Here is a 117,402-nt window from a genome sequence, read left to right on the forward strand (position 1 = left end):
GGTAGCGATGGGAAATGAGATCCACAGTCCAGTTGGTTTTCTAGTTTTCATTTATGTTTTAGTTGTTATACTCATGTGGGTGTGGTGGGGGGGAAGCAGGTAAATCTTGAGTTTTGTAGTTTGTTATCACGTCTATAGAGTTGTGAGACCTGCTGTCCTGTCTGAATTCCATTCTGCGCTACACAGTGTGGCCACCCTACAGTTTCCCCCTTAATTAAACTGGGAAAGCAGTTCATTCCTTCTCCTCCTGATCCACTCTGCACCGGAGCTGCGTCATGTGGGGGCAGCTTTTCACGTTTAAAAAATCCTGTGTCCCCCTATTATTGGTATCATTATAAGGACTTTTCTGTCGAAGAATGCCACATGACATACAATTGTCAATAATTCCTTGACATCCTTGACATCACAAGAGAATGGCGAATGTTTTCCAGATTTCAGGAACTCCTGTTTCTGGTTTTTATGTCATCAGTGCCTTTTGTTTCTGTATTGAGATAATGATCATTCAGAATTAATACTAATTAATTACTACATAAGTATTTTTCCATGTGCTCAATTTGGAATTAAAGGTAAATTGAAACCTGTGCAGCTGCTGATTTCCAGGACTGGACGTGGGCACTAGAGGCTTCTGAATGTTTCTTTTTGTTTCAGTGTTGTCAATATTAAAATATTGTAATATTAGACGGGGTCCCTATAGTCCGCTGTGCCCTGGCACACGCTTTTGTAATACACTGCAGGCTATTTACACTATTATTATTATATTATTCCATACACTTTAGCACTTTACACAGCTTGACAATGTAAATTTTGATTTATACAGTATGTCGACAGCTGAACTATATGTGAATAAGTTTTATGACAGAAAAGACTGCTTTGAAATAGGAACCAAAAATAAAGATATCATGCTATGCTGTTACCATACTAGCATTAACACAGAGCACAGTCGGCTTTTTCCAGACAAAACTAACTGAATTCCAGAAAACGCAAGGGTGTTGCATCCAAAGTTGCTTGCATGAATGTCAAGCCATGTCTGAATTAGGGCTGGAACTATATCTTATGGTCAGATAAAATCTTCTTGGACATACTCATGCTGCTGGAAGAGGTGTTAGTGGGGCCAGCAGGGGGCGCTCACCCTGCAGTCCATGTGGGTCCTAATGCCCCAGTATAGTGACGGGGACACTGTACTGTAAACAGGTGCCGTCCTTCAGATGAGACGTAAAACCGAGGTCCTGACTCTCTGTGGTCATTAAAAACCCAGGGCACTTCTTGAAAAGAGTAGGGGTGTAACCCCGGTGTCCTGGCCAGATTTCCCATTGGCCCTTACCAATCATGGCCTCCTAATAATCCCCCTCTATGAATTGGCTACATTACTCTGCTCTCCTCCCCACTGATAGCTGATGTGTGGTGAGCGTTCTGGTGCACTATGGCTGCCATCGCATCATCCAGGTGGATGCTGCACATTGGTGGTGGTGGAGGGGAGTCCCCATTACCTGTAAAGCGCTTTGAGTGGAGTGTCCAGAAAAGCGCTATATAAGTGTAAGCAATTATTATTATTATTATTCTCATGTGTTCAGTGTAAAAAAGGGTGAAAACACTCTGCCCACTTTGTGGGGATCTATTATGCTTTAGGGATGTTGTGCATCTACAGAGGCTAGATCTAGAAAGACCCCTTCATGAACTCTGACATGTATCAGGACATTTTGGTCAGACACATGGTTCTTTCTCCCAGTTCAAGCATGGCTAAAAATGGTCATTCCAGCATGACAACAATCTAAAACAAACTTCCAAATCAACAAACTGCACACAAAATTAATGTTCGCAGTTGGCTGTCTCGATCTTCATAATTTAATCTAATTAAACATTTTTGATAATATTAAACAAGGACCTAGGGACTGAAGGATCAATTCTGCCTGAAGGAATTCGATGGTCCCTCATCAGAAGTGCCAGAACATGATAGTAAATTACATTGTAATAAATGTCAGAGAAGAACATACATAATACAAGTTACAGCAGTATGAATGTATAAGCCCTTGTGTTTTCTGGACTTTCTGTATATGTTTTAAGCAAGAGACGTTATTGAGTCCATAACTCTTTCTGTTACATATGTGTTTTGTTCCTATTTCATGTATGGTGGTGAGGACTACTGTATACTACAATAAATTTCCTATACACTATGTATATCGGCAATTACTATATTAAACATGTTACTGTCCTGTGAAATGAACGAAATATACAGATTATACTTTACGTATTCTTATTAAAACCGAATTAAAAATTTGTTTTAATAGAAAAAGTAGGGCTCGTCCGGGATTTGAACCCGGGACCTCTCGCACCCTAAGCGAGAATCATACCCCTAGACCAACGAGCCATGCGAGACAAAACCCGAATTCAGTTCATCACATTTAAAAAAAAAACATGAAAATATTCATTTGGCATCAAGGATGTGTATTAGTGTATACATTGAATTGCTTGATAGTGACTACTAATTTCTTCGACAAAAAAAGCCATTGTTGGTGAACTGTTTCGTAAGTGCGAGAGCCTGGCAACAGATACCTTCGGTTTTGCGTCATCTTGAAGCGCGTCTTAAACAGTGCGCATGCGCACAAGGAGGTCAACATGACTCCATTTTGGAAAGAGCGAGCAAGGGAGGAAGTTTTTGTAGCCGGGGAAGACGACTTCTAGCTGGCGGGGGAAGGAAAACATTGGTGCTTTGCAATACTGAATCACGTTGCTGCCTGTAGCTGGATTTATTAGCTCACACCCGACGAGTGTGAATAACGGACCTGGAGTTTTTTCGAAATTATCGAGGGTGTTGAAGCCAGGCGGGCCGGAGCGGGACCTGCGTCTTTGCGAGGAGAAAACACGGCCCCGGAGCTGCTAGGAAAAGCCCCGCTGCCCTGTCGGTTTACTGTGCGACGGGAGCAAGGCGCAGTTTGGAGGCGACCCCCCGAATCCCAGACACCGTCTGGCCAGGACGGAGAGGGGACGGCGCAGCGCCGATCGAGGAGGCAGTGAACTAGACCGCGGACGCGATGGACGGAGAGGAGGACGAGTTCTTCTCCGGAAACCAGTCAGGTATCTGCCTGAACTATTGTTCACAGGGGGGGCTGGGGTGGGGGATCTGCACGCGGAGGCCACGGTTAGCTGTTGCCCGGGTCATAGCCGATCAAACTGCCTTACCGGGCGAGTAGAACTATCTCCGTTACTGGACATCTGTGAATGAATGTAATTGATTTTTTTTCTGAGCTTGGGGGTCTGCTGGTCTCGAAGACATAGGGGTTTCTTCTGAGTTTCATTCTAGTCTAGTTCGGTCTTAGCTTGCCTACTTAATGGAAAAGATGGACTTGGACTCTCGAAGAGCAGATCTGTGCTCTGATCGGTGCCTTACTAATGTCTCCTGAGCACATGAACTTTTTGCAAGGAACCGCAAGTATTGAATACAGTTCTCTTCTCAGTGGAGTGGCAGCTTCATCCGTTTTTAAGAAAAGCGAAAGACTGTGTGCATATAACATGTTCATTACAGGTTAAAGGCTATTTCATATTCCTTTTCTTCTCGCTGCACCTAGCTACATTGTTACAGTGGTGATGTTGTACCGTGGTTTGTACTTCTGAACAATACAGGCAGTAAACTAAGAAACTAGCAAATGAACTGCTCTTTATACAAGGCATTTGAGATGCATGTAGCGAGCTAGTTTCAGATAGCATTGTTTCATTTCTACAGTTAATGTAGTGGCTGTATTAATTTTCTTTTCAGCAGGAATCAACCTTTACCTCTTACTTTGCATGAGTTGTGCTCCAGTAAAATGGAGTAGTTGTATATCAAAGCCATTGAAGTCTTGACAAAATGAATCTTGTTTGCTAATGTAAAATTGGCCCATATTGCAGTTATGAGGAATAGGGAGGGATGATGGTTTTCTGCTTTTACAGTAAACAGTCTGCTAGCCTCCATCTCAGCAGGTCTGACGGTCAAGATGCCCGTACTTGGAGAATGTTTAGACAGGAGCTTTGAAAATCACCCCACAATCTGAAGTTTGCTGTTCTCCTGGAGTCTTCACTCCTGTTGCCCGATTGTAGCAGTGACAAAAAACATTCCTTTATTCTGCCCTTAGCTGTAACAGTGTATATACTGCGTACGCTGGCTTTTCAATCTGCTGTCTGGCTCTAGATGAAAAACTGTTTTATCTCCTTGCAGTATGAAAGTTAATGTATAGGTGAAGACTCTTTTCAGTTTATACTTCAAAGATCATTTGAGACCTAGACCTGAACATTCCTCCAAGTTAGCAACTGTGTTAGTCAGCTGCAGTAGGTGAACAGTTCGGGTGTATTTTTTTCAGGATTAAATGTTGGTTTCATTGACAAAAGCACTTTCAGGATAGCCTGAAATGATCAAAACACATGACAGGCCCTGGTCTGGCAGGTCTTTCAGTCTCCCTGACTCCAGGACCTAAGAATTGGTAATGGGTTTGGACCAGTGATTGATCTAGTAATTAGTTCAGTTAAATAGGGTTATCTGTGCTGAAATTGAATTTAGATCTTACTAGATCTTTCATTTGTTATTTGATATGTTTGTGGCCCACTGTCACTACACTCGTACTCTCTGGGGCCTGATAAATGCAGTCTTAAATGTAAGTTTTCATCTCTCCTTTTGAGTGACACCTTCATTTTAGAGAAATGTATCTGGACGTGTTTCACTCATGCTCTTAGTTGAAACTCTTTATGTTTGGTCTGCTTACTGTTGATTACATGCAGTTGTACTCCAATAACTTGAGTTTTAACCTAGCGTTGTGGAAATAATACAGGCTGAATTGTCATGATTAGGTTGGTCTGCGCCTGTCTTCTGCTAGATTGCATCAGAGGTTTCCCAGGGAACACAGGTCTCATGCTGCAGGATTGCATCTGCGGGTTTTCCCAGTGGACATATGCGAGATCAACTGGGCAGTGTTGTTAAGATGCCGTTCCTGTCCCCTCTCTAGACGATGGAGGTGCTACACCCGTACAGGACGAGCACCTGGGCTCAGATGGGGAGGAGGACGCCAAGGAGCACCGCTCTGGCTCGGAGGCGGACAGTGTGGGGCGGCACTCTGAGGTACCTGTCTGCGTGCTGTCACAGGAAATACCACTGTGTAACATAAATATAGCAAGAGATATAATGAAAACATTTGATTTGAAATTTTTCGAAAAAACACTTTTCCAAGTGGATGCTTCTCTCTTAAAAATAATGATGCTACAGTTCTCCGTAAATATCTGAGTTCTGTCCACACCCAGACCCATGATAACTTCATGAAAACCCTTTGTCCTGGGTTCTGACTTCATGACGGAGTTCATAGTGACATTTTTCTACAGCCTTAAAGCAAATGGGTCCTCCTTCCCTTTTATGTCTCTTACTTTGGATCCTTACTCTTTTTTTCCGGTGGACAGGCTGAGCCTAGTGATGCTGAAGGGGACGAGCCCCCTGGGCAGAGAAACGGCATTGCCAGCGATTCAGAAAACGAGGAAGTTCCCCGGCCAAGGGACAGCGATTCAGAAAAGGGCGATGAGTCCTCCTTGAGGCGAGGCAGCGACTCCGAACCGGACGAGCCCCCCAGGCACGTGGACAGCCACTCGGATGGAGAGGAATCTCCCAAGAACCGAGGCAACCATTCGGAAGACGAGGAGGAGCCGAAACGGCAAGGCGTTGACTCGGAGAATGAGGAGGAGCCAAAACGGGTGCGGGGCAGCGACTCTGAGAGCGAGGCGCCGGCGAAGCGCCAAAGCCGCGGTTCGGACGCCGAGGGGGCGTCCAGGGAGCAAGGCAGCGACTCGGAGAACGAGGCCCCGAGGCACAAGAGGAGGATCGAGTCCGACGACGAAGCAGACAGTGACAAAGAGAACGACAAGGCGCGCAAGACCGCGGTGCACTCGGACAGCGAAAACGATGAAGAGACAAAGGGAGCTGAGAAAGAGGAGGAAGAAGCTGAGGGTCACAAACGTCGCAAACTGGCGGACAGCGATGAGGAGGAAGACCAGGATAAACCAGGTACTCTCACCAACGCCCGGTTGTCGCTCCTGGGGCAAGAGATTATGGGAATTTCGCTAGGGGAATTGAGATGCAGTCTCTTTCCAAGCAAATGGTTTGGTTGGCATCTTTTCTGAAACACTGGTTGGATTGTAATTCATGCTCAAAGTGATGTGTTAAACTCCTACCTGTGTAAATACAGAATAGATCACAACTGACTTTTGTTATGTATCTCCTATTATTTGGTATCCCACATGGGAAAGTTGCCAAAGGGTTTATATCCTGGCCAGACTGCTAGTAGGAAGCCAAGCATATTTTTGTCCACACAGAGCCAAAGGATAGCTAGAAAAGGTGTTTTGCAGTAAAACACAAGTCCTTATTTTCTTCTTGTGCACACTGCCTATTAATTAGGTGGACAGGCTGGCTATATGTAAATGTGGGCCCATACTCTTTTAAATGAAATTATTGGCACACTTATACAATGACATTTTTAAGTGGTGGGATAAAGAACTATTAATGCTAATTTAAAATCATTGAAGTTAAAAATGAAATTGGTGAATTGATTATCACTTATTCCTCCTTTCCAAGTGGGTTCATTCATGTTGCTAACAGATTGTCTAGATGAGAGGATCTCTAGTTCCTGCAGGAACAGCCTTTCACGAGTGAGGACTCTGGCAGGCCTTGCAGTGAGAATTTAGTACAGGAAATGCTGGGAGTGTATTGCTTTCTTCTTTCTGTTCTACCTAGTGCACTAAAGTGCGTTTGTCATTTCAGTAAAGAGGAAGAAGGCCATCTTGTCGGACAGTGAAGACGAAGAGAAGGAAGAGTCATCTTGTAAGTAGTCCATGTGCTTTGCTATTGTTTGAGGACCTGTTCTTGTTCTCTAAAGGTCATGCTTCTCATATTTGTCATTTCGACATTGATGGAGGAAGGCATAAGTACTTTTTCTTTTGGGCCACTATGAAAGCGAAACTTAAGCAGACCAATGATGATTCTCCAGCTTTAAATATTGTATATAAAGTTAGAAGCAGATTTAAAAGCCTTAATACAAGGTTGGCCGAAATCCCAGAGGCAAAGAGCCTTGGAACCAGAGCCCCATGATATTTTGTACACTTTAAAACTTAAGATTGGTGTTGTATTAACATCATTCAAAGTGGATAGGCATCTAGTTAGACAAAATTGAAGTATTTACGTTATAACACTTAGTTCTAGTAAAGCAAAGTGTGCAAGTGCACAGAGGAGGTAATACAACAAAACAGTTCCTTGGCTGACATTGCAGGTTGAAGATTTTGTATACAGATCAATAATATGAATTAATTACTTTAACTTTCTGGCACCGGCAACATAGAATTGGTCCATCTTCAGGGACTGTCTGCAGTGAAAGGGTCAGTCAGAAATGTAATCTAAGGTCATTTCAACTGTTGATTTCAAGATCTTCTTGCAAAGCTCTGTTGAAGATCGTGAAACAGAGCTGAGTATCTTGGGGTGCTCAGTTGAACTGCGTGTGTCTGATGTTGACTTGAACAAGAGTTTGCCATTGAAGGAATGTGTCAGTTCTCCAGAGCAGTCTCTGACTCAGCTCAGCTTCAGTTTATGAACATGAAGACCCTTCACACAAGGTCAGGCAACCACAGGGGTTTCCCTTGTATATCCACACTGTTTAGCCAAGCGAAGCAGTGTATTTCCTAGGAAAGTCAAAGTGAGAACCCTATGTGGTTCTGACAGTTCAGGATACTCCAGGTGGTGTTATCCGTTTGAAGCTTCAGGGGATCCAATAGAAGACATGTGAGTGAGGGATTACCTGACGCCTCATTTGACACTGCAGATTTTAATTGTGACGTAGTGCATATGTAGAAATATTGTTATGAAAATGGTGAAAATCAGGATTTGACCACGTGGTTTAGTCAATAAGTGAAATAATTATTCATGACCCCCAACTTGTAAGTGATTTCTAGCAATATACCTGAGCAGCTGGTGTAACTAGAGGCAGGTGAATTCTTTATTCTCTGGCACAGCTTTGTTGAGAGGATAAATAATCCAGGCTCACTTGGTTAAACAAATATTTGTTAATGATCACAAACTACACTTCACAAAACAAAACATACAACCCACAAGTTACTCTTTATACAGTATTTACAAACAAGGCGTTTCAGAGGCGTAATATTCGGGTCACCCAAAACAACCCAGACTGCTACTAAGCATTACACTCTTAACACTTCCAGAGGCCACATAAGAGATAAGGTGCCTTCTAACTAAATACAAAGTAACCTGCAGTTAAATCTCTCTCTCTGCACCCCAGATGCTACAAAATAAATGGAAGCCTATATCCCTATCCATAAAAATGCACCCTAAGCTGGAAAGACGCTTCTAACTGAGGTATCTTTTACCCAGGTAACCCAAGTTTCCTAAAAACAAAGAACAGCACACTCTCTCTAACGTGGTTCAAATACTTAGCTCCAGTCAGGTTTGGTTTGGATGATCATAAAGTAGCAGCCTGGTGCAAGCTTGAAGTCCCAACTCTTCTGGACTCGTGTCTCTCCTCTCCTTATTCCCTGCTTCTTGTTTTTTGTTTTCCCTTTGTATGCTTAATGCCTTTGTGCTCTTAGTGTGATCTTATATTGTGTGTGTTTGTACTGCTCCTTGACAATCATTAACCCACAACTTACCTATGTATACTAAGTAGGGCTGGGCGATATGGCCAAAAACATTATCTCGATAAAAATGTTCATATCAGTCGATATCGATAATTATCACGATAAATGTAAAATCATTTTCTTTCAAGTTTAAAGGCAGATTTTTTTGTCCTGCGAGAAAGTTAATTGGTAAATTAAACAACTCTTTATTTTAAGAACACAACAAACACTTGCCAAACAGCAGAAACATTAAACAAATCTGAGGTAGAGAGTATTCAAGTCTTTTTTATGTCAAAATATGCATGTGTAAAATTTACAAAATAAATATCTTAATAGAAAAATTAAATACTGCCAAGTGATACAAAACACATAGAAGATGGCTCAGACAGACTGCAAAGTTTAAAGTGCTCTGTTTTATGTCTGATCGTAAAAAGCCAAAATATCTCCAAATTACCCATTATATCTCCATTTGCTTCAGTGTTGCTCATTTCTCCACTCTAACTACAATCCTGTCAGCCGCCACCGTGTGGGTAAACAACACTGCGTTAGCTGCCTGGTCTGCAACACGCACCCGCACTCGCGCGGTATTTTGTGCGCATGCGCATATCATGCGCAAAGCATAAACATATACATCGAACATTATCGAACTTTTGTTAAAATTATATAGAGGAAAATTACATCGCGATAATTATCGTTATCGAATTCTCACCCAGCACTAATACTAATGTAAACTTTATAATTGTTTCTGCTCAAGGGACCCCCCAGACCTCGGCAAACATCCTTGCTCCTTTGAAGTTTGAAGTGTTTACCCTTCCATGTGTCACAAACTTTATTAAAAATCGAAGAGACACTTCTCAGTCACCTAAAGCTGTAGCGATATATTTAAAATGGTTTTAGAAATTGGTCAGAATGTGATCTAAATTAAGTTATTTTGAAAATATCCCCTATCAATGAATAATAATGACAAGTTCAAAACTCAAGAGTCCCACTAACCTGTGTGTTGATTCTATCACGCATCAGGTCCTGTCCCTTGCAGTTGTTTTTTGGGATAGGAATTAATACATCTTTAATGTGCACACTCTTGTGCCTTGATATCCTGAAGTTCTCTTATCGCAGTCTGGTGAAACGATTCACACACACATACAGCCCACTGAGGCTTGTCTGGTACATTGCACAACTCGATCAGCAGGTGTTCACATTGCTAAAGATGTGATAACAGCTGTAGCTCAGTATCGCTGTTTTCATCAATGATTCTCAATTGTATTTTGTGGCGCGAGACCTGCAAATCTGTCCGCTGGTTCGGTTTTTAAATTTATTTTCCTCATTAGTGCCAAAGAAGAGCCGCGTTGTGTCCGAAGGGGAGCACTCTGACAGCGACTCCTCTACCAGAGCTGTTCCCAAGAAGCCCAAGACCCTGGGATCAGACAGTGAGGAAGAGGAGGGGGAGGGGAAGGAAGATGCAGGGAAAAAGGATGAGAAGGCGTTGTTCGGCAGTGACAGCGACTCCGACAACGAAGAGGAGTAAGTCTTGCTCTATCCGCTTGACCATTTCTGAGGGCATCCTTTATTTGTCGTTACTTAAGTAAAGACACTGGGAATAAATAAAGCGGAGACCTTTTCTATTATTATTGTAGTTTTAGGCTGCAGTATTTTGAATGGGTAATGTTTTAACCAATAAACTGACATGTTTCAGGTGAAAAGAGCATTGATTTGAAATGTGGAAGGATAACTAGACCAAAATGTTGTTCAGTAACACTTGTTCTCTTTTTCGTTAGGAAAATGATTGCTGATATTTTCGGTGAATCTGGAGATGAAGAAGAGGAGGAGTTCACAGTACGTAATTTTTTTTTAAATGAGCCGTCACCTTCTTTTAAGTCACGTGTGGCAATACGTGGGGGGCGTCCAGTGTGGAGCTGGTGCCCTGGTCATAGGTAGATGCCTCACCTTTGTAGTCCCAGCTGTTTGGGCTTCCAGCTGATGAGCCAGAACTGGGCGGGTCCTTTAAAGGCACACTGGACACCCTCTGACGGGACGAGCAGGGCCACCCCCCGGAAGGGGGGAGCTTTCACTGACAGTCCCGGAAGGGGATTGCAACCGCGTAAGGTTTTCTTTTTCTTTTCGTTTTTCTTTTTTTGCCTGTCCCATCACGCACTTTCACAGGGGCAGGCAAACACACGCTTCATGTCTTATTGACTGTACCGACTTTTCAAAATCTCGGTGTGCAACAGTGTGTTTTGTGGTTTGCTGCAGGGTTTTAACCAAGAGGATCTAGAAGGAGATAAGAGTCAGGCAGAAGGTTCTTCCAGGAAGAAGACGTCCACTGCTGACTCCGACTCTGATGACGACGTCGACAGAGGTGGCAAAGAGTAGGTACCCCGCTGAAGCCAAAGCCTCTTCTGTTTGCTTTGCCGCAGCATTTTAGTGTTCTTGTCTTTTCTTTTTGTAAACTACTAATAGAAGGTTAAAAACAAGACTCCCTATTTTAAACCAGCAGAGTCTACAAGTGAAAATTACAAGTGAAAACTATATACTTTCAGTCAAAATTTTTTGGATGGAAATGTTAATTATTTTCGTGCAAATGCATGCCCTTCCTGAGTTATCATCTTCCAAGTGTTGGCCCAGTCTTGATTTTTATACAAATCTTTTTTGATTTTGCTGGTTTTACGATATTTTGTGATCATCCTGTTTTGGTATTGTCTGCAAACCTGTCTTGCGTACTTAACAGTGTTCATGCTGGACTTGTCTAAGATGCCAGTTAATGGAGAGCAGAAGAAATGTAGACAGCTGGCAAAGCTGCATAAGAGATCTTAAGATCGTAAGAGATTGTAGTTGAAGTAGCCATAACTCAGGCACAGTCCTAGCTCGCGGTTACATTGCTTTCTCCTGCTGCAGCTCCAGCTTTGTGTCTGACTTTGACATGATGCTGGCGAAGAAGAAGGCACAGAGCGGCAAGCGGCGGCGGAACCGGGACGGCGGGACGTTCATCAGCGATGCCGATGACGTGGTCAGCGCCATGATCACCAAAATGACAGAGGCTGCAGAGGTGAGACTTGTATCCGTACCCTCTTCCCCTGGTTGATACCTGTTACTGTAAGGCTATAAAGGTAGCTTGTGCTCAAGGCTTTGTGCTCTTACAGAGTTTACGACCTTTTCTTTCAGGAGTTGTTTTTCTCCCTGGTACTTGAAACTCGTGGTTTGCTTCATTTCCTTTGTTAAGGGTGGAGAAGTCTTCGCTGCCAAGTTTTAATGTGACAAGTGAATCTTGGTTTTTTTGTAGTTGGATGTGTTAGTTTGTATGCTCCTTCTGAAGTGATCAAACTGAACTTTGCAAAACATGCTGAATGTGAGAGTGTCCGTGTGTTTGCAGGAGGATAGGACCCTCAACACCCAAAAGAAACCAGCTTTGAAGAAGCTGACTCTGCTACCCACTGTTGTCATGCACCTGAAGAAGTAAGATTCCCATTCTCTGTATGACCATTGCCATGTAGTTCCTTGCTTGTTGTGCTGCTGTTTTCACCCATAAATACCTCACAAGCATTGGATTTGTTAGAGGACATTTACTGAGTGTACCACTGAAGTGTCACTCCGTTAGAGGCTTATGTCTTCAGAAGCTCACTAGGATTAGCGAGGAATTGGTTTCACCAATTAAAGTGGGAGAGAAGATTCAGTAGCCTGGAGTGTGACTTTATCGTACATAGTGAAGGACAGTTCATCTGACCAGTGCATATTTGCAGTGCAGTTTCATTGCATTGGTGGAGTGAGTAGCCTGTGCTGTTTGAATCACTGGGCTCGCAAATGTGCACTACCAGCTGGTGAGCAGTTGGTGCACTGCAGCCCAACTATAGTATCACACTCTTAGCAGATTGGTTTTGATGAAACTGGCTGATCAGTTGATTTGCAGTTGCTCACCTGTTTTGCCTCGCAATTCGAATGCACAGATATCATAATACTGGAGGATGAGAGTATTGGAGCTCCAAAGCAACCCCATCAATCAACCTATTTCAAAGTCACACATGTCTCCTCTTCCAGTCCTGTTGGCCATAATTATAGGCAATCAGGCCTGTTCAACATTTTTATATAGGATGGATAGTATTTGGGATGTTACACAGGCAATTTTTTGAATTATGTAAAACTAATAATGTTAACTGATAAGTTGCTCTAATAGGCACTTGACCATGGGACCAGAGACTCTTGAGAGGTTGACCTCTCAAGATAAATCCCCAAACCCATAGCCACCAATCTAATGTGGCTATAACAGGGATTGGATCTCAACTAACAGTCTGATAAAACAGTGCACTGGGCACATGTCTTTTTTATGCATCATTTTGGAAACAATCCCAACTATGGAGAAATGGACCAGGTGCATTAATATTACAAATATTACAAGAAATCTGTTAAGAGACTTCTATTCTATGTTAATAACTTTACAATGTATTGATTATAGTTGTGTTTTATGAGGCTTTAATGGTGTTAAAAAAATCAATTTCCCAGAGTTTGGTTACACCTAAAGTGATAAAGGATTTTTGTAAAAGACAGTTGTTAATTTTGGAAACTGACACCTTTTGAATTGATTCTTCCTTTTCATTACACAACTGGATGTGAAGCCAGAAATATTCCAAGGTATAATAAGTATGCAGAGATTATCTTGACTTTAGATACATGAAGTAAGGGGAAATTGTCATTTTTTAGGCAGGATTTGAAGGAGACATTCATTGACAGTGGAGTAATGACAGCCATTAAAGAGTGGATCAGCCCTCTTCCAGATAAGAGCCTACCAGCACTGAGGATTAGAGAGGAGCTGCTGAAGATCCTACAAGAGGTGAGAAGGGCTAGTTGCTCTAGACCTGTCTTGGTTGTTTCAGCTCCCTCTAGACCAGAGCTTTTTGGTCCTTGTGACCTAAGTGTCTGTTGGTTGTTGTTTCAGATCGGCTTCTGATTTTTTCATGGGACTTTTGGTTTAACTAGTGAAGTACTATTCGGACATTTGCAGCTGTATGAGATGTTAAACTTTGTACTAATTTTAAAAATGCAGCTTTTGGGGGGCAGAAAAACACTTCTTTTGCTTTCTTCCTGCAATGTAGCAAACTGGGGTCCAGCTGGGTTGACATTGGGGTCACCAGGACCCCCCTTCAGGCATTATGTCTCTCACAAGTCTTTACTCACTATCTCACAGAGGCCCAGCCTCCATGAGTGGGCTGGCAGTAGGTCAGGACACATCTGCTTATCTGGTTGTGTTGCTGTTTGCTGTGTCCCTCAGCTACCCAGTGTGAGCCAGGAGACCCTCAAGCACAGTGGGATTGGCCGGGCAGTCATGTACCTCTACAAGCACCCCAAAGAGTCTCGTGCCAACAAGGATCTGGCCCTCAAGCTCATCAGTAAGAATCGCTTTAACTGGCAGTGGTGCTGTTTTTTTAGCGGTTCATGTAAATACAACATGGTTTTGTTTGTTTTCGGGTAGTCTTGGACAAGTTAAGCCTTGGGATGTATAGTCTTGAAAACTGGTTGCTCTAACAGAGAAACCAGTTCCGTTACAGTTAATTAGAGTGATGGTGGAAATTTCATGCGAGGTAGAGTGGTCTGTGCTGCTGCTCAGTTTGTCCCCTTGTGTCTTTGGCAGATGAGTGGTCAAGGCCTATCTTTGGCTTGACGTCTAACTACAAGGGTATGACTCGGGAGGAGAGGCAGCAGAGAGACCTGGATCAGCAGGTCCCGCCCCGGCGCCGGCTCAGGTGAGTGCGATGTTGCCACAAGGGCCTGGTTCCCTCTACACAGGCTGGCAGGATAGTCTAATTAAGGCCAACCTTCAGACTGAAGGGATGCCTTTCAGATTGTATGTGAAATGTGATTCACGGACAGTGCAAGTTCTGTTCTTTACACAAATCTCCATGATAGGTCAGCCTTTTATGAAATCTCTTCGTAAGTGACTGCGTGTGGTTATTTGATCATTATTTAGTCATGATGTCTGGTAGCTAGAGCTGGGTTAAAAAAGAAATGCAGATGTGTCAGAAAGATGTGGAAGAAAGCTGTAATCCAACTGCAGTGGGAGCTGCTTTTTCTGGACAGTGGAGCCAAAATGACTCCAGAGGCAGCAACAGTGAGTTGGTATAGTTTGTAATACCATAAAGTTCTGTTGTCAGATGGGAAAGAAGCTACCGGTTACATCATAGGATACAGTTTAGGGCTGCACATAAATCCTCTTATTGATTCCTTCCTTAGTATTCCCTGCTATTCTACGTTCGTCCTGCTCTTCTTTTTCATCTTTTTGACTCGCCCACCTACACTGTGTGTCCCTTGTCCTTACCTCTGCACTCTCTCCGTCGCCCCCACCCACCATTCCTCCTCCTCCTGCAAAGTGAGCAGCCGAAGGTCCCGAGATCAGAGGACCCTGATGTCTTCTCTCAGCCGGCCAGGTTGTTCTCTCTTGAGTGTGTTCTGTGCCTGCACTGCGGCACCGAGAGCAGAATGGCCTGGTTTCTTTGTGTGATGGATAGGAGCTTCAAGTCAGCTGTTAAGACCCTGTAGTCCCACCAATGATGAACCTCTGGACAAACAGTATTCCCAGGAGCTTTTTAATAGGAATGAGGTGTGCGGGAAAGTGATGGAAGTGTGTTCCCTGGTTCTCTAGCGGGCCATGGTAGCCACTGAGAGAGGAGAGAGTATTCATTAGAGTGGGGGTCCCTAAGATTCTGGTGTACTTTCGCAAACAGAATCAGCTGTAAGAAATAGCTAAAAAAGATATAAGTTGTGCTTCACATAAAACTTAGTCACAGCAACCGCCCTTGTATATGACTCATCAGTGTGTTGCGAAGTGGTTGTAGTAGTTTTCACTTGCATGTTTCCCAATAAAATTGGATGTTGTTTACTAAAACATATCAGCATTATATTTGGTTTATTCCTCTTCGTTTCCATTCATTTTTTAACTTCACATGTATCCCAGCACTTTTTGACTTTAATGCCCAATGAACGATACATGTCTACTTGAGACTTTCAGGCATAATGCAGCCCTTTGATAAAGTGTTTTATCTATGGGATATGAATTGTTAAACTAGTAAGAAGCTGAGTGTTAAACTATTAAAAAAGAATTGAAATTTTAAAAGGAGTTAGTGCACGTGGCAGAAAGGGAAGATAGTTTTTCTCCTCAGCAGTCATGTTGCATGGGGAAAGTATGCAGCTGTGTGAGCATGCACAGTGTGGAGCATGTATCTGTTCTGGAGTGAGTTTATGGTTGGGGTGTAGGAATCTTGAAGGGCAGTTCAGTGATTTCTACGTGCCTTGAGAGGGCGAGGAATACTCTGGAGGCTCTAGGAATAAGATTTCTCTGTTTGGATCCCTGGGTGTGACATCTCTTTCCCCTCTGTTCCCCCAGTTCAGGAGGGCAGACCCCACGCAGGGATCTGGAGAAGGTGCTGACCGGAGAAGAGAAGTAAGTTCCAGAGGTCATCACATCCCGCCATGTTAACATATCCCCTCTTGCTTCTTTTTTCCCCCAAAAAAGTTTTCTTTTATTTATTTTAACTTTTTCTTGAAATAAATGTGGTAATTGCGGCTGTATCAAGCTTAGAACATGAGAAAGGATACAAAACGAGGAGGGGCCATTTGGCCCATCTGTCTTGATTAATGGTTAGTAGTGAATTGATCCAAGAATCTTATCCAGCCATTTTGTGAAAGTAACCGGGGTATCAGGCTTCAACAGCAAGGCTGGGTAGCTTATTCCATGCTCCCACACCACTCTGGGTAAAGAAATGCTTTCTGTTCTAATTTTTAAATGTACTTAACATAGTTTCCACTTGTGCCCTATGATAAGATCATGAAAGTAAGGGATCATCTGGGATCTGAACCTATGACCTCTTGCTCCCTAAGTGAGAATCATACCCCTAGACCAACTAGCCACACATTTGATCTGGGATCTGAACCTATGACCTCTTGCTCCCTAAGTGAGAATCATACCCCTAGACCAACTAGCCACACATTTGATCTGGGATCTGAACCTATGACCTCTTGCTCCCTAAGTGAGAATCATACCCCTAGACCAACTAGCCACACATTTGAGGCTTGTCAAAAAAAAAAACTTATTGTCTTTAGTGAAATTTATAGGTAAACATAGTAGGATTCATAAGCTGGTGGTTCGCTCCATATTCCAGTGTCCCTTATCTAGAGCATTGATGAGTATTTACACAACATTCCCAAGTAAACCTAAAAGGAAAATTAAGATAATCAACTTCTTTCCATAATGAATTCAAATACGTTTTGGGGATTACCTATGACAGTGTGGTTGTGTTGTGCAGGCTCGTTCAGTTTTTAAAGGCACACGTGTTCTTGACTCTTTGCTTTCAGGGCATTGAGACCAGGAGACCCTGGGTTCTGTGCCCGTGCCAGAGTGCCCATGCCCTCCAACAAAGACTACGTCGTTCGACCTAAGTGGAATGTTGACGCAGAAACTAACAGGGTGAGTGTGAATTCGATACCCAGTCACTTGTTTGAAGAAGAATCTTTGCTGTTTTTTATGCTTGGAAAGTATGGAAAACAACATCTCTCTCTTCATTGCAAAAGGGACAGGCTTTATAGTCCTGGAAGGACCTGTGAAGAAACATTGCGTGGCTCCCCTGATCTCTGCTCCCAAGGCATTTCACATCTTTTTTGGTGCAGATTACATAGCCTTTTGCAAAATATTCAAACTTTCTTTATGGTTTGCTTCTTCCTTGCTGATTCTGTCCGGGGTTGAATTTGAAGTAAACTATAGTTTAATAGGCAAGAGATAGACCTTAAAGTATCAGCTATGTCCAAATGTTTTGGATCACCCAAATGTTTTGTCTGATTGACTTAGTAAACTGAATGATTCTAGTTCTTAATGAAAAAGTCTGAAGAGCCAGTAACTTACAGGAGCTGCTGATAAACTCTAAAATCCTGCTGGGCTTTCCCCCGCTGTGCCTATTCTGGGACTTCAAAGTAGGGAAAGCCATGACTGAGCTCGCCTTCACCCGACTCTGGCTTGGTTTCAATAGACAGGCTTTTCAAAGAAGGGGCTGAGCCGCTTGGAAAAGCACAAGAGACGCTTTGCAGAGCAGAAGAAGCTGCGAAGGCTGCAGGGAGCCGTAAAGATCAGTGTGGAGGGCAATCGGATGCCCCTGTAAGAGGCATATAAGGAAGGGAGTGTAAGTGGCACAAGTGGCATCTGACCCTACTGTGGTCACTGCTTGCAGTGTGGACGCTCCAGCCTTCATCTCTAACTCGTTCGGCTGTGGGTGCTCAACAGCTACTAATGTTTAGATATGTTGACATAATATTTGTGCCTTGTTCTGTGGTTGAGAGGTAGGATTTACGACTCCAGCTGTAATTAATCCTTTCCTGTTCTGCATAGCCCATTGCTGGGTTAGTTTTAGGATTATTAATTTAATCTACAAAACCATGAAGTTAGTCCACTGTACTGATGTATGTAGTTGATTGGTGTTCAGAGATCGATTAACTACTAAAACCCAACTGTGCTGAGAACTCCTGATTAATCTTGCACAGTTGTAAACTTTCTTTGGTTTCTCAAGAGCCAGGAGAGTGTTCTGGCTTAACTATGGTTAGCGTGGTGTCCTTTAGTTTGGTTACCTAGTCTGGAAGACTTGGAAAGGGCAGAAATTAAGTTGTTTAATGAAACCCAGGAGCATGGCTGACCCATTAAAGGATTTGTCACCAGCTGCATTGCCTCATAATGTGTAACAGTGGATGTACATAGAGAGGGGTCTGTCTTTGCAGAGCACAGTCTGAAAGCCTGACTCAGTAACTGCTGTGCAGTGTGAGATTGATAAGCATGTCCTTGACTGTGATCCTCAGTTGTATAGAGCCTTAGATTTGCCAATGGGGTTTTGCATCTTCTTGCATGCTAGCGCAAGAGTCTGCAGCAGAGTTTTTGCCTGTGTAATTTTTGTTGCAGCATGATTTGGAGGTCCGTCTTACTTATCCGAGCTGGATGTTTAACCTTACCAAGAAAAGTGCCCATGCCCCCAATCAAAACTTGCTTCTGTGTGGAGAAGCAATGATTCACGATCTTTCAGGCCTAGCTATCTTTGGCACACAAAATGTTACTATTATGTGACTGGGGTTTAGTAGAAATCCTCCTCTTGTTATAGGGGTTTTCTCACCTGTCCTCTCTCCTCTTAATCCACTGCACCTGATCTTCGCAGGGACCTGCTAAGAAAGGGCTTTCCCGGGTCGACAAGCAGATGCGTCGCTTCGCTGACATCAAGAGGCTGACCAAGACTGCCCATGCTGTGAAAATCAGTGTTGAAGGGAATAGGATGCCTTTGTGATATTTTTCCCCCTTTTTAAAAAATGGTTGTTTCCCATTAAATCCACTTGCCCCGTCCTCCTCCAGACTGACTTTCAGCTCTGCCACGTGGCCTGATGGCACTAAAGTAACAGCCTGCCTCTGGCTAGTTTGGATGTATAATAATGTTCAGCATCGCTGGTTTGTTGCCTTCTGAGAGCAGAGGCCCATTTATTGCTGTAAATTCCTATCTGTAAAGTCGCTTAGACAAATACTGGTTGTTTCACCTTTCTGATTAAACTGGAGATCCTTGTACAGAATCCGTTGCTTGTTTTTAATCCAGTGTTTAGGTGAGACGTTATATATGGGTAATGTTTTGCCATTTTTAAAAGAAATATTATTCCTTAACATTCAGTCAGCACATTAAGTAATCTTTAATACTGAAAGTAATGAATTGCCATTGTACTGTGCACTGCCTCTGAAATATTTTTCGCCGTTCAGGCACTGGCATTGCATTATCCTGAAAGGTTGTTTTGAGTGGTCTAGGTTTTCTACAAATACTTTAAAGAATCTGTGCTGAAAATTGTAATTGAATCTGTTTTTATTTTTTATTGAGGGAGTCCCACCTTGAATTTTTACTAGTTATGTTTTCTTAAGGATTAGTTCACATTTCTTTTTAAGTTAATTATCGAGTTTTAGAATATAGCCTGCAACTACAGCAACAACCAATATTGACATCTGGCTTTGTCTTACATGGTTATTCATTGTGCCGATTTCTACTCGAAATCTCAGGAATTTAAAGTATACACATGCTTTCATTTTTTCAAGAGCTGCCAACCTTTAAGCTGTAGAACAGATGGGTATGAAACATAGAACATATTTGTAGATGTATACAGAAGGAATTTACAGCCTGTGAATTAAAAAGTGAGTGCAGTAAACCTGTAACCATGTTTTACATTGTCTTCGTGTACTGGGCTCAAGCTGCCAGTTTTTACATTTAAATGTTTGTTATTGAAAGGGGTTAGCTGAGCTTGAGCAAGGCCATCTTATTTGCATTTCTAAGATGTGTTGCCCTATTCTGAATTTTTTATTTAGGCTTTATTTTGCTGTTGTTGGGCTTTGAGGCAAGTAAACAGTGCAAAAGAGTCCTAATTACGTCTGGTAAAACAAAGTAACTGTAAGATCATTTAAACATCTGTATTATAGAATAAAAATCCTTTTCTTGAAAAATTCTTCAACAGTGACCAGGCAATTCATAGTAAAGTATAGTATGCCAGTCTCGATAGGAATTGACTGTAGAATAAATACAGGAATAGTCTTTGCAGGAAAGAGTGAAGATAAAAAATAAGAACAGACAGGAAGAAGAATAGGTTACACAAAGTCACTGTTCAGTCTTTTAAACAACTTTGTTAAAGAATGAGTATACAACAGTGACCAGGTCATTCCTAGTGAAGTCATTAATCAACCCACTATAGGAATGGACATGCAGAAATGGGACAGAACAAAAAGTAAGAACTGACAGAAAGGACAGTCCTCATCTATGATCTTCATAACAAATGTGCTGTGAGAGTACCTCTTTCCAGTTTAACTAGAAACAAAATTGTCCTGTTCTTGTCTAAACTTTATTACATAAGTGAGAACCTGTGTCTTAATTATATAAAACCCATCTAGGCATCATTTGTCCATTTCTTTTAATACTAGCTTAATGACTTCACCAAGATTACCCTGGTCATTGTTAAATACTTATTCTTTAATATAGCTGCTTTAATGATTTAATAATGACTTTGTTTCACCAGAGTTAATTATTGGGACTACTTTTTGTCCTGATAAACAGGACAAAACAGTGCAAAAGACATGTGAACAGTGCAGAAGTTTTATGTGTTTTTTGAGACGTGTAAATGTTTAGCACTGTTTACGTGTCTCAAGGTCGAAGGACCGCAAAACACATTTTTTTCAAACCTGTAGAATAGGGGAATACATTTGAGAACTGGAAACAAGATTGCTTGTCTAAATCTGCTTCTCCCTTTCCCTAACTCTGTTATTCACCATTTATGAAATCATCCACTATATAATCTTCAGTCCAGTCATTTTCCTTTTATTTATTGTTTTGTGTAAAATGTTTGTTTTATGGTCAAATAAATGAAGTATATGGGAACTTTCTAAAGATTTGTTAGCCTATTTCAGATTGACTGCTCTTCCATTTAATATATGCTTCAAGGCCTTTTAACTTGGTATGCGTCACAGTCAGTAATACTGTGGATACCAAAGTCCTACAGAATTTAATTTATGAATTTTAAGTGCTATTTAAGTAATTTTTGGGTTACTGTAAATTTATTTAGGACCTTTGCTATTAATTTATATGAACGATTGAGGTTCTAATGTAATTAGGCAGGTATTAATTTTAATTAGCCAATCTACCGAAATCTAAATTCTGTAGATTAACAAAACTACAGACTTAAAAGTTCTAATCGAAGTATTCAAGCCCTCAAAGACATTGACAACCCAATGCCCTTCCTCATTGTTAACACTAAACTATGAATCAGAGGACATAAAGGGAAACTACAAGGAAGCTTATTTAAACTTGGAAAGAGAAGGTACTTTTCTATGCAAAGCGGTGGAGGGGTCTTGAACAAGCTACCATGCTGATTGTAGTTCAGGTGGGCAGCTGCGTCAGCATGCGTAGGCTACAAAGGAACAAGTAATCGTAATAATTCCATGCTGAAAAGAGAAGAAAGAAAACACAACATCACAGCCGAACACCTGAAGAAGGCTCCATGGCTGAAACGTTGTTTTCTTCTCTTTTCAGCATGGAATACACCTATTACTTGTTCCTTTCCTACCCAGCTGATAGTCCAGTTTCAACAACAAAAAGATCCTTGGATCAAATACAGTAGCTAGCCAAATGGGCTGAATGGCCTTTTTTTATATTGGTAACCTTCTTTTCTCCTCAGATGTGGTGCCGTAGATGTGCATGAGCATTTCAGCTTACAGTCAGTGATTTTGGATTCTCAGAGTGAAATTAACAAATTTGTGATATCGGTTCCCTTTTGTTTTTGTAAGAGGCTGGAAAGGTCTTCTGGGAAAATTGGCCCAGTTGTTAGTCTATGTGTGTCTATATCTGCTCTGCGATGGACTAATGTCATGTCCAGGATGTACCCTGTCTTGAGCCCATTGCTTGCCAAGATTGGCTCCATCTGCCCCGTGACCCTGAATTAGAAGGTGTTATTAGAAAACGGATGGGTTTATAAAAATGTAAATGCATTTATGTTATTTTAATCTAAATTCTGATAAGACATGCACTGATAGAACTCACCATTTATTTTTAATATAGGGGAAAAAAGTTTACAAATGGCATGTTATCACAAGCCTTTCTCCAGCTATCCCGTCTCAGGGTTTGTGTATAAGATGCATTGTATCTTATACAAAAGTGTATTGGATTTCTATTGCCAAACTTGAAGAAAAGTGGGGAAAAAATAGATGTATGTTGCTGTCTATGACAGGTTCTGGATGTTTAAATGTCAGACAGCTCATCTTTAACTACAATATATATATATACACAAAACAAAGGTCTATAACAGAATGATCGGTCCTGACTGCGGATTACCTTTATTTTAAAAATCGATGATACAAATATGGTCAATTGGACAACACACATTAATACTGTTCTGGGTATTTTGGCACATACAATGCTTGAACACAAGTTAGTTTTAAATCATGCTCCGTATTACGATGTAATCTTGACAAATTAGAAGAGTATTTTGTGCATCTCATGGGTCTTATTATTGACAGTCGTGAGGGTAGCAAGGCTGGTGGCATCTTGTGAAGGAATGATTGAACCTGGAAGGAATTGTACACGAAGTCCACCTTCCACTGGATTGGCAGAGGATTTGGCAGCATGGCACGATGGCTCCATACTGTGTCTTGAAAACCACTTAGACTGGAAGAGATCAAATAGGCCACAGATACCTCCATGGGCACCTCAGAATCCCGGCTTTGATGCCATCATACAGTATGTGCCTGGGAACTTGTGGAAATGCATTTAAGGCTGCAACGTCAGGGGGGGGTCTGTAGTTGAAAGGGACGGTAAGTGGTTTTCTCCACTGCATCAGACCCTTGTTCGGTTTCTTTTGGCCACGGTGTCTTGGATCCAGGGGAGGAAGTTGGCCAAACGGGTGTAGAAGCCATATTTGCCCTTGGCAGCGCACTCCTCCCCCCAGCTGACCACGCCTGTCAGGTACCAGGTGTTCCGGTAGAGGGAAGCAAAAGGGCCGCCGCTGTCCCCCTTGCAGGAGTCCTTGACCCCGTCCGGGTAGCCCGCGCAGAACATGTTGTCAGTCACCACTTGCGTGGTGGAGCTCATGCACTTCTGCTGGTCCACCACCGGTAAAGCCACCTTGCGCAGGAAGCGGGAGGACAGACCTAGGTACTTGGTGGCCCCCCAGCCGGTCGCGAGGCCTATTGCTCCCTCCTGCACCAAGAGCTTTGCCAGGTTGCTATTGGGGAGGCAGATGGGCGCCACAAAGGGCCCCAGAATCACCGGCTCGCCCAGGTAGACCAGCGCAATGTCGCTGTCGAAGGTGGCGTCGTGGAAGTGAGGATGTATCACCACTTCTCCTATCCCGATCTTCTGCTCATCCTGGTCCCGAAGGTACTTGTCAAAGTCCCCTGCGTGCAAGAATTGAATCGATGAATCAAATTAAAGCAAAAGGGCAACAGCACAGCCATTCTCTCAACTTTGCCGAGGTGTGTGTTGATCTTTTTAACTGAAAAGCCTTCAAAATCAAGGTGAGAATTGTCTAGTTTTATTTAGCACTGCAGTGGTAACAATGATGGCATATGATGGTGTAGCATAGGCAAAACCATAGTTCTCTCCTCTATGTTGGCAGAGCGATATAATACTTCAAGTTGCCTTAAAGACTTACAGAGATGGGTTGATGATTGAAGTCACAGCAGCATTTCCTCCTTAAAATGTGATCCCATCCGAGCTCAGAAGCTAAGCAGCCCTGGGCTGGCTGGAATTAGGATGAGGGGCTTTCACAAGGAAACCCAGATGGCTCCCGCAAATAGTATTGCTGGGCCAGTGAGCAGTGGCATAGGACTTGCCATCCTTTAAATGGGATGTTAAACCTAGGTCTTGTATATTTGAAGATCCCATGGCACTGTTCATAAGGCTAAATTTAACTAAATCTCCTTTGTTTATGGTGATCTAAACTCTCATTGATGTAGTCTGCCACATTGCAGGGATGCTGGTTTATAATGACTGGCAGCCGTCACCCAGGTGGATGTTGATAGTGAATGAAAGGGGTGTCCTCCTGCACGTACGGTGCTTTAACCCTAAAGGATTAAAGGTGCTATTCAAATAATTGTGGGTCATCAACATGTTAGTGTTCAACACCCTTACCCATGCTTTTCACCTCATGGGGGCAGGAACTTCTATGGACACATCTGTGGGTTTAATGTCACAGATGTTCCGCAGGGTTATCAGAAATGTGTTGCTGTACAGCTTTAATTACTGACTGATGAAAACTAGAGTAAATCCTGAGGCTCGACTTTCTGAAAGAGTTCCACAGTGCATGTCGGGTCCCTGCAGGCGGCAGGTCCCTGAACCCTGACCTCTTGTGCTCTCCTCTGTGATTGGTCACTCACCAATAGTGACGTAGTCAGGTTTTTCTTGGAAACAGTGAGCAGCACTGAGGACCCATCGCTCAGTGATCAATGATCCCCCACAGAACCCATAGCCATCTTTCCTGTGAATCAAGACCTAGCCAGCGGGAAAACAAAAGACCAGTAAAATCAAACTACATCAGCATAGTTATGGTTATGAGGAGAACTTTTCCAAATCTGTGTTTAGTAGATTAAAACCTTCCATTCAGATTACAAATCATAGCTGAAGAAGCAGCAGCTGTTCACCAGAACCTCAGTGTCCCTTTCCTTCTTTTGAAATATAAAACGGAGCAAGTCTTTTTCAATCTTTTTGTTACAGATGCTTGATGCCGTTAACCCTGAAGCCCGTTTTGTATTTGCTTACCCAATGCCCTCTCACAGCGGTAAAGACTCACCTGCCAAGGGCTTTGCCCCTGTTGCTGGAGCATTCCTCCCACGATGCGGGTATCTTCGTTGGCCTCCAGGACGCTCCCCTCTGGGCTGTCTGTGACGTTACCCTGCAAGCGTGTGTCATTGACCCAGGGAGAGCTGGTCGAAGCTGTGTTGTTTAGATCAAAGATGTCCGACTCATTGAGGAGAGAACGAGTGTAGCTGACATCCTTGTTTTTCCCGCAGGGGAATGGAACTGAGGAGAAAGTCAGTCTTGTAGATCACAGACACCAATCTCCTCTCTTCAAAACCTCTTCAAAAAGTATTACATTTGGAATAATTTTATTGAGAACCGCATTGGAATAGCCAGCTGTCTGGGGGCTCCTGTAAGACTGTCAGACTGTTCTGACACAGCCATCCATATCTGGACATGCTGCAAACTCCATGGTCAGAGTTTGTGCTGAAAGAAAGGGGTGGTGTGTTGCTCACTGACTTGACTGTAAGATCTTACTGTTTCTCTGAGAGAATGGTCAGAAATCAGAAAAATATAGACACAGGTTTAAGGAGAGAGACTCTTCAGGATAAAGAAAGAGAAACTGTAAAGAGGACAGGAATACAGGAATAGCGTGATGGCAGCTCTCTGGCAGATGGTGCTCCACAGTACCTGCTTCTGCACAGCTCTTCCCATCTTCCTCCAGCTTGTACCCCTGAGCACAGCTGCACTGCACACTAACCGTGCGGAACCTGTTTATGCAGTACTGCTGGCAGCCCCCATTCTTATACTGACACTCGAAGACTTCTGCAGACAAAAAAGTGATCAAGAGTCATTCCACTTCCATTAGACCCAGTCTGGTCAGGGTAAATAACCTGCAGGAGCACAAGCCCTTTGTACTTTCAGTTAGGCCTAATAAACAGCCAGCACACTATCTTAAACTATTGCCGTAAAAATGACAGTACTATAAACAAGGCACTGTCTAGTAAAATTCAAGACTGAGACACTGCCAAGAATGTTTTATTAATAGAATACTAAGCTTTAAACTGAGACAAGGTTACAACAGGAAGAGCTTTTGTAGATCCTCAATTAAAGAGATCTAAAACCATCTGGACTGTGACATTTAATATGTTCGGTTTCCAAATACACATTTCACTGCTGTGGAGATGGGAGAGCACTTGCACGTGTATGACTTTGTGTTCTGATTACAAAATACATTGCTTAGGTTAGGATGACGTGAAGTGTAACTTTCCAGCATTGTCCTGCAGACGTCCCAAGTAACGGGATATGGAGGTTAAGCCCCCTGATGATGAAGGAGAGGAATTGTGGTGGCTCTTGGGCTATACCGTATCTGCATCCGCACAGCTTTTCCCATCATCCTCCAGAATGGGGAATGGGGGCGCTGTTCATTAAACAACTGGCTGGTTACTGTGACCAGTAATCTTGACTACAGCTGTTTTGTGTTATCGTAGCCTTATGAGATGCTGAACATTCATGCGTCCTGATAAATGCTTCTGTGGCAGTGTTGGGAGAGTAGACCTTATGTCTGCACACCATGTGTCAGGTGCACGAGCTGGCGACTGGGCGATCTTTTACCTGTCTCACAGTTTTGCCCCTCATAGCGGGGGGGGCAGAGGCACAGGTAGCTGTAGCGCTCACTGGTGCAGATCCCTCCGTTTTGACAAGGGTTCTGTTTGCAGATGTTTAGGTCTGAAAAAGCCAGAAAAAAGTATTTATATCATTTTGGGCAAAAAAAGACACACAAGAAAATGAAAGGAGATCTTTTGGTCTTGCTCATTGTGTTGCTGGTGGTTTATAAAGAGATGAATTTCAACACTATTTTTTACAGGTTCCAGCGGGCTTTTCAGTGTTTCTTGTATTTCTCTTGACCTGAGAAGACCGCTTCCAGAAATCAAAGCCAGAAAAGCTCAACTTGTATTCAAGAAGGCACACAGAACATAAAAAAAGCATTTTTTCACAATACACACTTTGATACCACTCTTGTTCTTATGTGATTACTGCACTAGAGTATAGAGTCACGTAAGAATCAAAATCATTTAAAAAATCTAAAAGGTGAGATTTCTGCTTCATCCTAATGTGAAAATCTACCCCGAAGAGTGTTTACTGTTGACGGTGTTACTTACACAATGAAGTTCTCACAGATAGGCACAGTGCCACAATGCTGCCCTCTTGTGGAGCATTGACGTAGTGCTAACATCACAATAGTCCCACAGCAACGGAGGTTTGATCTCTGTTTAGTGTGTCACTGTGTTTTGGCACTGGAATCTTACTCATTTACCTCAATTTGGCTCCATATACCAAACCTTGTGTTTCTTTTCAGCATCGAATCAACTACTAGCAGTTTGTTTAGAGTCTGCATGGTGATGCAGCTCCCCAATTAGAATTTTTATGCCTTAGCCTGGGCTGTGGGTTTGCAGATCACTTATGTGATCATGCTTGGTGCTAGAGGCTGCACTGGTACTGTGCTCACGAAATCTGCTCCTGCAGATGTCAGTCGTGCTAAGAGTCTCTAACTGCTGAAGGCAGCAGCTACTCACCTTTGTAGTGGAACCAGAACTCCATCTGCAGGAAAGCAAAGACAGCTTTTGCTTTTAAAAAGACAGGGTTAGAACAAACATTATCATCAATATCGTGGTGGCTGTAACGTTTATCCTTTATATACAAATTTTTAAGCAGCATTTGGATTTTGACATTAATACCCATCTGGTGTGAAGTAGCCAATTGTTTTTGAAGTCTTGTTCTATGCAATGTCTCCCATACTAAACAGAGCGATTGAGGAAGAATAGATAAACAGTTCTGGCCTTTGACCCATTTCAGAGCCATTAGCCATCTGACCCCATTAAGCCCCACAGCACCTGGTGTCAGATTAGTGCTGACTGGAACAGTGAAGTGGCTCTCGCCAGTGCTGCTGTAAGCCCTCAGGGGGCACAGTTTTGCAGAGAGAGCCGTGGACTTCTAAACCCAGCCTAGCCTGGTGACATCCTCTGCACAGCATCACTCGAGGACTCCCAGTTACAGTCAGCTTGTGACGTGACTGCATGACATAAGCTAATTGTAACCCAAACTGGACCAAACTGGCAGCACCAGGATTCTAGAGGTCAGCCTGGGCTTGGAGTGAGCACCTTTACTGGCTGAGGTACTCTACACTCCCCAACCCCTTGTATAGAAATTGTGTCTGATGGGAAGCATCATAATTGCAATATTATAAAGAACAGCCACATTACACTTATGTTTAACTGGGATGAGCTAAGAGAGACATTAAACACTCTCCAACTGTTAAGATGGCAAACTCGTGCTTCATTTTATTATTTTCGCCACATGACTAAACAGTGGAATGCTTAAACTAGATGGAGAAGATCGTAGAGAGAAACAGAGAAAAATCTGAGTGAAATGCAGCAAAATCAAAAGATGTGCTACTGAGTTCTAAGTTTCAAGCATTTTTCAGAAAGACACCAAGATCTTTCTACCTGCTTTATCCAATCCAGGGTCACAAAGGAGCCAGTACCCATCCTGGCAAGCAATGGGCAAAAAACAGGATACCACCTGAATGGGATACCAGTCCTTTGCAGGACACAACATTTTCTTACTGTACAAGCACCCAGAGAAACCCCATGAGAACATACAGTACAAACTCCATGCAGGTAGCACCCCAGGTCTGGAATTGAACCCAGAACCCCACTGATACAAAGCACTAATACTTCCACTGCTCTGTCTAGAGAATAATATAATAAAATGTAAAATAATGAAATCAAAACAAAAGGAAATAACTTTATCATGGAATTCAAAAACACTTCTGGGGTGTAACCACGTATTTCTAGAATTCCACCCCAACATTCGCCTTCACTCTCTCGTGTGTGAGTCCCACCGTTTTCTCCCTGGTTTGGTAGATCTCTTTTGCTTCCTCAAAGGAGCACAACTCCTCGTAACACTCTCGTTCCAGGTTGCCTGGCCGAATTTCCTCCAGGAAGGAATTAGCCCTGGTCTTCCGGATTTTCAGAACCCTGTCAGCCTTCTTCCTGTCCAAAAACACTGGAGACACAAAACATACACTATCAAGCACAATCAGTCAGAAAGGTACACCTCTGGTAGAAACTGTATGTGCACAGAAGAGCCAGTTATTACACACAGGGAAACAATAATGGATAATGTAATGTACTGAAGATAGTATACTAGTGGAAGTCAAGAGTATCATCCACCAAATGTGTTTCACAAGTATTCTGTAACATGACACAGCACTTCCAAAAAGGAGGAGATTGGTTTTGAACTGATATACCACTGAATTTTCAACTGGCTGGGCAGATGAAGGTTCGATTTTATAGGTCAGGACTGATGTGATCTCATGAATCTCCAAGCAGTAGCGGAGAAATTAATCAGGGGGCTTCCATTACTCTCTAAAAAGGTGGCAGTAGTTTGTGCTTGCGTTGCCATACTAAGTTGAAAAAATCTTCCTCATCAGTGAAACTCTCCTGCAGTAGCTAGTTTAATAAAGGAATCTCTTTCACAGATTAATAATAATAATAATTGCTTACACTTATATAGCGCTTTTCTGGACACTCCACTCAAAGCGCTCTACAGGTAATGGGGACTCCCCTCCACCACCACCAATGTGCAGCATCCACCTGGATGATGCGACGGCAGCCATAGTGCGCCAGAACGCTCACCACACATCAGCTATCAGTGGGGAGGAGAGCAGAGTAATGTAGCCAATTCATAGAGGGGGATTATTAGGAGGCCATGATTAGTAAGGGCCAATTGGAAATTTGGCCAGGACACCGGGGTTACACCCCTACTCTTTTCGAGAAGCGCCCTGGGATTTTTAATGACCACAGAGAGTCAGGACCTCGGTTTTACGTCTCATCCGAAGGAAGGCGCCTGTTTACAGTATAGTGTCCCCGTCACTATACTGGGGCATTAGGACCCACATGGACCGCAGGGTGAGCGCCCCCCGCTGGCCCCACTAACACCTCTTCCAGCAGCAACCTTAGTTTTTCCCAGGAGGTCTCCCATCCAGGTACTGACCAGGCTCACACCTGCTTAGCTTCAGTGGGTTGCCAGTTGTGAGTTGCAGGGTGATATGAGAAAGGAACTTGGATTCCTGAAAGTCTATCCTTTGCTTAATGTAAAAGGATTCCTGTAGTGACCCTGATGTCCTGCAGTATACTCACCTGAACTGAAGGCTGTGTTCAGGCAGACCAGGGAGAGAAAGACAAGGAACAGGGAAGATGGTAGCATCCTTATGTTTCTTTTCTTCTGCAGAAGTAGAAGAAAAAACAAGATTGTGCTTTAGTGCTAAATTTAGCCCAACTTGCAGGACGCTAGGAAAACAAACAACAGAAAGAGAAAAAGAGCTTGGGAAAGAGTTCACAGGAAGAAGCCTTGGACATCTGTTTCCTTGCAAAGGAAGGTAGCATGGCGATCCTGTGATCTCTGGTATTATGCCGCTTCTCTGTAGAACACTAATTCTGCAGCTGAGAGGAGTAATCCACTTCTGTGTCCGCTAGTGGCACACCACTTAGTCCCTTAGTCACCACTCTTTTTTTTAGTTTTTAGTGACTTTCTTGAATCTCTTTTTTGTATTATGTTACTTCTCTGAGCTTCCCTTTTCCCTCCATTGTACTGCTGCCTGTATACAGAACTCAAATGTCTTACAATTTTGAAATCTCCCAGGAGTAACTTCTCCCAATTTGTAACCTCCCAATGTATTAATACTGCTAGTGCCCTGTGAACAGAACACACATTTTGACCAAATAATGTCTTCCAAAGGTAGAATAGTTTCCCCTCAAGGGTTGTATAAAAGTAATTTAGAATAAACTTTCCTGAAGGGACTAATGCTGAGGTGCCATCAGCAACATTCAGCATCATCAAAATTCAACATGGAATTGAACAAAAAATGAGTTCAGTATATACTGTAAGTTTCTTCAGTTACTGCCCCTGCACCAGCCTCCAGAATCGGAAGGTATGTGGATGAATGTTGCTAACAAATTTCTTTTAAGTCTGAAAATGTCCTGTGTAGGATGTTGCCAGTATGTTAATCTACCATGAACTGTTTGAAATCCCTTATAATATTCTACACGGGGGGTGGAAAAGGCTTGACACCATTAAGAGACTTTTCAGATGGTCTTAAAACAGTTAAAACTGCTAAAATATTGATTTGATAAGATGTAAAACAGGTTACAACTTTATAATAAGGCACTAAATACAGTTACATAAACCTAAATGTGCCTATATTAGAACTGAAAATGAAATTATGATGCTGAAAAAGATCCACTTTCGTGTATCATTTCTGTAATGTAGTTTCAAATATGACCATTCTATGCTGCTGAACTATAAAAAAAAGGAAACAGTACAGGAAAACATGAGTAAAAGTGCCCCCTGCCCCCCCCTAAAAAAACACCTTTGTTTGTTTGCAAGAACTGGTAGAAGTTCCAATTTTAAAATAATAATGGTACTAGTTAAAGGTCACATTAACATTCAAAGAACTTGAAGAAGTGTTTTATAATAAAACATTTTTGAGTGTTTTGCTCCAAGCTCCACAGAAAAAGCCTCTTGGCGCATTTTATCTTGACAATTTCTGACTTTTGATCAGAAACTATGAAATGAGAGGAAGTATAGGATCAACTAGACTAGAACAACACACTTCACTAGTTAGCCCAGAATTCAGTATGCTGGAATTGCACTGACACTAAATATTCCTTGCAGCTGAACCCTTCCAAAACAAACAATGGTAAAACAGGAAAACAGCAACCACTCAGCACTTCCCCACTGTCATTCCTCACAGCTGAGTCTGGCAAACAGGACTTTTCAGACACCCAAGCAGTCAGCCACCTGGTGTCTTGAAAGCCCCATCACTTTGTACCTACTCAGAGTACCCAAGGAAAAGGTTAAGAAAGTGCCAAGCGCAACTCACCATTATGTCCGTGTCTGACTGTCCAGAGGCAAGGGATCCCTGTGCATTTCCAGAGTTGACGATTAACCTCGTTTTAAATATTGACACAGGGAGAAGTTTCCAGTAAATAGTGAAGAGCAGAAATCTCTGAAATGGAGGATGAAGTCATTTTCATTCAGTGGACGTGGGGTCTTGCTTAGAAGGACATGAATAGGAATGAAAGGAAGAATTATTAGAATGTAGCTCTATTTTCTATATGAGGAATGAGGGGTCCCAGCCTGTAAAGTACAAAGGGAAGCAGGAAGGTCTAGATTTTGATAATAATGTTCCTCTAAACCAATTCTTATCCCAGGAACCTACACACCTTTGAGCACTCAAACCTTTAGCAGATTAGACCTAAAATACATTTAATTTCAATTATTTAATTATGTTCAGGTCCTAAACATGTAGGAAGTCATCTACTAACTGTTACTACATTAAATTATCTTAAATTGTTCAGCATCTGAGTAGAAAAATAAAGTTGCAAAGGCTGTAACCAGCAACGTGTTGGTTCAATTAAGGAATTGTGGAAGCAAAAACCAGCAACTGTGTAGGTCTCAAGGAGCAGGATGGGCACCCCTTATTTAGAATAACATTTAATCTGAAGATATTACAGTTTTGTTTCAGGATCTGCCAAAGGTGTTTGCCTATATCAAGAATCAGGCATGTCCACACAATCAGGCATCTTTAGACATTTCTGTAGAGGTATTGATGTTTAAAGCTAATTTAAACTTGGAGTCGAACCTAATACAAAATAGGGTCAGAAATAATTATGGAAACAACTAATTGTGCTTCTACAATTAAGAAAGCCAGTGTAAAACTTAAGCTATAAACCAATATTGCTATTAAACTCAGATTTTAAAACTTTGTGTGAGGGCTGTTTCTAAGTGGATGGAGCCATACATATGTCACCTAGTTTAAACACCGTGACCAGGCAGGCTTTCTGAGAGGCTGAATTGTTTCATGTGCTGCAGCTCTTTCATATTCCAGATCAGACCCCTAATTAACTAGCCAATAGAGTAGTTTTCTTCAGCTGAACACTTTGATTTTGGCAACACACAATCATCAATATATCACCAATATGATCAGTACTCTGAACAACAATTCAGCCTAACTCTTCTAAAGGAACAAGTAAAAGGTTATTCCATGCTGAAAAGAAAAGACAAGAAGCACAACGTTTCGGCTTCGGAGCCTTCTTTGGATGTGCTAACTACTTGAACTACTATGCTCTTGTATACAGACTGGGTTCACAATGGGCAGAGGCTCTTGAAAAGGCTATCAGTTATCACTATCATAACTTGTTCTTTCATGAGAAACCCTGGCAGAGGTGATACGGCATCTTATCTTATCTTATTAAGGCGGCACAGTGACACACTGGTTACCATTGCTGCCTCACAGTGCATGCTGGGGCACTGGGTTCAGTTCCTGAGATGTGTGGAGTTTGAATGTTCTCCATTGGGTTTTCTCCAGAATATTGGCCATGGTTCGAGTGTATGCATGTTTGTGTTTGTGTTGGTGTGTACCCTGCAAAGGACTGGTGTCCCATGTGGAGTGTTCCCTTGAGCCTGCTGCTTGCTGGGATAGGCTCTAGCTTTTTTGTCACCCTGAATTGGACAAAGCAGTTAGAAAATTGAAGAACTCTTTATAGGTATATACTGTAAATAAGGACACATAATGGATGCATTGTAGCTAGGAGCTAATTGGTTAAATCATCATCCTTGCCAAAAATCATCATATGAGGTATAATAAAAAACATAACTTAAGTTTTGACTGTGTGCCACAATGTGGCAGGTTAAATGTTGCTGTAGCATGGTGGCGCTGTACTTATTTTAGTGAAAGTGGAGCTTAAGCACTTCTTCCTTTGCTCAGTCAAATAGTAGTGGAATGTGAGTTGTGCTGTACATATTCACGGAAACATTCACCTTCTGTTTTTCATATTATTCACACAAACATTTTATGAGTTGCACAGCAACACGTCTTAATTGAAATACCAGTGGCTAAGCGAAGGGCAGCACCTGGTGACTAGTGGTATTACTTCACAGCTCTTGGGTCCTGGGTTTGATTCCAGATATAAGATGTCTTCTATACGAAACTTGCGCATTCTCCCTGTGTTATCTTAACCCTTACCAGTGCCTTCTTGATATTGCGCGTATGTACAGTACAGGTAAATTCACCAACGACTAGAGAAAAAAGAAAAGTCCCTTTGACTCTGTCTGCAGGGATTTGTCATCTTTATTGTTATGAAACCTAATGCATTTGCAAAACATTTCATTGCCAAACAGGGAAAAAACAACATACGACAGCACAAAGCTGCAATCTCAAAGTAAAACATGAAAATAAAATTGAGGACGCTTAAATGAAATTTTAAAAATTATAGTTACAGAATGATTTCAACCTGTCTAAATCCCTCGGGTTTTACAAGGCAAAAAAATCCATTAATTCCCACATAATGTAGCTTCTCAGAGGTAAAACCCCTTCCAGATGAGAGCACGTCGTCCTCAGGCGGTGCTCCCCTTGGCTCTCTGCACCTGTTGGACCCAGTCCAGGTAATTGGAGACTTTGGTGTATATGCCCAGCTTGTTTGTGCGTCCGCAGCCCTCCCCCCAGGACACCAGCCCCACCAGAAACCAGGTGCCCTTGTACCTGGTGACCATGGGCCCCCCGCTGTCCCCCTCACAGGCGTCTTTCATGACGCCCAGCTCCCCGGCGCACAGCATGTTCTCAGTGGGGGACTGGCTCATGACCTCGGCGCACTGGCTGAGCGGAGCCAGGGGGATGTCGATGAAGCGGAGGGCAGAGCTGAAGTTATTCGAGCCTTCCTTCTCCCGGCCCCAGCCGGACACCACCACGCGGGTGCCGTTGAGCAGCAAGACCCTCTCGGCCAGGTCCCTTGGGGGCAGGCAGGCGGGCACAATGTACCGGGAGTAGGACACGGGCCTGGACAGCCTCATGAGCGCGATGTCGTTGTCGAGTGTAAGCCGATTGTAGTGAGGATGAGTGATGAACTGGGAAATTTCCACTGTGACCTCTGTTTGTTCATCACGATAGCGTTCATAGTCTCCTGTAAAAAGACAATAAGATGACATAAAGGAACTCTACAAATAATGCGCCCTAGGCTATAAAGATTAAGAGTGTATTATATAACCTGACCTTGAAATAGTGGAAACAGCTGATGAAATTGCATGATGAATTGATGAAACTGAATAACATTGTTAGGATTCGGGTTTGGGCCATAAAATCAACAGCGTTTGCAGTTCACATTTTTTAAGTTCATGTCTTAGAAAACCTAAACAATGGGTGAGATTTCAGGCAGGCAAACACAAATGATCAAAAAGGATCCGGTGACCAGATCCTAGTTAAGAAATTTGAATCTTGTTATAGAGATCTTCACTGTTTATTTTATGAGATCCTAAATTTCCTTTATTGTGGAATCTTTAGCATACATAATCTCTCCTAATTTGCTGATATATCCTTAGAATAAGGAGATTGATTCCCATTCACTTTTGGGTATCCATGTGTTGCAAAGCGGGGGCTGGAAACATGGGTGAATTCCCCAGGGGAGGGGTCATCTCCTTTAGGAGAACCACATTCTTCAGATTCTCATGGGGGAATCACTCAACTGGCTGCACCTGGAGACTCTAGCTCCCTATAAAACCAGTTCCTAGGGCAGCCAGAGGATGTCTTTTCACAAACCCTCATGGTTTAGTAAGAGAGGAGGGTGAGAGGGTGAGAGGGTTTTTAACCAAATAAGGTTTAAGACTAATTGAATAAAGTTTTTTTTTTTTTAAGTTTGGGGCATAGCGAGTGCTCAGTTGAGCCTTTGTGGGTGGGTTTTGTAACAGCCATGGTGGCCAGCAGGGTTGGCATGTGCTATTACTTCTGTGTGAGAATGGTGCTGATGGTTTGGAGCAGGTGAATGATTTTATCATGGTTTGACTTTTCAAGGAAAGTGCTACAAACTGAGCTAGGGATCAAGGCATCGGATGTGAACTGTCTGATTGTTGCCTAGGGGACTGAGGTTTGACATCGGTTTCAAGTTGGCAAAGTTATTGGATTTCTGGGTTGCATGGATGTTTAAGGGGCACATTGACTTGGCTGTCCAAGATTTGCAACGTTAGGGGTGAACCTTTTGAAGGTTCCAGATAATGGATTTTCCATGCTCAAGTCCAGATACAGTGTACGAGGACAAGAATGTTCGAAGCCACCATACCCATTTTTTTGCTTTTTTTTTTAGGTGGGTTACAGGCTTTCTTTTTTTTTTTACCAAAGACAGCCCAAATTGTGCAGAAAATGTGGTGAACTACTTCATTTTGTAGAAGTGTATATGAAAGTGGTGTGGTAGATGCAGAGATTACTTGCACATACTGAGTGTAACCTGTGGATGTGAAGAAATAGAGGGGAAATGTAACTAGTGGTTTTACCTCCATCAATCCTATTTTCATGATATTCAACATGTCTTTAAATGTAAGGAGTATTTAGGTTTAAGAACAAGATTTATACCATCATACTTGGGTAATTTGACTGTTGCAAGAGTATGGGCTACCTTTCCAAAGTGGTTACGAAACTAGGGAAGAATTGTGGAAATTTGGCCCATCAATTTGGAGAGGGCTGAATGAACTCCGATCTGATGGGGCAGCAGTTTTAATTGAACATGAAAGGTAATACATGCTAGAAGAGTGTTAATAGTGGATTTGTCTGTTGCGAGGTCTGGAGGTACTGTTAAAACTGCACTTCATATGGATGATGCAAGTTTTTTTGTACTGACTATGAGGAGATTAAGGAATCTCTGAAGGTACGGAAACAAACCTGCTCTGCTGTGCATCTGGGGGTAGATTTAAATGGGAACAAATGTGAGCTAATGCACTTTAATGATAGTCTTAAAGAGGAAGATATAATATAATTCACAAAATAACTTTAAAGTAGGTTTTGTAACTAAGCAATTGGGAGATCATTGCACAGAGCCTGACTTACCCAATCGGACATGATATCTGGATCCCTTCTCCAGGCAGTGGGCAGCAGTGAGGACCCAGGAGTTGTCAATCAGAACTCCCCCGCAGTGGAATTTGCCCTGTGCGTTTATCAGCAGCACCTAGAGGGAGGGATAAAGGGCACATAAAGCATTCACTGTTGGGTATACACACCGAGAAGGCAACTAATCGGAGCAAAGGCACATTAGAACTGTGTAATGTAATAGATTTAAGTCCATCCCTTAAGCCTGTTCTTTGGGGAATCTCCAGGAAATGGCTGGATAAGAACCTCAGATCAACCCAACAAGCACCCTGTATCAGATGCTCTCCTCTCGTTTGTAGTCTCCTTCTGCACTTATGTTACCCAAACCAAACAGCAGCATGAAAACTTATTTCACAGATAAATGATCAGATATCTTCACTCATGTGTTAACTCCTTTTGCAGAGCTCAAAGGATTAAATCTTTCATTCAAAATTATCATTTGGTATTTATTTTCTTTAAGTTGTTCCTATGACTTATGTACTTCCCAGCTGTGTACTTAGCTACATCATTGTTGCAGTATGTGCATTAAACTACACATCCAGTTTATACTAGTTGTTTCTTCTACAAATGGCAAGATGCTAGATCAATTCAATAATGTATTTTGCATTTTGTGCAGTTTAAGATTTAGTCATTTTTCAGTCTGTGTGCACCTTTCTACTGTTTGATCTCAAAGCAGAATTCATGACTCTTGTTCTCTGCAAACTTTACTATCATTCCTGCTTGAATTTTAAGAAAATGTAGTTAACTGTATAATACTGCCTGTTCAGCTGTGCACCTGGAAAAACTGTACCTCTCAGCCATCTGCCACATTGGTAGTTACCTGGTGCCGCTTGTTACAGAGTAGCAGATGACAGCAGTAGTTCTAGAAACTGACAGATCACACAGCTGTGAGAACACATCAGACAAGGAAGAGCTGCCTAAGAGGGAGGAAGCTGCCTAAGAGGACTTGTATAGTAGTGTGGGTTTACTGTATGTCCTGGGAAATTAGGAAAACGGAACAACCCTCAGGCTTTAAATCAGTGACGTTATGTGTATTATTAGTACATTTCTGTTGTATTGCCAGTTGGTTTGTTTAATAAATATCAGGTCAGTGGATAACTGAAGGACAGAAGATACAGGTCTGTTTTTGTCACATGTTGAGATAGTTTAGTGACAGCTTGGTGTTATTAGTGGTTCAGTGTGTACTGTTCAATGGATGTGATTAACCCGGAGCACTATTCAGTGACTGAACTCCTCCCTAAAATGGGGAAATCATCCAAAGAGAATGAAAAGACTTAACATTTTTAAGGGGCTTTTCATTTTTGTTATGGAGTCATGCTCTGGAGTGAACAGTTGAAGTGGGACTTTCCTTAGTCCGGATGACTAGAGCTGTGCTGCACATAGAACAGCGCATGTTTAAATAAATACACCTGTGTAGAAACAGTTTAATTCCAAGCTGAACCACAGAAAGAAGAAATGTTTCTGTTGCTTAGGGCTCTTCAGGTGTGAATTACTCTCCCATGGTCTGTTCTTTCCAGTTTTCAGAATGAACCTGTATTTGTTCCTTTGCAGCCAGCACACACTGACGCAGCTCCAAGCTCAAACCACTATACTGTATACTGTATGTGCAGGCCTGTCATCACCATCCAACATCACTGTGGTTAATTACTTAATTAGTGCATTCATTAAGTAATTAATTACCGTTATTAATTAAGTCCTTACTGGTCTCGAGTTAATAATACAACATGTGGAATCAGCCATGTACATATCATATTTGTGGATGTAGAAGTGTTCTTTCTCTGCATGCTCACATACAGATCTCAAGGTAAAGGTCTCAGAGATTTGTTACTAAACCACACTTCTGGTCAACTTCTGATTTCCAAGAGCTGGTACCTGCCAGGGGCTGTGGCCCTTCTTCCCCTTCTCCCCTCCCACCACATAGGGCTTGAGGCCTGTCAGAAGCCTGTAGCCCCTTATGGCTGGGCTCTTGTCCACTGCGATCTTCCCACAGGCGAAGGGCACTGCAGGGAGATAACATACACTGCAGACATGCTGGGGACAAACACACAAAGGAGAGCAAAGACTTATGGAAGGCAGTTAGGTCATAAAGTGGGGAAAATGTACATTTAAAGCAGTTTGGTGTGACTACATACACACTCTGGGGGATGTTCAGTAGTGTTGGACTGTGCTATTGGCACTGTCCCAGCCTGGTGCTCAGCCTGCGCAGCAGCAGGGAGCAAGAGCTGTTGGAGGGAGCAGCTCAGGCCTGGGCTTCCCTGCAGCCTGAGTGAACTGGACCTGGAACAGCATGTGTTGGCTCAGACTAAACCTTGAATTCTTCATGCTATTTTTTCTATGCGATTTTGAAAATGACAGTACTTAAACATTTTAGAACTAAGTAGTCTGGTATAATATTTTATTCCCCCTAAAAACTTTCTTGAGACAAAACAACCAGGTATTGGGGCTCCTGGGCCTGCAAAAGGCTGCAGTTTTCTATTAAACAATTGATTTTATTTTGAGTGTTACAGTGCTGCAGGGAGCTCACAGGCAAAAAAGGCCTTTTTTTGAGTTGAGCTTCCAAGTTTCTATGTTGTTTTCTGAGTAAAACACTACATGGGTTCAAAATGTACGTTTAAAAACAAGTAAATGTTGTACACAATTATCTTTCAATGACTTGCTGTGGTAAGGAATGGGCAACTGTTATTTTGACAATCCTATCACCAGGCTATGAGCTCTTGTCTAAGGACTGATCTGGCTGTCAGTGCTGCTTTCGGTCTGGATGACAGGGTCCTCAGGCACAGGCAGACGGAGTAGGAGGGAGCCCTACCTGAGGGCTGGCAGCTCCTGCCGTCATCGGCCAGGGTGTACCCCGGCAAACACCCGCACCTGCGGCTCGTCCCGTTCCCACTCTCCTGGCAGGAGTGATCACAGCCACCGTTGTCCTCCGAGCAGCTAGTGGCAAACACCGCTGAACACAGCACAGGCATGGCTGTTACTTACAACACTTTGAGACTGAACCAACACCTGGACACTTGATCCTTAGTAGCTGAGAGGTCCTTTTCAGTGGGCTACATAGCTTCCGATGGGAACTGAGCCCTTCAGTTCCGTGTGACATGAGTCATTCCAACCACCAAGATGTACTTGTTCAGATCTGATACTGACGCTTCTGGATAACACCAACATCAGTTCTGAAAAGACACTGAAGCTAACTAAAATGAAACTAAAGGGGGAAGTATGTTCAAATGGGACACTAATGCATCTCCACATGCCAACATAAGTGGTCCACAACACAGATGTACTTCTCTGCACATTCATGTAAAGAATAGTATTTCTTAGAGAGGGTATTCTGTTACCTTGCATACCACACAAACAACGTAGAAGTGTGCAGTCCTCTTCATTACACACCAATTGGAGAGACTCAAAAGATCTAATGATGAGTCCGATAGACAAAGGGATGAATGTGCTGATCAGGTAAGGAGAGCAGAGGGGAGTGAAAGACCCAGCTCCACACTTACAGAAGTTACAGTGTCTCCCTTCAAAGCCAGGATGGCAGAGGCAGGTGTAGGAGCCAATCTGGTCGATACAGGTGCCGTTGACACAGTTGTTGGGAACGCACTGGTCTCCGTCTGAAAGGAAGTACGGATGGGCCAGCCAGTTACCTAACATCTACTCTCACAATCTGTTAGAATAAAACTGAACATTTGTTTTAACCATACAAATCTAATACGTTTGTTCTGAACCCTTTTAGTTACAACAGAGCGGGCCTGAAACAAGTAATCCTCATGGGTACTAAGTCAACCCAATGGTTTTCCTCAGAAACCACAGCCTGACAGCAATGCACCATTGATCAAGCCCTGGAGCTTCACTTGCTGCCCTTCCTACAGGACATCACGTCCTCACACTGCTGTAGTACTGCCCTTGTGAGGTGGGAGTGTGACAGCTGTGCACAGATCCCCTGCTTTCCAGAGTTGAGTCTCATTGTACAGTTGTGGGATGAACTGGGATGACATGGTATTCGGGTATATGCTTGCCCAGGCTGTATGAGAGGACTGGGACAGAATCCCACAACTGCTATCAAGTGGCCACACACACCCTCCGAGCCTGTGAGGCTTACAGTGGACACCCTGTTAATGACAAATGTTAGTCAGTGTAATGAATTTAGACATACAGTATGTAATGTCTAGTCAATAAAATGTTTGCACACATGCCACAAAGGAGAATTTGTCATTTTTATGATAACTTGTGAATGTGATGATTCTATAAATGAGAAGTTGCTTTTGATACAGTATGTGCATCTGTTGATTTATCAGTTTCACAAATCCATTGAAGCCCTTTTTAAAATGCATGGGTAAGTTAAAGAAAATGGGATGCTTGCATTCCCTGAGCACTCATCAGTGAAAGACAAGTTTAAAATGTTCTCACTTGCCCAGAGCTATACTCCTTATCCTCCAGTGTGGTTTTCAACTCAGGCACACAAATTTACACTTTAACATATGAAAATCTTACCCACATATTTCATCCAAAATGTTAGCTGCAAAAGAAGAGAAGATGGACAAAAATCAAATTATGTTTTCCATCATATGTCATCAAGAGCAGGAATGTGACAAGATTTTCTGGCCAAAGGCTTAACAGAATGAACTCCAATAATTCAGACTAAGATCTTTGATTCTGTATTCCAGCTTCTATTTGTGGTTCCCAAACCTGCTTCTGGAGCAACACCTTGGTGTCTGCTGGTTTTCACCCCAGCTGAGCTCTACATGTTCAGGGCCAATTGATGACTTAATTGATCTATTTACTTGTTTAATGTTTATTTAACTTGTTTCCACAGTCAGTCCTGAGTATGAAAAATGTTGTCTTTCAAGGGCACTGCTTTCAAAAAGGTCAACACACAGAGCTCTCCACAGCCTCTCCCCAACTTTCTTGCTGTTCTTTATCCATCCATTTTCTAACTGCTTCTTCCAATTGAGGGTCACAGGAGAAGCTGAAGCCTATTCCGGCAATATGAGCAAGGCAGGATATACCACTGTTTTTGCTGTCATTTCTGACCAAACTAGCTGACTTGCTAGTTTATCGTTACTTCATTGCCAATACACTGATGGATTACTACTAGAGGCCCAACTGGTTGCAGTTCTGGAACTCAAAAATAGGTGCAGGGTTCATTCCAATTAAAAATCCCAATTCTTAGTGAAATCCTACCTTTTAAGAGCTGAAAACAAATTTACTAATACAGTTGCTGCTGACAGAAAACTGGAATTAATGAGCCCGTGATTAAGAATTCAACTGGTGCAAAAAGACACAGAAGATAGTTATTTTCCTGTACCTGACTTGGGAACCACTGGCCTGTACTCTAGTAGTGAATAAGTACTTGTTGACCTGAAACTGTATTGTGTAGAATTTTGGATCTCAGTGAGCAATTAATGTACAGTATACCATGTGTGATATATGCTGTACAATTTAAGCAATAGCAATTTCATGTGATAGTGACTCCCAGATTAGGAAGATTTCTTCCCAGTTTATTGAAACAGCGCACAAGATGCCAGGACAGCAAGGAGCAGCTCCTCAGCTTATTGACAGGTGGTGTTGTACCACCATGCAGAGGAACAGGCAGCATTACTCACAGTGGCGTCATCTGCCTCGAAGATCTCACGGGCCTCCTCATAGTCACACGTCTCCTCCATGCACTCCCGTTCCAGATTGCCAGGCTTGATCTCCTCCAGGAAGCTGTTGGCTCGTTTCTGACGCAGGATCATGTGCGCCTGCTGGCTGCTGTAAAACACTGGGATAGAGGGAGCCGGTCATCAGGCTGAAGAGATGCATCATGTGCTGACCCAAGACCCAGCTTGACTGACCTGCTGTTTTTTTAAAAACAATGGGGGTCACTAATTAGGGGTCTTCTGATTGCTTCATCCAGAAAAAGAGCTTGTACTCTACTGTCAGATAAGCAAGGCTAGGCCTGATCAGTGCTGGGATGGGAGACATGTAAAACACTATGTGGGTGGGTGTAGCAGACCATCAATACAAAAAGTTGTAATTAAAGTTGACTTCCCACTAGAGGGCACTACGTGATCTCTAATCTTTCTAAATAGTCTCACATTGGTTGTTTAGATTACCATTGTTTAATGTAATCATAATGTTTAGATTAGCGTTGAAGACTGTATTGGCACATTCTCACATGGGTGTAATTAAGGTGTTTAAGGTCAGGTGTTTGGTATCTAAGGGGCATGCATGGAGCTATTGGGATCACAATTTTTTGAGTAATTATTTATTTTTTGGTTTATCCTAAAAAGCTGTAAACCACACCCTCTAGTAGCTTATTTTGTGAAGTAAGTGTAATTACTTTGGAATTTTCTCAAGCAAGTTGGATTGAGTTATCCTGATAACTGACTGCAGGCTTTCTGTGATTTCAAAACCGCAAACTCTGGTTTCAGTTGTCTGGTTAAAGCAAATCAGGTTTAAGAAACCGGACTAGTTCTCAAGTATTTTGGTAGGCAGGAGGATTCAGTATCGTGTCAGCAAAACCACAGCAAAAGAAAGTGTATCTTATTTCAGTGACCACGAATTACAGCTCCCTACATTGTGGTAACAGAAACTCTATGTTATGAACTTCTTAAATCTAGGAAATGGCCAGTGAAGGCACACACAATAAAAAAGATCTTTTGATAGAAATGGTATGGAAGTTTATACAGATCCCTGTCAGCATCCTGCCTGTGTCACAACCGCTGGGAGACACAGAGCCCACTCATAGCAATGACTTTGTAAACATGCAGTACACACGCCACATTGCAGTAACATTGTTGGCCAAACACAGCTTCAGAACCACATAGAGCAAACACCACTCACACACAGAGACATCAATATGCGCAGAGCTGTTAACACTGCAAACACAAGGAACTTGGCATTTACAGATGACCCATACACAATTCTCCTGTGTTGAATTATATATCAACAAATGGCACCAATGGCATCCTCTAGCTTCTAACTCTTTTCATATTCTTAGTATTGCTTAGTTGCCCTTCAAACTCCAGCCTGGACCTCCCCTCAGTCCCATCATCACTCCTCCCTTTAAAACTTTCAGTCCCAAGCTTAGCTGCCAAAAACCAAGGAACTTGGCAAAGTCTTTGTTTTTCCACGGTGAAGCTCCTGGCAAACTCACCCGAAGTGCCAGAGACTGCACTCAGGCAGCCGTGAGAGAGAAGAGTGAGCAGCAGCAGCATCATTGTGCCTTCTAGAGAGGAGAGAAAACAGCAGGTCAGGAGCTCAGCTCAGCCTTTCTCATGGTTATACTGAACCAGACCCGGCGCCACGGTGGGGAAAAGGGGGCCGTCGCCCCCTCAACTGAACTGTCCCGCCCCCTCAGTTTTGGACAAAAGGATTTTTTTAACACTATCGTTTACTTAACTTGCGCCCCAAAAAAATAGTTGTACTTTGTCAACGGTCAGATAACTACACCAACCCCGAATTCCCGGTTACTACATCGGACTGATGTGCAGGAGGGCTATCCGTCTAGGAACGGCACATATTACATAGCGTCTGCGTTATTGGGTGTCAACATTATTTCGATCTTGTTTGCTCAGGTGGACCGACTCCTTGCAGTTGTTTATCCTTATACTTACAATCGTTAAATAACTAGGACTGTAGTTATAGACGTTTGTGCTTCCTGTTGGGTTTACAACTATTTTTTAACGATTCAGAACCTCGTTACCGTCGAAGTAGCTGCAAAAATGAATGCATACGGTATTTTGTCGCTCCAGGCAATAATCGCGAGAGTGCTGATGAATGTGAAACTGTACTTCATTGCTAAATACCAGATTGCTCGTCGTTATCTTCTATCATGAAGCACTAAGCAATGGCATGGTTGCGAGATATCACTTGGGTAGTTGCAAAGGCTCCGTTTCAACCGAAATATCACCGCCCTACAGATTTGTTCCCTGGCGCCGGCCCTGCCCTGAATTAACACACCGCGAAACACGGCTGGAAAAAAGCACTGCTTGGGATTCATCCTCTGACTTAATAAGAGCTATAGAATTTGAGCTGTGTGGAAGGGCTCATTCTAAATTTGATCTTTGCACACTGAACAGTGAGACAGACACCTGTTGTGTGGAAAGTTCACAGAGAAAGTATGGAATTATTTGGAAAGAATGAGAGGAAAGGCATACATTGTCAATAAAAACCTTTAGGAAATCTTTGCGTGAGTTCCAATTCTCATGCAATGATCTCTCCTAAACATGACATTTATGGTAACTCCAGAGACTGACCTGCACTCAGATTATAAATATAGGAATGCAAAGCATTACAGGAAGGTGGACTTTATGTGTGTCTTTTACCAGAAAATTACCTTATTCGCAACAAATTAAAACCTAGTTCAAACCTTCGCTGAACTACACTGTGATGCCTTGCAACCCGGCAGAACTTTCATCCCTGCTGAGATGTGGGGCAGTGAGAGCAGCTGTGGAAAAGCACAGGAGTGTCTTTCCAACCCCTTTTGGCCAGGATTAATTCAGGAGACTACAAATGGTGATATTGGAATATCACTGTTGTCCACAGATGAGGTTTTGTGCTTGTCCAGCCTCGTGATGCCTGCTGATGTGGGCCACCGCCAGATTCTGAGCTGAAGTGCATTTTGAAACTCTTGCAACAAACAAATACTGTTACTTTTAAAGTCACTTGGCCAATTCAAATGGCCTTTAAAACTGTGCACCATGGAGCAGTGGAGTGTGGTACATACTGTATAGAAACTGCACCACAGAGAATAGTTCCGCAGACAATGACTGCACAAACCACAGGGTGAGATGCTGGCTTAATGTGGCCCACAGTATTGTGTTTCCACAATAGCCCGTTAACATGACACACTGCTGCACCATCCAGATCAGTATTCAGTGTTGCTGACTGAAGAAAATGTTGTCTTTGGGGACAAACAGTTACATTTCTCCACAGTACACACGTAGTTTTCATAACAAACACATCTTTGAACTGGCTGCTGGCTATACATGTGTTTTTTTTACCTACTGTGCATGGAAAAAAATCACTATCCCTCTTAAATTCAAATTTAAGGGTATGAGAATACCCAAAATCTTACAGGAAGTGGACAGATCGGCAAAACAGCAAACAACAGTGCAAACGCTGTCGTCTCTCTCAGCTCAGTGTGGCAAGCAAGGTTGAGGAGATCGTGGAGATTTGAAACATGCAGAGTGAAATAGAATCTTACCAGCCTGACCTCTTTAAGCCCGCCTACAAAAAATAGCCAAGGAAAAAGATTTAAAAGACGGAAAAATGTAACTCACCCCTATATTTGTTTCTTAAACTCCAAGTGGAGGGTTTTCCATTTGTGTAATAAGTTAGTGATTAACCGCCTTTTAAATATTGACACAGAGAGAAATTCTGGTCACAAGTGCTGAAAAAATCTCTGTAATGCAGAATAGCTTAACGTGAGATGCCTTGTTCTGGGACAGACTGGTTGAACATGGTACTGATGGAATCAAGAGTTATGAATGTGTTCTTGTTGTTAGTAGCATTAGTATTGATTTAATGTTAATTTAATGTTTCTTTATTAGCCCTATACAATTTCTTGCATTAGGAATGTGTCTTTTCGCATACCCCAGCTTTTTCTCCAGGGAGACACAGACACAGAGACAGGGAGAGAAGCTTGGGGTCAGAGTGCAGGGTCTGACATTGTACGGATTTGAACCGGCAACCTTCCGGTCACAGGCGCAGATCCTTAGCCACAGAGCCACCGCTCCGCCCCAATGAGGTGTAGCCTCAGTAGAATATCCTTGTGATATATGCACTATAAACAGTATACAGATATTCACAAGCAAATGGTGGCACAGTGGTTAGCATGACTGCTTCGCAGCGCTAGAACTCTTGGTTTAGTTCTGGACCTGGGGGGCAATCTGTGTGGAGTTTGTATGTTCTCCCTGTGTTTGCATGGGTTTCCTCCAGGTGCTCTGGTTTCCTCCCACAGTCCAAAGACATACTGGCAGATTAATTGGCTTCTGGGGAAACTGGCCCTGGTGTGAGTCTGTCTGCTCTGTGAGAAACTGGCATCCGGTGTACCCCACATTGCACTGAAAGCTTGCTGGCTCCCCTGTGACCCAGAATTGGATGAAGCAATTACAAATGGTTGCATAATTATACAAATCATTTTATTAGCACCTTAAATATTAAAGTTTATTCATTTTAGAGACAATTGAATTTTTATAGCTATCTGAAGCCCAAAGATCTTCCAGCTATTTCCTTATGCCTGTTGAAGTTGATGCTCTGGTTTCTTTCAAGAAATAGCTGGATGAGATCTTCCAGTCAGGACAGGAGATATGTCTTTATACAGAGATGTGTGGGAGCATGGAACAAGATGTCAGACCTTCCAGAAGCTGCGTTTCAGATGCCTGCTTTAAATGATCAGAAATAAATGGTACTCTGATCAGTCTTTTGGTACTTTCTTTCACTTATTAAGTACCTCGTAGATTTAGTTATTAAATGTTTTTGATTCTATATTTTAATTGCTGAAAAACTTTATTCAAACTTGCTGTCTGGCAGTGTGACAGTACATCTGACTGCCTCCCAGCTTCAGAGTCTTGTGTTTGATTCTGGATCAGTGATCCTTCCGTGCTGAGCTTGCATGTTTGCACTCTGTTCTGCATGTTTTGATTAAACCAATATGGGTTTTCTCCAGGTGGTCTGGTTTATGCTGGCAGGCTGGATTGTGTACTCCCTGTTGCCTTGTAATCAGCTAGTGTCCCTTGGGTCTGGGTCAGATGTAGGCTTGCCATGACCCCTGACATAATAATAGCTTTACTGATGGAGCGGTTTGAAAAAGGAAAGGTGTCTGTATCAGTCCTTCCACAGCAGGCTTGTGTCCAGAGACATTTTCTAGTTCTGAAAAGGAAAATAAAGATTGTCCTATGTTGTTAAGAAAGAGCCATGTCTGGCGAATGTAGGAATTTACCAATATTCAAAGACAGTAGTATTCCTGTAATCTGTGGGTTTCCTGGAGTCTCTAAACTACAAGAAAGCACCACTTGATGTTCACACAACACCCAGAGGTGCAAGGGTACAGATATCTTCCAGGACCCCAGCTCAGATCCTCAACACACAGGCAGTGAGTTGCCACACTCCACCAGTATGCCACCTTCCAACCAAGATATGCAAATACACTTGTGTAGTGCTTTAAATAAAAAGCAATTATTTAAATAAAACATCCATCCATTTTCTAACCACTTCATCCAGTTCAATTTCTCTGAGGAGCCAAAGCCTATCCCAGCAAGCACATATTGTGTAATTGTGAATGAAGGAACACAAAACACATTGTTTTTTTGTATTGTGTATCTTACAATGTAATACAGACACATGTAACGTTTAATATGAACTGGTACGTCAGTTGACTGTGGAAGATGACATATTTAACCAACAGATGGCGCTGTTTAACAGGATTACTGTGATTGTTTTTGACATGCAAATTTCTCCTTTAAAATAAAACTCTTTGAAACATCCAAGTAGAAATCTGGAAGGAAAACTGTTACTGGTCTGCTTTGGGTGAGAGTTGGGATTTCAGTTTGAGCTGGGGTCAGTTTTGGTGTGTGGAGATCTACTGAAACACCAGAATCTGAGGATGCTGCACAACACAGGGAAATCTTTCTAATCCAGCACAATCTACCCTTAACTTTACGAATGGTTTGTAAGGGTGCTTACATATTTTCCTCTTATAATTACCAGCTGAGACAGCCCACTTTCTTTCCTGCTGAAAAACTGCAGCTCAAACATCCCACAAGACTGGAGTTCAGAAAATTCACAAGGCAGAGCAAGAAATCCATCTGCAGAGATTCAAACCCGGCTCCCTGTGTTAATCTAATTTCTTACAATAAGACAATTGCCACTCTGGACAAGTGGGATCATTAGTGTTGGCGCTGTCTCTGTGTCTTGAGGGCGGTGGGGGGGGGGGTGCAGGGGGTGCTGACAGAGAGCCAGGCTGCAACACTGAAATTCCACAGCTGGAATCTCCATTTCCCTCTGGTCCCTGCCGGTTCATTCAGGAACCCCGTTCACACCTTTCACCGCCATTCCAGAAGGTCCAGTCCAGAGACTCCGTAACGTCTGCCTTATGGGGGGGTGTGTGTGTGTCAGGACAGCAGCTGGTCCTCGGAGATGGTTGTCAGTGTGGGTGGAGGGGAGTCTGTGTCCCGCAGTGGAGGGGTTCTGTTCTGCGGCAGTGCTGGCTGGGGCTCTGCCTTGTGCCTCTGTCGCAGCTCCTGCATGGGCTGCTCTGGCTCCTCAAGGTAAACCTTTTGGCCGAGAGACTGAAAAACCCACAGGGAGAAAGAAAAGCTGTTGTAGTGCACTCAGGCCACGTGATTTAGTGAAGAGCGCGGGTAAGGTGCCAAAACGGTCCCTCTGTCTCAGTGAAGTGCTGGCGTTTTATGTGTCCCAAAGCTCTGTTCTTCATCGGGAGATAGAAAGTGTTGATACCCATCTGTGCAGTTCACTGACATTCTTAAACCTTTTGTGTGCTTTGCTCTCAAGCTCTTTAAATATATTGCAGCATAAATATATATTCATATCTGTGGTGGGAAAACTAGGCGGGCACTGCAGCCTCACATCGCTGGGGCCCCAAGTTCAATTCCAGGGGTGTTGGGAGTTTGCTTACCCCATGTTCATGATGGGTTTCCTCGGGGTGATTAAGTTTCCTCCCACAGTCCAAAGACACGCTCGTAGGCTAATTGGCTTCTGGGAAAACTGGACTGAGTGTGAGCGTGTTCGCACAACGAAGCGCTGGAGCCCCATCCAGGGTGCATCCTGCCTTGCGCCCATTTCTTGCAGACACAGCCACAGACAAACACACATATCGCAGCAGGGCCAGTTTTCCCAGAAGCCTACTGTATTAACCTGCCTGCATGTTTCTAGACTGGAAGAGGAAACTCGAGAACCCCAAGGAAATGGACACAAAAACAGAGGGAGAACATAAACTCCACACAGATAGAGCTACAGTGCTGTGAGAATGCCTGTCCTGCCCTCTGTATATTACACTGTTCTAAAATCAGATGAAGCTGGGTAGTAGGTGTGGAGTTTGCAGTATGATGGGAGCTGGAGTGCACCGCAGCCAATACAGGGGATGTTGCGCTGGGAAGCAGGTGGGACTTACCTGGTTCTCTGCCAGGGCCTCCTTGGCCATGTAGTGCTCCCTCTTGATCTTTATTTCCACCTCCTCGGGAATGTCCGGCACCATCATGTCAATCATGCGCCCGATAAAGAACACGAAATGCTACAGAGAGACGGAGAGAGAGCCTGAGAGCGACGCGCAACACGGCACAGCGAGAAGCACTGACAATAACGGGAATAAGGGACCTGGCTCCTGGGCACTGTCTCTATCAGTCGTACTCATAAAGACACTGACAATGTCAAACCGCTTTCTACCATACGGTGTCGGGGGAAGCCAGAGCCTACCCGGCAAGCAACAAGCACAAGGCAGGGTACACCCTGGACAGGCTCAACCCTGCTTAGCTTCAGTAGGCAGCCAGGTGAGAGCTGCAGGGTGAAATGGCTGGTGGCACCCACATACAATGAATTTACTGTTGCATTCAGTAGCCTACTGAGTGATAATTCAGTGAGTGTGATTGTGCTGCACAGACACAGATCGGACTAATTGTTAAGCAATAAGAAATAGCATATTTTATTAAAAACTTCAGCTGTCATTTCATTCATTTTGAGCTGCACACATTTGACTGACACCTCAAATTCACCGTATCACTTTAAGACCCACGTCTCTGCCCAGGTGAACTTAAATAAGCATTCTTGAGAGCTAACAGTGTACTACTGATAGAAAAACACTTGTATAGAAGCGCATAAACAGAATCTCCTGGGAGTGTGCGTCTCTCTGTGGTTGTGCAAAAGAAAAGAAGGTTGAGTCTGCCTGCCTATTACACTTCCCCTCTCCAGCACAGAATTTTACATAAAAACTGTCTCAGAAGTTCATCATGTTTGGGTTGCAGGGCTATTGTCTCCTCCAAAACAACAGACACCACATGCACAATCATATTCATATTTCCGTGAATTCATGTTTTTTTTAAATACTTCTCTTTACTCTGTTCAAATCCTAGAGCCAATACAGAAAACACGAGCTGAGATCGTATTGCTGTACTTCCTGTGAACACCCCTCAGCTTGCAGAAAGGGAGGTGATGAGGTAATGACTCTGGCTAAGCCTTGTATTAAGCCTTGAGACATCAGAACCCACTGTACCTTCCCGGTGACTTTCAGGTGACCAGCCCCTGATGGCAATCTCTCAGGATTCAGCTGTTGCCTTCTCCTTCAGGAGACCGGAGGTACACCCTACTGTTTCTGTGTTGCTCCTCTGATTTTTCCAATCAGCCATACAGGACAAGAATAACAACTGTTGATCTTGAACAAGACTGGTGATCTATACTAGATCATAGAGGGGTTTGCCAGCAGCTTGCAGAGGGGGCTTTAATGCTGTAGCCCTTGAACACTAGAAGCCCTCAGTTAATCCCTGTTTCCCTGCCTTTGATACTTACAGGAGGTATTCTGCACAGTTTGAAGAGTTGAAACGGTGTCTATACATGTCCCCTAGATATCTGCCTAATGTGTACAAAGTGAAAATATATTCCCTTCCATCTGATCTATATAGATTGAGCTCCCAATCACACACGACACCCACAGAACCAGTGCGTATGCACAGCCCCATGTTATTCACTGTATCATGGCAGGTTAGGACATCATTCTTCTGGGTGATTTTATTTAGCTCAGGCTGCACGTGAGTCAGTGACAGAAGCAAGATTATTTTCAAGAATGAGGCTTACCTCAAAAATGATGACAAAACCCATGCGAATGGCAAGCAAATTGAAATATTCTGGTAAGTAGTGGCCCTTTTGGTCCCTAAATCCTCGATACCTGTTGATTTAAAATGGACATCCAAAGTTCTCATCAATAACAGACCAAGGCAAGCACACAACAAATGGGCCGTTTGATTAAATGTGCTCATCTGCTTCCCACAAGTAAGCAAGTAATATACTGTAATACTATTTAGTTGGTTTGGAAAAAAATACACTAAATACACTGCAGTGACATGACTAATGCTGAATGTGTACCATAGGTCTAATCAACCATGAAGTTACTGATTTGCATATGAATACATATTAGTGTATTATTTTTTACTACAGCAATTGGGGATTAAGGTTTTGGAAGAGATCCTCTTAGTTAATATAATAAATGCAGCCACAGGTGTCTGTGGCTCACCTCAGCTCATTACTATTTAATCAATAGCGTATGTCAAGTCATTTTACAGTCAATACTGGTGTTGAACCTCAACTGACCCTGGCAGAGTAATAGATTAGATCGGATAAATGAGGGCACTTAAGACCCAAAGTGAGAATGCTTATTCTCCTTCTATTTAAACCCCTCGGTTGCCGGCGCCAGTGGGCCACGCTGTACCTGCACATGGTGTTGTTCTGGGTGAAGCTCTCTGGTGCAAAGGACAGGGTGAAGTTGACGTAGCCCTTGAGGCTGCCCTCTGTGGTGTAGCGATAGTACAGCCGGGGCAGGAAGTCGGAAGTGAACGCAATCAGGAAGGCCTGCCATGGAGACAGGGGGCAGAGGCGTCATGGATTGCACTGCGCTCTCCTCAGAAAGAGCCCCACCTTCGACCCCTGGAGCGAGACCTCGTGAGAGTCAGCCCCGAGAGGGGTGTGCTGATCGGCCCACTCTTTCGGGTGCAGCCTGCAGGCTGTGTTTTCCACCGGGTCAGAGCCTGCACCTCCGCACCGATCTCACTCCTCGATCAGGACGGGCTTTGTTTTGCTGCTGTACATTCTAATCCAGTTTCGGTTTAGCAGTAGAAGCAGCAAAATGAAGTACATAAATAAAATATGTGCAATTCTCAAAATACTTAATCCATCCGTTTTCTAACCACATTTTCCTATTCAGGGACACGAGGGAGCCAGAGCCTATCCCATCAAGCAACGGGCACCAGGCAGGACACCCTGGACAGCCAGCCTATTGCAGGGCAGGCACAGACATGCACACACTCGCAGGGCTAACTTTCTCAGAAGACAATAAACCCATCAGTATATTTTTGGACTGTGGGAGGAAACCCACATGAACATGGGGGGAACATACAAACTCCACACAGACAGCACTTCAGGAAGAGCCAGGGCCCCATCACTGCAAGGCGGCAATGCTAACTGCTGCCCTACTGTCCTACCCTAAAGTATTTTTTGGAATACTTTATAAGGAAGAAACTGATTAATTAAATTTACACAATTTATGTCAAAGATTAAGTAGCCTAGGTGCTCCGTATGAAAATATGAACTTAAGTAACCAAGTGTAATCTGTACATAATTTGGTTAACAAAAAGTGAATCTACAGTCACTAACATAAATAAGCAGTTTTTCCATTTTACAAACCTCTTTCACTCTGAAGGTGCCTGAACTAGTGATTTGTTTAAAAAATCAAAGTATCTTATTCTAAAAAGTGTTCCTCCTGCTCCTCAGCTGCTATGTGTGAATTTGATTTTCAGCTGAGTCTCAAAACCTTCTTGTGGCCTTTGATAATAGGCCCTAAAGATACAAAATACACTTCCAAAGAAATGACATTTCTGAATGAAACATTATACAACATAATTCCCGATGATAATCCTCAGTCCTCAAATGTCGATGAAGTGAGAAATGGTAACGATCACAGCAGCGGTCACTACGGCTGTCGTCTTACATTGCTGACCACAGCCAGGTGAGTGATGACCTGCAGGATGTGGAACCAGATGCCGATGTCCTGGGCACGCTCCACCACGGGCCGCCGGTACTCGCACACGAACTTGTGGGCATCCAGCCGTACCTCCACCCAGTTATTGAGGAGGGCGAAGAGTGGCGCCAGGGGGCAGGCAGCCACGAAGATCGTGATGAAGCCGAACTGCAGCACTGCGGGTGGGGGGGAGGACCAGGAGCAGAGTTATCTACACACCCATGAACACTCCTACTCCGGGAATCCGGTCAACTGTAATCCTGACCCTGGTCTTCAGTTTTCGTTTCAACAGAACTCTGCATTACTTCTTTGCATCTTGTTTTTTCACTGCAAACAATAATTATCTCTCTGGTCTCTACCCATTGATTCCTGAAAGTTCCCTATTAAATCTGTATAGCTTTGACTGCCTAGAACCACAGTTGCTGACCCCTATTTTAAAGAGCACAGGGGCAATGCAGGGACCAGCAGAGATCGACTCACCCATCTCCAGATACTCATCAAACAGCCCCTCGCACACCAGCAGCTGGTAATCTGCCTCCCAGGGTGGGAGACACACATCCGACTTCCCCTGTGCCTCCTTATTGTGGAATTTCCTCTTCTGCCACCAGCTTCTCAGCTTCCTACAGACAGAACAGGGAGACAGAGGGAATAATACAGTTAGAAAGGAAGGGGTGGAGGTACAGGCAAGTCAGAGGGAAGCCCAGACAGAGCTGAGGAGGATGACAGAGAAAGAGGCAGTGAAGAAGGAGAAGAGACTGGAGAGGAGGGTAGGGGAAGAACCAAAAAGATGGAGACAGAGGGATATGGAAATGGATTGGGAGAAGAGGCACAGATGTGATGTCAGAAACTCACGGGCAGATAAACTCCTGGACGTTGTTGATGACCTGTTTCCCCACCATGATTACTAGAAGCTCCTGGGCCAGTTCAATCAGACAGCCCCCAGCGCCACACTGCCAGCAAAAGCACAGGAGTCAGTCCAGAGACAGAGCCTTGCCTTATAACAAGAGCATTACCTCTCCTGTCCATGCTCTTGTCTTCCTCTGCCAACTGCTTGTCTCCGCCTCACTCCTGTATGTATGCATTACTAATGAGCTCAGTAATGAAAAGGGCCAACCCCAGAATCTGTTTCAGTGGAAAATGTGTTGATTTACTGTATCTATCCAACTGTGAATGCCTTTAAGGGATATTCAAATAAGTAGGCAGAGATACTCAAAACTGTAATGACACACAGCACAGGGAGCAATGCACCACACACACAGTGAGTCTCTACCTGTCAGCAGTGGTATTGAGCACATGGTAACAGAGATGCCAATGATGATAATTCTGTTTATTAAATCCAATCGTACTACTTCGAAAACAAATGGAATAATTCTCAGTTACACAAAGAATTGCCTGAGTGGCAAAAGAAAAACACTCACATCCTCGTTCCGGATTCCCAGTAGGGTGTGGTAATTTCCAGGATACCCCACGAACCTGGGGAGACAGGGTCTGTAACAGTGCGCTTTGCTACAGGACGAGGTACGTGTTCTTGACGGATGACCAGATGAATTACCAGTATGGACCAGAGCAGACTCACCGGCCCTTGAAGAAGGCAATGTAGACAGGAGAGGAGTAGAAGTTGATGAACTGGAAGACGAAGACTTTCAGGATAAAGGCGTCCTCGTATTTTGTCTGGGTCCTGTGCATCTCTTCAGGGCAAGATAGGAAACATCATAGATATCAGGCCATACACAGAAAAATCATAAAGATTGCAGAACAGCAGAGAACCTCAGCCCCAAATAAAGAGGAAATGCAGGTGATCTGGGCTTTCGCATGAGTTTTTAGACATTGCCATTACTGTAGGGACAAAAACTGGAATGCACGTCATCACATTTCAGGAACGCGGGAAAATATATATATAGAATTCTGGACATATGAACAAGTTAAAGGTTTATTCCATGCTGAAAACAGAAGAAAGGAAACACAATGTTTCGAAGCGTGTTTCCTTTCTTCTCTTTTTGGCATGGAATAAACCTTTAACTTGTTCCTTTGCAGCCTGCGCATGCTGATGCAGCCACCTACTTGAGCTATTCTGGGCATATTACCATTTTCAAAGTTCCGGATTAATGATTAAACATCTCGTAAAAAAGGGTCAGTTTATTTTGTCTATTCGCATTCTTTGCTGAGGTTGGCTGGGGCAGGATGAGGAGTAACGGGTATAATTCGGGGGAGACAGGGGTCCACGCAGCGACAGGAGGTGCCAGGAGCAGTGTGTGCAGTGCAGTTGCGGGACACTCAGTCAGTCCTCACCCCAGCGAGTCAGGATGTGAGCCAGGAAGATGTAGGCCCGGGACAGCAGGAGGATGGCCAGCAGGTTCAGCACGGAGCCGGTCAGACTGGCAATCCGGCCTGCCTGCAGGGAGAGAGGGGGATGGGGTGGGGTCAGGGGAGTGTTAACATGGTTTACATTCAAATCAGCGGTTTAAAAGAAACAGGACATTTTGCAGCACTCAACTTGCTATAGCTCCGCCTAAGAGAGACAGCATTTTCAACTCTACCGCACCAGCTGAAGGAGAAAGTGCTTGATTAGCTCTACGGCGCCACCCGGAGGAGACAGCCCTCAGGACTACATGGAGGAATCAGTCTCCCTTGTAGACGTGCAGTTCTAAACCCTATTTGATTCAGTAAACGTGTGTCTGTGCGTGTGTAAATAGATCACAACTGCAACATCTATCACTAATTTTGGCAAGTTATCAGGCATTCCTTGGGGCATGTCTTTGGTACAAAATGATCATGCCTGATTTCACATGTGCAACAAGTTGATCACTGCCGGCTTTCAAACCCAGGTCTCAGTGAGGGCTGTGCGAGGCAGGGAGGAGCAGACTCACAGAGAAGATAAAGAAGGGGTTCTTCGACCTGTAGATGATGATGCTCAGGATGGTCCTGTACAGGATGATGGCAATCAGGAACATGAGGACAACCGTGATCTGCAAGGGGCAAAAATTCATAACATCTTTTAAAAGGCACAGTGACATCCAGCCAGGAGTGAGGAAATCATTGTTCTTCAGAATACATTAATGCGACTTGGAGATTTTATCAATCACTGTAAAAGGACAGGCACAGTAATATGAATGCAGTGGTTATACGTCTAAAACTGAGACACTGGTAACAGTGATGCAGCTGAGATGACGGCAATGTGATTATCTCAAGTTAATAAATCATAATACAGCAGATAACTTTGGAGAGTTGGAGTTGGTGGCCCAGAGGAACAAACAGAGTGTGCATTAGTCATCGGTGAATGGTGCAGTGTTAACACAGCCAGTGTCGGCTGTAATGCCCCACCATGATGATGATGACCATGCAGCCTGTCATAGTGCGGTTGAAGCGCAGGCTCTTAGGAAAGTAAGGCTCTTCTGCTCCAGTCACGGGGTTCCGCAGGGTCATCGGTGCCATTGCAGTGAACTCAGGCCTTGGCCGCTCCTGTAACATGGTCACAGGTGGAAATGAATGGATTCAAACCTGGGTTTGTGCAGTAACTGCCTACTAAAAAGGAGATCTGAGACCCACTTCTATCTCCTCGAACTCGGAGCAATCCCAGCGGTGGGAAAGGATGGCGGTGGTGCGTTTCCAGTATTCCAGGAAGGTGACGGCCCAAAGAGACATGAAGATACTGAAGAACACTGTTCCCCCATGGTCAAACAGCAGCCCTGCCTGTGGGATACACACACATGCGTTCACACCCCGTGTCCTGTAATGTTTTATAAATCTCTCTCCTTTCCTGTATCAGGTCATACCACAATAAGGAGTACTCTCTGCCGATGGGGTACCTTGTATGTGATACAGATGCTGGAGAGATTCCAGAAGGAGCAGATGTTGCAAAGAGGGCACATGACGAAGTTATCTGTGCCATCGCAGATCTCCCTCCTGTAAAAGAAAGAAATAATTTCTGTGAAACGCGACACATCATACAGCATGGTTAAGGTCCAAATTTGAATGATCATGTAACCTACTGTGAGGAGGATCATAAAGCACAAAGAGATTCCGCCGTAAACTGCCCAGAACTGCTCACATGCACAGATACACACTTGTAACAAACAGAAAGAGCAAATGTTTTAAGGGGAATTCTCTCTTAAAACTGATTTTGGTTTGGGCACTTTTGACGTTCCCTATAGGGTATGTCCAAATACACTATTTGCACATCTGTGTTTTTCTGCATTGGAAAAGGAGACTCTGATGCCAAGAAGCTGAGTGCCTGGGGCTGAGCTTTTGTTAGCTGTTTCTTAATGAAGATTCGTGTTTCTAATAAACCATGTTTGCATTACTCCAGATATACCTGAGGGTAAGGTCTGGAATTTCTACTTTATTGATGCAGCAGAAGCAGAACTGTGATCAGCCCTCTTCCACACTATGTGTGTGCAGTAATGTGTGTTTTCATACTTTTCCTCACTGTGCTAAATGATTTGAGAGCAAAGAGACACTGAAGGTATATAAAGTGAAGTTAACAATATGCTCTGTCTTGCAAGTCAGGTTTTGAGATTACGACTAATTGAAATTGTTAAGACTGCTGAACCTTGAACTTCTTACCTTTATTTTTGACATGAAAACGTTTTGAACTTTTTGATAAAAAGGGACTTTCTCTTTAGAAATCCCACTTTGCTTCCTTCATCTGTCTGCCCTTCAACCTGAATTGCACAGAAAAAGCACAAGGAGCCTTGAAACTGTTTCTGTGCAAGCTGATAAGAACAGTGCCCCCTTTGTGTGTTAATAGGATTGCCACCGGTTGCCCTCTTTGCACACAGGGAAAGCAGCGCTCACCCTCTCCCTCACGCGAACGGATCTTTAAAAGCAAACGCAAAAAGCAAGCAAGAGGATTGCTCCATCACATGCCTTATCCCTTAAGTGTCTACTTGCACCACATATCTCTTCATTGTTCTGCTCGCTGCACACCTGTCTCCCCTGGTATCTCACAGCAGCACACCACCCTGAAGGTAAACAGAGAGCCCGGGACAGCCGCCCCTCCTCCCAGCACCCAGGGCACAGGCACTTTAGATCTCGAGGAGAAGCATCAGATCACTCATACGGGCAATAAAGGACAGCAAGTGTGGGCATGACAAGTCTGGACCCATGATCAGGTGAACACAAATCTGCTACTGATTATACGACTTATAGTATGTACTGTATGAATTGATTTACAGATTTTTAGCAAACACCACAATGTTCAGGATGGGGTCACAAGGGTTCTGTGCTAGTCTGATGGGGGAGCGTTCAGTCTTGGTTACTCACGCAGGCACGTCTGTCATCATGAGCCAGATTCCAAAAACGAACACCAGGGTCCCCACGAAGGCCGCAGGCAGGAGCCAGCCTGTGTAGAATCCTGTAGAGACACAGGATGCTATGAATGGGTTGAGGCGAGTAGGCTGCAAAGGAACAAACACAACGTTTCGGTCATGGGGCCCTCTTCAGGTGTGAGCAACCTGAAGAAGGCCCCACGGCTGAAACGTTGCGTTTTCTTTCTTCTCTTTTCAGCATGGAATAAACCTATTACTTGTTCGGATGCTATGAATGCCTTTAGAAACCACTGCGTGGGCTTTATTTGCAATTATGACACAAAGCAGAAAATGTCAGCAGTTAAAAGCTACTTTGTTTCTCCCTTCTATTACTTCACCATCATCAAACATCACCAATGCAAAAATTAAAAATGTACTCCGCACTTCAACAAATGCAATACATTTACTGTCTCATCCAAACAACAGCACCTCCCACGATGTTACGAAAATGTGGCATTGGTGTGGAAATTCAGGTTGTGAGCGAATGTTGATGCCTACTAGCCCACCAGTGCCACTTACAGCTAGGTTTTCCTTAGAGCAGAGCTGCTAGGGCCTGATTCTGGAGGTATGCTTGTAGAGCTTTCTTCCAAAAGAGCTCCTAACATGCAAAATCAGCTGACTACTGGCTTCATTGAACCTATATAATAGCCTCTCCCAGATCTTCAGGTGCTGGTGCTTGAAAGAAAAGACCTGCAGACACACTGGCTTTCTGGGAAAAGGATTGGCCCAGTCCAATTCCCGATGCCAGTACTGACTAAAACTTGCTTAGCTTGGGAGATTGGATGGGATCAGAATACATGCCGCTAAATGTCTGTAAGGACACCCCACTTTGCGAGTGTTACAGTAATAGCAGCAGCAAGATTATCAGCACCAGCGATTATGAATCAGAAGCAACATTAACACCAGTGGCTGTGTCCTACCCAGCCAAGCAAAGTAGAGGGCAATCTTCTCTCCATAGTATTCCCGGATGTGGTCCAAGGGCTGGTATTTCTTCCAGCAGGCCCAGCGCGCCCAGTACTGGTACAGAATCTGACGGAGGCTCAGGGTCTCTGGGTGCACTTGACCAGTGGGGGGTTCAAACGATCCCTGGAAACGAACATCAGCCATTTTCACAATGACATTTTAACATGATTTGTGAACTGTCTTATCATTACTTTGTCTTGTTTTGGTCTGCCTGTCCTAATGTGAAGTGGATCTAGCATCTTACATACAGGAGCCTGCTTTTATGAAATATCTGTGCAAGAAATAACTGATTTGTTTCCAGCATAAACTCCATAACACACTTTTTCAGTGAGTTTGTCTGGCTCGTAGACACTGAGACTTCTCTAGCAACAGTGGCAGCGTGTTCACCTTAAATCCGCACAGCTTACTTTCTCCAGTCCATAAGCATTACAGACCAAAATTATACCACTACTACCTCATGCTTACAGACCAAAACTACACCACTTCTGCTTGAGTTACTCCACAAATACTCTACCCTGGGTTTGCATGATACTCCATCACTCCATAATGTTCAGCAAAGAGTTTGCGGTCCACACACTGTTTGAGCCCCACTGGGGCAGCTTTTTAGGACAGGAGGATGCTTACATCATGCAGGGGGTAAGCTGCTGTGAAAATGTTTTCGCTGACCAGGCGGTCAATCCCCACTTCTCCTCTCTTCATGGCTCCATATGGCATCCGGGCCAAAATCTCGTAGAGCTGGAAGGGAAGAAGGTGTGAGCAGGGCTGGAGGGAGACTGAGGGAATGCAGAGCAAACGGAGGCAGGTAAGATAAGCTAAGGAGAAAACGTAAAGACGGGGCACGCAGCACAACGCAAGAAATGAAGGAAAAGTACACTCTTTTAAATTTACAAGTAAATTCAACTGAGGGACCTCCAACCTCTAGCCCTGAAGAAACAGAGAGTGACTCCGAAATGTACTCACAATCTGGTGACGCTGGGTGTTCTTGAAGAAAGTGTCCTGATTGTCACTTCCAAGAAACCTGTGGATACATTGCACTGATTTGAAAAGCAGATGGTTTTATTTTCCAAGTTGGTGATAATAATTATAATTCCTTACAATTATATAGTGCTTTTCTGGACACTTCACTCAAAGCGCTTTACAGATAACGAGGACTCCCCTCCACCATAAGCAATGTACAGCACCCAACTGGATGATGCGGTGGCAGCCATAGTGCTCCTGTACACTCACCATTGGTTAAGGGCAATGGGAAATTTGGCCAGGGCACTGAGGTAACACCCCTACTTTTTTCAAGAAACACCCTGGGATTTTTAATGACCACAGAGAGTCTATTGTTTAATGTGTAATGTCTCAGCTGAAGAACAGCACCTTTTTAGAGTATAGTGTTCCCATTAATATACTGGGGCATTAGGACCCACACAGATTGCAAGACTCTCTATCAGTCCCACTAACACCTCTTCCAGCAGCAACCTTTCTCCCATCCAGGTACTGACCAGGCTCACACCTGCTTGCTTCCCTGGGTTGCCAGTTGTGAGTTAGATAGATAGATAGATAGATAGATACTTTATTGATCCCGTGAGGGAAATTGCAGTGCAACAGCAGCTTAACACACACAACACAGCCACAGTGTAACGAATTATATACTAATAGTACAATACATACAATACAATACAAGAGTTACTCACAGTCCGGACACACAAGAGGAAACTAGAACAGAACAGTACACAGAAAATCGTATCACACGTATGAATATAAATATAGATGTAACCATAGATATAAATATAAATATAAATGTATTGCACAGGTCCCTGGCATATATTGCACAAAAGTGGTTGTAAACTGGAAAAAGAAAAAGAAAAAGAAAAAGAAAGAGAACAGATGTAGCAGTATATGTGTATATGCGTTTAGTCCAGAAACAGGTCACTGTCGCTGTTGCCTCTGCCAAGACGCAAGGTGGATGCGTTGTACAGTCTTATGGCAGACGGCAAGAATGACCTCCTGTAGCGCTCCCTGTCGCACCGTGGGTGAATCAGTCTATTGCTGAACGTGCTCTTCATTCCTGCAAGCCTGTCATAGAGGGGATGGGAGAAGTTGTCCATGATGGCCTCCAGTTTGGACATCATTCTCCTCTCAGCCACTACCTCCAAGGGGTCCAGGTCAGACCCAATGACAGAGCTCGCTCTCCTGATGAGCTTGTTCAGCCTTTTGGAATCTACTGCTCTAATCCCAGAGCCCCAGCACACCACTGCGTAGAAAATGGCACTCGCTACCACCGACTGATAAAACATGTGTAGCATCTTACTACACACATTGAAGGACCTGAGCCTCCTCAAGAAGTAAAGTCGGCTCTGTCCGTTCTTATAGATGGCCTCGATGTTCTTAGACCATTCCAGTCTATCGTCGATGTGCACTCCCAGGTACTTGTACGAGTCCACCATCTCCACGCCACTCCCATGGATGTAGACAGGAGTAGGTTTGACCTTTTTCCTCCTGAAATCTACCACCAGTTCCTTTGTCTTTGTAACATTCAGTTCCAAGTGGTTCACCCCACACCACTCCACAAAGCTGCTGACCAGTCCTCTGTACTCCTCCTCCTGCTCACCCTTGATACATCCCACAATCGCAGAGTCATCTGAGAACTTTTGCAGGTGGCATGACTTTGAATTCAAGATGGCGCCATGTTAGTGGCAGCCTGCTACAGCAGCTCCGTGTCTTTTTGTTGTCTTTTTGTTTCTTTCAGTTAGTTAATGCTAGTGTGTTAGTGTTTTTTCTTCATACCTTTGCCGGCAACTAGATTTGCGATCACAACATGATGGATACTAGGAAGCTGAGAAACTTTTTCTTGTTTTTTCTGATACTCGGACCTCTGTGGCTATCGAGTTGCAATGCCGATAGCCACAGAGGCATTGTCTACACGCGGGACCAGCTGATCGCGCTAGCGCGTCCGCCTCTACTCACTGGAGAGAAGCCATCGGTGCCGGAGGAGCTGAGGAGGAGAAGCCGAGGCTGTAGGGCTGGTGCGACGCGAAAGGCGAAGAGAAGGAGATTTAAACCCTACCTTCCTTCGATCATCATGGGAAATGTGCGGTCCTTAGCGAACAAGATGGACGAACTGGGAGCATTGGTGAGAAGCCAGAGGGAGTATCGTGAATGCAGTATCATGTGTTTCACCGAGACGTGGCTGCAGGAACTTATTCCGGACTCGAACGTTACCATCGGCGGCTTTCAGACGGTGCGGGCGGACAGAAATACCGAAAGCGGTAAGAGGAAAGGAGGGGGGCTCGCGGTGCTTGTAAACAACAGATGGTGTAATCCTGGACATATTCATGTTAAGGAGCGCGTCTGTAACCCGGACATTGAACTGGTAGCCGTAGGTCTGCGTCCGTACTATCTGCCGCGGGAGTTTACATGCGCCATCTTTGTTGTTGTTTACATTCCACCTACGGCAAATGCAGAGGTAGCGTGTGACGTCATAAACACAGTCACAGCCAGGCTACAAACAAAGCACCCAAGCGCTTTTATAGCTATTTCAGGAGACTTTAACCACGTATCTATTTCCACCACTCTGCCTACTTTCCACCAGTTTGTTAAGTGCCCGACCAGGGAAAACAAAACACTGGACTTATTATATGCCAATGCTAAGGATGCATATAGTTCCTGACTTTTGCAGGTGGCATGAGTTGCAAGGTGATATACTGTAGTTGCTGACTATATAGATACACATGGAGGCTTTGAGGATGAATAACAGCAACTAAGATCTCCCTCACATCTGCTGCTCTAACACACGATGGTGCAAGCTGACACTTTCTGAAAAACTATAAATACCATAATAAGCCTCTCTCCGTTTCTCATATTTGTCTTTCTGCACCGTTCTTTCACCCCATCTCCACCTTTGCAGGACTCCCTTAGTTAATTTCTTCCTCTACTTGGGCGTCCAGACTTCCTCATCCTACAGCCATGTGTCTAATCCCCATCTAAAAGATTAAGCCAAATATTCTTGTGCCTGATTTATCTATAAATTTTCCTAATTACATTTTCTTGTTGGGAATTGTCATTCCTTGTGACGGTTCTTTTTATGTATTTAATAAATAATTGGAAAAAAAAATGAACCAGAGGACACAAGCAGATACATTGGGAAGTGCATGTTTACACAAAGGGTTGTAGGGGACTGCAGTTACTCATCCATGTTGTCAAAGCTGAAATCCTGACTTCTTTCAGGTCAAATAGCCACTACAAACCAACAAACTGGATGGACCAATTTGTCTCCTCTTCTTTGCAACTTTTCCGATCTCCGGTTGTCCATATATGCTTGATGATTTGTTTTAAAATTGGACTGAAATGAGGCTTCATAGAGGACTTTCCAGTCACAAGTAAATTTCATGTAACTTCAAGTGCAGATTTATTGAAACCAAGTTCATTATTTATGGATGATTTTTTAGTTGGTCAGATATGTTACTTAGACATGTAGCTTTAAATATGATATTTCTTTACAAAACAAAGTCCCCTTAAGTATTGTACAACAGTTTACTTACTCATTCTGAAATGGCTACAACAGTGAAACGCGTCAGTCTGTTTGCACGGAGTACAGGTCCTTGTAGACTCCGATTTCCTTAAACACACCTTTGTATAGTCAATGGGTCAAGCCCAATCTACTGCAGAGCAATAAAAGGACTTGCAAAACCACAATGCTTTTTCTCTCCTACAGCTTTGCATGTACAGTATATCAGCATCACACTTCACTTGCAAAACATTAGAAAGTTTCCAAGAAAGAAGCCATTTGGCTCATATACTGTAGCTTTCAAGGTTGCTAGCAAGCTATTCACTAGAGTGATTGAACCAAGAATCTAATCCTAAAGTGACACAAGGTATCAGCGTCAAGCGGCTGGGCTTTTTGTTCCAGACTCCCACAAAGCTCTTGTCCTTAGAGTTTGTTGGGTTATGCTAATTAAAGGGCTCATATACAGTAGATGCCATGAACTTTTACAAGAAGGTTATAGACTGGTCATTTGCTTTAATGTCACTATATTTTCATAATCACATCGTTTTCAATAACCGCTTATTCAGTTCAGGGTCAGGGTGGCCCAGAGCCTATCCTGGGAAGCACTGGATACAAGGTAGGATACGCCCTGGGTGGGACTCCAATCCATCGTAGTGCAGACACATAGACACTCACACTCAGGCTAATTTTACAGAAGCCAACTAACCTACCAGTATGTCTTTAGACTATGGGAAGAAACATAAAAACTCCACATAGACGGCACCCCAGGAACTGAACCCAGGTCCTTAGCGCTACAAAGCAAAAATGCTAACCACTGTACCACCATGCTACCCTATATTGCTGTACTTTGATTCCTAAATTGCATCCTGTGCAATTATTAATGCGAAAACCTGCAATTATTGAGCCATGCCTTTTGTCTTTTCACAGGTCTATGCCAAAGAGAAATGCTTAATTACTGTTTTTATTTCCAATTGCTATACTTAACTATGGAAGCCCGTTTCCGCCAGGGAGGAAAAAAAAAACGCGCTATGCTATCTCAGAATTCCGACTTAGTATCTCAGAATTGCGACTTAGTAAGTCAGAATTCCGACGTAGCAACTCAGAATTCCGACTTAGTATCTCAGAATTGCGACTTAGTAAGTCAGAATTCTGACTTAGTATCTCAGAATTCCGACTTAGCAAGTCAGAATTCCGACTTAGTAAGTCAGAATTCCGACTTTATATCTCACATTTGTGACTTCGAAATAGCCGTATTCCATTGTCTGTCCTTTTGTTATTGTAACGGATTCGGGTTCTAGGGATTGTGCCCTCGCCGCTCCCACCCTAGTTCGTGCCTCGCTGCATTGGCTCGAACCTGAGTCTTGCCAGCTGAGCTAAAGAAGACCTTTTTTAAGTAAAAAAGGACATACAATGGAAATACGTAAAAAGTATGTTTCAGCTTTTATAATTGTGAATTCTTCTGGATGTGAAGTGCCTATTTCTGTATCTTATTTCATATTCTGTCTACGTAAAATAAAAACTATTTTTAAAAAGCCCACCGTGCACTATTCCATCCGGGTACTATGGAAGCCTCACTGGCGGAAATGGGATTCTATAAAAATTAGTGTTATTAATTTGATTTTTATCAGGGCACTGTACAGGACAAGTCTTCAGGCTTATAGATCCTATGATCCTGTACGATTCATGAAAATAGTGTAACGGAACGGCCGACATACAGGTTGTACAATCTGGTTGCAGTACACCACCCTCCCCTGCGCATAACAGGGATGCTGGCCGCCGGGGTTAAAGAAAGTGAGCCAGTGCAGCGAGGCACGAACAAGGGTGGGAGCGGCGAGGGCACAAGCCCTAGAACCCGAATCCGTTACAATAACAAAAGGACAGACAATGAAATATGGCTATTTCGAAGTCACAAATGTGAGAGTTGCTAAGTCGCAATTCTGAGATACTAAGTCGGAATTCTGAGTTGCTAAGTCGCAATTCTGACTTACTAAGTCGCAATTCTGAGATACTAAGTCGCAATTCTGAGTTGCTAAGTCGCAATTCTGAGATACTAAGTCGGAATTCTGACTTACTAAGTCGCAATTCTGAGATACTAAGTCGGAATTCTGAGTTGCTAAGTCGCAATTCTGAGATACTAAGTCGGAATTCTGACTTACTAAGTCGGAATTCTGACTTACTAAGTCGGAATTCTGAAATGCTAAGTCGCAATTCTGAGATACTAAGTCGGAATTCTGAGATACCATAGCGTGTTTTTTTTTTCCTCCCTGGCGGAAACGGGCTTCCATACTTAACACAGCTTTCTTTACTGTTCTTCTATTCTTAAGGTTTTGGAAAAGCAAAACCCTTACCGTTTTTGATATCTGATTGCAGTTCCCTGGCTTTTCATTCAGTAAAGTTTTTTTTTCTCTTGATTTTCTTGTTGATAAAACTATTAAACCAGTTGGGCCACCTGTTGCTTGATCTTTGTTATTCACTGGAAACAAATTATTCATTTGTGACAGGAGTGTTGGGTTACGTTTGAGAGCTGGCCATTTGGCCCAACCAGCTCATTTCGTTGCTATTAAGAATCACAACACAGCTGGGGAGCTTGTACCAGACCCCTACCACTATTTGTGTAAAGAATCAAAACTGCCCATAGTAAACTGCCTCACTTTTTCATAGTCCTATTCTCTGAATTGTGCTGTCATTTTCAAATCTACCTGTAATGCAACTCTACTATCCTCCAAACTTTGCATATTTGAGTTGTTTCATGTTAGGTTCCTGCTGGAGGTGTCATTTTTATCAATGTGCAGGTTAGCAACATGAGTGTGTGCATAGTCGGCACAGTGTCAGCCGCATGTGAGAGTAAAAGGTGATACTGGGACTCCCACGGTAATGTCTGCAGGAACAAAGTCAGCCCTTGTCAGTGTTCCAGCCTCGCTGTACCTCTCCAGCTTATTGTTCCTGAACTGGCAGGTGTAGAAGTCAGGCGGGGGGTTGGGCACATCTTGCTGCATGACATTGGGGATCCCCAATTTCTGCAGCACCTCCTCCGACCAGTTGGACATCTTGTGAGGCACTACCTACACACACGAGGAAAGGATTAATCTCCCAAACTCCCTGCTGTCCTGTGCATACAGTATAAAACATCATTGCATATAAAACACACACTCCACATAGCATATGTACTGTAAATGTCAAAATCTGTCCTGCGAAAACTGCTTTTTAAAGAGGTCACGCTTCTGTATGCCTCTCAGGAACTTGCGTGTGTTTTATTGTGGCAGAGTGCTCTGGTGTCCCTGTGGCTCCAGGCTCTTGATGCAGAGTGAAGCTGAGGTAGGGGGACACACTGACCTGCAGGGGGACACGCAGGCTGATCTCCTCCGCGTAGTAACACAACACGCTCCAGGGGGCATTGAGGAGCACGTAGGTGATCCGCGTCTTCTCTCGGATTTCAACTTTCTGGAAAGACAGGCGAAGAGACAAACCCTACAGGTCCGCAATCACCCAAAACATACAGCTTGCTGTGTACTTTATATGAGCATGAGATTGCACAGATGCTCTTAGCTTGTTTGCACTTAAACTTTGCCCAGGGCTGCTCTGTATTTTTCAACTTAAGGAGTGTAGAATCGCTGACCCGTGACAATAGCACAATAGAGTGGGGCTGCTGTGTGTTGCCCAGGGGGATGCAATCCCCTGGTGGACAAAGGAGCTTCATCTGTCTGGTAGAACACAGAGACATTCACATCCATTGATCCCACTCACATGTGAATAATAATAATAATTCCTTACACTTTCTGGACACTGCCCTCAAAGCGCTTTACAGGTAATGGGGACTCCCCTCCACCACCACCAATGTGCAGCCCCACCTGGATGATGTGACGGCAGCCATAGTGCACCTGTACACTCACCACACCAGCTATCAGTGGGGAGGAGAGCAGAGTGATGAAGCCAATTCATAGATGGGGGTTATTAGGAGGCCATGATTGGTAAACACCTACTCTTTTTGAGAAATACCCTGGGATTTTTAACGACCACAAAGATTCAGGACCTCAGTTTTACATCTCATCTGAAGGACAGCGCCTTTTTACAGTATAGTGTCCCCGCCACTATACTGGGGCTTTAGGATCCACATAGACCCCAGGTGAGCGAATGAATGTGAAGTTCTTTGGGATCCCTCAGCATGACTGAAGCACTGTATAAGTACGAAGAGTGTTATCCATTTTTGCTCCTCCAATGTGTACAGCCTCTAAGACATCACTGCATGGCAGAGGTGTGCCGAAAAAGTTCTCCCAGACAATCGATGCGGCTGTGTGACACTCGCTCACAGGAAGTGGGCCACTCTGATAATGTAAACTCCAAACCGGCTGATAAGCTGCTATTTGCTCACTTTGAATATATTTGTTCCTATTTGAGTAGGCAAGACTACTAGCTGAAAGGTTAGATTTACTTCTATTCTGTTAAATCAAAATTGTACATTTTGTTCTTACCAGAGGAAATTCTTTTGGTTTATGGTGAAAATAGTGCCTGCCTGGTGTACTGGTCACAGTCACGATCTGGCCTTACAGTGCGTTATAGTGTCTCTCTGATCCAGCTTACAGATACTGTCAATCCAGAGAGGTGAAGAGATGTGACCGCTCACACAGTGACCGTAAAGTAATGCCCACGCCTGTTTGCTCCCTTGCCCCCTCCTCCCATGTCAGAAAACCGGGAAGGGTCCTCTACCTCGTCCATCTGGATGCCAACTTTCTGCAGCCTGCTCAGGAACCTCTTCCTGTATTTCTGGTGCATGTCCTGGGATGTTCCAGCTGCCTTCCCATCTGGCTCTGTCGCTTTGGGATTCTCCCTTACCTCTTCCTCCCACACTAGGACAAAGTCTGGACACAAGGAATAACACACATAGTCAAAGGCAAGCACATATACGATAGCGCCTGTGCACGTCCAGTACAGGATTTGTGTTGTCCCTGATATACATTGCAGGCAGTACACAATCACTATCGCACAATTACAGCAGCACGTGTCATTTTATTTGTGTAGCTATGAAGCAGGCATTGTAAAAAAATGCAGTAGAAAGAGCAGACAGATGAAATGCAGGTGTTTTTTACACCTGCATTGGGCTTCTTCTTAAATTTTAAAGTTTTACATCTCTTATGGCTCTGTAAGCAGGAAATGAGGGTTTGTGATGATCCTGCCCTGGTCATGCACTCTGTCAACAACTGGCCTTTACTCACATTTTCACGCAAGGGCAAATTCAACGGTAAGGCTAAGCCAGAAGAGGATACTTAAAAAATATGGACACACAAAGTGCAAACATTAACAAGATACTGTAAATACACACCAGCTAAGGACACACTGTGTGTAGAGCAAACAAACCAAATACAAATACACACCAAAACTGACCAACACCTTCAACGCATACAATACAGACACATTATTGCATGGCAAAAAGACAGAGATGCACAAGCACACGTACTTACACTCGGGGCATGCACACAGTTCCACAAGCAGTGCAGCTGCACGCGAGCAGGAAATCTAACACTTCTCAGTTTCTAGATTTGCATAGTTAGTGCAGGGAAATAATTCCTGCACTTGTGTTATCTCACTCCATAGAGGGAGTGGCAGGAATTTTCTAAGAGTGTGAGAGAGATCAAACCAGTGGTATTTCATACAGTTGATCAGCTGATTCAAATTGGAAAATTTGTTTCAGATTGGACAGGGGCTCTGTAGCTCAAGTTAAAGCGTTTTTCGCAAATAACAGTGCAATTAATAATACAGGCTGAATAGGTAGGGTGTTCTGTGTGCTGAGTATAGGAAAACCCTAGAAATGCTACATGCATTTTAGGATCTATATCATCTCATTTTGCTGTTCTGGGTCCAGCAGTTCTCACCAATCCTGGTGACGCCATCGCTGAACACATTCTTGTCCCGTGGCCTGGCCTCTCCCTCCTCGGCCTGGACATTTGCCAGCATGGGTAGACAGAGAACGAGAGAGAGAGAAAGTGAGCGAAAGGAAGAGGGGTGGGTTTAGTTTGTTTTTTGTTCTTCTGCACGAAAGACACACCATGGGCAGACCAGCCCTGTAACTTCAAATCCCTTTTCAACAAAGTTGCGCTTCAAAAAATGGGATGATGCCTCTCAAAGCTCATGCCCATGAGACATGGATATTCGGAGCCCCAGAACAAGAAGAGGAGCACGTCACAGGCAAGACCACGCCATCCTTTGTGGACAGAATTAGACTGAAATTGTATCTATCTTACAGCAGAGCTCATACTATCATAGGAACACAGGACCCTGCCCTCTTACTGATAATGAAATTGTAGTCGATGCCTTTAATCACCAGCAGCCATGTGAATTCCAAAAGAAGCTGAAGAAGCTGACCCTAAAATAAGCACTGATTTGAACACATTCTTGATATACCCACTTAAGAGCTCTCAGGAATGTTCACTGCCTTCCCCCTGTGCTAGTCACAGATCCAGCACACAAAACACTGATATCACCTGTCCAGGGACGCATTTCTTTCTTCTCTAGCTGTCTGTGGAACACAACAAGCTGAGGAGCTATAAAAATGGAAAGTGGGAACACTTGAGAGGCAGTTTTTTAGTGCTGTGGTCACTCCTGGAAACCTTTTAGGCAGGAACACAGCTGTCTAATTTACCTCAAGGTGGGCTGTCTACTTCTAGGGTTTTGACTCCTTCAGTTAGCTCAGCCTGAACAGCCAGTACAGGGGAAGGAAGCCCTTGGCTTGGCCCTCCATCTCAGACTGTCATCACCCTGCCCACTTCCCCCTTCAGTAATCACCACCTCTCCTGATTACCCAGCTCCCAGCCCATCCCACCAAGACCTAGACAGGAAACCAGCCCCGGCCCACCACAAAGACAGAGGAGGAAAATCCGGATCCTCCAGAGAGCTTCCAGTCCTCACTTTGTTGTGCCTTTTAAAAAGCGTTTTGCATAAACACTCTCAAAGCTTTCTTGTCCTTATCAGACTAGTCCACACACACAAACACACATAAGTAGAAAAAACAAAAGCACACAATCCCTGGCCCCATTTGACTGTAGTGGTGCACACAAATATATTACTAACACCTCTCCATCAATGACCATGACTACAAATGCAGATTAAAAGCAACAGATTCAGACTGGGTGCTACACATCCATTTTCTAAATGCTTTATCCAGCACAGGGTCACGGGGGTGTCAGATCCTGTCCCTGCAAGCTACAGGAACAAGGCATGGAACATCCTGGACAGGATGCCAGTCCTTCACAGGGCAGACACACAGACACGCACTCGGACCAGAGCCAATGTTTCCCAGAAGCCAATTAACCTGCCACTATGTCTTTGGATGGTGGGAGGAAACCGGAGCACCTGGAGGAAAACCACAAGAACATGGGGAGAGCATACAAAATGGTAACTAATTAGCCCAGAAATTGGAATGCTTTTTGTAAGATCTGGCCACGTTTAGCGCTTGTGTTTTGATTTATTTATTTAAGTACATGAACAGGAGCCCAACCTGTGTTTTCTCAGTCTTGTCGCTGTCCAAACTGCCATAGTACCTCTCAGGGTCATCTCCCAAGGCAATGAGAGTGGCATTGTCGTCCTCCGCTGGCCTCTTCCTCAACATGGCCGCCAGTCTGTGCACTGCTGGTCACCCCTGTACCATACACCCCCCTGTGATGAGGACACAACGGCTCTCTTCCTCCCCTCCGCACCACCGACTGACCCCGCAGGCCCACTCCAGAAATCTTCTCTTCAGCTGTTGTTGGTTTTGGGAAATGTCGGTATGCAACTGGATTTCAGTTGGGTCCTTATTGGAAAAACTTTCTAGACTGCCAGACCCAGCAGGCCCAGGAATAGCGACAGTACAATATGTCTGGGGGGAGAAAAGAGAGTATTTTCAGAAATATGAATTTGTTGTCGTGCCAGGGCTTTGGATGTTATACAACATTGTGGTTTTTCTAGGAAGAACATGTCCTTCCAGCTTCTTATCTCATAGTGACACACAATTTCCCATGAGCCATAAAAAGTTAAGCATGAAGAAAAAGTTAATTGAATGATTATTATTTTAATTTATTTAATCACCGTGCCCTTCACAACAGTCTGCTCCAAAGTACTGCTGATTGCTATAGTTATTCACAACTATTAAACTAACAAGAATATAATAATGTCCATAATTTTCCAATTCACGGTTGCAGGAGAGCTGGAGCCTATCCCAGACTGCAACAGGCACAAGGCAGGGCAGACATGCAGACACACACGGGGGGCCAAGTTTCCTAGAAGCAAGTAATCCTACCAATATTGTTTTAGGGCAGTGGGAGGAAACTGGAGCACCTGGAGGAAAACCACGCAAACAGAGGGAGAACTCCACATAGAGAGCATCCCGAGTCAGACAAAGAGCCCGGGGCCCCAGCAATGCGAGTCAGCATAGTTAACCACTGCACCACCAACGAGTATAATCATACTGTCCAATTCAAGACAAGAATCTACGCATGATAAAAAATGTCTCATAGTACAAAACTGAAAGCAAACAAGGATCGTCAAGAGCCATTTCAGCGTTGAAACTATTCCAAATAACTCAGTCCAAACCCAAACTTTATTTTCAGGGATTTACTGGCAACACGGTTCTGACTGCCCATGGAATAACACACCATAAAACAGGTGTGAAATATTTACCAGCTAATCATAGCACAACTAGAGGCAAAATTAGAAGCCAGACTTCAAAACCATGTCAACATTTTCTTGCATTCTATGTCATTCCATATAGAAAACAGTACAATATAATAAAGAACAGCCCTTTTGTAAATAATTGCAAAAGTGTTATCTGTAAAGTCAGCAAAATGCATCTATGAAGTATTTCACAAAGGAAAAGAGCAGTGTGATGTCTCATTTCCCTGTGAGACATCCTGGTATATGCCCTGTGGAGCAGACAGAACAGGTGTACATACCTCAAAACACAGAGCCTGGTGATTCCTCAAGTGCGGCTGTGCCAGTCTAGTCTAGGGTGGGGTGGTCCCAGCCCTGTGTTTTGGGTCTTGGGGCTGTCTGCCCTCTCTGTCAAGACCAACCTCACACACCTCTACAGTATGGTGGCTGACTGTAGGAGAATTCCAGACCTACAGAATACCGACTCTCCACACATTTCAGACTGCATCAGTGCCACCTCACTGACGTTGGGCGTGGTTTATTTTTTTGCCAAGGCCAATCAGAAGCAAGCATGTCTGGCAGGAACTAGGCTCTCATTTGCCTATTCAAATGCACACATTCCACATCCTTTGAATAATACCTAGGTACTGTTTCATTGCAGCGGTTTAAGACAAACTGCTTGTCTAACAGTCTTAGTGGTACCCAGGGCTCCAGTCCAGATTTGATTGTCCAGAGGTGGTTTACTAATAGGCATGACAGAAGAATTATTGTGATCCTTAAAAATCTACCCAGTCAAACTGTCAAAGATGATAGCCTACAGTCTTTCAAGAAACAACTGGATGAAATGTTCACATCATTTAGCTACTAACAACTAAGTAAGCTATATGGCTTGCTGTCTATTTTAAATTAAACTAACTCCAAAAATGTTGATTAATGTGTATTGCAATAAGTATAGATTTCTAAGAATTATAGTTTGAAGAACCTGAATGAAGATCTCTGTCCACTCAAAAGATATAGTCAAAGAAGGCAACTGTATTGGGTGCATCTTCTTCTTTTGCCTGAAAAGCACTATTCTCGTCCTTTCTGTAAGTGATATATACACTCCTCCCCCTTGGAGATCTCCCAAGTTATTGACAAACTTAAAAGAACAAACTTCTGAATCGGCAGGGAAACACCTAACTCCAGTCTAACCCACAGAGAAGTGCATTCAAAACTGAGAAGAAGCATTGCTTCAAGTAAGGGGTTGTAGAAGGCTGCCATGTTGTTGAAGCCGATATCCTGGCATCCTTCAAGAAACAGCAGGATGAGACTCTTGGATTAATTAGCTATTAGCAACTGAGCATCCAGATGAGCCTAATGGCTTCCTCTTGGTTGTAACCTTTCTTATATTTCAGTTTTGGTCAACCGTTTCTGTATGGACAAACCAAACAACAGGATAAGCTGAAAGATGAGATCCTAACCTATTAACTTGAGCAGGTAAAGAACATTCCCAAGACACATCTATGATCATGCAGCAGGTGGAGAAATGAGACTTTGGCCAGCCTGACCTGAGTCTGTATGGTATGATTTGTTGTGCTGATTCTGTAATAAAATACTGGCTATTTAATTTAAACAGGTTATTTTCATATAGTTATATACCTGTTTACCAGCACAAAATGAGAACTCTTTGCAAGTTAAAACATATTCTTCACCTTTTACAACTACCACAGCTATGGTGTATTAATGCTTGATAACAAAATGATTTTCAGGAAACGCAAGCATTCAGTAGCAACACCTTAATCATCCTGATTTTTCAAAAGGCCTAATAGATGTCTCTCTTTATGTTAGGCTAAGTGAAATGAATTAAATTACTCACAACTCACAATAACCCCCAAGAGCTATAAATTAGGTCTTCAGATGGAAAAGATCCCTAAACTGTGGTCAGACTAAGAAAGCAATGTTTTAAAGTCACTTTAAACACATCAGAATTTGTTGCATAATTTGTGTGCAGCAATATATAAGCGTTAAAATATATGAAGTCCATTAACAAGCTATAGTAACCTAAATATGGCATCTGACTTACTAGTTGATCTTTAACCTAAGTTTAGACAGAACCAGGACAGTTTTCTTCATTTCACCAACCTAAAAACATTGGGAACATTTTACAGGGTTGATTCAGCCAAAAAAAAAAGTTTCAGCAATATCCTTTACTGCAGATTGATGGCAAAAGTAATCTTTCAATAAGTTAAGTCTTTTCTTGGCTCCGCCCAGTTACCTTTTATGTTGGACTTCAGCTCCACAACATCGCAGGGTTCTTGGCAAACGTGTGCAAAGAAATGAAACAAGAATTTCCAGAATTTCCTCGTTGAACCTGATTCCCAGGGGACGCAGATGGAGCTATTGGTCCTGCAGTTTATTCAGGAAACTGGAAGAAAGGAAAAAGACACAAAATCCTTTTCCTCACCAGCTGTCTAAACTACTCTACCCTTGTTTCCTTGGTTGCTGTGATAATGGAGCCATCTACCCTGTCATTTCCTCGCTCCCCTTTCAAATTTTGCCATTTCATCCTCTCTGTCGATCTCCCTCTGGCTCTCTCACCCTGTGCCTGTGTCCCTCCTTCTCTGTTCGGTTACTCAGTCGCAGACACTCCCAGTGGAAGCCAGCTCATAACAGGAGCTGTGAAAGTAAACAGGAACAGGCTGCTGGTACATCCTGCAGAGGCATTAGAGCAGGGATTCCACACTCCTCTCCTCAAGAGTCTGCTAGTTGTTACTCTAATTGCTAAAACACAACTGTTTTTTTGTGCCTAGTACATGCATACTCTCTAGCTGCCAGACTTACAGAAGTTCAAGGCTTGCTGCATAGTGTTAAAATTAATGATCATAAGAAAGGTTACAAATGAGCAGAGCTGTTTAGCTGCTCACAGCTTCAAGGATCTCATTCAGTTGTTACTTGAAAGCCAGGGTATCAACATGCTTTGGAAGCTTGTGTGTCTGTGGACTTCTGTATCCTTTGCTTCTTGCAATACTAAAATGTGTTTTGTTTTATTCAGCTCTTCATTCCTAACTCAGCTTTCACATGGCAGAAGTGGTCTCGGAAAATGGTTTCTCGCTGCCCCCTGCTGGAAGTGGAGTTGAAGCAGGTGCGCTTCCAATCGGGAGAAAACCGGATGTCTTGACCAAACACATCAGTAATTGTTCACTTAGATAGACTAAGTAAGTGTAAGATAAGATCATGTCGTCTATGCTGCCCCAATGGGCACCATTTTCAGCTCTTACTATTGAACACAGATACCCAGATCGAGCTGGGACTATAAGAAAACTGCAGGTGATAAACTAAATCAACTGATCTCACTTTTGATATTATTGATAACAGGTAGTAGATCCCTTGAAACAGAACTGTTTTTAAATGATAATTAGTGCTTCATACTGCAGATTAACACCACACACACTGACATTCTTCCGGGCGGTTGACAGAAAACCTTGGTTTTCTCTAGTGTTAAAGAGCTTAAAAACACCTCACTGTACTTTATCATCCCTCATGACGTGATTTGCTTAGAGTCAGAGACACTGAAGTGCTGTCAGCCATGAATGATCAATTCAGCCTAATGATACCAAAAACATGTCACCAATATCCAAAATCTGTAAACTTTATTTTTCTAAAAACATGCATAGAATATGCTTCTTTCAATACTCATAACTTACATGTGGAGATACGTCATCTCCAGCCATCCCCATCATTTTTTTCTTCTAGACCAAGAAGCACTTGAAAGCAGGCTGTTTGAAACGAATGCTACATTTTTGCACAGTCCAGTGATATTTTTTTTTGCCCTGTATATATATATATCATCCCAATATCCTCAGCTCTGACCAAAAGGGATCACTTTTCATTTGTTCTTCATTTATTATATAATACATTCAGTTTTAAAACAATCAAGCATTTGTAAAACTTACTAAAAACAAGCGACAATCAAAAGAAAGTAAAGCACATCACGTGCCCTCCGCACTTCAGAGCTTCAGTCTTTGCTGAAAGCACATTGTGTGGAGTATGCAGCATGTGAACTAGTTTCTTTCAGTGCCAATAAAAATAGGTCTAAAAGTGCAGCTCAGCCTTCAAATGCATATGGAGGAACAAAGCACAAAACGTAGCAGTCCGCCTAGTGTTTATTATTAAAAATGGAAAAGAAAGATAATAAAAAGAAGATACTGCACCCCCCCCCACACACACACACACACCTTACTTGGCTTGGGTTTTCTTATTCTAGATTTAAAATGCCTTTTTACACAGCTTTTCAGCTTAGTGTGGAAAAAACGGTTCACCCAGGTACACACAAGATTGCTCTTCACTTCCTCCAACAGAAACTGGGAATGCCACTCCCCAAAATGAAGCGATCCAGACCCTTGTTAGAACTACCTATTTACTCTATTAGACCTTTTCGAAAAATCATTTTGAGGTCCTACAAAATTGCCATATTAAAAAACATTTGTGTAGCTCACCTAAGACATTTTAGATACTGAAATGATCAAACAGAGTTAATTCTATATACAGAATAGAATTCAGGAAAGTTAGGAAAGATTATTCAGGAAACAGACACAAACATTGTGGCATCAGGCCAGGAAACTTGTCTCAGTGAGGGACGAGTGTTTTACAGCACCCCAACTCAAATGCAAAAACAGAGGGAATTAAGTTATGTTACAGTGGCAAAGAACTAACCAGTCCAGGACTTTATTCCACCCCATGAACACTTGGAGCTCAATTATCCCATTTTTCTCTGCTCTTTCTGTCCACTTTCCAGACTAACGAATGACTGACAAAGCCTTTTAATGGAACTAAATAGCCTCCCACACTTTGGTTGGTGTATAGAGGGTAGAAGAAAATAGTCTGGCAGGTCTTGACAGACCCCGTGAATCTCCTAAATGACAGGAAACCAACCTATCCCCTCTAATAAAGTACTTCTGTCGTACTGCTGCTGTTGCAGAAGAAACAGAATAATGAATATTGAAATCTACTACTAAATAAGGGCAGGGAAGCAGTCATCCAGGGATCTCCAGCACCTAGCTGGAGAACACCAGCCTTTGGGGATATGGAAGTTAATTCATGAAGCGGGTAAAGATCATGTTAATCTTGACAGCCTAAGGTCTGCTGAAATGAAAACCGTGTGATCCTGTAGCTCCCCTGACAGTGACTGTACAACCTAAAACAGACACACCAGCACCGTGTGTGCACAGGCATTAAATCTGGGCTCCGCATAGGAAGCTCTCGGGACCCCTGCCAACAGGGTATGTATGCTTTTGTGAACGCAGATATGTGTACGCACACTGGGGTAAGTGCAGTGTCATGCCTGTGTGTGAGCTCACAGCCATCAGAAAAACTGAACAAGCTGAAGAATATTTCTGTTTATTCTGAAAAAACTAAAAATCTTAAGACTGAAAAGCTTTTTTGTGCCCGTTTTTTCTCCCTCCTTTCAGATACCTATTATTACATATCCATGTGCCACTGCTTCATTGCTGAGCAGCTGTGTAAACTGTCCCGGGATGCCAACAAGCGCAAGAGACAAATTGAAATCCCATCTCCTGGGAAACGGGATTTCAGCTCCTTGCTTGACAGCTAGAGCATCTCTGGGTTCAGCGTCCCACAGACACTAACAGCACAGCGTCTCTCCTGCTGCTGTTTACTGTAACAAAGAAGAGCCAGGCACCAGCTGTGCACCTGACATCCTCACCTGTGGATCAGGAGGACACCTGTCTTTTGTATGGTGAAAGTCAACTTGAAGGTAGATCAATCTGGTGAAACCCCAGGAAACAAGGGTTCATTTTTTTAGGGCAGGTAATCAAGTCACACACTGTACTACCTCTCTGAAAGCTGTGATGGAACAAACACTGAAAGACCATGCAGGAGCAGAAAGCTCAAGAGTGAGAGTCTCTAGCGTGGAGATAAAGACGCTCCTGCTGCTTTCCAGTGTGTGAACCATCGGCAGGCTCTTGTACGGGAGAAATAGGAAAAAAACACAAACACGAACTGAACGTTTTAGTGACATGTGTCAGTCTGTGCAAATAAAATTAAGGTAGCCACTGTGAGCCCCCCACCCCACCCCAGACCTGACTGGCATTCATGTAAAAGCTTGCAGTTTGTAAAACCTGCAGCAGCTGAAAAAGGAAGTCTAGATATGTCTGCGGTTAGTATTTCTCAGGAGGGAGTCTGCACGGGCTCTCAGTGGCCTGTGTCTGACAGTGGAGGGTAGGAGGTCGGGGGGTTGTGGGGGTCGTGGGGCGAGAGGTACGGGGGGGTCAGGATGGCAGGGGTGGGCGTCAGAAGCGGATGAATGTGGCGTCTATCTGCCGCACGCTGGGCAGGGCCAGCATGATCTTGCGGCGGTACTGGGGATCCTTCTGTAGCGGGTTGCGCTCCAGGTACACCGTCTCCAGCCCCCGGGCGTTCTTCAGCTCGTCCAGGTCCCCCCAGTTCTCGATCTGGTTGTCGTTCATCTGCCATCGTCACAGACAAGAGGAAGGGTCAGGGGGCGCAGCGAAAGAGGACACACCACCCACAACCCCCATGAGGAACTCGGGGAAGACACAACAATCCTCACCCTGGCTCAGGTATTGCCAGACAGACATACACCCAACAGCATGCAAGCACTCCCAGAAATTCCAGAATGAGGATCATTACTGCTTGCCTTTGTATAGTGATTACATCTGTAATCACCCCCCCAAAAACCCAAAGCACCTTAGACATTGTAGGAGTCCCCACCTGGGTGACGCACTCTACACCAGCAGATCAGGTGGAGAGGTGGAAAACACTTCCAGAATTGTTAGGAATGTTATGTATCTTATAGCAGGGGTTTTCAACCTTTTTTACATGCGCCCCCTCGTTTGTCTAAATTTGAACTTGCGCCCCCCCCCAAGCCAAAACCCATTGAGAAAACAATGCGAACACCCTCATCACCCTCACTCTTCTTCTTCTTCTTCTTTTTCACAGCCTTAGTCCCAGACTGTCCTGGGGCCAGCTGCTTTGGTTGCTCTTCTCCACTCATCACACTCACTCACACAACATAATTGATATTATGTGTACATGCGTGCATTTCAGCACCTTTCATTCATTTGCTTTAACAGTTTCTCGTTCACCGCTGTTGTTATTTTTAGCAGTAAGACACCGGTCCACTTTTAAGTTTGTAATTGTGGTATAATGCGAAGTCGCAATTCTGCTGTAGCCTTCGCCAGCGAGAATAGACGGCAGGCAGCCTGGTTAGCCAGGGACATGAGACAGATTGCAACACCCCCCTCTAGTGGATGAATAATGAATTGCTATTAACGACTGAAACAACATGTTTGCTGCAGTTGTTTTGTTCTTTTTCATTGTACTTGCGTGTTTGCGCCTAAATGTCTCGTAATCTCGGGCCCCCCTTGACAGGTGCTCGTGAACCCCTCGGAGGCACGCCCCACTGGTTGAAAACCCCTGTCCTAGAGGACGCCAGACCAGAGTAGACTTGGAGGACAATTGCCACATTAAGGCAGGACTCCTGGGTTAACAGACACCCCTACTCTAACGGTCAGTGCCAAAGGATTTCCAATGAGCAAGTAATATGGACAAGAACCGAAGAAAGGCTACAAATGAGAGGAGGCTATTTGGCCCATCTAGTGCCTTTGGTAGTTAGTAGATAATAGGTCCATGGATCACATCCTGCCATCTTGCAAGGAGGATCTTGGTTTAACATCTCACCTGAAAATCAGCCACTCCTACAGCACAATGAGCACAGCAGTCATCATAATTTCCACTGAAATTCTAGGCAGAAGACCAGCCAGCTACTGGTCCACTAACACCACTTACGGCAGCTAGCTGGTGTTCTTGGAGGTCTCCCATCTCAGTACTGACTGGCCAAATCTTGTGGACTAGATCAATCTACAAAGCAGTAATGCTGCTGTGAACTATATTAACCTTCCTGAAATTTAACCCCCAGGAACATGACGGCTTTGTGGCTAGTTCACCCAGGAGCTGTAAAAAACACCTGTGTCCCTTTAAGGCACCGATACGGCACAGAGAATCTACATCCTGTTAATCCTCTCTTGCTTCCATCAGAGGATAGATTTGGCCAGAATTTGTATTCCATAATTAAGACAATACTGATGCAAAATGCAATATCTTGTCAAACAGATGTTTGCTTCTTTTATTACTGGCTATCAATAGGATTAATTGACCTCCATAGTACTTGTTCAGCAACTACATCACAGGCAGAGGAATGGAACAGAGGAACATGTATGTTAACCTCTCTTTCCCCTACAAATGGAATACCTTAGTTTATGCACATGACAGACAGACTGGACAAGTGCACTTGTACCCAATCCTGATCCCAGAGGCCCACATACCTGCTGGGATTTGTTCCTCCCAGCTGATGCTCACAGCTACACAACGTATACTGAACTGATTTAATAATATTCATTTTAATTGTTTCTTTTCTCAGCTCTTAAATATGTTGGAGGTTGCCTTTTAGCTATCGAAGTTCAGAAGCAACATAAAATTCCAAACTCTGGAGTAGAATATATCTTCCCACTATTCCAATCAAGCAACTTGTTTGTTCAATGAAGGCATCAATTAAGTGATTAAGCTTGGATGGTGAGAAAACCAGCAGGTGTATGGGTCTCTAGGACCAGGATTGTGGGTATTCCATCAGACCGAACAAGCGTGCCCAACAAGTAGATCCTGCTGGGACACTGACGTCAGCATGACCACTCACCCAAAACTCCTGCAGCTCTGTTAGGTGGCTGATGTTCTCAATCTTCTTTATCCTGTTGGCTGCGACATCCAGAGTGGTCAGCTTTTTCTAACGGAGGAAACAAGAGCAGAGGTTTCAGTGTGGGAGAGACGACGATATACCATGGCAAACCCACAGTGCACTGCTCTCCAGATTTCAAAGCGGACAGAATACTAGATGCAGCTTTCAAACTATGGTTTACAGAGAGCTAAGTCAACACACCACCCATACGACAGGAAAATTATTCCAAAAGCTGAGAAACACAGAAAAAAATAACTATGAGGACTAAAGCATTTTAACATTGCTGTAGACTAGGCCGTGAAGTTCAGGCAGCTGCTGTTCTTCACTTGCTGCATATAGGGCAGCAAAGAATAAGAATGCTCTGACACTTGCGGTACTTTAGATGCTGGACGCAACTCTCTGGAGACTTCCAGCTGGGGTACAGTAATAAGGTGTCTGCCGTGGTCACTCACATTGTTCTCCAGCCCCTCGATCACCTCGATGCCGTTGTGGCTGAGGTACAGCTCCCGCAGGTTCACGAGGCTCTGCAGGCCCTCCATCTTGGTAATCCGGTTACTCTGATTGGGTACACAGCACCAGGACAACCGTCAGCACAGACGCACACACACCTTTTCACTCTCGGGCACTGTTCCCCTTCCTGGAAGTACTGCAGTGACACGAGGTCGACTGTGCTACACTGTCCCACCGTATTCTGCCGCAATGTTTTATTCTGCAATGTATCAGATATTGAGGATACAAACTGTACTGAGTCAGACTGCATTCCCCTTCTGTACATATTCTGCATTGTAGTGCTAGCCTGTATGGTACTGCATTGTCTGCATATTCTGTTGAAGTGTTACCTTTCATTGTAGTGCAGGAGTACTGCACTGCGTCACACTCACGTACTTCACCATTTTACTATAGTGTACTGTGTTTTACAGTGGCAGTGTTCCATGTTGTATCATTTGCAGGTAGCAATAGCACAGGCAAGGCCGCACCTGAATGCTGAGGACAGTGAGGTTGTGGAGGCCGTCCAGATTCTGCAGTCTGGTGATCTTGTTGGTGCCCAGGAACAGGCTGTCTAGCTGGGAGAGAGCATCCAAATTCTCAATGACCTGCAGAAGATAATACATGGTCAGTCCGAGTCTAAATCAGTGCTAAATCAGAAAAAAAAAACATGTATATGGCAGAGCCTGAAATAGTGAAGAGGATAAAGAGTAAATTGGTATATACATTTGGGCTCTCTGCACTAGGTAGTGCTTAGTGCCGCTCACCCGGATTCGGTTGGAGCCCAGTTCCAGCATCTCTAGGTTGCTTAGATGGCCCACATTATCAATGCGACTGATCTTGTTGTGCAGCAGGAAGAGTTTGCGCAGGCGGGTCAGGCGCTCCAAGCCCTCGATTTTCCTCAGGACGTTGAAGGACACATCCAGGACCCTAATGACAGGGAGGAAAAAAGATAAAACTCAAGACGGACACAAAGGCGATAACCAAGAACGAAGAAAATCTGATCCACAAACAACGAAGACGCTCGTTCAGACCCTTTGATTTAGATCTCGGGTTTCTTCTTCCAGGGGAGAAGGAATAAGATGGAGGGTTTATTGTGCACATGAAAGAGAAACTGGGTACAAGCACAGATGTGAGCCCTGGGGCTCAGGTGATGCTCTCAAGCTTATATGTGCTGAGCTCAACCGAGTTTCCACAGGAGTGAACTGTTTTCTCAGAAGAGCAAGATTTGACCAAAGTAGCACCTGGAATGTGATTTTAGGCGACTGCCCTCACCAAGGAAGCTCAGAGCCCAGCTGCTCAACATCCTGTTTCTACCCAGCACCTTGTTTCTTCTTCCAAGGTGACTAAAACAGCCTCCACCTCTGTCTACAGCATCAAATTACAGCCTGGGTGCTCCCTAAGAAGTGACTGGGAACAATTAAACAATCGGATAATTAAGCTTATAATTTGTTTTTATGATAGCATTGACTCTGTCTGTGCACATAATTCATTCGGAAAGGGAGAGTATGAAAGATAGATTGTTGCAGAAACCCTCAACGTGCACATGCCTGTGTCTTTACTATGTACATTCAAACGTCTCTTTTGAATTAACCTTTTCTCCAGGTTAGGTCCAAATCTTTTTGCTCTTATTTAGTATTACTTGCTCTTTATGCTCTCTCAATCTTACTCATCCCAGCAAAAAAAAAAAACCACTAATAATTTAATGCATTGCTATACAATGATACCAACTTTAACCACAAAAACAAATCTCAGCAATCCAGGCTCTAAGATTACACTGGCTTTGCCCCCCGAGAATCCAAATGGGAGAAAGACTCTTTTTCTCTGCCTTACATAACTAAATGACTGTCCGCCCAAAGCAAGACAGCACTGCGTTGTGACTCCCGTGTGGCGCTCACACCCATTCACAAGGACATCACAGGGATGCTTACTCCATCTCTGTGAGAGCCTGCAGGTTCTCCAGCTTGTAAATCTGGTTGTCGTACAGGTCCAGCTCCCTGAGTCCACTCAGAGACTCCAGGTTCTCAATCTGCTTGATGAGGTTTTGCCGCAGGCTGATGGTCTGGTGGGACAGCAGGTGAGAGCGCACACACAATACGGGAAAACAAGACACTCGTTTTTTAATTTCAAACAAATTCATGCAAGAAGCATGGGGAGAGGCTGCCACCAGGCTGCCAATATTTCACACCCTGCGTAATACATGCCATACGTCAGGCAAACTGTCCTTGCAAAGCTCCAACACATTAATTTGTATATTTATGCCAGTCAGTTTTTTCCTTTCCTTTATGTTATTAGATAGGTCACTGCCAACGCTGACCTGCACATCTACTTATATAGAACAGGGCGCACTACTAGTGTAATGTGAGCTGTGTCTTGCTCAAGGGCACAACACCACAATGCCTCCCTCTTAGGTTGATGCATAGACCCATTACATTTCCAATCAAGTTTGTACAAGGTAAAAAAAAAATTGACAACTACCAGATCCTCAGAATTTGGACAGGAAACTAATATCCTGAGAACTGAATGCACCGAATGAGAGCTCAGAGAACGCTGTCAGCTCAAGACAGCAATAAAAATTAGGCTTAAGTGTGAGCTATTCCAGGTAGCTGTAGATGTTTCAGAAGTCGTTGCAGTGCTAAAGCCGAGAGCTGAAGCTTTAATGGATGTTTTGATTGTAATGAAACATTTGCAATGTCTCTAAAGAACTGAGAAAGACACTCCTGTCTACTGAGACTGTGGTTATTAGACTGACCTTGGCTTTCTTTAGGATCTCCAAGCCCTCGATCTTCCCAATCCGACAGTGAACCAAATCAACATCCTATTGGGAAAGAACAAGAAAGAGAGGGAGAAAGACAAGGGGGAGACAGAGGAAAAAGTGAGGAATGGAAAAACAGTGTGTCCTGCGGGTCACTTCAACTTGCAGTTGTGCTAAAAACCCACCTCTACATGTAAATAACAAATCCCAATCCATTCTGACTTAACTACTGAACGTAGTACCTCGCTACCTAAAGACATTGAAGAGCACAAATGAAAACTGTAACTGGGGGGTTGGGGTATTGATGACAGAAGCACAGATCTTGTAAGGCACTTAACTCTATGTTTGTTCTACGTAACTTTGAATCTGGCTTTGAAACATGCATTGATTTACTAGAAAGCAAGTCTCTATTATGATCTGTGTATTTCTATAAGAAAACAAAGTATTAATATCAACACTTCTATAAATGTAACAATGACTAAGTTCTATGAAAATACAAGTCAATCGATAGTTTCACTGTTATTGTCCCAATTACTTTATCAGAGTTGGAAAAGAGAAATGCTGTTTCGCTGATATTAATTCTATGTGTTCTGAGTGTTTCTTGCTCTGTACTACCCGTTGTATGTTGTTCTGCTAAGTTGTGCATGATGGCCGGCTGTGACTGCCATCATTTATTCATTACAGTTTTGTAATGTACTGTGCACTTATGTGAAGGTGTTGTCTACTGTACTGTGCATGAAAGAACAGCGTAAGTAAGTACATGTACATATGGCAAATAAACTCTCTCTCACTTTATAAAAATATCTCACATCTGTAAAACCATTTGAAAGATCATCGGTTTAAGAGGGAGTGAAAACAGATTTCAATTCAAAACGAATTGGAAAGGGGTGTAAAGTGAAATAGAACTGTCTGGTGGGATTCCTTCCATTTTTTAAGTTTACTAGTCCCACTGAAGACTGTGACTGCTAGCACTTAAAAAACCATCTTTCATGCTGGTGAACTTCCACTTTTAGCGATTTATTTTAAAGAATCCCAAAAAGACAAAAACACAATGTAAAACCGGCAACAACACTGGCGGGAGTGAGCAATCGTCTCAAATTTCACAAATTCTCAAGATCATTACAAAAGAACGTGGATGAAGAAACTACATGTCATGGCGCTCTGGGCCATCGACACCTTACCAACGAACGTGACGGAAAAGAAGTGAGAAAATAAAAACAGAAGGAAGAGTAACACTGGCACGCCCCCAAACCTCACACACAGGACCTTGTGCAACTTTAATTTTTATATGCTGGCTGTTTTACAGTCCATATTAATATCTAGCCAACGAGGACCAAGGCCAAAGTGCACAAACATGATAAAGTTTCGAATACACTACACTAATGAAGTACTGCACACTCCGATTCATGCTTACACCACTAAAAGGCACAGATGTGCTACTTGCAGGCTGTCTAAATCACGAATAGCTATTTGAAGTACAATCCTATTGCATAGCTCTCTCAGGACCACTTCAACATCAGGAAATCACTTTTATGTTTAGAATATTACCATCAGCTAACAGTGTTACTTATAGACAAGAAATGGAAAGCATGGTAATGTTTCTAATCTTCAGTATCTTTTTTTATCACTATTACCAAACAACTTTAAATAATTCTGAGATACGGCAAACCCTTTAAGGCACAATTCTCCTAATGGTATCCTTGGCACTCGCTGGAATGGAAACTTTTTTATCTCAAGAAACAGAGCACAGTACACTGTGCGTTTGCCCTGACAAGAACTGCTCCTCTGTGCATCCTGTTGGCCGGCAGTCACTCAAACAGCAAAACACCCTCCGGAGTAAGCGTCTCTGTCAGGCCCTGCTGGACGCCCATGGCTAACCTAATAGGCTTCGGGGATGCTAGTGTGTCATATATTATGGGGCACTGCACAAGCCTATAGTGAACGCAACCAGCACTACTGCAAAAGTGTGGGAACAACACAGAACCCCTCCCCACATTACCACTCACTGACCTCCTCCTCAGGGTCAAGGGTTATTGTGTCCATGTCAACGGGGGACTCCTCCTTCTCTGCGGGTGGAGAAAGACAGAAAGGTGAAAACTGAGAGAAAATTCTGAAGACGACAAACCCCTCCAAGCAGGTTTTCTGGTTGTTTCAAAAGGCCGAATCGGTAAGGGGGCACCCTCAGAGTCTGGGCCCCCAGGATAATAACGGCCCTGCCTCAAGCCCTCTTATTACCAAACGATGACCTGGACACACAGCAGAGCGCAATCGGCACAGCGCTGCTGGGATAGGTTAGCCGCCCGTCACCCGATGTCCCCTCTGCCTCTGGAGAATGGCGAGTGCTGAGACCCGCGACAAACCCGCAGGCTTAAGGCGGCATCAACAAGACACGGCGCTGCTCCAGTCGGCAGCCACGCTCCTGGGACGGACGAGCTGCTTGCAGGGTGCATCTGTGCGAGCGAGAGTTTGACAGCTCACCGGGCAGAGCAGGCTGTAGGGGCTCTGATTCTCCGTTGAGGCCCTTCTTCTTCCCCTCGTCATCCCCCGACTCCTCCGACTCTCCCCGCCTGTCAACTGAACACAGCGGGTCAGAGAGCAGCAGCAGCCAGCATACACCCGCACCCCCCCGACAATGAATACCGCAATACCGAAACAGCACCAGGCGCAATAGTACAGCAGTATGCCCACATAACATAAATAGTAAGAGTGTAAACCCATACTCAGCTACACACACAAGACTCACAGCCGTGACTCACTGAAGGAAACCACTGTAGAACAGTACTACGACACAAACTGTGTACACACCCTGAGCAACACAACCCGCGTATCTGTAACACAAACGGAGAAGAGAAGACCCTATATATAAGCATTCATCTGTCTTTCACACACTCTGCTCTTCTATTCTCACCACATTGACGATGGGGTGTGGTAATCATAGTCGGCAACAGAAAGACCGGCGGATGCTGTAGCATCCAGAGTTACACAGTTTTCCGGAGAGACGGGAATTTTTTTTCCGCCACCAGCGTGACAGAGCTATAACTTCGTCGGCGTGCGTTTCAGAGTTGCTGTCGTTAAAAATGAGACTCCACACGTCCTGGATAAGAGCACAGCACAACTCTGGTCTCCCTCGCCGCCCTTAGGACTGGTACCACACAGGCGTGTCGCGAAGGTGCTCCTGCACAGCTCCGATACGCTCGTTAGCACAGCTGTGCTCAAGGCAGAGTTGCGTTAACGTCAATAAGTGTGCGATACTGGTGCGGGCTTACTGTTTCCATGGTGGATGTGACGCAGCACAAATAATTAAAAAATGCATACTCTGTAGTTAAAAAAATGGACAGTAAAGCATCTTTCCTCAACAACAGAGATTCACGAAATGATCTTTAATATTCAACGTGCAGCTGTAATAGTTAGCCTGGGTAGCCAAAGATCGCTGCAGTGCTGATGCTTTAACAGTCGAACAGTGTAACATACAGCTCTGAAACACGGTTGAGATTTTCAAAACAAACATTAAAAAACGAGACAGCTGGCTGCAATTGAATGGCAATAGCGAAAAGCAGATAACTCTGAGTCGGTATTTGCACTGGTGCTTCTTTTCTCCCCAGAACGAATTAGATTCACTTTATTAAACAGCGGTTTAGAACAGGACTGATTAGTTTTAATGCCGATATTATTCAATTCTTTGACAGTTTACGCTCACCTTCCATATCTTGCAGCTCGCCTACAGTCACAGAAGCCATTTTTCTCAGGTTCCGCCCTCCAGGATTAATATTGACAACACCCTCAACCAATCGGACTCAAGATGTGTGGGTGGGGATAAAATGTGGGAAACCAATGACATAACAAGAAATATTTCAAGGCATCATGGGAACGGTAGTTTGTAAAAATTCGAGGAACGTGGTGACTTGAGGTAAATGCCAGTTGCCCTGGTGAAGAGTCTGCCCTGTCCTGCAGTATATTTATACAGCAGTACTGCCTCCTGCCTCTGTTTTGCATCTGGACTTTACATTTTTTTCCTAGTCACCCCCTTTCAGAACTTGGTAATTTGAAAAAGGATCTCAACCAGAAGTATGCAAACATAACATCTACATATTAAGCTCACAACTGAAGAAGGCTCCACAGCTGAAACGTTGTGCTTTTTTCTTCTCTTTTCAGCATGGAATAAACCTATGACTTGTTCCTTTGTGGCCTATGAAGCTAAGCAGGTGTGAGCCTGGTCAGTACCTGGATGGGAGACCTCCTGGGGAAAACTAAGGTTGCTGCTGGAAGAGGTGTTATTGGGCCAACAGGGGGCCCTCACCCTGCAGTCCATGTGGGTCCTAATGCCCCAGTATAGTGATGGGGACACTATACTGTAAACAGGCGCCGTCCTTCGGATGAGACGTAAAACCGAGGTCCTGACTCTCTGTGGTCATTAAAAATCCCAGGGCATTTCTTGAAAAGAGTAGGGGTGTAACCCCTGCGTCCTGGTAACCATTGGACTTTACCAATCATGGCCTCCTAATAATCTCCATCTATGAATTGGCTTCATTACTCTGCTCTCCTCAACACTGATAGCTGCTGTGTGGGGTGAGTCATGAGTCTGCTTAGGGGGCGTCAAAGAGCCCCAGTCAGGACAGACCTCAGGACTTTTGCAGAAGGAAAGATTGCAAGAGAGAGATTGCAGTGGTTGGACCCAGGAGAGGACTCAACTCTGAGACCAGGGACTGGCAACAGCAGAGGCAGGCCCCAGCATCGCCCGCCTACCCCCTCTAAGCAAAAGCAGACTTAGAAACAAACAGGGTAGAGGGGAGAGACACCAGGAACACATTGTTCAGGACACCTGGGACTGAGGAGGATCCCTCACACTTCTGTTTCTTTGTTGTGACAAGGTTTCTGACAAAGGTTACCAACTTGAGCTGGTTCTGGAGAACAGAAATGCCAGACTGTTTGTCTGGGACAGTTGGTTCTGGTATCTGGTGTCCTTGGACTGCTCTAAGAGTAAGTCATGTGATGTGTTCTGTACATTGGGTGGGCAGTCATAGGAATGGCTGTGTTACGAGGTTACTTGTATATAATGGAAAGATTTAAACTGTAATAAAATGGGATGTTATACATGATAATGTCTTGTCTGGTCTGTGGATACACTGGAGGTTCTGGGAGATAAAATAACTTGTGACAAGGGAGGGTTCTAGTAACCTTTATAATTGTATAATTGTTATCAGCAGCATAGCAAGGTAGTACCTGCATTTAGGGGCTACCCAAACTGTGACACACTGCTACTCTATTTTTGATTAAGATACATCTCAGAGATTATGCTAATGAAAATACACAGGTACAGACTTTTAATTTAATAATAAGAGTGACCAAGCCTTTCAGAAATTGAGTTCAAAGAGAATCACCCCCGCATAGGGTCTGGAAACAACTGTCCGTTACACGTGGTGGGTTATTTGGCTACTGGGAACATTGTTCTCGGTCTGAGTGTGTGTATGTCTATCTGCCCTGTGATGGACTAGCATCCTGTCTACCCTGCCTTGCATTGAATGCTTCCCAGGATAGCCTCAGAGCCACCCTGACCCTGAATTGGAAGAAGCAGTTAGCAAACGGATGGGTGGCCTTGTGGTAGAAGAAGCTGCAGTTGTTTCTTATTATCAATTGCAATAAGTTAATTAATGATCTTGAGTCGCGGAGCACAAAGGCAAAGATGTTCAGTCACACTAAAGTTGGTTTTCTGGATTGTAGGAAGAAACACAAGAGGCTGAATTTATTATCAAACCTTGGGTGATTTATTGAAGGCTCTCAAGCTTTTGTTCAAGTTTGTAGTGATGGCAAAATCTGACCAAAACCCCTTCATTAATAAAGCAAACGTATGGATAAGGGTGAAATGGTGATGTGGTGGTCTGCATCGTTGCCTCGCAGTGCTGGAGTCCATTCCTGTCCATTACTGGGGCGCTATCTGTGTGGAGCTTGTTCTCCCTGTGTTTGCTTGGGTTTCATCCGGGTGTGTCTCTCCCACAGTCCAAAGACATGGTGGTTGGTTATTTGGCTTCTGTAAACATTGGTGTGAGCATGTGTGTGTTTGTGTCTGGTCAGGCTCCGGCTTCCCAGCGACCCTGTACTGAGTGAAGAGGATTAGAAAACTGATGGATGGATGAATCTGGATATAATTTACATCAACTTTGTAAAGCCAATCATTTCAAATTCTTAAACTATTTCATGTGCCTTGGTAAATTCATCTGCGAACAATTAGAAAATAATACAACATTATACAATATTAATTTCACCAACCAGTAAGTGATTTTATTTATAGTAACTGTAACATCAGCTTTCTGTTTTCTGAGAAATAATTGTTACAGGAACATTCAGATGATGCAAGATGTTATACATTTTGCTGGGATCTAACTTTTAAAGTCTGAAAAGATTAATTCCAATTTCTTCCAAGTGAGACGCAGCATTGAAACATTAATGGAACAAAGAAATTGGATCAGGATGCGTTCTTCCTTGTAATCACAGCCCTGTGTAATTTCATCTCTCTCCGCGGAATCCTGGATGGTGAAGATTGTATCCAACTTCCTATTACATTTTGCTGAAGTTATGGCTCAAAAATGACTTTTGTGTACAGAGTGCTGAGGTCTATAGTCTGAGAGGCCAAATATGTGCTCCTGAGAGCTACTAACACCACATCTGGCTGAGGATCTCAAACAGAGCAAAATGCGAAGTAGAGTCCTAGAGCGACTATAATGTACAATTACAGTTAGAGAAGCCCCCTCCAATAATTGAACGTGCTCATTGAAGCAGGAGGTAAGCTCTATGATCATGGGTTTGATTCTAAGTAATTTCACTCACTGACTGTGGCCAGAATTCCCCAAGAAATTGGCTGAGCACTTCTAAGCATAGAGTTGGGCCAATCTGACAGGGTCTCTTGGATCTCATAAACATGACTCCTGTGGTTTTCCAGACAGCTCCAGGCCTGCATTTGCTGTTGGCGAAGCACGTGCCTGTCCGCCAGTCAGCACTGATCCTCCGGTATCTGTCACGCTCTCTGCAGCCAGAGGGCGCTCCTACTCTGTCCTGTCCCTAGTTTCCTGTGCTTTGCTGTCCTTCCGGTGTCTCTCTCTCTGGGGCTACATATTTCTGGGTCACTCATTCACCTTCACTCAGCATTGACGTTCGGATGTCCTGAGACCCGCCTAGTACCAGGTCGCCCCACGTCTGCTGCCTGAGGTTTCTATACAACTCCTGAACTGCTGAATCCCCCGTTCTGCCGCTACGCATATGGGTCTTTGACACCCTCCTGCCTCTCCACGATTCGTCCCTTCTGACATCCGTGACAGTATCCAGCTGTGTTGCCTGCTGCATGTTAAAAGACAGGTGGATTGAAAGTGGACATGTCAGAGAAGCCAGCCTATATTTTCACAGTCTCCCCTGAATGCAGTCTTGGGGTTCATTGGCAAAGCTTTACTTTTCAAGATGCCCTAGAATGTTTTCAAATACAGTGGTGAGAAATTATATGAAATTATTTAATAGGAAATTAAAGGAAATTGCAGGATTTTAACAATTGAGTGAAAAACTGAATTTTAAAATGAGTGTAAGTTGAATAAGTACAGTATGAATAAGAGAGACTGCAGAACAGCTATATCTTTAACAAGTTTTAGATATACAGTATGGAGATGATAGGCAAATCTGAATTGCATTGGACTTTGCTTTGCAAAGATAGAAGGAATGTGCTCAAATAAGACAATACTCTTAATTATCATCTAACAGATAAGTCCACTGTCCTCTTCCCAAAATGCTGAGGAACAGGTCATGAAGTGAAATACATTGTACTTATATTAGCACATGTTTCGGGCATTGTAACTTTGAAATTAGGGTCTGAAATCTATGAACAATGCAGTAGAAACTTGTGTTTCTTCTGCAGATGCAAAGGAGGCTTCTTATACAGACAAGAGGCACTTTTTACACACAATTGAAAATTCTCAGCCTTGTTGTTGAAGGTGCCACCCCATGATACTTCAGGAAATGAGTGGATGAGACCCTCAGAACAATTACCTGCTTGCAACCTGAACTAAAGCCATTTTACCTTGGAATATTCAATGAACAGCCCCAGATAACTTGATTTACTGTTGGTCATTTTATTTGCAATATCTTGCAGTGCATGGAAAGTGAGGAAGAGCAGGAACAATGCCAAAGGACCACTCTTGGCTTTCTAAACTGCCACCCCTGACAGCCCACAAGCAAACTGTGGCTCCGTGTACGGTCCTGGTACTCATTCAGTCTGGATGATGGAACTCAAGCTCAGGTGAACAGTAACCTCTTTCAGGTGCTGTTCTGACTGGGGTTGCAACAGTACTGCTATCCACACACTGGCATTTTTTCATGGAGTCAGGCATAAAATCTGAATAACATGACACTCTCAAGAAATCCCAGTATGGAGTGATCTTTTTTCAAAAAATAAGCATTTAGATTTTCTTTATTTATCTTAGTTTAGAAGATTCTGTCTATAGAAACGTGGGTGCTTTATGCACTAAAGGAAGAAATATTGATCCTTTTGATTTTAATTGCCTGCTGACCTCAAGGGAGGAATCCTTTGAAGGAGTAGAGACAAGTGGGCTGGTTGTACATACATCTGTTCATCACTTTGGAAAGAAATTATCAGGCTGTCAGTCAGAGATCCATTTTCTAAAAGGAATCCTTTATGAAAGAGCCTAAAAGGTTTATGTTCTCCCTTGTTAATTTATTTAACCGGGTAAATAATTACTCATAGTATTTCTTCTTGGCACAATAAGCTCCCAGAGCACTATGACAGCCATAATCATAAGGTGCTGCGCTTCAAAACTGATTCAGGATTGTGGGAGGGTTTGCAGTCTGGAGTGTCATCAGTCTGGAGTGTGGGAGTCATTCTAGTCATCAGTCTAAAAAGAGAGAGTATTCTAGATACTTATTTCTGGAGTGTGGGAGTGTTCTAAAGACATCAGTCTGGAGTGTGGGAGCATTCTCAACTCCATCAGTCTGGAGTGTGGGAGTGTTCTAAACTACATCAGTCTAGAGTGTGGGAATGTTCTACAGCCATCAGTCTAGAGAGTGAGAGCATTACAGATAATTTAGAGTGAGAGTGCCACTCTAAATGAAAGACACCAACCTGGAGTGTGGGAGTATGCTAACCACTTTTGTTTGGAGTGTGGAAGTGTTCTAAAGCCTCAGTGTGGAAAGTGAGAGTATTCTAGATACTTTAATCTGGAGTGTGGGAATATTATCTAAAGCCATCTAGAAAGCAAAACCGGTCTAGATAATTTATTCTGGAGTGTAGGAGTGTTGTAAAGATAGAGATCACAGGAGTTTACTAAAGACATCATTCTACAGTGTGAGAGGGTTCTACAGCCATCAGCTTAGAAGGAGATAGTATTCCAGATACTTTAATCTGGAGTGTGGGAATGTTCTAAAGAAAACATTCTGGAGTGTGGGAGTGTTCTAAAGTCATCAGTGTAGAAAACAAGAGTATTCTAGACACCTTAGTCTGGAGTGTGGGAATGTTCTAAAGACATCAGTCTGGAAAACGAGAGTATTCTAGATACTTTAGACTGGAGTGTGGGAATATTCTAAAGAAATCAGTCAGGAGTGTGGGAGTATTCAAAAGGCATTAGTCAGTGCTGTTAGCGTGCTCTAAAGCCATAAATCAGGAGTGTGTGAGTGTTTTAGAGGCATCAATTTGGAATGTTTTGAAGATATCAATCTGGAGTGTGGTATTTTTTTTAACCCATCAATCAAGACTGGGAATGTATAAATGTCATCTTTCCGGAGACTGGATGCATTATGAAACCATCCGTCTGGAGTATGGAAATGTTCTAGAGACATCGGTCTGGAGTTTGAAAGTGTTCTAAGGACAACAGTCTGGAGTGTGGCAATGTTGTAAAGACATCAGTCAGGCATGTATAGGAGACTTTAGCTGTCGTTGATGTTGGGGGTGCAGGGCTCAGCACCTTTCTTCTGATAGGCACAGAGGTGCAAAACACCTAGGGACAGTAATGAGAATAATTAATAATCATTGAAATGGAGGAAAGTGTAAGGACAGTGTAGGAAGGCAACAGAAGACTGAGAATGAACACAGATAGTCAGACAAACTAAGATACATAAAATTAGAAATCCAGCCTGTTGTTTGCAGAATAAAGGATTGACAGACTGACATACACATGCAGAAAACACACAGATGAACTGACTCACATGCACTGTAACACAGACCGAGACAGACTGAAACACAGGGACAGAGACAGCGGGACAGGAAGAGACATGTTGTTTACCGGCTGCAAAGGCAAGGAGGATGGCCACCCAGCCTAATATGTAGGACCAGGAGAAGCGCCAGTCCAGGTACCGCTTCCCAAAGAAATGGACTGTGACCCCAGTGTAGATAGACAGAGCCAGCAGAGCCAGGAAAGCTGGGGTAGAGAGAGGAAGAGGTAGAGAGGATGAGTGTGATAGAGAAGGAGGAATGGGCAAGGGGACAGTGGAGAGGGTGCAGAGGTAAAGGTGGGAGAGAACATGAGAAAAATGGAGGGAGGGTGAGAGTAGTCTGAGTAAAAAAAAGACAAATGTCAGTACAGGCGAAGGGAAGGACAAAAGTCTTTTCCTGTCAGAAATCTGTCTGCATTTAATGGAGACAAAGCACGAGGCCCCCTGCTTTTCTTGTACTTCTCTCTTTGTGCTGTGCTCCTGTCCTGCCTCTCTGCCCTGCCTGCTATGGTCAATTCTTTTCTAAAAGCCCCAGCCCTCAGACTCTCTTCCACTTCTTCATTCCCACCCTCCTTTCCTGCTCCCTTTCCCTCTCAGCCCCTCGGTTCTGGTCTCTTCCTGCTGCGTCCTGTGCCCTTTCCCCCCTCACCTGACAGCAGCAGGGCGATGCCCCCGATGCGGATGCGTCTGCTCTTGGCTCCATTAGTAAAGGCGCTGAGACCAAGTACAATGCCCGCAAAGCAGCTCAGCACAGCTAGCAGCATGAATGCCCGTGTTGCGTCCCAGAAGGCTTTAAAGGGAGACAGACAGAATTCAATCTTCACCAGCCAATCAAGAATATACTTACTGCACAGGTAAGTTGTCCTAGGATATGTGGACTTTCGCTAACTCAAGCTTTCAGATCTTTCATTTCACTTATGTGTGTTACCTGTCTAATTCGTTGACTGTTAACTTATAATACAGTGATCACTAATGATAAAGAATAAGCAGGTATTTACAGCACAGTAAATTCCCCATAATAACTCCTGCATCACAGTTAATAGACTGCTGAACTGACAGACATATGGACAGCTCTCTGCCTTGACTCACCCACTGAAATGGTGTGGGAGTGGCATTTCCGATTTATGCAGAACCTCCAAAGGCCCTGATTGGCTGCGCTTCCAGAGTACCGATATTGCATCCAGAAGTCTGTTGCTGTGGAAACAATGAGCAGCACCAGGGCAGCTACACCACAGAGTGTGCCCCCGCCTGCCAAAGTGTACAGCATCAAGGTGCAGCGTGGGATAGCACAGTCCTCCCGTTCTCACTGCAACTCACACAGAGAGAATGTCTATGAGACAGGCAAGATGGACAGGAGCTTTAACAAAACATCAACACAAACCGCAACCACAAAAGTAATCAGGTTGATTTAAAACTTTTTTTCTTTTACAAATTTTTATTTTTAGTTTTTCTTTTTATTTTCTATAAGAATGCAAAGGGAATTGTAGGGAGAATGCTCATGGAGCCAGGACATGAGTTAGGAAGGAAAGTGGAGGAGCACAGGAGTGAAGAGGAGATATAGGGAGTCATGCAGAAATTCAGACTCTCATTCCTACATTCCTATGATCCTATTGATTTATTGACAGCCCCACCTGGGAGGAAGAGTCAGGCTTCCTTGCAGGAGAAAGGTGCTCCCAGAAAATTAACAACAGTCAAGTCCATCTGCTGGGTGTGAGCTCTCTTCAGCTGATTTAAACACGTGTTTAATACTCTGGATGAGACCGTAAGCTATAGGACCTAGTCAGGACATCAGGTAATTGGTACGTTGGCTTGGTTAGCCACCTGGTACACACACACCTGCTCCTCTGATTCTGATCATTCTTGTGTTCACTTGTTTTTCATTTTGTGTTTCTGACCCATCTTGGGATAGCAGGAACACTGAAAATGACTGGTTCTTCACCATTTCCCCTCCCCCAATGCCCTGTTGTTCAAAAGCATCTGCAAGAACTAAGATGGCTGCCCTGTGGAAATCACAAGGGATCAGCATCTGCAGCCCGTAAAAATGAGAGATGGGCTTATCTCTCGGATAAGGATCTTTCCCAGGACAGTCCAGATCCATTGTCAACACCCCTTAAAGATGGATGTCCACTGCTTGTGCCAGGTTGTCTGGCAGTGGGATAGGCACATCTGGAGATAATCCCAAAAGTCACAGGAAAAGGTCACTCATCCAGCAAGATGACCAATCAATTAGGTTGACTGCAGGATGTGGGTAGCTTCATGATTAATCACCACTTTTTCCCCAGTTAAGAATCAGTGCATCACCCCTAACTGCGTCCCCCTCTCTCTGCAGAATCTACTTGACTCACCGACAGGAGGACCACGTGCCAGCTGCACCTGCTGTCAAAACGTTGGGATTTAAACTTTTTCCCGAAGCGCAGCATGTAAAACCAGAATTCTGACCGAGGTCTAGCCTGCAGCAGGACCGTGCGCCCGCTTGATCGCCGGAGCAATATGGTCGGACTTTTAGTTGACACGCCTGAATAGAGCGTTATTGAGCAGCAGCGAGCAGCCGCTCCGCCGGGAGCAAACCGAGTTTCTCCCCTTTTACTGTGTCTCGCCCCGACTCGACCCGACTGAGCAGTGATGTGCACAGACATTGTCCCAGTTCATCTCAGCGCTATCCCTCAATCCATATGAGGAAATCGACTGTCAGCGCGATTCTAGAGCAGCTCCCCCTTTCCAGAACTGCCTGGATTAGTACTGGATTGGCGCTGAGCCAAAAAGCACAGCTTGAACGGCGCTGCGACGGACCCAGTCAGCTGTTATCCATCCTTCTGCACGAATTAACATTCCATGTGGATGAATATAAGTGAATATTCACCCTCTCGAGAATAAAATGCTTATATGAATGTGTTAACATCAATTAAATCAATGTAAGTAGCTGTAGCTACTTAAGAGCGTCTGAATGTTGATTATGTTAGTGAGATTGATAAGGAATTTAGTGTAATCAACGTTATACTGTACTAAACGTAGTATCCTTGTTTTAATGTACCTCTTCGCTTTCACCTTGATATTATGAATACTTTTAAGTACACATTGTTTTTATGTATTGATAAATGTATTCCGTGAGTTGTTCAACTTTATGAAGACTCCTTGTTCTGCCGATTGATTCCTAACAGCCAAATTAAACTCGCGCGATTTACTGTTACAACTAAATATTGTGCCAGTACATTCACAAATTCCCTAGAGCTCACGGATAACTGTGATGGGTGTGCATTCAAGCGTTCGGATATCTAGACATGGTGTTGGTGAGCACAGGGGGGAAAAAAAGTTTAAAATCCTTATATTATGAAAAGGGAGTCTGGAATGCAAGTGCACAGCTCATCAATGTTTAACTTAAAAATATTGAAAATATTAATATTAATATTAAAAATATTAATATTACAAATATTTATATAAAAATAAACAGAGTTTAACGACAGGAAATTGTTTTTTTCAGATGGAAGTGAGTGTGATGATCCAGCATGACTCTTAAAATCACCACTCCTTACAGCGATTCCTACAAACACCCTGGCCCGGCAGGACATAAGCATTGAAGAGGCGCACAGAATACATGCTAGGGGCCAAGACAGGACCTGAAGAATTGCCGGGAGAGACTCAGCAACCCTGCATTGGATAAAGTGGTTAGGAAATGGATGGACTGTCAGGCAGCTCCCCTGAAAGAAACAGTCAAGCTAGTCCCTGCTTGCAACGAACAGACAAGCTAAAAGAACTGAACCTCTGTAGCCTAGGGATAATGGAACAGGTGTACTCCTATTCAAAATCTTGAGTGGTGTTGCCAAATGGACCAATAGCACCACTTTCAAGTCATTAATGAAACAAGGATTCGAGATACTGAAAAAAAATAAGAGAAGGAATATTTAACATTGAGAACAGCTACTGTAGGACATTTCTAAACAGAGCCTTGACCAAACTAGGGCAAGCCACAGAGCCATGCTATTGAAGCTCAGGGCTGAATCAACAAGCTTGGAAAAAGAAAAGCTTCTCTAAAGACTCAGAGACACGTGTTGGTCAATAGTGACTTTCACTAGTTTGGAAAATGCTTAAGGTTTTAAACACCACTGAGTCCACTAATTGTGGTAACTTTAGGTGCCTGAATCCAAAGCAGTTACTACGGTCACTTCAAAGTCTGAACCAATGAAGGAAGGAATGAAGTCGTCACAGGTCTGTGTCTCAAACCTCTCCTCAGTTGGCATCTCCAGCTGCTAGAATTGCACTGGAATTGTGAAAAGACAGACAGACAAGCACACAGAGTGTAATGGGCATACCTTTTCCCCTCTCTTTGATCGCCGTCTTGCACTACAGTCGTTATCAGCCAGCCTGCCCAGCTCTATCTATCCTTTTTAAGCCCTGGATCGGGGGCCTTCATTGTTCTGCCGACAATAGTGGGAATGATCGAGCGCACCATGTGAGAGAAGATAATCCCTCTCTTCGCTCCTCTGGTGCTGTCACACCCCTTTCGCCCTGCTTTTCTTCCCTTTTCCGTGCCCTCTCTTCCCCTGCAGTCTCGGACAGTTTTCTCCCATCTTGCTCTGCCAGGAGGGGGGTCTCTCTCCGCACAGCGTGGCTCCCTCTCTCCTGCGCCCCCCTTTCTTCGTGTCTTCGGGCTCCCATTTCCCTCGTCCGCCTCGCAGCCCTGCGCTGGGAGAAACTCGCTGATCAGCCCTGGCATCGCTCGACATCATGGGACTGGCGCTTTTGTGTGAAAGGGCACAACCCCGGGGCGATCACATCAACACCACAGCATCGAGATTATTGCAGCACCTGCCATTCCTGCACCCTGCCTGCGGCCTAACCCCTCGCTTTCTGTCAGCACTTTCATGACATGACATTTAGCAGCCAGCGATCTTTGTACTGCATATTGTGAAGTCATGATGATGACTAAACAGGCTTCGGGGTAGCGGAGACTCACGGCGATTGTGACCATTTTTAATGTTTATGTTTTTTTTTTAAACCTTGCATTTGAAAGGGGTTTCAAAATCATCTTCCTGAGATCCACTGCAACTGATGGAATTGAGACATGGCCCACGATTTCACCAGCAAAACAAGTTGCTCCAATCATTTTTACACCCACTTTGCAAAATATGGTCTGTGACGCCAAGCTCCTTAAAATGTAATGGCCAATCACTTCCAGCCTTGATAGATCTAATTCTAGCATCAAAAGAGCTTCTATGTAAACATAGATGGACACAATTTCTTGTTGTTGTTGACAGGCGTCCCAGAACACGACAGGCGTGTTCATAACCTGATTACTAACTCCAGACTTAGTAAGAATCACTTGTGAGCACTCCATTAATAAATGGCGGAATTCTGTACAGCAAAAATGGGACTTTTGCATGCAGCTGGATTCAAACAACTGCCTTCAAACAACAAGCTGAAGTGGAACTTGACAGGTTTCATCTGTACTCAAAATATGCTTCAAGACTTGCAGCTTACAGGATACAACTAACTCTTTTCAAAGTCTTTCCAGGCCATTAAGAAACACATCCCCTAATACAAACTGCTGAAAATACAGTGAAATGATTGTATAGGCTCCTATGCAAACCATGACAGGCACAGACCACCACTGGTCATTTGTGCTCTTGTATCTGCAAAGTTCAGACCTATAGCTGATCCCTGTGTAAAATGACAGGTACCACCCAAGTGCCTTCTATTTGACATGTGACAATAATATTGCTGTCCAATACACATCACCTACCATCTACCAAGATAATGGACTGAGCTGCATTGTTGAAAAGCCTTTTTTAAATTCAACTTAAACTGATTGACTTGAAACTTGACAAATATCAGAAGCTTCCCCATATGCTTCACTCCGGCTCAACATCAGACTCTCTGACGTTGATACCAAAATGTTGGCATTGCTCCTGTTCAAATCCAGAATAGCCAATTGAACTAAAAATTGATCTTTATCACCTTGTGGTCACTTTAAATTGTTCCGAAAGGGTATCTCTGCATAAACCAAAAAGGCAGACAAGTCTTAAGAATTAAGAATCCCTTTGTTAAATAACACAGTGAACTCCAGCTTTTCCAACCCTCATCTGAGCACCATGGGGTTCAAAGTTTCGAAAATGGTGTTGCATTTTAAGAACTGACAACATGGAAATTGATCAGATTAGGTTATCCTAGAACTGTGGCTTAACTCCAAATCCAGGCCAAGGTGTAACCCCATCATCCTTTCCCCCTGGCCTTTACCAATCATGGCCTCCTAATAATCCCCATCTATGAACTGGCTTCCTCCCTACTGTCCTCCTCCCTTTACAATTTTTTAAATGTGTAAAAATTCTGTTTCTGTAATCTTCACCTCCTATGATTACTCATACTGATGTCTTCTGTGATAGTATCATGAGCATTTCAGTATTAATTTCATGAATCACTGCTTCCCTCTTGTGGTTGTCATTAAATTGAAACAAAGCAGGTTCTCTAAAATACAATAAGTGTTTTTCTGACCTTGTAATCCTGTAGTTCATTGGAACTGATCAAATATTCAATTAAGCTTATTGAAAACGTGAACAACTTGGTTGATTTTTAACAGTTTTCTTTACTCAGAGCTTAGTAGTAGCATCTTGTTTGTGTGTGTCATAGTGAGTAGAACTATAATAGCGCATATGTCATAGCCAGCAGCTATATCACCCTGCAACTCACAACTGGCAACCCACTGAAGCTAAGCAGGTGTGAGCCTGGTCAGTACCTGGATGGGAGACCTCCTGGGAAAAACTAAGGTTGCTGCTGGAAGAGGTGTTAGTGGGGCCAGCGGGGGGCGCTCACCCTGCGGTCCATGTGGGTCCTAATGCCCCAGTATAGTGACGGGGACACTATACTGTAAACAGGCGCCTTCCTTCGGATGAGATGTAAAACCGAGGTCCTGACTCTCTGTGGTCATTAAAAATCCCAGGGCGCTTCTCGAAAAGAGTAGGGGTGTAACCCCGGTGTCCTGGCCAAATTTCCAATTGGCCCTTACTAATCATGGCCTCCTAATAATCCCCCTTTATGAATTGGCTTCATCACCCTGCTCTCCTGCATGTTGATGCATTTTGTTCTGGTGCACTATGAGACTGCTGCTGTTGCATCATCCAGGTGGGGCTGTACATTGGTGGTGGTGGAGGGGAGTCCCCATTACCTGTAAAGTGCTTTGAGTGGAGTATCCAGAAAAGTGCTATATAAGTGTAATCAATTATAATTATTATCTGTTTCAACTTGGTTTAAAAAAGCTTGTTTCACTAAAGCTTTTTAAACAACTCTTAATATTTGTCAATTAATGATGTGCAGATACTGATGGAAAGGACCCTGCCAAACATCTTGTTCTTAGTGCTTCAAGCTCCCATTCAAGGAATTAGCCAAAGAAACTGTTAAGCCGTACAGTATGTCTAACGCCTAGTCGAAAATTCTTTTTTTAAGTTCATCGGCAGTCTTTTGATGACGACAACATGCGTGACGTAGAATAGAGGCGCAGTAAGTGCACGTGTTGTTTTCCTTCGGTGGTGGATTGTCGGCTGAGAGTCTGTTGTAGTTCGTAGAAATTTCGGACTAGAATATATTTATTTGTCTCTTTAACGCCCCTTCACCGGTGGAGCAATGGGAAAGAAACTTAAAGTCGGAAAGACCAGGAAAGATAAATTCTACCACTTGGCTAAAGAGACGGGTGAGTATGTTTCTGTCTTGTCGGTGGAGGCCGGCAAGACGAGTGTGGCCTCTTTAAGACCGGGTTGTCAGGAGAAGTCGGCTGGTCTGTAATGTATCATGCGAACCGGGCTCTTCTTTAAAATGCCCATCGAATGGCCGTACATTGCGTTTTTCATATATTAAAACAGAAGATAGCATAACCACTGTCTACAAATAACGCACTATCTTCCTAATCCTTAGGAAGCTGTTCTGAAATTCTACAGACACCTAAAATAAACAGTTTTCTGTGATCCAGCAGTCTCCGGGAACTATCCGTGCTCCAAATCATTAGTATCAGTATTACTGTGATTAAGTGCTCATTTGCCTAGGGTTTGATTTTGGGATCATTTAGCTAAGGCGACGAGAGCTGCTGTCTCGCAGGTAAACAGAGATTAGACTGCGTCGCATGCTGTTCTGATGATCTGTCCATGCTGCTGCTGTGTCTGTGTCTGTGTCGTGTGCCCCGTCGGTGTTCCCTCAGAGTCTTAATCTGTGCTGTTACTTCCAGGTTACCGCTCTCGCTCCTCTTTCAAGCTCATCCAGCTGAACCGCAAGTTCCAGTTCCTGCAGAAAGCTCGGGCGCTGCTGGACCTGTGTGCCGCGCCGGGCGGCTGGTGAGTGTAGCGTGTAACTGGCTCACTTGTGCGCTTAAATGTTGAATGTGAATATATTACGAACTAAATGCTCTTGTGCAACATGACAAACCCATGCGCATTTACACAGCAGCTCAGACTTCAGCTTCAGCTTCAGCGTGCCAGGGAGTAGGGAAGTGTGCAGTACCTCTCTAACCTGTCCCATAAAACAAGCCTACACTCGGTGTTTCCTGCTTCAGCTTCTTCACGTGCTGTGTGTGAGGAGATATTGGTGAAGTGGTTGCCTAGTTACATGTCTATTATACATGAGAAATTTCACTGTATACATTTCTGATGGTGTGGTAATCTCCCAATGAAAAATGTGCTTTCACAGTTCACTTTCACAGTTTGCACTTTTAAGACATTAATTCTGAAGTAAGTTTAGGGTACTGTACTTGTATTGAATGTGATGTCATTAATTGCCTATAGTCCCTGGAGCAATGCCCAGTGTTGCTTCCCTTCAGCAGTGATAGTTATCCCTGTGTTCCTGCAGGGTTTATGGGTGATTTATAATCCTCAGTGAGTGAAGACATGGAAACAGCAGTAATCATAGGCTGGTTGAGTGGACTACTGATTATAATGAAGTCATTTAGTGTCCAAGATGGAATGCAGTAGGATTTGCGAATGCATTGCATTATGCGTCTGTGGCGTTGTGTTTTTCCGCTTCTCTCATCTTGTTTCTCTCTGTAGGCTGCAGGTGGCGTCCAAATTCATGCCAGTGTCCAGCCTCATTATTGGTGAGTTCAGATCTGTTTCTGTGTCTACAAGTGTTGTTTATATGTGTGTTTCTATTCAACAGGATTCATATGCTACCTGCATTTTAACATAATCCAGTCCTGGGATATACTAGAAAAACTGGCATGGTATTATTGGGTTATTGAATGTCATCCATTTTTATTAACTTGTTCCACATTGTACAAGTGTGCATGTATGACCTCACGTGAGTCACACTGTTTCTGGTTTTCAGTTGGCTCAAAGCCCTGTTACTCAAACATATTCTTGTGCAGGTTGTACTTTATAGCTTTTGTAAAATTTGGAAAAAAAAAGGCATCTCACATTTTCTTACGGAATGGAGACTTAATATAACTTATAACTTAAGCACTTATCATGTTCAGTTAAGAGAACTGTGATCTTTATGGGTTGAGAGGTACTAGGATTGGTCTCAAGTAATCTATAATTTAAACTACCTACTCACTTGATCACATTGCTCTGAGTGTTCAGAGATTGACAATTTAATGGTGATCTATAAAACCTGCTGCATTGGGGCTTTGCAGGACCAGCGCTGGAGAGTCCTGTGTTAATTATTGCTGTAAGCTCATGCACAGCAGCATATGCTGTAGGGCTAATGCTCTGTGGAAGAACCACTGTGAGTGTGTCTCCTCCTCTGCCTGACATACTCTTTTCTCTGCTTCTCTTCCTTTCTGCCTCTTGCACTCCAGGTGTGGACTTGGTGCCCATTAAGCCCATCCCCAACGTGGTCACTCTGCAAGAGGATATCACCACTGAGAAATGCCGGCAGGTAGGGAGAGCTTAAAAGAAATGAAACCCAATGTGACATGACCCTGTGATGTCCGCTGTGCCAGAGGGTGTGTTGGCTAATAAATTCATTCGTAGTTAAGCAAGTGATTGGGGTGTGGTTCGTGCAGTTTGTCCATCAGCTGTGACGAGAAATGCCTTTTAAATCTGGAAACTAGCCCAGCGAGGGAGAGAATTTATCTGCCCTGTGGGGGTGTTGGCAGTGTCGTTAATAAAATACTGGCTACTTGTAATGTTAAGTCCCTGAAATTAAAGTTTTAGAAAGTGAGGTGTCCCAACACATGACATTGAATTAGGATTGACAAGAGAGTGCTCTTATACCACATTTTACTTAGTCAGATTTTCAGCCTTTTAAGGTTTTGATTTCAGGCAGTTAACACAGTAGAACTGCTATTTTTTTTAGCTTACTACATTGCTAACAGCCTAATCACCCAAGAACCACATATTTGGATCTATTTTACATAACAGAGAAAAACATCTCCTTGCAGGGTTTTAAGGTCCATTAGCAGACTTGATCTGTAGATCTTAGCCATTATGTTGTATGGTGAGATTAATATTAAATAAGAATAACTGTTTAACTGGGGAGGTCAGTTGAGAACAAAGTCCAATAAAGACCCAGCCAAGAGGCTCCCAGAAGACAAAGTGACAGAAAGAAAAGAAAGATCAAGATGTGGCCTTAACAAGTGCAGGTGTCAGGCAGGAGAGATTCAGTCCTGCAGAGAAGAAGCTCTCGGGTGTGGCAACCTCCTCTCACTGACATCAGGTGGCTCAGCAAGAGTGCTTTCTTGTCAGCCTTTGTTCGGCACCTTTATGCATTTAAACCTTTATGCTGAAGTAAGGAAAATAAACATAATGTGAATGTCTGCGTCATCTCCTGAGAACCCAGGGCGGGGATCCCTGGGGGTTTCCCCTGGCTGCAAGGCTGTCTTCCTCACTGCGGTGTGTCTGCCTGCTAGGCTATCAGGAAGGAGCTCCAGACCTGGAAGGTGGATGTGGTTCTGAACGATGGAGCCCCCAACGTGGGAGCCAACTGGCAACATGATGCCTACTCACAAGGTCAGCGGACTGGCATCGGCACTATTGGTTCTCCGAACACCAGACAAACACACCTGACGCACAGAGACTCGCACCAAAACAGGTGCACAAGCAGACTTGGCATAAAGCTGTCAGTAGAACCAGCATACATGCACACTGTCTTCTTAAGTAATGATAATAAAAAACTTTATTTTATATAGGGCCTTTAAAGGTGGCTTCACAAAGCACTTTACAGAATGACAACAACAATATATTAAAACAATACACAAGATAAAACACAATTACAATATACGGAGGAGACCGTAGATGGTGGTACTAAGAAACGTAGAAGCAGAGGGGTAAAAACTGGAACCAGTTAAGTAAAGGCTCTTCTAAAGAAGAAGGTTTTGAATTTAGAGAAGGTGACTCTCTGATATCCTTGGGCCACTGTGCCACTGTTGCCTTCCCTCTCTGTGACCACCCGATTGTACTCAGGTGTAACTTAGATTTCTCGCTCGCTGTCTTTCCTGCAATCCGTCACTCCCTTCGGTCTTCTGCCCCCGACCTCCCTGACTGACTCGCTCCCCCTCTTCCCCCCCAGCCCACCTGACCCTCATGGCTCTGAAGCTGGCGTGTGAGTTCCTGACCAAGGGAGGCTGCTTCATCACGAAGGTGTTCCGTTCCCGGGACTACCAGCCGCTGCTCTGGATTTTCCAGCAGTTCTTCCGGCGCGTGCAGGCCACCAAGCCGCAGGCCTCGCGAAACGAGTCCGCCGAGATCTTCGTCGTCTGCCAGGGTAGGATCCGCCTCCGGCCCCCCCGCCGCACGGGCGCCTGGCCTTTCCCGGGGTCTTCCCTGCCGGACGGCTGTCAGTCCCTTCTGTCTGATTGTTCGAACTCCATCAGGTTTTGATATCGGTGTTCAGTCTGTTTTGGTAAAAGCATCATGATATTTGTGCCCTGCCATGGACTGGCATCCCGCCCAGGGTGTATCCCGCCTTGTGTCCATTGATTGCCTGGATAGGCTCTGGCTCCTGAATTAGAAGAGGTGGTTAGAAAATAGATAGTTGGATAGATCATGGTATTTGTATCATTGCTGATGATGTCTGATGTTGTATATTTCACTTATTTGGGGATTTAAGCATGTCCTAACCTGATTTTGAAATGCTCTGAATGTTTTTACCACAAAAAAAAACATGAAATAGCAATTGATGTGAAAGCTGAAGTCTCAAAATTATCATTAAAAACAAGCCATTTGAAATCTACAATGTGTAAAAAATGCCAGAGCTAGTTTTAGATTGTCTCCAAATGAAGAGCACCATCCTGACAGTAAAAGCAAGAAATATAACCAAATTGCATTGATCTACACCTGGGGTTGTAAATTTATTTCACTTATGATGTGACTCAGTGTTCCCTGAATGCCGTATCTGCTTATAGAGGAACTGATACCTGAATAAGGAAATATTATAGTTTAAAAATGAGGTCTAAGATGGTGTTTCCTGCTAGTTTTACCATAAGATAGCATAACATGCTGGATTAGAGAACATGTAATGCTACCTTGGATGGGACCCAACCAGATGCCTGGGAATGACCAGACCCAAATCAGAATTAAGCTTGTAAGATAAGCAGGACACCAACCCAGAGGTACAAAAGATGACAGATAACGCTGAATGAGTACACAACAGCAGTTGAAGGTGTGTGAATTTGTAGTGTTTAAGTTAACTAAAGGAAATAGCTTATAACATCCTGCTAGCCTGCATTTTTTTATTTGCATTTTTGTGAGAAAAAAAAAGCATTTGGGATTTATGTCTTACTGTGACAATAGGAAGTCATGATGTGGTGCGTAACTTTGGTATTTTCAGCAGTATTTCTTCAGAAAAAAATTTTTAAAAGCTCTCAGTTCAGGTGCTCATGGCTGTTTTTGTGCTCTTTGTCCAGGTTACCAGGCACCCGATAAAATTGACAACAAGTTTTTTGACCCCAAACATGCCTTCAAAGAAGTGGAGGTTCAGGCCAAGACTGTGAAGGAACTGGTGCCAGTCAAGAAGCCCAAGGTGTGTCCCTGTGTGTTTGTGTCAGGCTGTGTGTATGGCAGAATCTCTGTGTCAGTGTGCGGGTTGCTGATTGTACTCGATTGCAGGCAGAAGGGTATGCAGATGGAGACCTGACACTATACCACCGCTTCTCTGTGACGGAGTTCGTCCGGGCTGAGAATTCTGTGGACTTCCTGAGCAAGGCCAACGAGGTGAGAAGGCTGGGGGTGGAGGAGGCCCGATTGAGGGAATGGACTGTACTGTACTGCCACTGTTCCCCATCTCTCGTCACTGCTCACTGCTCACTGCTCTCTGCTCTCTTCTCCTCCTAGATCACCTTCGACAGCCCTGAGCTGGAGTTTCACTCATCCACGACCCCGGAGATCAGGGAGTGCTGCCGCGACATCAAAGTCCTGGGGCGTAAGGACCTGCGGTAAGAACTATGCTCACACTTTGTTTAAACACCCTGCACAGTCCCTCTGCGTCCTATAGACACGCCCCACACCCCCAATACTCTCAGACTCTGCTCATTCCCTACGGATCCTGTACTCCTGCCCCACACCCCCAATACTCTCAGACTGCTCATTCCCTAGGGATCCTGTACTCCTGCCCCACTCCCACAATACTCTCAGACTCTGCTCCTTCCCGATGGATCCTGTACTCCTGCCCCACTCCCACAAAACTCTCAGACTCTGCTCATTCTCTACTCTGTACTCCTGCCCCACACTTTCAGTTATACTGACACTCCATAGACACAGTATGCTCACACCCCACATCCACGGTTATATTCCTACTGTTTCCTCAGGGCTCTGCTGGCTTGGCGAGGCAAGCTGCGCCGGTTCTTGGCAAGACAGCTGAAGGAACAGGCCAAGCAGCTGCACCATGAGATCAGGTATCTGTGTTTGCTTCTTAGATTCCTGTTTTTAGCAAATAGTATTTTATCAATGAATTTTGTTGGAATCACAGCGATGTTTGTTAGTCTAACTCCCACAAACACCTCTTTCTCTTGATCAGTCTGAGCTCCAGCGAATGTGAGAGTGAGTCAGAGGAGAAGAAGAGGACAAAAAAAGGTACAGAGCAGATGGATGAAGAAGAGGCGGAGGACGAAGAGATGGAAAAGCAGCTTGCAGAGGTCAAGGCTGACGAGGTGGCCGAGCTGCGCCGGTAAGTTTTGCTTGTGTGTCTTGTCAAGTTTGTGCCTGACTAGTCTTGTCAACTTGTACTGTGCCTGTTTTTGAGCATGCTGAAATCCTGTATATGTTGACACTGTGTTTACTGACACAGCGATGTTAACATTGTCTGTTTGATTGTTGACATATTATTTGTATGGATGTTGACATGATCAGTGTGCCTGTGGTGATGCGGCCTGCGTGCGTGGTGCCCATGGACCCGTGGTGATGCGGCCTGCGTGCGTGGTGTGCGTGCCCGTGGTGACGCAGTGTGATGTGCGTGCCCGTGGTGACGCAGTGTGATGTGCGTGCCCGTGGTGACGCGGCCTGCGTGCGTGGTGCCCATGGACCCGTGGTGACGCGGCCTGCGTGCGTGATGTGTGCCCCGTGGTGACGCGGTGTGATGTGCGTGCCCGTGGTGACGCGGCCTGCGTGCGTGGTGCCCATGGACCCATGGTGACTCGGCCTGCGTGCGTGGTGCCCATGGACCCTTGGTGACACGGCCTGCCTGCGTGGTGTGTGCGTGTGTGGTGCCCATGGACCCGTGCGTGATGTGTGCGCCCGTGTGTGATGTGTGCGCCCGTGGTGACGCGGCCTGCGTGCGTGATGTGTGCGCCCGTGGTGACGCGGCCTGCGTGCGTGATGTGTGCGCCCGTGGTGACGCGGTCTGCGTGCGTGATGTGTGCGCCCGTGGTGACGCGGCCTGCGTGCGTGATGTGTGCGCCCGTGGTGACGCGGCCTGCGTGCGTGATAGTCGCGCCCGTGGTGACGCGGTGTGATGTGCATTGTGTGTGCGCCTGAGATGACGCGGTAGGATGTGCGTTGTGTGTGCGCCCGAGGTGACGCGGCCTGCGTGCGTGATGTGTGACCCCGTGGTGACACGGTGTGATGTGTGAGCCCGTGGTGACGCGGCCTGCGTGTGTGATGTGTGAGCCCGTGGTGACGCGGCCTGCGTGTGTGATGTGCGCGCCCGTGGTGACGCGGTGTGATGTGCGTGCCCGTGATGACGCGGCCTGCGTGTGTGCTGACACAGGAAGAAGAAGAAGTTGCTGCGAGAGCGGCGCAAGCAGCGGGAGAGAGTGGAGCTGAAGATGGACCTGCCGGGGGTCTCTATTGCTGACGACAACGACTCCAGCCTCTTCTCTCTGAGCACCATCAAAAAAGGAAAGGTACAGACTCCCTGGGGCGCTGGGGCTGGACACACACACTGCCGCTGGCACTGGCGCTGTGACACAGACACACTGCCACCCCGGGGCGCTAGGGCTGGACACACACACAGAGACACTGCAACACTCTGACAAGACATACGAAGTCACTGACTGACGCACACATTGAGATGCTAACATGCTCGTGTGAAATTGCTTGCCAGCTATGTGATCTGTGGGTTGCAGTACATTCTTTCTCTCTCGTCCTCTCAGGCTCTTGGCGAGATTTCCAAGGGGGACATGCAGGGTGCTGATGCAATCTTGCAGGGGAGAGAGGAAAATGAAGAGGACATGTACCTCTCCGACCCCGAGAGTGATGCCGTCTCACTGGCCTCTGACCTTGACCCTGAAGACCTGAAGGAGGTGGAGCAAAGACAGAAACAGCTGCAGCAGAAGAAAGCACCTCCTAAAAAGTACAAAAACCACTGTCAGTCCTTCACAGCTGCAATCGTGGCACTGTAGATAACGATTTGAAAATGAACAGTGGCCTCTGTGTTTGTTTTCCAGAGTATCGTTCAGGGATGAAGAGGAGGAGGATGAAGGCAAAGGAAACGAGCTGCTGGTTGACCTGGAGAGTCAGAGCGAGAGGAGGGAACGTGAGACCGCCCTGTGGTTCAGTAAGGTGTGTCACACAGGGATTAACACACAACACTGCTTATAATAATAACCTTTGGAGGAAGGCGCAGGTTGTGAAAGAAACCTTGCCTTAGCAAGTTTCCAGGAATCCTTCTGAACCCTCTTTAGTACGTATTGTGATTGTATTCGGGTCTGACCTTTTTGTTTAGATTTCCTGACCGCCCTCTCTCACCTCCCTCTGCAGGATGCTTTCTCAGAGCTGGACCTGGAGGCCGATGCCGAGACGGAGATCAGGCAGACAGAGCAGCTGCGTGACCAGCAGTTCAAAGGTCGGTTTCTGTGATTGACTGCAGGGGGACATGGTATACTCGGGGTGGGGGATCGACTGCAGGAGCGGTGTATCGGCACCGCGCTATGTTCTGCATGAGCTCAGCTGACAGAGGTTTGCTGTTCAGAGCAGTGAGATCAGATCGCTTGCTGAACAATGTGAAGTCATCAGCTTGGCTTTGCGATTTTCCTCTCTTCGCATGTGGGAAGTGTGAGTTAGTGTATAATTCATGAGTGGTCTGCAGATTGGGTAGGGCGTTGTTAAGAGGAGCATCAGAGAAATGGAGGGGAATAAGTCTGACCACTCACCCCCCCACATGCACCTCAGGATGATTTATTTGTGTTCGAAATTGCATTGACCAAATTTGTATGTCATTAGGAAGAAAGGAAGTAAGCAGACTGCTCGTCATGTCTAATGCCTCTCAAGTGGAGGATTATGGCTGTACATCACACTGTATAAAATGGGTGTAAATATTAGTCTTCTGCATGACCGTCTGCATCTGGCCCTGCAGGAGGGACTAGGCCAAGCTGCTGGGTTCCAATATTTTGCACCTGGCGTTGTGATCATTTGAGTTTGGCAGAGCTCCTTGATCATGTGTGCTGATTCTCAATTCAGGAAAGGGAGGAAAGAAGAAGGGCCAAGAAAAACAGGCACCTGCCGAGCAGGGAGAGGATGGCCCTGCACAGGGAACACTGGAGCAGGTCAAGGATGAACATGTGGAGGACGAGGGCAACAGCGACTCTGATGATGACACCAGCAGCAGTGATGATGAGAGGTTGGGAGTCATTTCCAAAATGCTTTGAACTGCACTCAGAGTTGTGTCTGAGTGGATTGCTGCTGGCACAGCTGGTGCTGTATTCAGCAAAGAATGAACCTTTATGTGTAGGGTGTGCAGTGTCCCAGTCTGTTGAATGTGTAGTGTGTTAGAACATAGGGGTGTGTGTTTTTTAGGGTGTCACTCTGTAGAGGGTGTGTGCTCTGTAGGATGTCTGTAGAGGCTGTGGTAATGTAGTCTCTCTGCACAGGGAGATTGCCCAGATGAAGAGCCATGGTGGAGCAGGGCAGTCTGGCCAGGGAGCTGCGGAAGATGAAGATGGGGAGTTTGAGGTGGTCCCCGTTGAGAGCACAAGTGAGTGACCGTGCAGGACCCCTGAGGGTATGGATACTAGTATTTCATTGACATTACTAATGCTTGGAAGAGAACTTAGAGGTTAGAGCTTATGGTAACAAAGAATCACTTTGAGTCTGACTGGGCATTGCCGTGAACAAGGCCTTGGTGCTACTGAAGATCGACAAGCGGTTTCTTTCTCTGAGAGCCTGTCTGTCTTTTCTTTAGGTAAGCGTGCTCGTATCCTGGACCCTGAAGGACTGGCTCTGGGCACACTGATTTCCACATCAAAGAAAAGACGCAGAGACCTCGTGGACAGCTCCTTCAGCAGGTAAAAACAGGCTACTGTAAATAAGATATTGAAGCTTAAACACATCAACACTTGAGACGTGGCTCACTGTCATTAAAATATACCACCACTGAGACTCGCTGTCAGTAAAATATACCAACACTGAGGCTCACTGGCACTGAGACTTGCTGTCATTAAAATATACCAACACTGAGGCTTACTGGCACAGAGACTTGCTGTCAGTAAAATATACCAACACTGAGGCTTACTGGCACTGAGACTTGCTGTCAGTAAAATATGCCAACACTGAGGCTTACTGGCACTGAGACTTGCTGTCAGTAAAATATATCAACACTGAGGCTTACTGGCACTGAGATTCGCTGTCAGTAAAATTACCAACACTGAGACTCGCTGTCAGTAAAATATACCAACACTGAGGCTCACTGGCAGTGAGAGTTACTGTCAGTAAAATATACCAACACTGAGGCTTACTGGCACCGAGACTCGCTGTTGGTAAAATATACCAACACTGAGACTCGCTGGCACTAAAAGAAACTAATTTAATTTGTGGAAGACAAAGTATTTTGGCCGGCATGGCCACCACAGTGGTGTAGTATATAGCATTGCTGCCTTGCAGTGCAGGACCCTGTGTTCAATTCTGGACCTGGGGTGCTATCTGCATGGAGTTTGTATGTTCTCCCTGTGTTCGCATGGGTTTCCTCCCATAGTCCAAAGACATGCTGGTAGGTTAATAGGCTTCTGAGTATACTGACACTGTTGTGAGTGTGTACATGTCTGTGTGCTCTGCAGTGAACTTGCACCCCTTCCAGGGTGTGGATCTCCTGCGCCCCAGAATTGGAAGAAGCCATTAGGAAATGGATGGATTGAAAAGTATTGATTCCAGCTCCATAATTCCTTGCCCTACATAGGATGGCAATAATGTGCATTTAGTAAACTCAGTCACTTTTAATAAAATACAAATTGTGTTTTTTGAGGAACAGGGCATGAGCATTGTACTTTTCTCTGTGTGTTTTTGGGCACAGTGACAGTTCCAGTGCACTAAGGAGCTGGGTTTTGCTCCACTCACCTCATCCAGTCAGACTTTCTCAGTGAGCGGATTTAGATTCAGGACTTGTCAATACATATCCAGGGACTCTCTTGCCCTTTTTTTGTCACTTCCCACTACATGAGGTTATTGATTAGTCCACATAACATCCTTTCCATAGGTCAGTACTTCCTAGCCTCCTCGAACCCATGGCGAGATGGCATGAACATAAAAAATCTGTGGCGCGCTCCTCCCCTCACTGCACAAAACAAACAGGTCTAAACGAATTTGTTCACTGGGCAAATTCACATTGGCCTCTTAATTACCTTGTCCTGGCAGGAAGTGATGACATGAAACTAGGATCTCTTGCTCATCCGCTCTCGTGTGTTCTTGGTTTTTATGTCCGTCCGACTGGAAAACATCGACTCGCTTGACATGAACAGTCTTAGAGCATGGCCTCTGCCCCATGTAAATACACTGAACACATAACATGTTATTTTACAACCTTTATTATACAAAATTAATTTATATAAACAGTCATTTCATTTTTTATTATGTTCTCCAAATGCTGCATGCCCGTTCGTGTCTGAAGGCACGAGAACTACTGCGATAGCTTACTTCAGGTTGATGGCCTTCGGTTTGGTGTTTATAATGTTCCTTCCCCAATGCAGTTCTTTGCTTTGTATTATTTTTTCAGTGTCTTGAATGTTTCAGTCAGGGGTCCCAAGTCTTTGCATTTCCACTACGGCTTCTAAAACACGTGCAGCCACACCTGCTCTGAGTTTTCTGGGTTACCAATGAACAAGCCTGCTGCCACCCGCGCCACTGTCTGGAGGTCGCTGTGGGGCCAGGGGGCAGGCGCGAGGGCGTGCGGCGGTGTCGGGTGGTCTGTAGCGGTGTCTGTCCCCGCCCAGGCATGCCTTCTCGGAGGAGGTGGACGAGGTACCGGAGTGGTTCCTGGAGGACGAGCGCAAGCACCGGCGCCGGACCGTCCCGGTCACCCGGGAGATGGTGGAGGAGTACCGGCAGCGCTGGAGAGAGATCAACGCCCGGCCCATCAAGAAGGTGGCCGAGGCCAAGGCCCGGAAGAAGAGGAGGGTGAGGAACGGAGGGGCGGGCCAAGGGGGGGGAGGAGGAGGAGGAGGAGGCGGGTGGGGGGAAGCGTTCCGCTTGGGGGTGCTCTGCTGGTGGCCGTCTGTAAGCAAGCTCTGTCTCTCCGCATCAGGTGTTAAAGAAGATGGAGCAGGCGAAGAAGAAGGCGGAGGCCGTGGTGAACACTGTGGATATCTCCGAAAGAGAGAAGATGGCCCAGCTCAAGAGGTAACCCAGCCCTTACCCTAGCACAGATCGCCATCTCCGCAGCCGAGCCAGACAGCAGTAGGGCACACCTCAACAGTATGAAAGCCACGCAGCTTTGAGCTCACTTTAAAATAACAGCACACAGACACTTTCAGCTGACTCATTGCCCCCAATACTCTTGTTCTCTTTGAGTGCTGTCTTTAACTGCCCCATCGCCATCTCCTCTCCCCTCTAGTATCTACAAGAAGGCCGGGCTGGGGAAGGAGAAGAGGGAGGTGACATACGTGGTGGCCAAGCGCGGGGCAGGGCGCAAGGTGCGCCGTCCGGCGGGGGTGAAGGGCGTGTTCAAGGTGGTGGACTCCCGGATGAAGAAGGACATGAGGGCGCTGAAGAAGAAGGAGCAGAGAGAGGGGGGCAGGCGCCAGCACCAGCGCCGGCGCCGGCAGTAACCGCTGTCCTGACCCTCCTCGGCCACTTCCTTCTGGACTGTCATCTGTCAGCCTTTTTCCACAGAATGAGGCGCGAGTTTTCAGGCAGACTTACTCTGCATCTGTTTAATTCACTCACCATTTCAGGCCCCGCTCTCGTTGCCTGGACTGAGACCCAAAGTCTCAGCCTAGGAGCCCAACGAAGGCTTTCCAGTCCACAAGATGTAGTGCAGATTCAACTCACCAAAGTCCTGTGTCACACATTTTCTGAAATCCAGATGTTTTGGACTGTTGTCGGGGATGATTTTGGTGACGTATCCTGATCAGAATGTCTGATTCAACACAGGATGCAAAATTGTGATTGAATTAACTGAGGCTACTGTAAAAACTGCAGTGAGTTCAGACTAAATACAGACCCCCTTCTTGGCTGCACAGCACAAGCAATACCTGCTGCTGTGAGAGCTGGAGCACACACTGTCCCTGGAGGTGACCCTTCCCCTGCAGACTGACACCACAACCCAAGGCAGGAGGTGTGGGGGACTAGAGGTGAGCTCTGCTTAGGTTCTGTTGTAGTGTTGCTCAATCAAGTGTACTCTGTCTCCCTCTTGAGGAGAAATCAGTGCAGTGCAGCCAAAGGATCAAGCAGTAGGCCTTTTCCCTGTGAGTAGTATACATATATTTATGAGAACAAGTAATAGGTTTATTCCATGCGGGAAAAAAAGAAAAAACACAACGTTTCGGCCGTGGAGCCTTCTTCAGGTGTCTCACATGCATTTCAGCATGGAATAAACCTATTACTTGTTCCTTTGCAGCCTACGCATGCTGACGCAGCTACCCACCTGAACTACATCTGTGTATGCCAGCTGGACTTTGATACTCTATGTAAATAAGTTTACAGCAACAATTACAAAAAATAAAATCTTATTAGTAGACATTGATACTATGGTTTGCTGTTAAGAGGTTTCTTTGTGGAGTGTCTTTATTTTCTTCCAGTGAGGGTTGTATGAAGTGTTTTAAACTGTTTTTATAGTGTTTTTTTATATAAAAAAGTTCTGTTTTTATCCTGTTAATTTCCTTCTTGAAGGAGGATGTGCATAAACCAGCCACTCGTTGGTTTGTATAATACAGTGTGATATTGATGTGTGACTTCCCATTCAGTAAATAACTCCCTACTGCAGCTCTCCCGGGCCCTTGAAAGAGCTGGGGGAAGCTGTTAAACTGGTCCAATTAACCACGTAACTCAGTCATTTAACTTAAGAGCTGAGTTAGAATGGAAATTTGCAGACCCAGGAGCACTGGACTATAAGGGAACTCGATGCAGTTTTTGCAGGAACTGAAAGCTTTGGATAAAGTCAACCCAGGGGTCTTTAGGAAAAAGAACTAAACTAAGAGTATGTGTATCTGCAAGTTAAGACATGAGGCATGTTGTGCCGCACAAAGGGCAGCATGTGTAGGGGGAGCTGGGTAATTCTGTTGTTGAAGCTCTATGGTAGGGATAAAAAAAATGGGTGATCGAGGATATTGGATCAATCAGCTACTAACAACCAGTTGAAGAAGATTGACAGAGTGCCCTGCTCTCATTTCTAACCGTCCTTGCAATCTTACATTCCAGTGGCGCCAGAGTAAGGGAACCCCTACCACAGTGCTCATGAATAATCAGAAAAAACTGAACTTTTGCTTCACGCATCAGAGAATTTCTCACTTCATCATTGAATTAATCATCCTCACCTACAAGGAGAAGACCAAGCTTGGACTTGGAGACCACTTTGTTTCCGTTATTTAGGGATTCCAACATCCTCCCCATCATAAATGGTAAATAGTTTGGATTCATGGACCAAATGCCCACCTATGAATTAAAAATTGAGTTGAGTGATTGATTTTTGTCTATTTCA

At 44.2% G+C, this 117,402-nt stretch overlaps 7 protein-coding genes and 1 non-coding gene across 16 annotated transcripts; 2 read left to right on the plus strand and 6 right to left on the minus strand.

Annotated features, from left to right (window-relative positions):
* Window positions 1-2,293: 2,293 nt before the first annotated feature.
* trnap-agg (transfer RNA proline (anticodon AGG)) lies at window positions 2,294-2,365 on the minus strand. Its single transcript has one exon. It is a non-coding gene; the product is annotated as a tRNA-Pro (tRNA).
* A 189-nt stretch (window positions 2,366-2,554) lies between these two features.
* Window positions 2,555-21,041, plus strand: iws1 (interacts with SUPT6H, CTD assembly factor 1). 4 transcript variants are annotated; one of them, XM_088611660.1, is made up of 17 exons: window positions 2,555-3,072; window positions 4,971-5,083; window positions 5,416-6,013; window positions 6,767-6,826; window positions 9,954-10,146; window positions 10,401-10,458; window positions 10,876-10,991; window positions 11,518-11,668; window positions 11,993-12,075; window positions 13,315-13,444; window positions 13,883-14,000; window positions 14,243-14,354; window positions 14,979-15,035; window positions 15,992-16,048; window positions 16,960-17,071; window positions 17,628-17,777; window positions 18,795-21,041. In XM_088611660.1, exons 1-16 carry the CDS (start codon window positions 3,030-3,032, stop codon window positions 17,754-17,756), a joined length of 2,130 nt encoding a protein of 709 aa, XP_088467786.1. In that variant the 5' UTR covers window positions 2,555-3,029; the 3' UTR covers window positions 17,757-17,777; window positions 18,795-21,041. The 4 variants fall into 4 exon arrangements, with proteins under 4 accessions (XP_088467786.1, XP_088467801.1, XP_088467794.1 ...); XM_088611675.1 differs by lacking the exon at window positions 14,979-15,035 and having other exon boundaries at window positions 2,568-3,072; XM_088611668.1 differs by lacking the exon at window positions 17,628-17,777 and having other exon boundaries at window positions 2,570-3,072.
* Window positions 21,042-22,457: 1,416 nt separating this feature from the next.
* Window positions 22,458-31,915, minus strand: LOC148676715 (coagulation factor IX). Its single transcript, XM_088611718.1, has 9 exons — window positions 31,831-31,915; window positions 30,089-30,173; window positions 28,789-28,952; window positions 27,461-27,485; window positions 26,499-26,612; window positions 25,575-25,709; window positions 24,937-25,166; window positions 24,524-24,638; window positions 22,458-23,542 (listed from the first exon to the last, which is right to left on the minus strand). The coding sequence occupies exons 1-9, from the start codon at window positions 31,831-31,833 to the stop codon at window positions 22,983-22,985; spliced, it is 1,431 nt and encodes a 476-aa protein (XP_088467844.1). The 5' UTR covers window positions 31,834-31,915; the 3' UTR covers window positions 22,458-22,982.
* A 2,147-nt stretch (window positions 31,916-34,062) lies between these two features.
* LOC148676716 (vitamin K-dependent protein C-like) lies at window positions 34,063-49,012 on the minus strand. Of its 2 annotated transcripts, none has more exons than XM_088611754.1 (9): window positions 48,879-49,012; window positions 43,991-44,062; window positions 42,456-42,613; window positions 41,344-41,368; window positions 40,353-40,463; window positions 39,665-39,805; window positions 38,731-38,858; window positions 36,820-36,937; window positions 34,063-34,909 (listed from the first exon to the last, which is right to left on the minus strand). In XM_088611754.1, the coding sequence occupies exons 1-9, from the start codon at window positions 48,889-48,891 to the stop codon at window positions 34,347-34,349; spliced, it is 1,329 nt and encodes a 442-aa protein (XP_088467880.1). In that variant the 5' UTR covers window positions 48,892-49,012; the 3' UTR covers window positions 34,063-34,346. The 2 variants fall into 2 exon arrangements, with proteins under 2 accessions (XP_088467880.1, XP_088467891.1); XM_088611765.1 differs by lacking the exon at window positions 48,879-49,012 and adding an exon at window positions 46,119-46,169.
* On the minus strand, window positions 48,135-76,439 carry ano7 (anoctamin 7). Of its 2 annotated transcripts, none has more exons than XM_088611731.1 (24): window positions 75,216-76,439; window positions 71,832-72,191; window positions 70,210-70,273; window positions 69,047-69,198; window positions 67,676-67,783; window positions 67,268-67,404; window positions 60,808-60,865; window positions 60,472-60,582; window positions 59,805-59,970; window positions 58,841-58,931; window positions 57,385-57,481; window positions 57,125-57,268; window positions 56,900-57,037; window positions 56,446-56,544; window positions 55,868-55,970; window positions 55,155-55,266; window positions 54,997-55,051; window positions 54,431-54,528; window positions 54,059-54,198; window positions 53,549-53,754; window positions 52,274-52,413; window positions 51,643-51,733; window positions 49,970-50,089; window positions 48,135-49,127 (listed from the first exon to the last, which is right to left on the minus strand). In XM_088611731.1, the coding sequence occupies exons 2-24, from the start codon at window positions 71,940-71,942 to the stop codon at window positions 48,951-48,953; spliced, it is 2,718 nt and encodes a 905-aa protein (XP_088467857.1). In that variant the 5' UTR covers window positions 71,943-72,191; window positions 75,216-76,439; the 3' UTR covers window positions 48,135-48,950. The 2 variants fall into 2 exon arrangements, with proteins under 2 accessions (XP_088467857.1, XP_088467866.1); XM_088611740.1 differs by lacking the exon at window positions 75,216-76,439 and adding an exon at window positions 73,264-75,180.
* A 134-nt stretch (window positions 76,440-76,573) lies between these two features.
* ppp1r7 (protein phosphatase 1, regulatory (inhibitor) subunit 7) lies at window positions 76,574-88,759 on the minus strand. 2 transcript variants are annotated; one of them, XM_088611789.1, is made up of 10 exons: window positions 88,649-88,759; window positions 87,430-87,525; window positions 86,962-87,017; window positions 84,949-85,014; window positions 84,128-84,258; window positions 82,964-83,126; window positions 82,688-82,804; window positions 82,163-82,267; window positions 81,672-81,758; window positions 76,574-79,425 (listed from the first exon to the last, which is right to left on the minus strand). In XM_088611789.1, exons 1-10 carry the CDS (start codon window positions 88,686-88,688, stop codon window positions 79,249-79,251), a joined length of 1,038 nt encoding a protein of 345 aa, XP_088467915.1. In that variant the 5' UTR covers window positions 88,689-88,759; the 3' UTR covers window positions 76,574-79,248. The 2 variants fall into 2 exon arrangements, with proteins under 2 accessions (XP_088467915.1, XP_088467905.1); XM_088611779.1 differs by lacking the exon at window positions 88,649-88,759 and adding an exon at window positions 87,860-88,117.
* A 4,280-nt stretch (window positions 88,760-93,039) lies between these two features.
* Window positions 93,040-99,872, minus strand: lim2.2 (lens intrinsic membrane protein 2.2). 3 transcript variants are annotated; one of them, XR_015928205.1, is made up of 6 exons: window positions 99,459-99,859; window positions 96,241-96,457; window positions 95,801-95,941; window positions 95,223-95,357; window positions 94,500-94,937; window positions 93,040-94,435 (listed from the first exon to the last, which is right to left on the minus strand). XR_015928205.1 is itself a non-coding variant. In XM_088611812.1 (5 exons), exons 2-5 carry the CDS (start codon window positions 96,416-96,418, stop codon window positions 94,867-94,869), a joined length of 525 nt encoding a protein of 174 aa, XP_088467938.1. In that variant the 5' UTR covers window positions 96,419-96,481; window positions 99,459-99,872; the 3' UTR covers window positions 93,040-94,866. The 3 variants fall into 3 exon arrangements, 2 of the variants coding, with proteins under 2 accessions (XP_088467938.1, XP_088467930.1); XM_088611812.1 differs by having other exon boundaries at window positions 93,040-94,937; window positions 96,241-96,481; window positions 99,459-99,872; XM_088611804.1 differs by having other exon boundaries at window positions 93,040-94,937.
* Window positions 99,873-102,628: 2,756 nt separating this feature from the next.
* Window positions 102,629-116,448, plus strand: ftsj3 (FtsJ RNA 2'-O-methyltransferase 3). Its single transcript, XM_088611829.1, has 21 exons — window positions 102,629-102,829; window positions 103,358-103,463; window positions 104,172-104,218; window positions 104,921-105,000; window positions 105,974-106,073; window positions 106,633-106,827; window positions 107,969-108,084; window positions 108,171-108,275; window positions 108,396-108,496; window positions 108,869-108,955; window positions 109,078-109,227; window positions 110,266-110,401; window positions 110,651-110,850; window positions 110,945-111,059; window positions 111,258-111,342; window positions 111,957-112,116; window positions 112,367-112,470; window positions 112,678-112,780; window positions 114,698-114,881; window positions 115,009-115,103; window positions 115,318-116,448. Exons 1-21 carry the CDS (start codon window positions 102,763-102,765, stop codon window positions 115,529-115,531), a joined length of 2,550 nt encoding a protein of 849 aa, XP_088467955.1. The 5' UTR covers window positions 102,629-102,762; the 3' UTR covers window positions 115,532-116,448.
* Window positions 116,449-117,402: the final 954 nt, after the last annotated feature.

This window comes from Lepisosteus platostomus, chromosome 2, assembly GCF_059453375.1.
Source record: "Lepisosteus platostomus isolate fLepPlt1 chromosome 2, fLepPlt1.hap1, whole genome shotgun sequence".
NCBI classification, from domain to species: Eukaryota; Metazoa; Chordata; class Actinopteri; order Semionotiformes; family Lepisosteidae; genus Lepisosteus; species Lepisosteus platostomus.

What these genes read in the sequence shown, in the direction of transcription:
- lim2.2 (XM_088611812.1), bottom strand. Translation starts at nt 96,418, where the DNA reads ATGCTGTACACTTTGGCAGGCGGGGGCACACTCTGTGGTGTAGCTGCC. An exon ending in CTCCCACACCATTTCAGTGG is followed by an intron (nt 95,942 to 96,240) that starts GTGAGTCAAGGC and finishes CTCCCTTTAAAG; the next exon opens with CCTTCTGGGACGCAACACGG. An exon ending in CCTCCTTGCCTTTGCAGCCG is followed by an intron (nt 94,938 to 95,222) that starts GTAAACAACATG and finishes TACTGTCCCTAG; the next exon opens with GTGTTTTGCACCTCTGTGCC.
- LOC148676716 (XM_088611754.1), bottom strand. An exon ending in ATTTTGGATGAAATATGTGG is followed by an intron (nt 40,464 to 41,343) that starts GTAAGATTTTCA and finishes ACTTCCTTTCAG; the next exon opens with ACGGAGACCAGTGCGTTCCC. An exon ending in AGGGCCACAGCCCCTGGCAG is followed by an intron (nt 36,938 to 38,730) that starts GTACCAGCTCTT and finishes CCCTCCCTCTAG; the next exon opens with GTGCTGCTGATAAACGCACA.
- ftsj3 (XM_088611829.1), top strand. Translation starts at nt 102,763, where the DNA reads ATGGGAAAGAAACTTAAAGTCGGAAAGACCAGGAAAGATAAATTCTAC. An exon ending in AAGAAAGCACCTCCTAAAAA is followed by an intron (nt 110,851 to 110,944) that starts GTACAAAAACCA and finishes TTTGTTTTCCAG; the next exon opens with AGTATCGTTCAGGGATGAAG. An exon ending in GGTCCCCGTTGAGAGCACAA is followed by an intron (nt 112,471 to 112,677) that starts GTGAGTGACCGT and finishes TCTTTTCTTTAG; the next exon opens with GTAAGCGTGCTCGTATCCTG.
- ppp1r7 (XM_088611779.1), bottom strand. Translation starts at nt 87,923, where the DNA reads ATGCTACAGCATCCGCCGGTCTTTCTGTTGCCGACTATGATTACCACA. An exon ending in CCCTTGACCCTGAGGAGGAG is followed by an intron (nt 85,015 to 86,961) that starts GTCAGTGAGTGG and finishes CTTTCCCAATAG; the next exon opens with GATGTTGATTTGGTTCACTG. An exon ending in TGGGCTCCAACCGAATCCGG is followed by an intron (nt 82,805 to 82,963) that starts GTGAGCGGCACT and finishes TATCTTCTGCAG; the next exon opens with GTCATTGAGAATTTGGATGC.
- iws1 (XM_088611660.1), top strand. Translation starts at nt 3,030, where the DNA reads ATGGACGGAGAGGAGGACGAGTTCTTCTCCGGAAACCAGTCAG. An exon ending in GACTCCGACAACGAAGAGGA is followed by an intron (nt 10,147 to 10,400) that starts GTAAGTCTTGCT and finishes CTTTTTCGTTAG; the next exon opens with GAAAATGATTGCTGATATTT. An exon ending in GTGCTGACCGGAGAAGAGAA is followed by an intron (nt 16,049 to 16,959) that starts GTAAGTTCCAGA and finishes CTTTGCTTTCAG; the next exon opens with GGCATTGAGACCAGGAGACC.
- ano7 (XM_088611731.1), bottom strand. Translation starts at nt 71,942, where the DNA reads ATGTTGAGGAAGAGGCCAGCGGAGGACGACAATGCCACTCTCATTGCC. An exon ending in CGATGGCGTCACCAGGATTG is followed by an intron (nt 69,199 to 70,209) that starts GTGAGAACTGCT and finishes CCTTGTGTCCAG; the next exon opens with ACTTTGTCCTAGTGTGGGAG. An exon ending in CCGAGTTCGAGGAGATAGAA is followed by an intron (nt 57,038 to 57,124) that starts GTGGGTCTCAGA and finishes ACCATGTTACAG; the next exon opens with GAGCGGCCAAGGCCTGAGTT.
- LOC148676715 (XM_088611718.1), bottom strand. An exon ending in GAACACAGCCTTCAGTTCAG is followed by an intron (nt 28,953 to 30,088) that starts GTGAGTATACTG and finishes TTGTGTCTCCAG; the next exon opens with TGTTTTTGGACAGGAAGAAG. An exon ending in ACCTGACTACGTCACTATTG is followed by an intron (nt 23,543 to 24,523) that starts GTGAGTGACCAA and finishes TCTTGCACGCAG; the next exon opens with GGGACTTTGACAAGTACCTT.